General features: G+C 43.2%; 1 protein-coding gene across 2 annotated transcripts; it reads right to left on the minus strand.

Moving 5' to 3' along the window:
- Window positions 1-6,719: 6,719 nt before the first annotated feature.
- Window positions 6,720-71,682, minus strand: GALNT15 (polypeptide N-acetylgalactosaminyltransferase 15). Of its 2 annotated transcripts, XM_049870804.1 has the most exons (10): window positions 70,489-71,682; window positions 47,340-47,506; window positions 43,898-44,102; window positions 38,275-38,442; window positions 31,059-31,176; window positions 28,946-29,140; window positions 24,324-24,455; window positions 23,768-23,872; window positions 21,517-21,660; window positions 6,720-20,066 (listed from the first exon to the last, which is right to left on the minus strand). In XM_049870804.1, exons 1-10 carry the CDS (start codon window positions 71,031-71,033, stop codon window positions 19,920-19,922), a joined length of 1,926 nt encoding a protein of 641 aa, XP_049726761.1. In that variant the 5' UTR covers window positions 71,034-71,682; the 3' UTR covers window positions 6,720-19,919. The 2 variants fall into 2 exon arrangements, with proteins under 2 accessions (XP_049726761.1, XP_049726762.1); XM_049870805.1 differs by lacking the exons at window positions 43,898-44,102; window positions 47,340-47,506; window positions 70,489-71,682 and adding an exon at window positions 32,468-32,522 and having other exon boundaries at window positions 38,275-38,415.
- Between the last annotated feature and the right edge of the window lie 72,497 nt (window positions 71,683-144,179).

Raw genomic sequence — 144,179 nt, forward strand, 5'->3', positions numbered from 1 at the left:
GCCGCTGGGCTTATGATGTAGTGGTTTTAAGATAGGTGAAAATTCTTTGCTACTCCTCCCCAGGATGGGGGGAACATCTGTTTTCCCCTTGGATCTGGCCTGGCCTGTGATTGCTTTGAGCAATGGAGCAGGCAGAAGGAATGCTATTATGAGTTCTAGGTCTGGCCTTTAAGAGAACCAACAGCTTCTGCATTGGTCTCTGGGAGAGCTGAGTCGCCATGTAAGGAATCTGAGCAACCTGCTTCAGAGAGTGTGAGAGAGGCCCTGAGACAACATGGAGGGGGAGGGCCCAGCTGAGCACAGCCTTCCAGATGTCCCTGCCAAGGTGCCAAGCCTGTGAGTGAAGCTCTTTTGGACCCTCCAGACTAGACACTAGCCAAATCCCTCCAAGTGATACTAGTTGGTGCTACATGAAGCAGGGGAATTGCCTAGCTGACCCATACCCGAATTCCTGACCCACAAAATCGTGAGCCATAGTAAAACTGTTGTCGTTTTAAGCCACTATGTTTTGTAATAGTTTGTTATGTAGCAATAGATACCTGGGACAGTGTAGTGGCAGGATGGGAGCCACAGCGGAGGGTCTAAAGCTGTCAGATGGCCATCTTGGGGGACTAGGTGAAAAAGCCAAACCAGAGGAAGCCGGGCCGAGTGATGGATCCAAGTGATACCTTTTGAATCCTGGGTCAAGCAGGGCCTGAAGGTAGACTATCCCTGGACTCACCAGTTACATTAATCTATTATTTCCCCCTTTTGTGTAAACCAGTTTGGGTCGGTGTTGCTTGCAAACCAAAGACTACCAAATGATACGGCACCCAGTTTCCCTTCACCCTGGGAGAGAAATAAAGTTTAGTTTTGTTCTGGCGTTTACATTTGTTGAGGGGCAGTCACCTGATCAGGCTACATCTCAGGGCCCACAGAATCAATCTTCTGAGCCTGGCTGCACTCAAAACACCTGGAGAGCTTCCTAAAATACAGAAGACTGGGCCCCACTCAGTCTGTAGGATTTACTGCCTCAGGGGAAGAATACAAGTTCACGATGTTTGTGCTCGGGGAAACCCTAGGTCCTGAGGGGATTCTGAAGCACACCTAGGAGCCAAAGTGAGCTTTGGTACTCCTCCCTGCCCACACCCACAGTCTCAGAGATTGGATGGGCTGGGCTGGGCTGGGAGGAAGAGAGATTTAGATGCTGGTACTTTCCTTGGGGAAAGGTCCCTGGAAAGCCATCACCCAGTGAGAGGCTGGGGAGCTGTCAAGAGTAGAGCGAGCCTGTGACTTGCTTGCTTCCAGAAGGACCTGAGGAGGTGGCAAGACCCCAGCATTTCTCTGGGTCTCGGCCTGGCATGGAAAACAAAGTAGCTGTGTCGGGAGGCAGGCAGATGGGCCTCAAACAAACTGGGTGCCCTGTGTAGGCTAAAGAATGTCTTCTGGGCCCCTGGAGTCTTAAGAAGGTGATAAAGGACACAGGACCTCCTACTGAGTCTCTTATGGCCACAGAGAAGCTCAGAGAGGGCAATATTTCTAGATCTTGAACAGGTATGCCTGAAGCTGAGAGAGAGCTAGGCATAGCAGGGTCTTTAGGACTTTAATGAACGTAATTCAGAAGCCACCTGTGCAGACCAAAATGCAGCCTGTAGAGTATACAATCGAGGACCAGATGCCCACTGAGGCTCTGACACCTCAACACTGTGCAAACTCCGGAATTCAGACACAACCCAGGGGAAGGGCATGATGAGGAACTCCACACTGTTTCTGCTACCTAGCTGGTTCAATGGCTAAGCGCTGGACTACTAACCAAAAGGTTGGCAGTTCAAACCCACCCAGAGACACCTTGGAACTAAGTCCTGACAACCTGCTTCCATAAAGATTACAGCCTATGGACAGTACTTGTACTCTGCACACATGGTGTTGCCACATGGGGTTCCCATGAGTTGGAACCAACTCGATGGCAACTAACAACGACAGCTATACTTGTTATGGGACTATTTTTTTTGTAACAGTGTAAAGACCACACGCTTCATACAGAATCAATTCCTCCCACGTTTAAGTAATTGGTCTCCTTTCCCCCAACATGTTAGCCAATGTCCTCACTGTGATCCGGCCTCCCTGGTTTGCTCTGAAACCCTTGGACTCCAGGGAGAATGCCATGCTTTCCAGGAAGGGCTGGGGGGAGTCTTATGTCACACAACAACAACAATACAACAGAAAAACTATTACTCTGTTTTGCTATCTTTAATTGCTATTCCTTTTAGACACCGTAAAGGTTTTCTTTTTAATCTCCATATTTAGAACCATAAATTGCACAGAGTCCAGTTCTCTCATCACACTCTGGCTTAGCTGATTTGTGTCTAGTTATACACTGTTTTTTAAAAAAGGTTATGGCTGCTTTTTCAAAAAGTTGCCTTTTGCTCTTCTTGAGTTAAACCTATGCATTCTTTAAAATGTGGTTTTTTTTTTCCACTAAAGACTCTGGAAAAATGAAGAGTGATCAGAATAAAGCCTTCTTAAATATGGCCTCAAATAAAAGCCTGCAGATGTCTAAATTTAAGTTTGTGACTTCTCTTTTCCCATTTTCCTTCTACTCGACTCTAGGCACTAAAAAGGTTGTTATCATGACATTCAGCCGGCACATGTAATGAACCCATCAAGAGTCAGACACTGTGTAGGGACTCTGGGCAAAAAGATGGGTAGAGTGTGTTTAAAGTCTAGTAGAGGAAACAAGTGTACAATAATTTATTACAAAGTGATTTACGTTAAGGCAGAGCTACGTACAGAATGTTCCAGAAAAGCGGCACTTAGCCAGCCTAGGGGCTAGGGAAGGCTCTCTAAAGGGAGGATGTATGAACTGAGTCTGAAATGATACAGTAGAACAAGCTGGTGAAAGGAGGGAAGGACGTTCTGGGCAGAGGGAACAGCATGGTAAAAGCAGAGACAAGAAAAAGAGTGTGGCTTGGGAACCACAAACAGTTTGGTCTTAACAGAAGGTGCAATGAGTGGCAGGAGGTAAGTCCAGAGGGAGGAGGCCAGGTTAGGTCAGATTTTTTACATAGGCTATGTGAGGGAGTCAGGCGTTATTCTGAAGGTGATGGGAGTGATGGAAGGGCTATCAGTAGGGAAGTGCGTTAGATAGATCACTCAGGCTGTAGTCTAGGCTGACGGTGCTTCAGTAAGCGAATCTGGGGTTCAATGCGTCAGTCAAGGCTGGAGAAACATCTGGGAATTTTTAGAACAGAGATGTATTGTTAAGGAGCTATATTGACTCGATAGCACTGTTTTTTTTTGTTTTGTTTTGTTTTTTTAATGTATCTAAAGCACTCCTCTACTGATGCCATGGCTAAGTGCTCAGCTTCTAACAGAAGGGTTTTCGGTTTGAACCCATCAGTGGCTCCACAGGAGAAAATCCCTGGTGATCTGCTTCCATAAGACTACAGCCTAGGAAACCCTATGGGGCAGTTCTATTCTGTCCTATAGGGTTGCTACGAGTCGGATTGACTCAACAGCACACAACAACAAGAATACAACAGAAAAATTATTACTTCACAACTATGTATTTTAAGGGCCATTGTATGCTGGACATGTTCCCATGGCAATGTTGAAAAAAAAATATTATTTACAAGTTTAGGTCTGTTTTGTGTCCCACTTGGCAAAGGTATCAAAGGCATATTTGTTTCCTTTCCTAGAATTGCTTTTGAAATATCTCTGCTGTCCCAGAAGACAGAGAGTACATACTCAGCTCTGTCTGAGTCTATGCTGACATAATATGTAATGAAGATGATATTTTGCAATTTGTGGATTCATGAGTGACTCTTCCTAGTCAAGAGTTCAGAAAACACATGGGACAAACACCTAGACGTGTGCTTGGCACATAATAGTCAGTAAACATGTACTTGTATTGCTTTTGAAACTGGATAGGTGATCTTAATGCTCAAGGATTCACTTTGGAAAGAGCCAAGGTTGCTAATAGTGAACATATAAGTCAGAAATTCTAACTTTATGCTTTGCAGACTACTTAAGACTCAGCCCCTGAAACTTGTCAGAGCACAGAAAGTTTTTTCACTTTTGCATACTCAGCCCTCATGGATATTGGCCAGATGCTGTTACCTTCTGTGTTACTGAACGGACTAAGGGGAGAATTAGAGCCAAAGCATTGGAGGATTTTGTCTTAAGTGCTTGCTACATGGGAAAGCCTTGAAAAATCCAGAGGTCCCTTGACACCATCATGCAATGGCGTTTCTTGCTTATGGAAGCAGATGGGGTTAACAGACTGTAACTGTTCTTTTAAGCTATATTCTCAAGAAACTTCCCATGTCATGTCCTCTATACGTTCCCTGTGATATACAACAAGGGAAGAAAATCATTATAAATCTCATGAATATCCCCCTCCCCATTTTTATAAGCCATGCTTACCTGCTTTCGTGTTTCTTTTAGGGAACAAGTAGAACATTGCCTCTCAGAGACGGAAATAAAGAGAGTTTTATTGGATGTTATATTTGGGCCACAATTTTTGCCAGAAGGTGTATAATAAATGGACAAGAACACGTTTAGTTCTCAGAATGGTTGACCAACTATGGTGGCAGAGGCTGAGACTCAGATGGCACGCATCCTTACACCCTCCCTATTTGACAAACAGAGTAAACTGAGTCTGTTCTGGGGCATCAAGCTACTTGGACAGGTGAAAATGTCTGCTTTTGGGCAGAGGGCAGGAGCTGAGTGGATAATATCTGAGAATTGTGAGCACAGGATTTTAAAGATCTCTGTCTTGGTATCCTGCAATTCTCATCTCATTGTGATACAAAAAGGATCAGAACCTGATCTTGCCTGAGAGAGGAAGCATTCCCAAAATGCAGACACCGTTACTGGCAGTCCATCACTCCCATCTTTATGGCTCACAGAACCCCAGTTAGGTGCCCAGCCCTTTTCCCCTTTGCTGAGGTACTTTCCCAGCCTTCCTTGCTGCTGGGGTGACCATGTGACATAGTTCTGGCCAAGGAGACAGAAGGGGTAGTCTGCTGGGGGCTTCCGAGAAATATCTTGCTTTCTCATTAGACAGAAAGATGTTAGAGGAGAGGTTTCTCTACTGCCCCTTCTGCCTTCCTATTTAGGATGCTGGGGCAAGGATGTAATGTCTGGAGTTGTGGTGGCCATCTTATGACCTTGAGGAGATAGAAACCAAAAACAAAAGTCAACAGGAATGGTGAATTGAAGGTTAAAAAGAACCTGGGTCAGGGATGACCTCTGTGAGCCATTGCATCAAATATGGAACTATCTACCTTTAGGTTTCCAGTATGTGAAATAACTGAAGATCTTTATTTCTTAAGCTCCTGGGAGTTGGTTATTCTCTTACTTGCCCCTGAACTCATCCTAACTGATACATCTAATTTTGACAGATCCAAAAACAAGCTGGCCCTTGTCTTCACCCATTGCCATTTGGATAGTCACTGTTTTGCTTTATTCTTTTCGGTTACATATACTGGGAAGCAATCAGATGTGGAGGCTAAAAGTGAAGGACTTGGAACCAGGTGAAACTGGGCTTGTGATCCAGTTCCATCACTTTCTAGTTGTATGGCCTTAGGAAAATTACTTAACCTCTGTTTGTGTTACTTCCTCAACCATAAAATAAAAAAAAAAAAAATTAATAGGATGATATAAAATCGGAGACATAATCGTTCTCATTGGCCTGTTATGTGCTTTAGAAGAAATAATGTGAATAAAGGGCTTAGAAAAGCATAGCACTTGTGGTTATTTTCATCACTAATATTTATTTATTTTATTGTGCTTTAGGTAAAAGCTTAGAGCTCAAGTTAATTGTCATTTAAAAATTTATACACATATTGCTTTGTGACATTGGTTGCAGTCCCCACAATGTGACAGCACACTCCCCCTTTCCACGTTGGGTTCCCTGTGCCCATTTGACTATATCCTGTCCCTTCCTGCCTTCTCATCCTGCTTTGAATGGAGCTGCTCACTGGTTCTCATAACTAAGAAGGACGTTCCTCGTGTGTATTATTTTTTGTTTTATAGTCCTGTCTAATCTTTGTCTGAAGAGTGGGCTTCGGGAATGGTTTCAGTTCTGGGTTAACAGAGCGTCCGGGAGCCATAGTTTCGGGAGGTCAAGGGCCATGGTTTCGGGGGTTCCTCCAGTCTCTGTCAGACCATTAACTTTGGTCTTTTTTACATGAGTTTGAATTCTATTCTACATTTTTCCCCTGCTCTGTCCGAGATTCTCTGTTGTATTCCCTTATCAGGGTGGTCATTGGTGGCAGCCAGGCAGCATCTAGTTCTTCTGGTCTCAGGCTTGTGGAGTCTCTGGCTCATTTGGTCCTTTAGTCCTTTGAGCTAGTATTTTCCTTGTGTCTTTGGTTTTCTTCATGCTCCTTTGCTCCTAGTACGATGCGACCAATATATATATCTCAGATGGCTGCTTGCAAGTTTTTAAGACACCAGAAGCTAGTCGCCAAAGTGAGATGTAGAACATTTTCTTTATAAACTCTTATGCCAATTGACCTAGATATTCCCCAAAACATGGTCCCCAGGCCCCTACCCCAGCTACTTTGTCCCTCAAAGTGTTCGGATGTATCTAGGAAACTTCTTTGCTTTTGCTTTGGTCCAGGTGTGCTGACTTCCCCTGTATTGTGTGCTGTCCTTCCCTTCACAGAAGGTGACCCTTGCCTGCTACCTACTTAGTGACTTCCCCTCTCCCTCCCCACCCTCGTAACCATCAAAGAATGCTTTTTTTTTCTGTGTTTAAACCTGTTCTTGAGTTGTTATAATAGTGGTCTCATACAATATTTGTCCTTTTGTCACTGACTTATTTCACTCAGCATAATGCCCTCCAGATTCATCCATGTTGTGAGGTGTTTTGTGGATTCATCATTGTTCTTTATCGTTGCATAGTATTCCTTTGCGTGTATGTACCATAATTTGTTTATCCATTCCTCTGTTGATGGGCATTTAGGTGATTTTCATTTTTTTGTCATTGTGAATAGTGCTGCAATGAACATGGGTGTGCATATGTCTATTTGTGTGATGGCTCTTATTTCTCTTGAGTATATGCCTAGGAGTGGGATTACCAGATCATAGAGTATTTCTAGCTTTTTAAAGAAGCACCATATTGTTTTCCAAAGTGGTTGTACCATTGTAGATTCCCACCAGCAATGCATAAGAGTTTCAGTCTCCCTGCAACCTCTCCACTATTTGTTATTTTGTGTGTTTTGGCTTAGCGTCAGCCTTGTTAGGGAGAGATGGTATCTTATTGTAGTTCTGATGTGTATTTCTCTAATGGCTGATGATGGTGAGCGTTCTGCACGTGTCTGTTAGCCACCTGAATGTCTTCTCTGCTGAAGTATCTGTTCATATCCTTTGTCCATTTTTTAATTGGGCTATTTGTCTTTTTGTTGTTGAGATGTTGCAGTATCTCATATAAATTAGAGTTTAGACTCATATCGGCTTTGTCCTAGCCAAATTTTTTTCCCCAGTTTGTAGGTTCTCTTTTTACTCTTTTGGTGAAGTCTTTTGATGAACATAGTGTCTAATTTTTAGGAGCTCCTAGTTATCTAGTTTCTCTTCTGGTGTTTGTACCTTTTAGTTATGGTTTGTATTCTGTTTATGCCATGCATTAGGGCCCCTAGCTTTGTCCCTATTTTTTCTTTCATGAACTTTGTTGTTTTAGATATTATATTTATCCATTTTGAATTAGTTTTTGTACATGGTGTGAGGTATGGGCCTCTTTTCACTTTTTTGCTGATGGTTATCCAGTTATACCAGCACCATTTGTTAAAGAGACTTGTCTTTCTCCCATTTAGCGGACTTTGAGCCTTTGTCACATATCCTCGGCTTGTAGGTCGATGGATTTATGCCTGAGTTTGCAGTTCTGTTCCATTGGTTTATGTGTCTGTCGTTGACTACCGTGGCAGGATAATAGGTTCTAAAATCAGGTAGTATGAGGCCTCCCAGTTTGTTCTTCTTCTTCAGTAATAGTTCACTTATCTGGGGCCTCTTCCCTTTCCATATGAAGTTGGTGATTTGTTTCCTCATCTTGTTAAAAAAATGCCATTGGAATTTAGATCAGAATTGCATTGTATCTGTAGATCGCTTTGTGTATGTAGAATTGACATTTTCACAATGTTGAGTCTTCCTATCCATGAGCATGGTATGTTTTTCCACTTATGTAGGTCTCTTTTGGTTTCTTGCAGTAGTATTTGTAGTTTTCTTTGTATAGATCTCTTACATCTCTGGTTAGATTTATTCCTAAGTATTTTATCTTCTTGGGGGCTATTTTAATTGTATTGATTTGGTGATTTCCTTTTTGAAGTTCTCTTTGTTGGCGTAGAGGAATCCAACTGATTTTTGTATGTTTACCTTGTATCCTGATATTTTGCTGAAATCTCCTATTAGTTCAGTAGTTTTCTTGTGGATTCTTTGGGGTTTTCTGGGTATAAGATCATTATTGTCTGCAAATAGGGGTACTTTTATTCTTCCTTACCAATTTGGATGCCCTTGATTTTTTTTTCTTGCCTTATTGCTCTGGCTAGAACCTCCAGAACAATGTTGAATAAAAGTGGAGCCTCCTTGTCTGGTTCCCGTTCTCAAGGGGAATGCTTTCAGACTCTCCCAGTTTAGGATGATGCTGGCTGTTGGCTTTGTATAAATGCCCTTTATTACGTTGAGGAATTTCCCTTCTATTCATATTTTGCTGAGAGTTTTTATCAGGAATGGGCCTTGGACTTTGTCAAACGCCTTTTCTGCATCGATTGATAAGGTCGTGTGGTTCTTTTGTTTTCTTTATGTGATGGATTACATTGATTTTTTTCTAATGTTGAGCCATTCCTGCATAACTGGTATGAATCCCAGTTGGTCATGATGAATTATTTTTTTGATATGTTGTTGAATTCTATTGGCTAGAATTTTGTGGAGGATTTTTGCTTCTATGCTCATGAGGGATATTTTTCTGTAATTTTCTTTCTTTCTTTTTTTTTTTTGTGGTGTCTTTACCTGGTTTTGGTATCAGGGTTATGCTGGCTTCATTCTATTCTTCATTCATTCTATTCTTTTCTATGCTCTGAAATACCTTTAGTAATATTGGTGTTAACTCTTCTCTGAATGTTTGGCAGATTTCTCCAGTGAAGCTGTCAGGACCAGGGCTTTTTTTCTGTTGGGAGGTTTTTTTTACCTCTTCAATCTCTTCTTTTGTTGTAGGTTTATATTTAGTTTTTCTACCTCGGTTTGTGTTAGTTTAAGTAGGTGGTGTGTTTCTAGAAATTTGTCCACGTCCTCTAGGTTTCAAACTAGTTGGTATACAATTTTTCATAGTATTCTGTTATCATTTTTTAAATTTCAGTTGGGTCTGTTGTAATAACGCCCATCTCATTTCTTATTCAGGTTATTTGCTTCTTTCATGTTTTTCTTTTCTCAATTTGGAGCAATGGCTTATCAGTTTTGTTGAGCTTTTCAAAGTTTTTGGTCTTGTTGGCCCTTTCATTTGTTTTTCTATTCTGTATTTCATTTATTTCTGCTCTGTTTTATTATTTGCTTTCTTCTGGTGTCTAAGGGCTTCTTTTGCTGCTCTCTTTCTATTTGTTCTAGTTTTAGGCTTAATGTTTTGATTTTGGTTCTTTCTTATTTTTGGATGTGTGCATTTATTGCTATAAATTGACCTCTGAGCACTGCTTTAGCTGTGTCCCAAAGGTTGTGGTGAGATGTGTTTTCATTCTCATTTGATTCTATGAATTTCTTTATTCCTCCCCCCCTGACTCTTCTATAACCCAGTGGTTTTCGAATGAGGTGTTGTTCAGTTTCCATGTATTTGATTTTTTTTTTCCCTTGCTTTTTCTATTATTGATTTCTACTTTTATGACTTTATGGTCAGAAAAGTTGCTTTGTAATATTTCAATGTTTTTGATTCTGTTAAGGCTTGCTCTGTGGCTTAATATGTGGTCTACGCTGAGAATGTTCCATGTGTATTGGAAAAGAATGTATATTTTGCTGCTGTCAGGTGGAGTGTTCTGTATATGTCTATGAGATTCAGTTGGTTGACTGTGGCATTTAGATCTTCTGTGTCTTTATTAAGCTTCTTTCTAGATATTCTGTCCTTCACTGAAAGTGGTGTGTGGAAGTCTCTTACTACTATTGTGGAGCTGTCTATTTCTCTTTTCAAGGCTGTTAGAGTTTGTTTTATGTAACTTGCAGCCCTGTCATTGGGTGCATATATACTTATTATGGTTATATCCTCCTGGTGTATTGACCCTTTAATCATTATATAGTGTCTTTCCTTATCCTTTGTGGTGGATTTTGCTTTAAAGTATATTTTGTGGGAGATCAATATTGCCACTTGTGCTCTTTTTTGATTGTTGTTTGCTTGATATATTTTTTTTTCCATCTTTTCAGTTTTAGTTCGTTTGTGTCCTTGAATCTAAAGTGTGTCTCTTGTGGGCAGCATATAGACAGATTGTGTTTTTTGTCCATTCTGCCACTCTCTGTCTCTTCATTGATGCATTTAGGCCATTTACATTCAGTGTAATTATTGATAGGTATGAGTTTACTGCTGTCATTTTGATGTATTCTTTTTTTGTGTGTGTGTGGTATTGACATTTTCCTTGTTCCTCTTAATTTTCTGTGCTGAGTCATTATTCTTTCTGTATTTTCTTTTCATCGTTTGCATTTTTGTTTATTTTGTATTTGCTGAGTTTTTATGTTTTTCTTCTTTTTTATTTTGATGTGTAGATTTGTTAGTGCCCTTTGTGAATACCTTAAAATTTACCTCAATTTTTCTAAGCTTAAACCAATGTTTTATTTCTTGATATCTCCTTAACTTCCTCTCTATATGAAAGTTCTATGATTATACTATTTAGTCCTTCTTTTTTGATTTAGTGTTGTCATGTTTTATATATTGGCATCTCCGTTTCCCTATTTTCAGTGTTTTATGTTTGACTCCTTTTTGTGACTTCCCTATCTGGGTTGATATCTGGTTGTTCTGTCCTGTGTTCTAGTCTTGGGTTGTTATCTGATATTATTGACTCTCTAGCCAGAGGACTATCTTTAGTACTTTTTGTAATTTTGGTTTTGTTTTTACAAATTCCCTTAACTTTTCTTTATCAGGAAATGTCCTCCCCTAATTTCACCTTCATATTTGAGAGACAGTTTTGCTGGATATATAATTCTTAGCTGGCTTTTTTTTTTTCTTTTCTTTAAGGCTTTATATGTGTCATCCTATTGCCTTCTTGCCTGCATGATTTCTGCTGAGTAGTCAGAGCTTAGTCTTATTGACTCTCCTTTGTAGGCAACTTTTTGTTTATCCCTAGCCACTCTTAAAATTCTCTCTTTTTCTGTGGTTTTGACAAGTTTGATTATATTATGTCTTGGTGACTTTCTTTTGGGAGCTACCCTGTGTGGAGTTTGATGAGCTTCTTAGATAGATATCTTCTTGTCTTTCACAGTATCAGGGAAAGATTTCTGCCAACAAATCTTCAGCAATTCTCTCTGTATTTTCTGTTATCTTCTGCCCATTCTGGTACTCCAATCACTTGCATGTTATTCCTCTTGACAGAGTACCACATAATTCTTAGAGTTTCTTCATTTTTTAAAATTCTTTTATCTGATTTTTCCTCAAATAAATTGATGTAAAGTGCTTTACCTTTAACCTCACTAATTCTGACTTCCATTGCCTCAATTCTGCTCCTATGACTTTCTGTCGAGTTGTCTAATTCAGAAATTTTATTGTTAATCTTTTGGATTTCTATTTGTTGTCTCTCTGTGGATTCTAGCAGCCTGTTAACTTTGTCATTCTGCTCTTGTGTAGATTTCCTAAATTCCTCCATTGCTTTGTCTGTGTGTTCCTTGGCTTGGTCTGAGTTTTGCCTGATCTCCTTCCTGATCTTGAAAAGCTCTGTATATTAATCTTTTGAATTCTACCTCTGGTAATTTCAAGACTTTACCTTCCTCTGGGAGGTTTCCTGGTTCTTTGCTTTGTTCACTTGCTGGCGCCATCATGGTCTGCCTCTTTATGTGATTTGACATTGACTAGTGTCTCTGGGTCATCAGTAAGTTATTATATTTATTTATTTTGTGTTTCCTTATTGTGTCCTAGCTTCTTGTTTTGTTTTGATATGCCCAAATAGGCTGGGCATATGAGCTGCTTTGATTATTGACACCTTTGACACTCACATCCTGTCACCAGGTGGTTAGAGCTACTTCTAGATGTGTGAGCCCAGGAGTCTGTTCACTTTTTGTGTGTGGATTCAGCTCAGGTTTTTCTAAGTTGTTGGTCACTGAGTGTATAGTGTAGACTCATACCCACATTCCTAGTTGGTCAGGGCTATGTAGGGGTTATTGGAGCAGGTACAGATGTCTGGCCACAGTAGGGGGTTATGTGCTGAGCAAGATAGGGGGATGATGGCTGCCCCTGAGTGCCTAGGTGGAAGGTGTGTCACTGTCCCCTAGAGCACTTAGGTGGGTTGGTTTTACAGCCAGACTTTGGGCACCCAATGCTGTTGGCTGTAAGGACTGGGAGGCACCACTTATTTTCAGACCCCTGTCATGGGTGGCTAGATAGTATGGGTGAAGCTGCCAGTCCTTAGGCCCTGATGTGGGTGGTTTGAAGCCCTGGTTTGAACCCACATAGCAGCTCCACAGGAGAAAGACCTGGTGGTCTGCTTCCATAAAGATTACAGCCAAGGGAACCCTATGGGGCAGTTCTACTCTGTCACATGGACTCGCTATGAGTGGAAAATCAGCTTGATGATACCTAACAACAAGAGGCTTCTTCTATGTAGGTCCTCTACATAGGGCTACCTACCTGCTTGCACCCCAGCTGACTCCACAAAACCAGAGCCACATTCCCACCACCACCACACTACCTCCAGTAGCCCTATCATCCCAAGTCCATATTAAATGGCATTTCTTCATCTTCATACCCTAGATTCTACCAGAAAAGAAGATGAGATTGATGAGCGGAAAATCTGAGCTGTTAGTTGATTTTCTCAGTGCTTCAAAAAATCCTTCGGAGAAATCGAGGCTATTCACTCCATTAAGAATGGTTGGTTGAAATAGGTGATAGAAGGACATAGAGGCCCAGATAACGGAAAAGTGAGAGTGAGATAAAAGCCCACAAGACCATGGTTCTGGAAAAGCAGCTTTGATCAGAGATGGGAAATAGGGGGAAGTTGGGGACAAGATAAGGAAGTGAGGATGGCACAATGTAACCACAGAACAAACGATAAAAATGGTAAAGAACTCCCCTCTGAAAAGAGTAGAACTAGTGGACAGAATGAGAGAGAGCAAGGGTGCCAAGGGAAGAGAGAAAAATAAATTAAAATCATCCTCATTACACTGGACAAGATGTATTGTCCTATAAAACATAGGCTCAAACCATCCTATCACATGGATTCAAAAAGAGATCTATGATAAACAAAGGAAAATAGCCCAAGAACCCTCTTTTAGTTCCGAGTAACAGAAATGCAACTTGGAATAATTGTTTGCACATACCAGCGGCAGTAGTATCACCCGGGAACTTACTAGGAAGGCAGAATCTCAGGGCCCACCCCAGAGCTACTGAATTGAAATCTACATTTTAACAGGATTTCTGGGTGATTTGTGAGCACAGTGAAGATTGAGAAGCACTGGATGAAACAAAAAGATTATTGGGTGTCTCATGGACTCTGAAGACAGGGATAGTAAGGCCTTGGAAACAAACTGGAACCAGCAACTTGACTGTCATCACAATGCTCTTTCTGTTTCTTGCCTCCTTGCCTCTGCTCCTATTTTTACATTTGCTTCTTTTCTCTGTCTCTCTAGACTTAATTTATCTGCTTCATAGGGTCATGTACAGAAACAAGGCTGCTGAGAGCTCAGAAATTTTCACATTATCTCCTCAGTCATTTGCAGACAGACTAATTTCTTAGCCTCAATAATAAAATTACTGGGTAACATGCTGATTGGCTCAACTGGGTCAGGTGTCCTCCCTGGGACCAATCAACTGGGAGAAGGGAGTGGAATCTTGCTGTGGGAACAGGGTAGCTTCCACTGTAGCCATGAACCTACAGTTGGAGAATTGTGCTAGCTGGATAATCCAAGAGCTGTCTATATCCCATGCAATAGATACTTCTCCATTCCCTGAAAGCATTAGTGTATCTAGGTGGGTTATGACTTTAAAGACAGCTGCTCAGGCTCTGCTGTATCTTATTTGACTAAAATATTAAGCAATGCCACTCTTGGCCTGTGCCTAAAGGGTAGTGGTCAGCAGTGTCTTCGTGAGGGCCTCTCAATGAAGTAAAGGAAATGCTACTCTCTTGGCCATTCTTGTACTGAAAAATTAAAGCCTTTCACATGCCAAAACTGCAGCAGAGTTAGCCCTGTTCTTTTTCCACTATTTTAGTGTTTTCCAAGGATCCTGGAATGTCAGTTGACTATGAGCTAGCTGAAGAGTTTGGGAATTGTTGGGGAACTGCAATTTTCAAACATGAATTTGGTCTGTTAGGATTAAACTTGAAAAATATGATCCCAGAAGTGACCATGATGATTCTTATTTTAATCCAAAGAATGTTATGCAAGCTGTTTATATGTATGACAGCATAGTGTGTTTGCATTACATAGAGCCTTTGGTGATGGGAAAATATAAACATATCCTACCTAAGGTAAGACCTACCACAGCAGCAGAGTGTCACAATATTAAAATGATAGCAAGGATGCACCTCTATATTCAAAGAGCACATTCATGGAAGAAGAGATTGAAACTGGCAAGGGGGTTGGAGATTGGAGGGTTGTTCTTAATACAGAAATAACAGAAGGTTCTAGAATCCTGGAAATCTCACCTCCTTGCCATGGAATATGTGGCTAATTGCCTAAATCGTTTGAACAATCAGCACAGGAATTGTAGGCTTTGGGCTTGGGTCAAAAGCGGTTCAAACAAATTGTATTTTTAAAAGAGCATTTAAATAACAAGTATAAATAGTTTACATAATATATACAGTTGTGCCCATTAAGACAGCTCATTGACATAGTCTGCCTTTATCCAGATTTGGCACTAGTCACAGATCACTTGGTATCCAACTGTCTTTTTCATTTAAAAATGGAACCTCCTTAAGGTGAGCACAATAGCATGATTTCTAATAATGTCAAGTTGTGGTGCAGTGATGGCACCCTAATCATGGTTCTGGGTGACTTTTTGATGCCTATTGAGGTTGGAATTCTGAGTTGGCCAGTGAGATCTGTGGCAATGGGACAAAGGAGGAAATAGATCAGGTCTTCTCCTGGAATGACATCTGCTTTTGCGATTGTGAAATAACATAAAGAATCTTAAACCCTTGGAAGAAGGAGAGTCAGGAATAAGAGGAGGATATGGAATGTGTGGCTAATTACTTCCATGAACAGCTGCCTCCTCTGCCATGTGACCAGAAGAACTGGATGGTACCTGGCTACCACTATCGAACATTTTGATCAAAGTTTCCATAGAAGAATTCTGATCAAAAGAGGGAAAATACAGAAGAGAATTTCAAATTCTCATGGACTCTAGACTTTCTGAAGCCACAGAGAATGAACTCCTGAAACTACTGCCCTGAGATAATCTTTAAACCTTAAACCAAAAATATCCCCTAAAGTCATCTTAAAACCAAACAATAGTTTAGCTTAACTAGTAAAAAAGGTCTGCCTTGAGCATTATGCTTTTTAAAGAACTATCTATATGGGATCGAATTGACAATAGCATCTCGAAAGATTAGATAGGAACCTTAGGGGGCAGTGAGTTTATGTTAATGAGGGAGGAACAACTCAGAAAAGGAGGGTAAAAATGTTTGCACAACTCAAAGAATGTAATCAATGTCAGTGAATTGTACATGTAGAAACTTGAATTGGTGTATGTTTTGCTGCGTATATTCTCAACAACAACAAAATAAATGAAATTTGGAGAAAAATAAAGTACTCATAACTATGAGCTGTTATTGTGGTTGGAACATAATGTGTGAAACCACATACTTTCCCCTTCCCCTGAGCTCCCATCCTCAACTCTGGCACTCAACTGCTTATGAACACCCAGTTAAACACTGTGCCTACCTCCCACTATCCCCTTCTACCACCACTGCTTCCCTTGTTGTTATTAGTTGCCGTCAAGTCAATTCTGACTCATAGTGACCCACATGTGCAGAGTAGAACTGCTCCATAGGATTTTTAGGGCTGTGAACTTTCAGAAACAGATTGCCAGGCCTATCTTCTGAGGTACCTCTGGGTGGCTTTGAACCACCAAACTTTGCTAGCCGTTGAGCGCTTAATCATTTGTGCCACCCAGAGACTCCCCGCCAAAAAAAAAAAAAAAAAAGAACGTTGACTCCTAGACTGCTGGCTGAAAACTTCTCTCCATTCCCTTCATTGGGATTCCATTGACTAACTCAGTGGGAGTGATGATGAAATTCAATCTTAGAAACCAATCATAAAAGTCAGATGGGCAAATGAAGATCAAACTCTTGGGAATCAGGTCTCCCAGCTGTCAAGTTTCTCTGGTTTTAAATTGCTAATTGTGGATGAAATTAAAGCTGAGTCGACAGAGGAGGAAATTTGAATACTTGGCTACACCGTAATGAGAAGGTTGAATTTCTTTTAGAACTAAATGGAAGCGTCTGTTTTGTTTAAATTAAAGGTCTGTAAATGCCAGCCAGGGACCAAGTTGACAACCATTTCTGTAATAAAGTAATAAATCATGGGGATGGTTAAAGAAGCTAGACGCACTGCATTCTTGCTTTGTTCAACCAATTAAGCAATAAGCCATCTGGGTCCTTTTGTTAATTACTGTCAAACACAACTTACACAATTGAATTCAGCCTTTTATTTAATTATGTTAATTTATCAGCAACATCAAACATCCACAATCTGATAATAAAATTCATTTGAAAAAATAGAGGTCTTGTTTAATGTTTATTCTTCAACCATCAATACTCTTTACAAGGTTGTCATCTGAGAATTTTTAGCTCCAGCTCAGCCTCAGAATGCTATGGGAATTTGTCTTAAATATAGACAGGTTTGAAGCAAGAAAACAGTGGGTAAAATCTCTTCTCTACATGGGATAATGAATCTACCTAGATCAGCACAAACAGTCCCAGAGAACTGTTTGTAATTATTGGGTTATTTATATCTGCACTGTCTGATATTGTAGCCAACTAGCCAATAGTGGGTAGTGAGCATGTAAAATGCGACCCTTACAACTGGGGTACTGAGTTTTAAATTTAATTTTAATGAATTTAAATTTATATATTCACATGTGGCAGGTGACTTCCATATTGGACAGTACAGAGAAAGGTGAAAGGAGAAGTGCAGCATGCCATTGACTTAAGCAAGTGGAGAAGGAATACACAATGATGATAGGTACTGTTTGTAGACACACACTTTCTACCTAATTTTTCTCATTTGAAATGCACTTTGCTCTGAAATATCCTGAAGGAGATCGGCATTGTTGAGGGAGAGGGTTTCAAGCTGATAATGTCGAGAGTGAACTCCACCTGGGAGAGAAATGGGCATGAATAGCACCTTCTTCTTCTCTTTAATGGTTCATTCCTAGGGTTTTAAAATTTTTTATTGTGCTTTAGGTGAAAGTTTATAGTGCAAGTTTCTTTTCTACATTTTTCTCTTGCTTTATCCGGGACTCTCTGTTGTGTTCTCTGTCAGGACAGTCATTAGTGGTAGCCAGGCATCATCTAGTTCTTGTCTCAGGCTAGTGGAGTCTCTGGCTCATTTGGTCCTTTAATCCTTTGGACTAGTATTTTCTTTGTGTCTTTGGCTTTCTTCATTCTTCTTTGCTCTGAGTGGAATGGGACCAATAGATGTATCTTAGATGGCAGCTCACAAGCTTTTAAGACCCCAGATGCTACTCATCAAAGTGGGACGTAGAACATTTTCTTCATAAACTATGTTATGCCAATTGACCTAGATGATCCCTGAAATTATGGTCCCCAGGCCATAGCCCCAGCTACTCTGTCCCTTAAAGTGTTGGATGTGTCCAGGAAACTTCTTAGCTTTTGCTTTGGCCCAGTTGTGTTGTGTGCTGTCCTTCTCTTCACTGAAGTGGATCCTTGTCTACTATCTATCATCCAAAAATTTATACATAAATCATTTTATGACATTGGTTGAAATCCCTGCAACGTGTTAGCACTCCTCTTTCCTTTTCCACCTTGGGTTCCCAGTGTCCATTCGTCCAAGTTTCCTGTCCCTTCCTGCCTTCTTGTCTTTGCTTTTGGGCAGGTACTGCCCATTTGGTCTAGTATACTTGATTGAACTAAGAAGCACATTCCTCACGTATGTATGCTGTTTGATTTATAGGTCTGTCTAATCAGAATCGACTTGACGGCACTGGGTTAATCTTTGACTGAAAGGTGGACTTTGGGAGTGGCTTCAGTTCTCAGCAGGGTGTCTGGTGGCCATAGTCTCGGGGGTTCCTCCAATCTCTGTCAGGCTAGTAAATCTGGTCTTTTTTCATGAATTTGAATTTTGTTCTACATTTTTTTTTCCTGCTCTGTCCAGAACCTTATATTGTAATCCCTGTCAGAGCAGTCAGTGATGGTAGCTGGGTGCCATCTATTTCTTCTGGGCTCAGGCTGGTGAAGACTGTCATTCATGTGGTCCATTAGCCCTTTGGGCTAATCTTTTTATTGTGTCTTTGGTTTTCTTCATTCTCCTTTGCTCTGGATAGATGGGACCAGTAGATGTATCTTAGAACTATGTTATGCCAATAGACCCAGATATCCCTTGAGACCATGGTCCCCAGAAATGGTGTCTTCTTAATATCAGAATCAACTACACTCAGCAACACTTACAGCTGAACTAGGTAGGCGAGGACACAGCAAGGAGAGTCATTCAGCTCTTCTTAGCATTGGCCCTGTGCTTGTTGAGGTGTCAGACACACCAGTCAACATGTCCTTTTTTCCCCACGCTGTGAATGTTCAACCTGTGGGCTCATTTGGAGGCCCCAGATAGCTCTTGTGGGCTCAGGGATAGCCCTGTGACCACTTCATGAACGTTTACATCCAATTCTGCTTCCTTTCATAGAACTTTAGCTTAGGCTTTGTAATTCCCTTCTCAAGGAAGTCTGTCACTTTGCAAAGACTGTTGTTAATGATCCAGTAAATACAAGCCCTGAAACAAGACATCAGGAGAGGCTCTCAACTGTAAACATTTTTGTTAATCAGTATTCTCAGTCTTGGATGATCCTTGCAATACCAAGGATTAAAGAGAAATACATTGCAAGGGAATCTGGTTATGGTAGCTAATCTAGGGAAAGGCTAGGACAGGGTGGACAGAGGTAGAAAATTTGAGGAAATTCTCATAAATGTGAAAATACCTTTCTCAGGTTTACTGACTCTTTTCAGCTGCTAGATTGAGCTGAATAATTGGGTCAAAGCTCCCTTCCACCTTCGCTCCAACCCTACTCTCCCTTTTTCTGAGCTATTGTTATACCAATGAGCATGAAATTCATGCTAACAAGCCTTGTCCAAAGTATTTGGGATATCAAACCATTACATCCCCTTCACACTCTAATTTTCATGGTTGGCCACATAGACAATCCAAGGTAAGATCATTTGAAGGCAAAGAAATTGATCTATTGGACCTTTGTGTCCTAGAGGTGCTGCTAGAAATGCCCAGGGTTCTTTCCCTAGTCAGAAGTAAAAGCAATTGTTTAAGTGTTTAATGGAAAAAATGAAGAACTTTCTGTACTATGGAATGATTATCTTCCAGTGATGAAGACAATGAGACAATAAATCAGATTTTTCCTTTTCAAACAGCCAGCTGTCAATGAAATAAGATGCAAGAAGGAGAGATTGTTTATATTCTTTTCTATCACCAGAAACACAAACACCAAGAGGCCTACTTCATGAAATATACATACTCTTTAGTTCCCTTGGAGCTGAACTGTGTTGGCCAAAATTCTCTTTTCCTTCTGACACTGGCATTCATCGTTCATCCACAGGGTTGATTTGGTCAAATCGCCACAGCTGACTGGCTTTTCCATCACACTGGCGCAAATACAAGTCTTTATTGTTTTCCTGCACGACAGCTTCAATGCATTGCCCAGACAGGATGTGAACTATCATTCCATTCTGAAAAAAAGAAACCAGTCCCCTACAACTAGTCAGCAAAGGAAGGCATTTCTAAGGATTGTGCTAATTATTAAGAGAATAATAAGGGTAGTGCGAACTGGCCTGGTACAAAACTGTAGTATTTTCATTAACATAAAAGATAATTTAGTTAACCCCCAAATTTGGATGTCTTTCAGAGCCTTGGGGTCATTAACCTCATTATAATTATTGTGGTTATGTAAATGTGCCACTTCTTAGAGAGTTCTGGTTAGTAGGATGTTAATGTATAGACAGACCACTCTTTATGCTGTATTTGTGACATTCATTGTTATCACTGTACTTATAAATTTCTGCTTTCGAAAGGATTTAATCAGCCCTGGTGGTGCAGTGGTTAAGAGCTCAGCTGCTAACCAAAAAGCTGGCAATTTGAATCAACCAGCCGCTCCTTAGAAACCCTATGGGGCAGTTCTACTCTGTCCTATAGGGTCACTATGAGTCAGAATAGACTCGATGGCAATGAGTTTGGTTTTGGGGTTTGGTGGCAGTCTTGCTGCCACCAGGTTGTAGTAGAGAGCAAGATTTCAAGGATCATTTGAAGACCTAAGCCAGACATGTTTGAAAGACTATGGCCACTAGCTGCTGAAAACACACCAGATCTAATATTAACTTAACTATTCCCTTTTTACAGAAATATTTAGTTTCTGAAAATATCATTTTAAATTTCTTTTTTTTTTTTTTTTAATGCCTGAAATATGCTGGGTACATTACTCACTAATCTTAACTTGTCGTTTTTAAATACTGCTTTGAAAATACTTCATTCACAGGAATTACTTAAAATGATCCTTTATGGCCTACTGTAGACCTCAGCTTGGCTTCTAAGACTTCTCTTAGCATGTGTGGGCTCCCTGAGTCCTGACTTGACTGGTTATCAAAGCCCCGAGAGCTTTTTTCTCAACTGCCTGCTGTGATTTAGCTTATCAATTAGGTTATTACCCCCAAGAAGAAGTGGAAGAAAAGAAATAAAAACTGATGTGTATATTTTGTGTATTTATATGCTAACTCATTTCAGAAAGGATTTGAAATGGAGAAAAAGCTGCGTATGGATGGACACTTATTGTTGATACTATCACGTTCCTCTTCCAGTCCTATATCTGAGACCCTCTCTCTAAGTACTTTATACTCCTAGTTCCTCTATATTGATATTCAATCTTTGGGAAGGATCTAGAGTTTCTCTCCTGTGAGTAATAGGAATCAAAGTCTTACTAAAATAATAAATGCTCACAGTGGAATTTCCATTAAATGGAAAAAAGGTGGTATGTCCGATTTGGCCTTAGTGTAAAGCCACAAAGTCTGACAACAAAAGCCTGTGTGGTAAAAGCTGACCCTCTGGTCAAGAAGAGCCCAGGTTGTAGCACTGACCAGAAGTTCTGGCCAGTAGCACTACTGAGCCCTTCCTGAACTGATGACTTACCTCTTGGAAGTCCCAGTGCTGCTGATGGATGACAGGGCCTTCCTCTGTGCAGTTCTGAAGAACCACTTGCGCTCCCCTGACACCGAAGCACAGGTGCTGTGGGCTGCCAAAGCGTATCTCCTTCCTGCTGGTATGCTGCAGGTGCTGGGACAGAGGGAACGTTCGTCAGCGCAGCTAGAGGGAGACTCTCCCCTCTGAAGCTGGAGATGAAAGGATTGTACACAAGAGAGCTGAGGCCTAGGGGCAGAATCTTCGGTTTCTACCGGGGTCAGCAAGACTGTGTTTCATGGTTAAGTCCACAAACACACTGCTAGACTAGCCCTTACCTGTGAAATCTTCGCATTCTAGCTGCTACTGCATTCGTATTTATACATTCTGACATGTTCCTCCATTATCCTATTTGCTGTATTGTAGGTGAGGCCATAAGGAATGTCATGTGTTCGTGAGTTGGAAGGTGAAATGAAAAGCCTCTTGAGGTCCAAGCTGATCTCTTTCTGGAGAGATCTGGCCTGCCTGTGTAACTAATTTTCCTGTTATTTGCTGTACCTGCTGACTCTCAGGTGTTTTATAGTATTGGAGTATGAGTCTATCTGCAGAGGTGCTTTAACTGTGGGAAGCCTGTGCAGCCTCGTTGGAGGGCATGTCCTGATAAAATCATTTTGTGTTTGTTCCTGCCAGGTACAGCCTGGAACTAATTTTTATGTTAATTTTGTGGCTTGGAGACAGGGTTGGCTTCATGGGCATGCAACCTGTGCAGTCACATAGGCCTTGCGCTTAGAAAGGTTATATGTTCTTGGTTTGATACACTTGGTTTAAATCTCTTTTATTGCTGTCTTGAAATTCTTAATAATTGTTAAATGAGAGGTCCTGCATTTTTATTTTTGCATTTGTCCTTGCAAATTATGTAGGTGGTCTTGTTTGAGGATTCCTGAACCACACAATTAGTACAAATTTGAACTCTAAATTCATATAAGATACATACTGTGGTTAGAAATTCTCAGGGGAGAAAGCCTACTGGGTTTTGAGGAATTTCTGGAACAGATATTGTTCCCTCATAAGCCGAAAATTGATACATCTAAAGAGATCCCTTATGCCTTTCATCCAGCCTGCCTTGGAGGATGTCTAGTGAAAACGGAGCTGTGGCAGTTATTTTGCAACCATGAGGGGAAAGCTAAAAACATTCTGGAGAAGCTGACTCATATAACCTGACATTGCTGAGTTGCTGAATTAACCAACCCTTTTTTTTTTTTTTAAACAACCTACTTCCAGATTTTTGTTACGTGAGAAAATTAAAATTATCTTTAAAAAAAATCTCAGGGGAGAGTAATTTTGTCAAAGGGGATCCACACACACACACACCAAACCAAACAGCTGTGGTAAAGACACCCCTGTAGGATAAAGTGTTTGCTCCTGTAGGCCCCCATTAAATACCTGAAAGACACACACACACGTATTCAGGCAGGCCTCGGTGTCAGAAAACTTGAGTCTCACAGTACCAGTCACAAATCCTTGGTTTAAGCACACCTGCAGTGGGGGACATTTTCTGGGTTCCCCTTTGCTTCTTCTCACTTCTTTTGTGCTCATAGCTCCCCCTCTGGTGACCAACTGTCTCCACCACTGGTCCTAGTTGGCTAATGACCTTGGGCTGCTCCAGAGGTTTCAAAATGGTGCCTGGTAGAAATTTGCCTTCACACAGGATTTGTTTTGTCTCTGCTTTATATGTTTAAAATTTAAATAAGGAGTTTTTCCATAAACTCTAGGTTTCCAGTATTTTTTTTAAATTTTAGATGATCTCATAATACTGGTCTCACTTATATGTAAGACAAAAAAATCTGTTCAAACTGAGAAGGGGGATGCAACTATGTCCTTTTAGATAGGCCAAGTGCTCCTCAGGTCACAACAGCCCCCACCCAGCTCACTTTGTTCATTCCTTTACCTGCCTGAGTTCTGCAGGCATCTGAGTTTGTAGCCCTTGGTCTAGTCACTCTCTAAGCCTCAATTTCCTCATCTGTCAAATGAAAGGATTGGCTAAATAGCCCTTCAATTTCCTTCTAACCAGGATGCCTTTGTTCTCTGAGGCCGGCCCATGCCTATGCTTAGAGCTGGGGTGGGTGGGCAGAGCTGTGATGGAAAAGATGGGTCATCACAGCAGGGGACTGCCCATGGGCAATCAAGGGACATGGGGCCACTGAGATGCCCCAAAGGGAAGTAAAGACCATCCCAAAAAATGTCAGCTACTTGCAGGTCTTACCTGTTGCTTCCGGTTGTCATTGCAAGGAAACAGCATCATGGGACAGCCCAGGGTGTCTCCTTCTGCCTGGCAGTCTGCACAGAAGCCAAGTCCAGTGTTGTGGAGCTGAAAGTAGACATACACACAGAAGTGAATCCTGACCTCCGTTGTAAAGAATCCTCTATCGGGCATCATTTTTCTCCTTCGCTCTCTGAAGTGTATCTCGAGGTGCCATACTCCAGCTATAAAAACAGGCGGAGTCAAGCTGAAACCACTGATTATAAGGGACAGGCCACCTGGAGGAGGCAGGCCATACCTGTCCTCCTCAGAGGCTCTGGGATGGGTTATGGAACAACCCAGCCACCCCTCAGGGGCAGACATGGAGGCAGGGTGTGGACTCAAGGACCTCTGAGACCCTGCTGAGCTTGCGACTGTTTGACTAGGATCAATGCAGGAGCGAGGAAACTAGAACCATTTCTGAACACCCTGCTCCTTTCTCAGTAACCTTCCCTACCCACTACCCCCACGTGCCCCCAGCATTTCCTCTCCTCCCCCTCAGCCTTGGGTCATGCCTTGCCTTTCCAGAGAACCTTGGCATGTGTTCAGATGGGTACAACTCAGGGTAGATGTTGGCCAGAAACCAGTGGAACATCCGACAACCCAGCCTCCTTTGCAGTTGCAGGCGTTCCGTGCAGTCTGGCTTCTCAGCCTTGGGAGCAGAAAGACACAGGCAGTGAGATGGAAAAAGCTTGTTTTATGCCAGAATTCCTGTTGGGGGAGGGGGAGGGGGAAGGAAGCTGAGAAGAAGCTGAAGGATAGGGAGACAGTGAGGGCTGCAGACAGGGGGACGGTCATGTGTTGGGAGAAGAGGGTTTGGAAGGGGCAGAATAGGATGAGTCTTCCTTAGAGAGAGTTGTGGAACCAGCAAGATGATAGGTGGCCACTTGCTTTGTGATTTCACCCCCTTCTACAACCCCTGAAATCTTCAGTCTACGAAGACCATGATATCCCTGCTTTGCTGGCTTTCCTGTGGAAACCGACAAAATGGCGGGGCTTTGCGCCTAGCTGGTGTGGTGCAGAACCATGAGGGGCTGCATGGAGGCAGGAATCTAACCAAAGACAACTAACTGAAATAGAAGAAAGCTGTGAAATTAGGGGGAGGGAGCAATGAACGTTTACCTTTATTTTCCTTTAGGCTCTCAAATTTCCTCCTTGAAAGAATCAATCCTTTGGACTATACTATTCCTTCTCCCTGAGATATTCCTTTACGATGCAATTTTTCTGGGAGGGATATCTAAGGAAGTCCTTAACGCTGAAGTTTAGCACTAAGCCTTGGATATTGTTAGGGAAGAAAGAGGTACTTGGGAGGGATTGGAAGAACCAAAAGCCAAAAACAGAGATAATTATTTCCTGGGCTGGGGAGAGGAAGAGAAAGCGGTCTGGAACAGGAAGCCCAGGTCAGAGGTTCCAACTGAATGACCACCATCAAACCAAATTGATCTATTACATTTTCCTCTAAGGAAATCAGCATAAAATTTTTGACGAGTTCTTAGCATTCTTGGTGTTCAGTTGAGAGCACCCCACCTCAGCCCCTCCTCTAGATTGGATTTTTCTGCCAAAGTAGAAACACCTCTTCATGTGAGTTCCATCACTTTTACCTTTCTTGGTGATGGAACAAATTAGCAAATTGGACTTCAAATGAGAAGTCATGCTGACACTGAACTTTCCTTTCTGTACAACCATGCTGCAAGAGAGGAGAAACCAAGAGAACGACAACGCCCCAGCAGTGAAACTCTGGTTTTGTCTTCTTGGATTTATGTGTCTCAAAATCCGTGCAAGGTATTGGAGTTGAAGGTGAGAAGGGGGCTAGGAGGATAGAAATCCTTAGAACAAAACTGATTTTTAACTATTTAAAGTAAGTGTATATTATCAAACACTCTAAGAGAGACATGGATGGCCTTGAAATCAAAGCAAGTATTAGAATATTTTTCAAAACACAAATTAATGGAATGTTCTAAAGAAAAAAAATGATTCAGAAAAGGAAGAAATCCTCTGCTAAACCTGTCTTCTTACTGACCAGTAGGGGGCGCCATCCTCCTTGTGAAAGTCATCAACTGAACTAATGGAGGCATTTCTGGATCAGAGAACGGGGTATCTAAGTGGACATCCAAGTGGATTTCAAAAAAAGAAAGACTAAGGGACCTCAACTCACAGACTTTATAAATTTAGTAAGCCTAGTATTATCTGGTCTTTTATGTTTTCCAAAGTGCCCTCATGTATGTCATTTTATTAGATCCTTATGACAGCTCTTAAAATAGGTTTCCTAGAACTGAAATGTCTTTCCCAAGTTCAATAGCTTCTAAAAGGTCAGAGTTATAACTTGACATCATATTCAATAGTGTTTTCACCTTACTGTCTACTATCTATTCCATCAATGAATATTTATTGAGCACTTTTTTTTTTTTTTACTATGTACCTGGAATTGCACCAGATGTTAGAGACTTTAATGGAGAGCAAAATAGACATTGTCCTTGCCCTTGTTGAGCTTATAGGTTCTTGAAACATTTATTGAGAACCTTCTATATATCAAGCATACCCCTGCCTCCCCCCAACTCAGACAGAACTATAGATGAGAACTGCTTCACAAGATACCAGCTATTCCTGGATGAGGGTGGTATCTGCATTTGAGGATTTGTGTTTCCAGACACCAGGAAGCTGGGAGGCAGAAAACAAACTATTAGGCTGGACCCAGGTTCTAGTTGTAGTTGCAATTCAAGTTCTGGTTCTTTCCCTACTTTTCTTTAGTAACTCACTCTCTCATGGGGCCTTGGTTTTCTAGTAAATAGAAGGAACACAAAGAAGTACTTAAAAAAACTCCCCAATCAGCAACTAGACAAGCAAATTGTATTTCCTTAAAGCAGACCAGCTGGGCTCTAAAAATGCCAGCATCACCCCAGTTCCCAAATTCGGTTAGTGTCTGGAGCCAGGTGTATATTCATGGCACTTCTAAACAAACAGACAACTGAGGTGAGATGGGTGAGGTTCTGTAAGTAATTTACATGGTTTTGCTTTTAGACTGGCTGGAGCCAGCGTACCATGTTCTAGTTGAGCCCGTCTGGTGGAAGGTGCATTGGAAATATTATGCTGTATTTAGCACTTCTTTAAGAGTTCTTTATAAATGCAGTCTGTGCAGACATTGAGCAAGTGTTCTCTGAAAGCAAAGAGCAAATACTAAGCTGACACGTGGAGAGAGGTAAAAGAGACGCTCTGGCCAGAAGAAAGCCAAGAGATTAAAAATGAAAGAAGCTCTGTGGACCTCTACAGAACTCTGTAGAACTGAGATCATGCCACTTACGCCCCACTGCCAAACAGATAAAGTCTAAACTCTTTAACCTGGTGCTCAAGGGCTCTAGAATCTCTTCCCAACTCCATCTCTGGACATCTAAGTTGTACCTATCCAGCCACAGTTCAACCACCACCTGTGAAAGTGTCCCTCGTCAGCCTGCCTGAGATGAATGGCTGGGAACTTTGTGGGTTTTTGTCCTCACAGAGGAGCTTTCGCCCTCACTAGGAACTGGGCAGCACTGGGCACAGTTCAGGATCCACACAGGGCCTACACAGAGCAGGTGTTTGGTTGACCTTTTCTGACTATTGTTGACTACTAGTAGCCACGGTAATAATGATGGTAGTTAACACTCATATAGGGCTTACTTAGTGTCAGGCTCTGTTCTAAGTTCTTTAGATATAATAACCTATTTAATCATATTAACCACCTCATAAGCAAGGATTATCAAATGAAGAAGCAGTTGTTAAGTAGCTTTCAATATCATGCAACCAAAGAGCCAACATTCAAACCCAAGCATTCTTGTTCTTGGAGTCCATGATCTTAACCACTAGGCTATATGGTTTCTAGAGTGATGTCTAGAGTTGGCCGCATCCTATCATTTTCCCTAGATGGAGCAGGAGAAGGAGACTGAAGGAGGACAAAGATGCTAGCTAAGAATTGAATGGTGTCCTTGTGAGAATTTTCCCTTCATTTCAGAGCCTTCCTTGGAGTAACTAAAGAGGCTGCCATCAGCAGCACAGCTCCTGTATTGGGGACAGGGCCAATGCCATTTTGTGTAATAATGTGACTAACTCACAGGATGAAGAGGGGCTCCAGACTTTCCAGACCTTGGGAATCGCTGTTGAGCCAGGGAGTTTGTGATTCTTTAACACTATCCCCTAAGCAAATAACCTTGTAGCCTAAAAAAAAAAAAAAGCCTAGAGGAGACCTAATCCACTCAATCCTGGAGCCCTGTGACTCTAGGTCTCTTACATCAGGATTCCTCCCATGAGGCCATGGAGGCTATTCTGACTTGGGACAGAGGGTTGGTCAAGGGTCTGAGCCTTCACGGAGGGTATGGGGTTTCTGGAAATATAGCTGGAGAATCAAGAAACAGGTGCATGGGGGTGGCCAGTGACGAATCCCTGAGGATCATATCCCTGTCAGACATTCCCTGGCACTCAGAGAAAGGCCTGGTTAGTAGGCGAAATTACATCACTCCATTTGAAGGGCCTGGCCCTTTAGTTAAACAACTCACACCCAGCCACCCAGCAGTGTGGCCGGCAAGGGGCTTGTGGGAGCTGTTCCAAGACCTTTGTGGGTCCTGAAGTCTTAACTTGGAGCCCTCACTCCAAGCACAGCAAACATTAATGTGATCTCACATCTCAAGAACTGAGTGGCGGTTGACCAGTTAACAATGCACTATATTTGTAGACATTAAATTCAATGTTCAATGTCTTCATTTTTCAGTGTGTGTTCTTTTTTTTTTTTTTACTCTTTATATTTTTCTATATACAGTTGTTTCATGTCTTGGGTAATTTCATAGCCTTGAGCACTGTCCTCAGGATGACCATGCCCTGGCAAGCCTGTTTCAGTGCTCACCCCCACCCAGCCTCTCCTCTGCTCTGTGGTGAAGGACTGCATTCCATCAAGTGGACCACAGCAGGGAGTTCTAGGCCGAGGTGGGTCGTGATGTCCCATGGAGATGCCGGGAAAGGCAGGGGGCAGCCCCTGTCCCAGGTCAGAGGAGCCACAGGAAGCATAAGCCAGAAGCTTCTATTCTCCCCTCCAGGCAGAAGGAAGAGAACCTACCTGCCCAGCCTCCAGCTGGTGGTCTATGGTGGGCACAGAAGCCCTGTCAGCTCTCTCCTTACCTGGCTCAAGGAGAAGGCCTCTGGGCTGTGCTTGTAGAAGGTTTCTTTGAATGACGCCAGCCAGGTCTCCGCAATGCGAATCTTGTTTCGCAGGGTGGCCTCTTGGTCAAGGACAGGGTGGGCATCCTGATTTCGGTAGACGTGCCCTACCCGAGAGCAGGGAAGGATCTCAACGGAGCCACCACAGAGCCAGGTCTGCCACAAGGGGAGAAAATAAACACCTCTCCACCTTCAGTAATGGTGGGAAGTAAGGCACCTGTCTGTGAGGGGCTGGCAGATGGCAGGAAGTGATAAGCATAAAAGGTAAAGTGGAATCCAGATCTGGAAGTTCTGGGCAGGGGGGTGCCAAGGTGGGAAGAATGGGTGGCAGGTGCCCAGGGAAGGACCTGGGGCTGAGGGGGCTGCACTTATGCCCCTACCTTGAAACAGATCTCAGCACTTATAGAGATGCAGCCATGCAGATTAGCACCCCATCCCCCAAAGGATGCTTCCTCAGGGGCAGAGATGTCCCTAATGGTTAGGGAATTACCAAAAGCTTCTGAAGTCTCCTGCTACACAGGTGCCAAAAGCTATTTGTGGTGGAGACCAAAAAAACTTTCCTTTAATGTGGCCTTCACTGCTTTAGGAACGTTCTCTCTGCTCTCCACTAATTCTCCCACCTACTCCCAAATGTCTGACATTCATTTGACAGGAAACCTTTCATTCCACGTTGGGGACAAAGATCAAAATGAAAACAGTTCTATGATTGGCAGCATATGAACTGAAAGACACTAAGGCCTAGGCTCCCAAACTGTGTGCCAAGGTGCCCCAGGGTGCCCCAGAGAACTCCAAGGGGTGCCTTGTGATATTTTAAAATTTCAAGAGAAACACAGTGACATTCGTTGGGTTCTGTGCAAACTATAAGCTTCCAGATTTCAACATCAGTCCACAGCACTTTTGATAATGGATGTCGTTGCCAGGTTGAGTTTTTGGAGGTTGCTGTGATAGAAAGCAAGTGTCATGCAAAAATCACTGTGGCAGAGGAAATGAGTGTGGTGATGGTGTCTATCTGCTTCTGAGGTCTAAGAGGCTGTGTGGTGCCCAGTAGGCACTGACTTATTAGGACAAATACTTATGAAGTTGTTTGGACCTAACTACTTACTACACATGCATGCAAAAGCTGGACAATGAATAAGGAAGACTGAAGAAGAATTGACACCTTTGAATTATGGTGTTGTTGAAGAATATCAAATATACCACGGACTGCCAAAAGAATGAACAAATCCATCTTAGAAGAAGTACAAACAAAATGCTCCTTTAGAAGCAAGGATGGCGAGACTTTGTCTCACATACTTTGGACATGTTATCAGGAGGGACCATCCCTGGAGAAGGACATCATGCTTGGTAAAGTGGGGGGTCACCAAAAAAGAGGAAGACCCTCAATGAGATGGATTGACACAGTGGCTGCAACAATGGGCTCAAGTATAACAGCGATTGTGAGGACAGTGTAGGACTGGGCAGTGTTTTGTTCTATATGCGGTATCTATGAGTTGGAACCGACTCAACAGCACCTAACAACAACAACAACTTACTACACAGGGCTGTTAGGTGTTTTTTTGGCCTGTGGGTGCCGTGAAAAAATTACTGAGATGCTAAGAACGCCATGTGCAGAACCTCTGTGCTAAGGTGTTGTTGTTCACGGCCGTTGAGTTGGCCCCCCAAACACTTCCTATCCCATTTTAATCTGGAAGCTCTGCTGAAACCTGTTCAACATCATAACAACACAAAATAACCCACTAAGAGATGGATGGTAGCAGCACACGAGGTGCATTGGCCGGGAACCGAACCCAGTTCTCCCTCACGGAAGGTGAGAATACTACCACTGAACCACCAAGGCCCATTGCACTAAGGTTGGTAATATGTCATTTCCTGTGAGCAGGTTTGGACAGTGAGTTCTGAGGGACAGATGGGGGAAAGGGAAGAAACAGGGGGTGGAGACACCATGTTGTAGATTTTATAATTTGCCCACAGCCTTATCCCAGACCAGTGACATTCCTAAAGCTGTCCCCAAGCTTTGACTGTACCCTCTGCTCCAGAGACCCCAACCTGTGTCCTCCCTCCATCCAGGACATACCTTGAGAGACAGTTCGAGGTTTTCGCCACCCCACAGTGACATGAGAGGGTCATAAGCTCCAGTGTTTTGGAAGTAATGTCTGTCTATCGCCATGACCCCACCTGGCACCACAGGGCTCCTAGACACAGAAAATGAGGAAGAGGCTGCAGCTCAGAACCGGACATATCAGGCAAGGTTGGGAGGCTTAGGGCTTAGTGACTGAGAGTGGACTCTGGGCTCTGACAGACCTCAGTGACTTTAGTTGTAAGACTGAACAATGCAGTATTTATTTTAAGTCTGAAATACCAGTATTTTATGAAAAAGACAGCTATGGTTGTCTGGGCCTTTCATATCCATCCTCAGGTACTTCCGTAGAGAGGACCCTGGACTGTGTCTGAGGCTGCCCTACCCCCTGACTTGAGTCTCTCTGGAGAAATGTTGGTGGAAGAAGGCCTTGGGTTATAGTGAATTATCCCGAGGGAGGTAGGGTTGGGTCTGGACAAAGGGAAGTGGTCAGGTTCTTTTCCCCTCTCTCTTCCCCTATTTCCTTACCTCACCATCTTCTGTTTTTCTTAATGAGCATTGCCTGCTCCCCAGTTCTAAGATGAATCCACCAGGGATGCCAGAAGTAGACAGGCCTCCACCCAGCCCCAGGGGAAATACACATGACTTATAAACCCTGGAAGCTAGAAATCCTGAACGAGGGAATGAAAATGACAGTAGTATCTTTCAGAAGCAGTTTTTAACAGGGAAAGATGTAGCCAGAGGCTTTTGAACTCTTCATTCAGGACAAAATTCTAATGTGGCCAGAACTCTGAATCTGTCTCCAGATGTAATGATTCAGAGTCCAGACTTTTTAATTGCCAAAAAAAAGAGTATTACATTAAAACTATATGTATATACTGGCCTTTAAGGTGCTTAAGTTATATCAAAATACAAAAAACCAATATGGCCATTATTACGAGGTTCAATTTCCAACTCTTCTCCCACTGACAATTTGTAAGATCTTGGATGAGATACACAACCTCTCTGAACTCAGCTCCTGCACCTCTGAACTGGGGACAAGAGGAGTGCTTTGTAATAGAGTTTTGGGAGAATTAAAGGAAGTTATGTGAACTGATCGGCATGCCATATTCTAAGTTCTTACTAAATTTTGGTATTACAGGTCCACGATCCCTTATTTGCAATGCATGGGGCCAGTGTGTTTTGAATTCAGGATTTTTTTGGATTTTAAAAAGGGGTACACATCATATATTACATAACAGTTATACTAGGGTCTGGGTCAGCACTCCTTAATCAAATATATTTCTTCAGTGAAACATATGAATAGTCACAGTAAGTGGGATAAATAAAGGCTGTGCAGACACCCATGTCAGTTCAGGGCAGCTTCTGGCATCAAATACGTTGTGAAAAAAGTTTAGTTTTCATACCCGTTGCCATTAAGTTGATTCCAACTCAAAGCGACTCTATAGCTCCATAGGGTTTCTAAAAAAAAAAAAAAAATCTGAGGCTGTAAATCTTTACTGAAGCAGCCACATCTTTCTGGCCTTTCCGTTAGCAGTTGAGTGCTTAACCTGGTGCTACCAGGGCTTGTTTTAGTTTTCATAGCCCCTCAGGTTTTAAAATTGAGAAAATCAGACTGTAGACTTGTATTTAAAATCCAGCATAGCATAGCAGTGTGGTCTCAGGAGCCTGACTGTCCTGGTTTTAATTCTGATTCTACATCTTATTAATTTTATGAAGTTGGGCAAGTTTTTTAATCCATATGTACCTCAGTTTTTACATCTGTAAAATGAGATTGGTAACAATAACTGTTTCACAGAAGTTTGACTTAATAATGTGTACAATGTGTTTATGTGTTTATACAAGTATCTAGCACATAGTACATGCTCAGTAAATATTACTTATTATCATTTTCATATTACAAATGATCATTTTCTTTCTGGAATTTTCTCTGCATCTATATATAGTCTGCACCCAACCATGTCATAATTTCTCATTTGGTACTCTCTAACCAGACTGCTGGGGAAAAAAGATCTTTGCAATGAAGAAGTTTTGGGTCTTGCAAAATTCTATCATGCGATCTCTGGCATTGTTTCTGTCACCAAGGCCATATTTTCCAACCTGCGCATTCCAATCTCCAGTAATTATCATGCATCCTGATGGCATGTTCTATCAACTTCAGACTTTGGAAGTTGGTAAAAGTCTTCAATTTCTTCATCTTTAGTCTTTGGTGTACAAATTTGAATAATAGTTGCATTAACTAGTCTTCCTTGCAGACGTATGGATATTATCCTATTATTGACAGCTCTGTACTTCAAAATAGATCTTGAAATGTTCTTTTTGATGATGAATGCAATACCATTCCTGTTCAAGTTGTCGTTCCCAGCATAGTAGACCATATGATTGTCTGTTTCAAAATGGCCATTTCAGCTCACTAATGCCTAGGGTATCGATCTTTAGGCGTTCCATTTCATTTTTGACAGTTTCTAATTTTCCTAGATTCATACTTAATACATTCCAGGTTCCAATTATTAATAGATGCTTGCAGCTGTTTCTTCTCATTTTGATTCGTGCCACATTAGCAAATAAGGGTCCCGAAAGCTTGACTCCATCCATGTCATTAAGGTCGACTCTACTTTGAGGAGGTAGCTCTTCCCCAGTTGTCTTTAGAGTGCCTTCCAAACTGGAGGGCTCATCTTCCGGCACTACATCAGACAACGTTGTACTGCTATTCATAAGGTTTTCACTGGCTAATTCTTTTCAGAAGTAGACTGCCAGGTCCTTCTTCCTAGTCTGTCTTAGACTGGTAGCTCAGCTGAAACCTGTCCTCCATGGGTGACCCTGCTGGTATTTGAATACCAGTGGCATAGCTTTCTTTCAGTATCACAGCAACAAGCAAGCCCCCATAGTACCACAAACCGACAGACACCTCAGAACAAGGCCAAGGGCTGATTGTAGAACAGACCATCAATGCCTCATATGCGAGTTCAAGTTGAAACTGAAGAAAATTAGAACAAGTTCATTACAGCCAAAGTACGACTTTGAATATATCTCACCTGAATGTAGAGATCATCTCAAGAATAGACTGGACACACTGAACACTAATTACCAAAGACCAGGTGAGTTGTGGAATGACATCAAAGATATCATACATGAAAAAAGCAAGAGGTCATTTAAAAGACAGGAAAGAAAGAAAAGACCAAAATGGATGTCAGAAGAGATTCTGAAACTTGCTCTTGAATGTCCAATAGCCAAAGCAAAAGGAAGAAATGCTGAAGTAAAAGAACTGAACAGAAGATTTCCAAAGGGTGCTCAAAAAGACAAAGTAAAGTATTTATAATGACATGTGCAAAGAGCTGGAGACAGAAAACCAAAAGGAAAGAACACACTCAGCATTTCTCAAGCTGAAAGAACTGAAGAAAAAATTCAAGCCTTGAGTTGAAATTTTGAAGGATTTTATGGGGGAAAATATTGAATGATGCAGGTAGCATCAAAAGAAGATGGAAGGAATACACAGAATCATTATACCAAAAAGAATTGGCAGACATTCAACCATTTCAGGAGGTAGCATATGAACAATATCATTAATATCACTGACAAGCAAAATTTTGCTGAAGATCATTCAAAAGTGGCTGCAGCAGTCTATCAGCAGGGAACTGCCAGAAATTCAAGCCGGATTCAGAAGAGGTCATGGAACCAGGAGTATCCTTGCTGATGTCAGATGGATGCTGGCTGAAAGCAGAGAATAGCAGAAAGATGTTTACCTGTGTTTTGTTGACTATGTGGATCATAACAAATTATTGATAACATTGCAAAGAATGAGAATTCCAGAACACTTAATTGTGCTCATGAGGAACCTGTACACAGTTCAAGAAGCAGTAGTTGGAAAAGAACAAGGGGATACTGCATTGTTTAAAGTCAGGAAAGGTGTGCATCAGGGTTGTATCCTTTCACCATATCTATTTAATCTGTATGCTGAGCAAATAGTCCGAGAAGCTGGACTCTGTGAAGAATGGGGTATCGAGATTGAAGGAAGATGCATTAACAACCTGCATTATACAGAGGACACAACCTTCCCTGATGAAAGTGAAGGGGACTTGAAGCACTTGCTGATGAAGATCAAAGACTACAGCCTTCAGTATGGATTGCACCTCAACATAAAGAAAAGAAAAATCCTCACAGCTGGACTGATAAGCAACATCGTGATAAACAGAGAAAAGATTGAAGTTGTCAAGGATTTCATTTTACTTAGATCCGTAATCAACTACCACGGAAGCAGCAGTCAAGAAATCAAAAGACACATTGCATTTGGATAAATCTGCTGCAAAAGACCTCTTTAAAATGTTGAAAAGCAAAGACGTCACTTTGAAGACTAAGGTGCACCTGACCCAAGTCGTGGTATTTTAAATCACCTCATATACATGTGAAAGCTGGGCAATAAATAAGGAAGACCGAAGAAGAGTTGACGACTTTGAATTGTGGTGTTGGCAAAGAATATTGACTATATCACAGACTGCCAAAAGAACCAACAAATCTGTCTTGGAGGAAGTACAACCAGAATGCTCCTTAGAAGCGAGGATGGCGGGACTACATCTCACATACTTTGGAAATGTTATCAGGAGGGATCAGTCCCTGGAGAAGGACATCATGCTTGGTAAAGTAGAGGGTCAGTGAAAAAGAGGAAGACCCTCAATGAGACGGACTGACACAGTGGCTGCAAAAATAGGCTCAAGCACAACAGTGATTGTGAGGAGGGTGCAGGCCTGGGCAGTGTTCTGTTCTGTTGTGCACAGGGTCGCTATGAGTAGGAACCCCCTCAACAGCAAGTAACAACAGCAACAACCAGACTGCAGAGGGCAGGGCTGTTATGTCTGAGCATTCAGAGTGGGGGAATGTGGGTAGAAATGGAAGAGGCTGTGTGAGGAGGGGTCTGGGCCCTGGGTGTGGAGCCCGAGGCCTCAGTGAGGCCCACGCAGCAGCTGGGTCTCAGGGCAGCATCTGCTTCCAGGGCAAAGATGGCTGGGCCTGCTCTGGCTGGAACTGAGAGGCGTTGACTTTGGCTGAGGGTGGTTCCAGCTGGGAACAATGACCCAGAGTGCTGCCCTCAGAGACACTCAAGGGGTTGCCAAGCACTGAGGCCTGGAAGAAGGCTCCTGAGAGGGTTGGTGCCTGGGGTCAGGAGCCTCTGCCTCAGGTTAGGAACAAGCCCTCTGATCTGTTCATTCTCTTGAACAGAATCCATTTGCTTCCACCAGGGCCTCTTCTGGGTTAATTCCTGGAGGAGTTGGGTTCTGCACTTCACGTTTGGGGATCTGAGAACAGAGGGCACTTTTCACATGGCTGCCCTGGGAGCCCAGAAGCCCCCTGGGCCCTCTGCTACAGGAGACAGGAGATGGGGGTTCAGATGGTGTCATGAGACACCAGGCAGAAGATGGTGGTGCAGCTCTATAGAGGCCCCAGTGAGGAGAGCGGAGTGAGCTGAGCCCTCAGAGGCTGGGAGAGGCTGGGACACTGGTCGATGCTGACGTGGAGGGTGCAGATGTGTCAGTCACTCACCTGGAGGCTGTGATGTGTGGTGGGGGGGTTTGGCCAACACCAATTTGGGACAGCCTGGGCCTGAGATGGGCTCTCCCTTCCTACCAACACTGCTCCTACAGAAGTCCGGAGCTCACAATCAACTCCAGGGAGGCAAGGGAGGAGGAAATGCCTGGATGACAGATTTAAACATGAGATGATTACGATATCACTGAATTTGACTAATTTTCCTGAAAGGGTTCTGCCATTAAGAGGCTCGAGAAATTATCTAATTCTCTTCGAAAATAAAGATTTTTTTTTGCACATTTGAGCTTGTGGCTGATCAAACTTCTGCTGCTATAGATAGGCACACTCCCTTGGGAAGGCCCTTGGAAGGCCTGTTTGTGTCTAATGCCTTCATCCGTGTTCCTGTGCTAGACATGTGGTCAGCACTTCAAAATGGCTTAGATAATTGAGTGGTGTTGGGGAGTATATGTTGGAGATCTACTGAGGCAGATGGTACTTTCCATATACACCACAAGATCTCTGATGCCACAGGTTCCTCTTACAATGTGACATTGACACGACTTTCATTGAAAGGTAGAGTCTCTGTTCCCTTCTGTGAACCTGGGTGGACCAGCAACCCTGATGGAAGTGACTCAAGGTGACTTCTGAGGCTCGGTCATAAAAGGAGGTACAGCTTTCTTCACCTGGCTCCTTTGGGGTACTTGCCCTCAGAGGCCAGTGCCATGCCTTGCAAACCCCAATGAGCCCAAGTAAAGAGACCTCATGGAGAGAACCTGTGAAGCTGTTCCAGTCGACAGCCCCAGCTGAGGTCCTGGCCAACAGCCAACGCCAACCGTTAGACTTGGAAGAGAACCAGTCTCCAGAGGATTCCAGCTCCAGCTGTTGAGTCATTCCTGGCTGATCAAATCTTCCCGGCTGAGGCCTCAGACACTGTGGAGCGGAGACAATCAGCCCTGCCGTGCCCTTTCAGAATTCATGACCCACACAATCCATGAGCTTAACAAAGTGGTTGTTGTTTTACAACACTACATATGGTGTAGTTTGTTATGCAGCAGAAGATAACTAGAACTACCTAAATAGAATAGTTGTCCAAAATCCAAACATGTGATAAAAAAAAAAAAAAAAAAAATTTTTTTTTTTTTTTTAACAGCCCATAAAATATTTTGAGACTTATGGTATCTTGGCTCAGGACAGGGCAGTGTTTTGTTCTGTTGTACATAGAGTTGCTATGAGTTGGAACTGATTAGACAGCAGCTAACAATGACAACAACATGGTATCTTAGCTTTCACCTAGCTAAATTCTTCCTTTTTACTGAGAAGGGATCCGAGGCCAGGGAGTTTCCAGTGTTACCTGGTGAGTTAGAGCTGGGTCAAGATCCCAACTCTGGCTCTTTTGCTTCCCGCTCTGGGGCGTCCCTTGGAGCTAACTGGAAGAACACTGGATTCCACTAATATAACAATAATGACAACACCAGAGCTGAGTGCCTGGTACTCTCTATGCTTTTCATATATTAACTCATTCAATCACAACAGCTCTATAAGGTAAGTAGTATTATTATCTATCATCAATTTACTGATGAGGAAACTAAGGCACAGATTAAGTGATTTACTGGGAAACTGGAGGAGTCACAATTAGCTGCAGGGTCCATCCTGAAGAAGCAAAGGAAAAGCAGGTTGGGCAGCAGGGCCTTACCTGATGGGGCTGATGGGAGACTGGAGGGCCTTCTTTTCATGCTCCGGCAAAGGTTCCCAGTGGAAATCCAGGTTCCAGTCCAACACCCCACGTTGCAGGGCCTCAGATGGGTAATACTGGAAAGTCTTCCAGTCAATCACATCTATGACCGGAGATACCACCCGGCTCCTGAAAAAAATCATGGAATTGGATAAAGGGATACAAATTATTCAGTTGCTGGGTGAAGGAAGCATAATATAGACATGCATTGCCCAATATGGCAGCCACTAGCCACATGTGACAAGGTCCCTAAGTGGCACAAACTATTTGGACCCCCTACTAAACTAAGGAGCCCTGGTGGTGCTGTGGTTAAGCACTAGCCTGCTAACCAGAAGGCTGGTGGTTCAAACCCACCAGCCACTCTGAGGGAGAAAGTTGTGGCAGTCTGCTTTCATAAAGATTTACAGCCTTGGAAACCCTATAGGGTTGCTATGAGTTGGAATTGACTCGGTGGCAATCAGTTTGGTTTGTTTACTATCCTACGGGTTGGCAGCTTGAACCCACACACCAGTGCCATGGAAGAAAGGCCTGGTGATCTGCTTCTGTAAAGACAAAAGCCAAGAAATGGAGCAGTTCTACTCTGTAATATATGGGGTGGCCATGAGTTGGAATTGACTTATTGACAACAGGTTTGGTTTTTCTCTTGTTGTGTTAGCCACATGTGACTACGGGGCATTTAAAATATGGTTTGAGATGAGCTGAAAGTGTACACATTGAATTTAGAAAACTTAGTACCCAAAAAAAGGCTCTAAAATATCTCAATAATTTTTGTATGGATTATATGTTGAAAGGATAGGGTTTTTTTTGCATGTGGTGGGTTAATTAAAGCATATTATTAAGATTGATTTCATCTTTTTCTTTTTAATGTGGCTACTAGAAAATTTTAAGTTACGTATGTGGCTTATGTTACATTTCTATTGGATAGCGGTATTCTAGAAAATATGTTTTCCCTTAAGGAATTGGGGTCCACTTCCCCAAAGAGCGTGCCTGCCTCTTTCTTTCTTTGAAAGCCTCTTTTGACAACACCAGGAGACAGGAGAATGGGAGCCCAGTCTCAGCTCTGGCACTAAAAAGCTGAATTATCTGGGGGTAATTGCTGGGCTGGAGTTTCCTCATTTGTAAGATGGAAGGTTTAACTACTTTCCAGAAAGGTCTTTCCCAGTGGTAATGTTCTAGGACTGTGGTTCTTAACTTTTCTTGAGGTCTTTGATCCCTTTGAGAATTGGGAGAAACTATGGGTCCCTCCTCAGAAAAAAAGTCCATATACAAAATATTGTGACAGTTTCAGGCAGCACATGGACCTCTGCCCTAGGGTCTACTTCTTGTTCCTCCCTATATCATAAAACCTGACTGGGCTCTAGGAATCAGGACTGTCAAAACTTAGAGTGCCCCTAAGGTCCCTGGGTGGTGCAAATGGCTTACACTCAGCTGCTAACCAAAAGATGGGTGGTTTGAATCCAAACAGTGGTGCCGTGGAAAAAAGTCCTGGAGATCTAATTCCATAAGATTAGAGCCATGGAAAACCTTACGGAGCACAGTTCTACTCTGAGACGCGTGGGGCCACCATGAGTCAGAATCGATTCGAGGGCAACTGGCAGTGTCCCTAGCGTTGATGTTTATGTGTTGTGGACATGGTGTCTATAAGCAAACCAAAGTCCTGAATCTGGGTTTATTTGCTCCTTTACTATTGCTGCCTGTAATTTCATTTTTTTTTTTTTTAATTGCAGAGCCTGATGATATGACCTCAGAGAGGGTGATATGGGAAATTGATACAGACCAGAAGCCTCACCTTTTACCTACACAGGCAATCATTGGGATGTACCAGGAGCTGCTCCGCATCTAGCTAATAGTAATCACGGTCCCCCCACTTCCCACCTCCCCAGCCTCTCAAGACACTTAATTTTAAAATCTGCAATATGAAATGGATCAGGCCTGAATGTGGGTAACTGGAAGGTATCACACCAAGAGAAGCAAGCTTCCTGGAAGGAGAGATGCCAGCCACAGTGTGTTTACACTCAGCTCTATTTCCATCTCTGTTCCATCTATCTCAAAGACAGCCAGGCTGGCACAAGCCCAGGCCACACAGAGCGGGCTGGGTGGTCCTGGGATTCAGTTATCTGCGTTGATCTGTGTGGTCCTAAGTGATGGATGTTGGCATGAGAAGTCATGGGTCTGTATTTAGAGCAAGGATCTTGATAGGCTTTTCCTCTCTTTTCTGCACTGTTCCCGCTGGAAGGCAAGGGTAACTATCCTCTGGGTCCTTACTGTTTTGCAGTCTCTGCCCTGATGTATGAGATGAAAAGCAAGAAGGAAAGGAGGGCACCCAGACCCTCTCCAAGTCCCCATTTACTCTGGAATGAGCCAGGCAGATGGGATGGATTTGGCTATTGGCAAAGCACTCTGTGGAATTTCAGAATTGAGAGCCAGGGGAAGCCGTGTGACTGGATTCTGAAGACTCGCCTCAAATCTATGCCATCTTCACTAATCATAACAGGTTGGGAAAGGAAATTGCATTCAAGCATCCACATAATCACTTCATCCTAGAATTTTGTGCTACGTCCTTCTTGACCAAGCATGCATTACTTTTCATCAGCAAATGAGAACTCTAAAATTCGTCATATTTGTCATATTCCATTTTCCTGTTAGAAGCTCAGAGTCATATGAAAAGCTCACTTTTAATACAGCATAATTCCTGATTTCCCATATCATTGTTTCCTTTCTGAGCTCTCTTTTTCCCTCTATTTTAACCGGGTACCCATTAAACTTTTGACTCATTCTCACTCATAGCGACCCTGTAGGACAGAGTAGAACTGCCCCATAGGGCTCCCAAGGCTGTAATCTTGATGGAAGCAGACTGTCACATCTTTCTCCCATGAAGTAGCTGGTGGGTTTGAACCACCAACCTCTGGATTAGCAGCTCAGCAATTAACCACTGTGCCACCAGTGCTCCTTTTAACCAGGTACATAAGTGATTTATCAGGAGCCCTCTTGAGTACACTTTGGATAGAGACGAAGAATAAAATGTCAGTGAATGAGGTGAGAAGGTCACTGGTGCTTTCTGCTTTGGATTTTATATTCCTAGACCATGGAAGCTGCCTAACCAGGGCTAATTTAGTGAGTAACTGCCATCTGGTGACTCAGAAATGGTAATTAATTAAAAAAAATTTTTTTAAAACCAACAAACTTATATTTAGCTTTGTGTTTTTGTACTTAGAGATGTGTCTGGTGTTCTTGGAATTCACTTAGAGCAGAATAGCAAAGCTACCCCACTTGACTTGGAAGGAACTAGAAGTATCTGCTTACTTCATCACTCGCTCACCATCTTGCTCATGAGTAGAGTTTTAACTCTCAGGCAAATACAAGGTTGATCTTCTTTTAAGCTTTTCTAGGCTCCACAAGGCGGGACTAAATTATCTTAAAAGTCCGTCTGAGAGCCATCCATCTGTGATACCAGAATAGGAATGGAATGGGGAGTGGGTGAGGCAAATTAAGAGTCTGAGATCAAATGACACCTAGCCTTTGTAATGTTGAGGCAGTCCTCTGCGTGGGACAGAAACAAAGATGGCGGCATTGTAAAGCTTGTTCATTTTCTTTTCCTAGTTCTGGTGCTGAATTTATGCAAGTCTCCTTTTCTTAGGAGACATGAGCCAAGACCAAACCCATTGCTGTCGAGTTGATTCAGACTCATAGTGACCCTGTACAATAGGCTGGATCTGCCCCATGCGGCTTCCAAGGAGCAGCAGGTGGATTCGAACTGCTACCCTTTGTGGTTAGCAGTTGTAGCTCTTAACCACTGCACCACCAGGGATCCAGAGAGTGGGCAGTAATCTGTGTCATGGAATTGGGCAAAATTAATCCATCTTGGTCTCGCTAGACCTCCGATTGTTTTTCTTTATTAAAATGGAATGTTGGACTATTAACAATATACTTTGTGTTACCTGAAACCTTCTCCCTCTGGTAGGATCCTATACTTGAAGGATCCACCCTAATGTGGCCCAGGGAATTTTTTTTCTTATATGTGATTGTCCCCAAGTTCAATTTAGACAGTATACATTTACCATGAGTAGGAATGCAAGAATAGAAGTCATAGGCTTAGGTTCCAGCGTCAGCTCTATCTGCTGGGGACCATCAATAATAATCATTTATTGAACTCTTCCTATTGACAGGTCTGCTTCAGCTCCAAGGAGTATACCTGACATGGTCCAATGTGGGCTAGGCATCAGGGTTTGTTTTTCCTGAACGGGATATTCAGAAGGAGGGAAATAGTTGACCAGACCTGTTTAGGCACTGTTGGAGTTGCACAAGGAAGTGGTAAAGAGAATGCCAGCAAGACTGGGGAGGGAGAACAGAGACACGATCACATACTTTAAGATGTTTGGCTGCAGGATGTGTAATTCAACCCTCTCTAACTTCACAACATTTCCAAGAGGTAGCCTTAATTGGAAAATTAGAGACCACTTTTATAAACCAGAAAACCAAAGAATGCCAGTTCTCGATCAAAATTTGGTGATGACAAAGTCTATTTTTTTTTTTCTTTTCTTTTTAATGGATGAGTAATCTATAGCCTAGAGAAATTTAGAGATTTTTCCTAGGTTATACTATAGTCAGAGGAGCCATGTTTGGCTGCTAACTGAAAGGTCTACAGTTCGAACCCACCAGTGGCTTCACAGGAGAAAAGACCTAGTGATCTGCTCCCATAAAGCCCATAAAGACTGCAGCCTAGGAAACCCTACGGGGCAGTTCTACTCTGTCCTATAGAGTCACTGAGTCAGAATCAACTCAATAGCACATAACAACAATAAGCTACAATCCTGATTAAAACTGTGAAATTTTCATCAAAGGTAATGATAGCCATGAAAAGATGTTACCCTTCCCAGGGGTATTTACAACATAATAGAAGCTGCTTTCCAAGCTTAGAATGATGGACTGGAAGACTTCTAACCTCTTTCCAACTCCAACGCCCTATGTTTCATAGAAGGCCCAGACGTCTGAAAAATTCAGACGCCTCACTCTCTAATCATGGAAGCTCAGACACTTATTCAGACGGTGGGTGTCTTAGTTTCCTAGTGCTGCTGTAAGAGAAATACCACACATGGGTGGCTTTAACAAACAGAAATTTATTTTCTCACAGTTCAGTAGGCTAGAAGCCCAAATCCAGGGCACCAGCTCTAGGGGAAGGCTCTCTCTCTCTCTCTTTGTCCACTCTGGGGGAAGGTCCTTTTTTCAGATTCGCTGGCCCTGGTGTTCATCAGTTCCTTGACAATCTCCAAGAGGCATATATCTTTCCCCCATTTGCCCATCCTTGCTTCTGTGCCTAACCTGTTCTTTTTACATCTCGAAAGTTATTAGGTTTAGGAGGTGCCCTCATTAACATAACATGGCCTCATTAACATAACAAAGAAAAGCCTATTCCCAAATGAGTTTACACCCACAGGTATAGGAGTTAACGTTCCAACACATATTTCTGAGGGGGACCCAATTCAATCCATAACAGTGGGGATAGATGTTCTGTGAGTGGCTGAGTCTGTAGATCTAATTTTCTCAGTCCTGCCTCTTGCTCAGTAGGCCCCAGGGGCTGAGTTACCTGTCACCAGCTATTCTGCTGAGGAGGGGCTCCAGCCAGCCTTGGTGGCACTCGCAGTGGGAGTCCATGAAGACCAGCACGTCCCCTGTGGCCCTGGTGGCCCCCAGCATCCGGCCTTGGATGGGGCCCAGCCTCTTGTTGCTCCTGAGCAGCTTCACGCCCTCCAGCCTGGCTACATATTCGCTGAGAGCCGACTTGAGCTGTCCTGGAATCAACAGGGTGTGGAAAATTGGGTCACAGATGCCACGGCCAACTGAGATTGTGATGACCATCTCTCAGATGACTGTCAGCAGTGATCTCTTGGAAGCTCTGGGGAGTACAAGGATCCCGAGAATCAAATACATTACCACAGTGTGGTTGCTACTAAAAGGGCAGATACTTCCAGACCTTGGAATGGGCCAGGATTCTCACCAGTGAAAATCAGGAAAGAGGGTGTCATAAAACCAGAAGAGGAGAGACCTTCAAGAGCTTGCTAACATTCTCTAAATGCAGAGGTGAGGTTGTAGCAGATACTGTTGGTGCCCAGCTCAGATGCCCTGGATCCCCTTTACCGGTTTGGTTTGCACACTCCAGCTGCTGAGGGTGTGCTGCTGCCAACTGCAACCTGCACCCTTTTCTGGAGAATGGCCTTGGGTACCTGGAGCTTCCTCTCCTGAATGTACTACGAGTTACACAGAAGTTATGCAGAACATGGCTTCTGACAGAACTTCTCAGTCGGTAAGCTTGTTAGCACCAGTTCATTCCCTGGAGAGGGGTCTGTTAGTCAGACTGTTAGCTTTTATGAACTGGAACCTCTGAAAACCAGCCCCTCTGTGACTCCACTGTACTGAACATTGCTAGTTGTCTTCCTCAACATTCACACTCCCCTGTGACCTTACTAGCAGGACCTTGATTTTGTTCGGGGCAGCCAAAAGCACTCATTTCCCAGGATTCCCTTGCTTCTAGGGGTAGATGTGATCCAACTCTAGTAGAAATATACTGGGTGAGAGGATTCTGGTAAAACTATTGTTTTACTAACTTTTTTTTTTCATAAGTGACAAAGGTGCCTATTGGCTCTTAGCCCTTTTTCTGTCTGAAATGTGGATGTGATGCCCAGAGTTGAAGCAGCCCTGTTGTGAACATGAGGCCAAAACCACACTCTTAATATGGTTAAGGGGAAAGCAGAAAGAGCTCGGTTCCTGGTATCATTGTGGACCTGCCATACCAGCCCTGCGTTGCTAACCATTGGCTTCCTGTAATTTAAGAAAAATAAGTCTCCAGTGGCTGGTTAAGCCACCGTAGCAGCTTTCTGTTCCAAGCAGTGAAACATAACCCCTCACTGATATCCTCACCAGACATTGCTTCATGAGGCTCTGCTTGGGCTGACCTGACAGCAAATGTTTTTAGCTATAACCCTCACTGGTGTTATTTAGGGTGAAATTCTAGGCACGGTAGGCACCAGCAAAAGAGGTCCAGAACAGACTGAAGAAGAACTCCCAGGCTGTAACGGGCTTTGGCATTCTTAGAGAGTTTTCAGAGCAGGTAAGGAGCCCACATGTCTGGAATGGTGTAGGTACTGAATGCTCAGAAGTGAGGGGCTGCTGAGGTGCTTGGCCTATTCCTCCAGAAAACAGCAACGATGACTTCCTTTTATGAAGGGTCTATCATGGCTGGCCATCACACCCATTTTGTGATTTCATGAGTCATGGGAGTTATCATTCGCAGTTCACAGATGAGTAACCTGAGGCACATCTAGCTGACTCTATCACACCATTCTACAGTGCTGTGACCATCAGCTTGACAGCACTGTTGGGTGGCTCTGGGCCACTCCCAGGGTCTTTGTGGGTATCTGTAAATGGGGCTGGAGAGCAGAGTGCACAGTGGTCTTTGTCTGGGCTCCAGCTCTTAGCAGGCACGTAGAGGAGGGTGCCCAGGGACAAATGGAGCCAGTGCTGCTCCTGGTTGTAGGGAGGGCCTTGCACCCTGGTGTCAGCAAGTAACACAGGGCTGCTGGAAGGAGAGCCGGCTGGTGGTGAGGGGTGGAGGGAGAGTGGGCCAGGAGGCAGAGTTTAATCACTGGGCCCAATATCCACATACCCTCTGAGGGGACAGGTCAGAGCTGTGGAATTTGGAGGCAGCCCACTTCCCCAGGGCCTGGCTTTTCCACTGCCACATGCTCAAAAAGGGAAGCTCCTGAAAGGACACTGACAACACGCTGATCACTTGATGGGTGTGTGTGTGGCCACAGGTGGGCTCTCAGGGAGGACCCTGCCCCAGCCAAGAGTTTGGGGAGTCTCTAGGTACCCAGCCCAGTCCAACGTCTTTCCTTCAGTTCTCCTAATACACAGCCAGAGGTGGCTCAGTAATCCCACAAACACCTGGAGCTCAGTAATCCCACAAACACCTGGAGCCTCTGGCTGGTTTGACTAAACATCGTGGCCGGGCTGGACAAAGTCCCGGCATGAGGACCATAGGAAGGACTAACAGAGGCACCTGGCCACTCTCTGCCATCCTCTATTGTCCCCGTAAGATAAGCACTTTGCTGGTCTTAGCAAATGCTCAGCTTCCCTCTGGAGCAGTCCCATCTTTTCACAAGGCCAGGAGGGGCCTGGGCAGGTCATTTAGTTGAGACAGAAATGTAGGCCTCAGGCTAGAGCAGTCTCCCTCAAACTGTGTTCCCCAGATCAGCAGTGTCAGCATCACCTGGGAACATGTTAAAATGTACATTCTTGGGCCTCACCTGAGACCCAGCCAATTATAAACTCTGGGGTGGGCTCAACAATCAGTACCTTAATTGCCAGGTGACTCTGATACACGCTCAAGTTTGAGAACCACAGGCCTAGAAGAAGCAAGGCAGGGGATTTCTCTGTCTCCGCCCTGCAATGGGATGGGAGGCCCACAGTAGTGAGCTTCCTGTGAGTGGAAGCATTCAAGCTGACTCTGCAAGTCTGGGCTCTGGTGCTGACTCTGCTGCTTTTGGTGTGATTCAGCTCTAGTCAATTCTCTTCTCTGGGCCTCAGTTTCCACATTTGGAAAGTGAGTGGGGCGGGCTAAGCAATGACGACCTAGTGACTAATGCGTGTAAGGTGCTTTGCCCAGTGTCTAGGGTGCTGTGAGCACTCACGAGTGGCGTTCCTTTGTGGCTCTTCAGAGCGGCTTACTGCACTGCGTGGAGGTTGGGGTCTGAGAGACAGACGCGCCGTAGGATTCTCGGAGTGACCCCCCTCCCCGCCGGGGCTTTTGCCTGGTGTGGTTCTCCCCTTCTCTGGCCTGCTTCTCTGACTTACTTCCTGGTTTCTCCTGGGGGCTCTTTGTTAATAAAATACTTGCACATGAACCCATATGCTGGGCTCTACTGCTGGGGAATCTGGCCTAAGACATTCCAAACTCCAGCCTTATGCAGGGGAATGAATCCTCCAGGGTTCAGGCCACCTGAGGGGAGCTCCAGGAAGTCTGTTGATACCTTGCTGGCTGAGGTCGTCCACAAGGATGATCTCCTTCAGGAAGGCCCTGGGTGCTGTGTCGAGAATGCTGTGCACAGTTCTCAGCAGGGTGGACCAGGCCTCATCGTGGAAACAGAGGATGACGCTGGCCATGGGCAGCCTGTCCCCAGTGTGCTGCTGCAGACACCTGCGGGGAAGAGAACCAGGGAGCCATGAGCATTCTCTGACTCATCTCCCTAGGCCTTGGCTGAGGCTATAACAACCGTACCACTCTCCTCCCAACTCAACAGCTTTCCCAGGTTTTCTTAAAGGTCCCGTAAAGGAGATCCCATTACATTTCACAGTGCAGAATCTTCAGATCCTCAGGAACTGCTTAACCATGTTTAATCCATGCCCTACTTGTTGCAGTTGAGGGGTGTTGCTAATATTCTTTATCTGTAAAATGGGAATGAGTAATATTGAACGATATTACCAACCTCCATTGCCTTTGAGTCAATTCCAACTTAGAGCGACCCTATAGGACAGAGTAGAACTGCCCCATATAGTTTCCCAGGAATGCCTGGTGGATTTGAACTGCCGACCTCTGGGTTAGCAGCCATAGCACTTAACCACTACACCACCAGGGTTTCCTTTACCAACCTCATAGAGCTTAAATAGGGTGATGCACATGGTAAGTACCCTGTGAACACTAATGGTCATCCATTCAGGGGCAGGGATCCTATCTGATTTCTTTTTGTATTCCTATAATTTGGAACATCACTTTTATTACTGTTGTTGTTATTCTTGTCATTATTATTGTTATCACTGAAGAAGGAACAAGGATTGAACGTTTGTGAGTGCCAACCACAAGCCAGGCACTGTGCCCTTTACATGCACCACTTCATGTTTATCCTATAATAAGCCTGTGGGTTGGGCTATATTATCCCCACTTTACAGATGAGGAAACTGAGGCTCAGAGAGGAGGCGAGGTTCATCGGAGGTCACAACTGAAGTGGCAGAGCTGGATTTTATATCTCCAAAACCTTCGTGCCCTTTCCACTGCACTTGGCTGGCTTGTGGCTGGATACACGGGGGTGCATAGTGTTGCCTTCTACTCTGCCCGGAGCCTGTTTGTGGCTCTCCCGTCTCTCTGGGTGTTTAGGATGCTCCGTATTTGATTTGCCTTGGGTCTGTTGAGGATTCCAAGTGGGTCCACAATTGAATGAATTATAATAACAAGCCAATAATGAAGAGTGTGTGGCTCACACTTGTTCACAAAAGAAACTTTCCTGTAATGCTTTTTCAAAGGGTTTCTTTCCAGGTTGTTGCTGCTAAAACTTTGTCCCCCCTCAGAGGAGTATTTGCATTTGAATAGGAGTCGTTTCAAGGACACCACACTTGCAACACCTAAAAGAAGGCATCTCTAACATTGAACCTACTGAAGGAGAAGCAGACCGGCCTGCAAGGGCGTGCTCTGGAGTAGTCAAGGCTGGTCCTGCCAAGGGGAATACCATCTGAAATAGTGACAACCTGTGGTGCTCATTAGGAAACCCTGGTGGCATAGTGGTTAAGAGCAACGGCTGCTAACCAAAAGGTTAGCAGTTCGAATTCACCAGCTGCTCCTTGGAAACTCTATGGGGCAGTTCTACTCTGTTCTATAGGGTCGCTATAAGTCAGAATTGACTCGATGGCAACAGGTTACAGGTGGTGCTAATTAGCTGAGTGTTCATGTGTGTGGTACCATTTTAACCAAGGCTGAAACCTTCAAGAAACTTCAATGCAAAGAAACCTATGAGACCTGTGTGTGAGTCTCAGGGCAAAATCTGACACAGAAAGGGGAGAACTGATGATAGGAAAATGCTTTAAGATAACAGGAAAATGAAAATCCTAGACGATTAAAAAAAAAAAACTCAATTATTTTATTTATATACTGTATCTTCCCATAAAAGATTTAAAGCCATTCACAAAAATTCACACGATAGAATAATGGTAGAAAAAACAACAAGAAGGAAAAGCCAGGAGCAAGGAAATACAAGTAAACATAGAAAGTCAACATTTGGAGAAAGAGCATAATTATTTAGGCCATACCAGACCAAAACCAAACCAAACCTACTGCCATTGAGTCGATTCCGACTTATAGCAACCCTATAGGACAGAGTAGAACTGCCCCATAGAGTTTCCAAGGAGCGCCTGGTGGACTTGAACTGCTGACCTTTTGGTTAACAGCCGTAGCACTTAACCACTACGCCACCAGGGTTTCCATTTAGGCCATAAGGGCCTGAATATTTCTCGAATGAATTTTCATTTTGACTCTGAGCTTCCTTGTAGCCAAAGTAAGATGGAAGAATTGTCACCATCAGAAAAATGACATACTAGGTTTTTTTAGGAAAAGCAATGCTCTTTTACCGATTTTTTAAAACATTTTATAACTTTTTATTTTCAAAATAGTTTATGACTCACAAAAGGTTGCAAAAATAGCACAGAGAGTTCCCATGTTTCCTTTACTCAGCTTCCCCTGATATTTTCTTACATCACCACAATAAACTGAAATAACCAAACACGCTGTCGAGTCGATCCCGACCCATAGCGACCTTATAGGACAGGGTAGAACTGCCCCGTACGGTTTCCAAGGAGTGACTGGTAGATTTGAACTGCCAACTCTTTGGTTAGCAGCCATAGCACTTAACCACTACGCTGCCAGTGTTTCCACATCACCATAATACAATGATCAGAATCAGGGAACGGACATGGTACAACATTAATCAACTCAAATACAGACCTGGTTCTGATTTCACCAGTATATAAATCCAGCACTAATTTGTAAAAGAAATTCCTATGACTTTAGAAAGAAGTACCTAAATGGACGACAATATCCTTAAAAGCATCCTAAGATAAATATAATAACGAGCTTCATATGAACTTTTATAGTCTAATCTCAGGGCTATTCAACTCACATGCCCAAAGTGGAACCAGCTTCCCCTTAAGGCTTTGGGAAGATGACTGAGAGCCGCTCCCCCCACGTTACAGTTTTTGCTGAGTCCTTTAGTCACTCTTCCCCGACGCCGTCCTCCCCAATCCCCACCCTTACCTCCAACCCTTTTGGAGCATCCCTCCTCCAGCCCACCAGACTTTGAGGGTTTCCACCCTGCCCTCAGATTTACTCCAAATCTGCCCACAAGCAGATTCAAAACACCTGCCCTTTCCCTTTCCTTTGTGGCCGTGGGTGTAGACAAGTCCAGGGCCCTAGGCTTAGGGCTGCCCGTGGCTATGAAAAGAAATCTTTTCTCAATGAATTCACTGGGTGCAGAAAGGAAGCTAAAATATTACTCAGGCAAATTGCCAGCTGGGGGCTGTTTTCCAACTCAGGTAGGACAGGAGTTTGGGGACAGAGAGGCTGGAATTTGGAAGAATGTTCCAGGGGCCGAAGTTGATCACCTCACAGCAGAATACCACTATGCCTGCCCCAGGTCTGATCCGTTTCTCTACCTGAATCCACAAACATAAGGATCTGAAACATCATAATGTGTGACGCACATATAAATACATTCTTGTAGTAAGGTGGTCGAAAGAAGTTAGACTTTGGAATCAGAGGTGTTCAGATTTGAATCTTCACCCTGCTGCCTCCTAGTATTCTTGAGGAACGCACTCAGTATTTATAAGCCTCAGTTTTCTCATCTGAAAAATAAGGGCAATAATAAGGATAGTAATTTTCACCCTTTGAACCTATTCTGGGAATAAAAAAAATAATAAGCACACAATAAACAGTGCCTATAATTTTTTTTTTTATTGTATAGCCATCTTCGAAACAGACAGGATATAATTAATATGTTATTGTATTATAATCATCTTTGTAATATACAGCTATCTTTAAACAACTCCAGTATAGCATGATATGCCTTGTTGTTATTAGCTGTCATCAAGTGAGACCCCAACTCGTGGAGACTGCATAATAAGTTGTGGATCAAGCTATTGTGATCCATAGGGTTTTCACTGGCTGAGTTTTGAAAGTAGATGGCCAGGCCTTTCCTCCCAGTCTGTCTTAGTCTGGAAGCTCTGCTGAAACCTGCTCAGCATCATAGCAACACACAGGCTTCCCCTGACAGATGGGTGGTAGCTGTGCTTGAGGTGCACTGGCCAGGAATTGAACCCAAGCTTCCTGCATGGAAGGTGAGAATTCTACCACTAATATGCCTACTGAACTACTTTCAAGTTTCACTTTTCTCATTTGGACAATGGGAATGTCAACATGGCCCATCTCAAAACTTTAAAGTCTGACAAATTGCGTAGCACTTTGCCTGGTGGGTAGTAGGGATTCCATCAACAAAAGAAATCTTATTTAAACTCTAGCTCTTGCAAACAACACTCCTGGAGCATTCTGCAAAGTCAGAGACATGAGAGCTTCCTGCTTGGCTAACTAGCTGGTTATTGTTGTTGTCAGATGCCCTTGAGTCGGATCTAACTCATAATGACTCTATGTCCAAAAAAAAAAAACAAACCCACTGCCATCGAATCGATTCTGACTCTTAGCGACCCTACAATGACCCTATGTACAACAGAATAAAACACTGCCCGGACTTGTGCCATCCTCACAATCATTGCTATGTTTGACCCCATTGTCGCAGGCACTGTGTCAACCCATCTCCTTAAGGGTGTTCTTTTTGTTGTTGTTGTTGACCCTCTACTAAGCATGATGTCCTTCTCCAGGGACTGTTCCCTCTTGATAACATGTCCAAATTACATGAGTCGAAGTCTCACCATCCTCCCTTCTAAGTAGCATTCTGGCTACTTAGACAAGACTTGTTTGTTCTTCTTGCAGTCCCTGGTAGATTCAACATTCTTTGCCAACACCATAATTCAAATGCATCAATTCTTCTTCAGCCTTCCTTATTTATTGTCTCGCTTTAACATGCGTATGAGGCGATTGAAAATACCATGGCTTGGGTCAAGAGCACCTTAATCCTCAGTGACATCTTTGCTTTTTAACACTTGAATCTCAAACTGAACCCGTTGCTGTCCAGTCGATTCCAACTCATAGAGACCCTATAGGACAGAGTAGAACTTCCTCATAGAGTTTACTTTAAAGAGACCTTTTGCAGTAGATTTGCCCAATGCAATGTGTTGTTTGATTTCTTGACTTCTGCTTCCATGGGAGTTGATTGTGGATCCAAGTAAGATGAAATCCTTGACAACTTCGATCTTTTCTCCATTTATCATGGTGTTGTTTATTGGTCCAGCTGTGAGAATTTTTGTTTTCTTTATGTTGATATGTAGTCCATACTGAAGGCTGTGGTCTTTGATATTTATCAGTTAAGTGCTTCAAGTCCTCTTCACTTTCAGCAAACAAGGTTGTGGCATCTGCATATTACAGATTGTTAATGAATCTTCCTCCAATCCTGATGTCACTTTCTTCTTCATGTAGTCCAGCTTCTCAGATTATTTGCTCAGCGTAGAGGTTGAATAAGTATGGTGAAAGGATATGACCTTGACGCGCACCTTCCCTGATTTTAAACCATGCAGTTTCCCCTTGTTCTGTTAGAACAACTGTCTCTTGGTCTATGCACAGGTTCTGCGTGAGCACCATTAAGTGTTCTGGAACTCCCATTGTTTGCAATATTATCCATAACTTTTATGATCCACACAGTCAAATCCTTTCGCATAGTCAACGAAACGCAGCTCAGCTGCTAACCAAAAGGCCGGCAGTTCGAATACACCAACTGCTTGGAAAACCCTATAGACAGTTCTACTCTGTCCTATAGCGTCTCTATGAGTCAGAATCAACTCGATGGCAAGGGATTTTTAAACATCTTTCTGGTATTCTCTGCTTTCAGCCAAGCTCCATCTGACATCAGCAATGATATCCATTGTTTCACGGCCTCTTCTGAATCCACCTTGAACTTCTGACAGTTCCCTGTTGATGTACTGCTGCAACCACTTCTGAATTTTCTTCAGCAAAATTTTACTTGCATGTGATATTAATGATATTGTTCAATAATTTCTGCATCCTGTTGTATCACCTTTCTTTGGAATAGGCACAAATATGGATCTCTTCCAGTCGGTTGGCCAGGTAGCTGTACTCCAAATTTCTTGGCATAGAGGGGTGCTTCCAGAGTTGCATTTATTTGTTGAAACATCTCAGTTGATATTCCATTAATTCCTGGAGCCTTGTATTTAGCTAATGCCTTCAGTGCAGCTTGAACTTCCTCCTTCAATACCATCAGTTCTTGATCATATGCTACCTCCTGAAATGGTGGAAGGTTGACCTGTATTTCTTCCATCTTCTGTTAATGCTTCCTGCATTGTTCAATATTTTGCCCATAGAATCCCTCAATATTGCAACTCTAGGCTTGAATTTTTTCTTCAGTTCTTTCAGCTTGAGAAATGCTGAGCGTGTTCTTCCCTTTTGGTGTTCTAATTCCAGGCCCCTGCACATTTCATTATAACACTTCACGCTGCCTTCTCGAGCTGCCTTTTGAAATCTTCAGTTTGGCTCTTTCACTTCTTCGTTTCTTCCATTTTACTCTACATTCAAGAGCAAGTTTCAGAGTCTCTTCTGACATCCATTTTGGTCTTTTCTTTCTTTCCTGTCTTTTTAATGACTTCTTGCTGTCTTCATATATGATGTCTTTGATATCATTCCACAACTTGTCTGGTCTTCGCCCTTTAATGTTCAGTGCATCAAATCTGTTCTTGAGATGGTCTGTAAATGCAGGTAGGATATACTCAAGGTTGTATTTTGGCTCTCCTGAACTTTTTAAAATTTTCTTCAGCTTCAACTTGAACTTGTATATGAGCAATTGATGATCTGTTCTGCAGTTGGTCCCTGGCCTTGTTCTGACTGATGATATTGAACTTCTCCATCGTCTCTTTCCATGGATGTAGTCAATTTGATTCCTGTGTATTCCATTTGGCAAGATCTACATATATAGTTATTATTTATGTTGTTGAAAAAAGATATTTCCAATGAATAGGTCATTAGTCTTGCAATATTCTATCATGGGATCTCTGGTGTTGTTTGTATTACCAAGACCATATTTTCCAACTATTGATCCTTGTTTGTTTCCAACTTTTGTACTTCTATCACCAGTATTTGTCAATGCATATTGATTAGCTTCCAGACTAAGACAGACTAGGAAGAAGGACCTGGGAATCTACTTCTGAAAAAATTGGCCCATGAAAACCTTACGAATAGCAGCGGAACATTGTTTGATCATGTTTAATCAACTTCAGACTGCAGAAGTTGGTAAAAATCTTCAATTTCTTCATCTTTGGCATTAGTCAGTTTGTTGTACTGTGGTGGCTTGCATATTGCTGTGATGCTGGGAGCTCTGCCACTGGTATTTCAAATACGGCAGGGTTACTCATGGTGGACAGGTTTCAGCTGAGCTTCCAGACTAAGACAGACTAGGAAGAAGGACCTGGCAGTCTAGTTCTGAAAAAAAGTGACCAGCGAAAACCTTACAAATAGCAGCAGAACACTGTGTGACATAGTGCTGGAAGATGAGTCCCTCAGGTTGGAAGGCACTCAAAATGCAATTGGGGAAGAGCTGCCTCCTCAAAGTAGAGTTGACCTTAATGACATGGATGGAGTCAAGCTTTTGGGACCTGCATTTCCTGATGTGGCACAACTTAAAATGTGAAGAAACTGCTGCAGACATTCGCAATATGGAATGTACAAATTACGAATCTAGAAAAATTTGAGAATTGTCAATAATGAAATGGAACACTTGAAGATTGATATCCTAGGCATTAGTGAGCTGAAATGGACTGGTATTGGCCATTTTGAACTGGACAATCACATGATCTACTATGCCAGGAACGACGAATTAAAGAGAAACAGTGTCACATTCATTGTTGAAAAGAACATTTCAAGATCTATCCTGAAGTACAACGCTGTAGATGACAGTAAACCATATGCCTACAAGGAAGACCAGTTAATATGACTATTATTCAAATTTATACATCAACCACTAATGCCAAAAATGAGGAAAATCAGCTGGTGATCCTGGGTAACCGGCTTCTTCTCTTGGCCCTCAGGGAACATTCTGAAGCAGCTTGGACACTGGAGTGCCATCACTTCCTACCTGTATGAATGACCCTGGGCGGGTCGCTTAGCTTCGCGTTGCCTTGATTTCCTTGCCTATAAGGTGAGGATGGTAACAAAAGCTCACCTTTCAAAATGAAGACTAAAGTACTTGGAGTAAGTGCTGGCTACTGTTATTATTACTTAAAACATGAGGGGTGGCATCAGAAGATGTATTTCTCAGGCTCTTCCAGCCTTGAAATTCTTTGTGCTCTTGATTCTTTGGGGCCGCACTGAGGCAGAAGGGGAGGGAGGAGGGAAGACCAGGGAGCAGGCATTTCAAAGAGACTCTTCCTCCTCTCCCTGGAGCTGCCTCACTCCAAAATTTTCGGGGTTATATGGACAGATACGACTGTGCTCTCTGTTCACAGTGAACCAGGATGGCGAACTGGTGACAATGTATGAGTGGGATAAACTTAAAAAGCTGCTGAGGGCTTTTGAGGACCAAGTAGGTTCTTGAAAACTATTGAAAGGCCAGATGAGCTGCTTCCCTAAGCTGCGGGGTGGGTCTTCTGGCATCAGCTCAGAAAGGACCCTTCACCCTCTCCCAGAGAAAGCGGCTCACACAGACTTTAAGACATAAACAGACAGCTTCAAGGCACCTCTCCAGGCAACTGCAGAACTGCCAGGAGACAAGCACTGAAAATAACCGTGGAAATAATCTGCTGTTTTAAGAGAGGACCAACGTGGGCTCGGAATGAACTGGCTGCGGTTTGTGAGCAGACCCAACACCCTCCACAGCCCTCTGTGATGCAGGGCTAGATATCATAAACAGAAGTTTGGCAAGGCCTGGTGTCTCAGCGCCTGTGAGGAGCTTTTAAGAGGAGCCAAGGATTTATGATTGCGTTTCTGGTGGGCAGGGTGACTGGGAGGAGAGCCCTGAGGACAGTGCAGTCATGGAGCTCCCAGACACCAGGGGAAGGAGGGATACCAAATATGTACTTGAGCTTATGGGGGCCCATGGTCATCGTTCATCTTGGAGATAGGCAACACAGAGGTGGGTGGGGACTGGTAAATGGAAGGTGCCCTGTCTACGTCTATGGGCCCAGGTTTCTCTATGGATTTGCCTTTTCTGGACACTTCATAAAAATAGAATCATACAACATGTGTAACCTTTTGTGACTGGCTTCTTTCACTCAGCATAATGTTTTCAAGGTTTATCCTTGTAGTAGCATATATGAGTACTTCATTCTTTTTATGGGTCAAAGTGACAGTTACGGAGGGTCATTTGAAGAACATGTAATCCATTGATTTCATCACATGCTGTGGACTGTCTACACTGATTTATTAATGCCTTCGGAAAGCAACTTACTTGGACCCCACTATCTTGGCTGCCTTAGAAACTTGCTTCTGTAGAGTCATGCTTGGTGTCATACTCTCAACTTTCATCAGAAGACAGTAAAAGAACCAGTTTTATGAAACTTACTTTATATTTACTGAAAGAATATGCTGAAGTGCTGTCCTCTCTTTCACTTGCTATCTCTTCCATGAAAGCTTTGGAGTGAAATTCATTTCAGATATAAATGCCACAAAAAGCTACTCTTAGTCGAAAGAACTGGTGTGCTTCCTCCTCATGAACAATAAGAATCTTGGTATCTATTGTGTTTCCGTTTTCAGTTTGGCTGCCGGGAAGCTCATAGTAAGGAAATAAGATATTTAGTTGTTTAGGATTTGCCAAATGCGTATCTTCATTCTAATTTTCTCTTTGACCTTGACCTTTCCTCTTTCCATCCAGTCATTTAACACAAATTTTTTTTTTTTTTTTTTTTTACTATGTGTCAGGGCTCAAAGATGAATTAAATAGGTAAGATCCTTGAAATAGAGTCTGTGGTGCCCATACCCCCTTGGGCCATGTCGTTGTAATACCAGACAGCCTAAATTCCATTTGCCCAAGGGCTTTCTCTGATAGCCAGAGATGCTCACCCCAAGCATCTACAGATTGAAGAGCTGGGTATGAGTGAAATATAAGTGGTCAAGCAAGGGACCTTGGGCAAATCACTAAAACTCTCTGAAATTAGATTCTTTTTTTTAGAATGGGGATATAAATTTTTCCTGTGCTACCTATGCCATGGAGTCCCTTGATGGCACAAATGGTTGATGTGCTTGGCTGCTAACCCAAAAGTTGGCAGTTCGAATCCACCCAGAGGTGCCTTGGAAGAAAGACTTTGCAATCTATTTATGAAAGATCACAACCGTTGAAGACCCTGTAGAGCACAGTTCTATTCTGAAACATATGGGGTCGCCATGAGTAGGAATTGACACAATACTGTTTTTTGTTTTTTAACCTATGTCACAGCATTGCTGAGGTCATCAATGAGGTAGGGCACAGAAAAGGCTTTTGGAAATTGTAAAGCAGTGCCCAAATGTGACTAGGCACCCATGGAGAGAATCTGTGAAAAAATGGATGTTTTTGTTATTTGAATAACGGGGCTACTGTCTTTGTCATTTATCCCTAAAGTATACCCCCTAACACAAATACATGGTGAATGCTTTACTATCTCACTGTGTTCATAGGGTTGGATAGCATTATACACACACCCAGAAGCCACCCCCCGACCTCATTGTCCATCTACTGAGTGACAGGAGAGACCAGGGTCTATGGAGTCAGATCAGCTGGGCTTGAATTCTGGCTCTGATGTTTATATCCCCTAATCAGCCTACAGGAGTCCCTAGGTGGTGCAAACAGTTAAGCACGTGACTACTAGCGGGAAGGTTGGTAGTTCAAACCCACCCAGAGGTGCCTCAGAAGACAGGCTTGGCGACCTGCTTCTGAAAGGTCACAGCCTTGAAGATCCTATGGAGAAGTTCTACTTTGCACAAGTGTGGTCACTATGAGTCGAAGCCTACTCAATGACAACTAACAACAAACAGCCAACACAGAGCATGGGTGGAGTGGGTTGGTGCTGATATCTTCCTCTAACCTGGGACTGTTGCCCAGATAAAAAGGGGTAATCCTGGCCATGCCATGAGAGCTGATCAATAAATGTTAGCTTTGTATCTTCACACTCTGAGGTCAGTGGAGTCTGGGTCTTGGTTTGCACGCAGACGCACCTCCTCTCTTCATGAAGCTCCAGGATCCCCTATGAGCTTGGAAAATGCATTCGGATGACAGCCCAAAAGAGAGTAAGTCACAGCATTGCACCAGATGGCCTGGTTGTGGCAGGAACATTCTCCCCACCCTCTACTGGCCTGGCCAGAGTAGAAAATTTTCTGCTGGGTTTTCTAAAGCTGTTTTGGGGCTTTCTAACCCCTATTCTCTACCAAATCAGCAGAGGCTCTCCACTCAGCGAAATTTCCATTATCTCAGCACTGACGCCATCCATGTAAAGGCCTCGTTGCTTGTCTGCAACCCCCATTGCACCCCAAGCTCCTTGGGGTTGGGACTGGATCTTGCTCATCTTCTTGCCTATACCAAAAAAACAAACCCATTGCCTTTGAGTTGATTCTAACTCATGATGGCCCCATGTTTTAGAGTAGAACTGTGTTCCATAGGGTTTTCTTGGCTGTAATGTTGTTCCAGATTCACCAGGCCTTTCTTCCGCAGTGCTGCTGGGTGGGTTTGAACAACTAACTTCTCTGTTAGCAGCCAAGCGCAAACCATTTGCACCACCCAGAGACCTTTTCTTGCCTGTAACCAAAAAAAAAACCAAACCCATTGCCGTCAATTTGATTCCAACTCATAGCGACCCTATAGCATAGAGTAGAACTGCCCCATAGGGTTTCCAAGGCTGTAAATCTTTACTGAAGCAGACTGCCACATCTTTCTCCCTTCGAGAGGCTGGTGGGATTCAAACTGCTATCTTTTGGTTAGCAGCCAAGTGCTTTAACCACTGCACCACTGGGGCTCTTGCCTATAAAACCAAAATCAAACCTGTTGCCATAAAGTCGATTCTGACTCATAGCAACCCTACAGGACAGAGTAGAACTGCCCCATAGGGTTTCCAAGGAGCACCTGATGGATTCAAACTGCCAACCCTTTGGTTAGCTGCCATAACACTTAACCACTACACCACCAGCATTTCCCCTTTTGCCTAGAGTAATCGCTAAATACGTATTTCTTAAATGAATAAAGAAAGACATTGTTCTTGCCTACAAGGTGTGTATAGGCTGGATGTCAATATAAACAGGAGAGTAACAACCATGGTTGGTGGTTCAAACCCACCAGATGCTCTGTGGGAGAAAAGACCTGGCAAACCGTTCCCATAAATATTACAGCCTAGGAAACCCTATGGGGCAGTTCTGCTCTGTTATGTAGGGTCCCTGTGAGATGGAATTGACTCGATGGCACACAACAATAACAACCATGGAACAGATTGTCTATATTATGAAACTATTTCAATGTTCAGCCCAGCTTGCTTCCAATTGGTAGGTCTCATCTTGAGAACACCAACTTCTTGGGCAGGCCTGGGGATACTAGGGCTATATTGCAGACTTGGGCGAGGAGTGGACAAAGGAAATTCTGGAATAATAGAGAAGTGTGCAAAGGACTGGATTCTGTAGTCGAGACTGGTGCTGTCATTGTGGAAACAGGTGGAGCAAGGTGCACGTAGGTCCTTCTCTTTGTGGGAACTCTCTGAAGTCCCACAGCCCCTTTCTGAAGGGCTCCAAACATCCTTGGCTTTGTTCTGAGCCACATGATCCTGGCCTCCTAGGCCTGGACCAGAAAAGGGCACTGACTGGGAGTCACCAGTCTGAGAACTGGCCAGAGGCACAACAGTCCTGTCTGGATAGTGGCCAGTAGAACCTTCTAGGTGTTCTGTCTTAAGCTGTTTGATCTTCAGACACGCAGAGAAGATCAGCAGCTGATAGCAGGTCAGAGAACAAATGGGCAGTAAGGCAAAGACGAGGCAGCAGAAGCCAAGAGGTAGCCCAAAGCTTCTCAGATGTTAATGTACACCTGAATCTCCAGGTAAGCTTGTCAAAATGCAGATACTGACTCAGTAGGTTTGGGGTTGGGCCTGAGATTCTGCATTACTAACAAGCTCCAAAGGGATGGGCTGCTACTGGTTCCTGGACCACAGTTTGAGTAGATGGCTGTTGGCCATCCGTCAGTAGCAGGGTTATAGTAGGTAAATTGTAATAAGGGTGGAATGCTTGAGCAGGACATCTACCGCTGAAGACTGTCAAGAGGGTCCTGGCCCTGGCAGAACTATGGATCATGAATTTCCTTCCTGTCCTCCTTCTCCTCCTTGAATCTTGGCTGGACAGTTCCTTGTTCCTTATTTCCTGGGTGAATTTGTAATAACTCCACCACCTGGTGTAAAACGAGCATCTCTGTTCCTTTTTACATAAAATTCCGTTGCTGTGAAGTCAATTCCAACTCACAGCAAGGTGATCCCACGTGTGTGAGAGTAGAACTGTGCTCCATAGGGTTTTCAATGGCTCATTTTCCAGAAGTAGATTGCCAGGCTTTTCTTCCAAGGTGCCTCTTGGTGAATTTTAATCTCCTATCTTTTTTTTTTTTTTTTGGTTAGCAGCTGAGCAAGCTAACCACATGCACCACTCAGGGACTCCTAAAAACCAAACCCGCTGTCGTCAAGTTGATTCTGACTCATAGAGACTCTATAGGATCAGGTAGAACTGCTCCACAGGCTTCCCGAATGACTGCCTCTTGGTCTATATACAGGTTTCACATGAGCACAATTAAGTGTTCTGGAATTCCCATTCTTTGCAATGTTATCCATAGTTTGTTATGATCCACCCAGTGGAATGCTTTTGCATAGTCAATAAAACACAGGTAAACATCTTTCTGGTATTCTCTGCTTTTAGCCAAGATCCATCTGACATCAGCAGTGATATCCCTGGTTCCATGTCCTCTTCTGAATCCAGCTAGAATTTCTGGTAGTTCCCTGTCAATGTAGTGCTGCAACCATTTTTGAATTATCTTCAGCAAAATTTTACTTGCGTGTGATATTAATGATATTATTCAATAATTTCTGCATTCTGTTGGATCACCTTTCTTTGAAAGGGGCACAAATACGGATCTCTTCCAGTTGGTTGGCCAGGTAGCTGTCTTCCAAATTTCTTGGCATAGACGAGTGAACACTTTCAGCGTTGCATCCTTTTGTTGAAACAACTCAGTTGGTATTCTGTAAATTCTTGGAGCCTTGTTTTTTGCTAGTGTCTTCAGAGGGCAGCTTGGGCTTCTTCCATCAGTACCATCAGTTCTTATCATATGCTACCTCCTGCAATGGTTGAACGCCAAGCAATTCTTTTTGGTACAGTGACTCTGTGTATTCCTTCCATCTTCTTTTGATGCTTTCTGCATTGTTTAGTATTTTCCCTGCAGAACCCTTCAATATTGAAACTTGCAGCTTGAATTTTCTTTTCAGTTCTTTCAGCTTAAGAAATGCTGAGCATGTTCTTCCCTTTTGGTTTTCTAACTTTAGATCTTTGCACATTTCATCATAATAATTTACTTTGTCTTCTTGAGCTGCCCTTTGAAATCTTGTGTTCAGCTCTTTTACTTCATCATTTCTTCCTTTCACTTTAGCTACTCTACCTTCAAGAGAAAGTTTCAGAGTCTTTTCTGATATCTATTTTGGTCTTTGCTTTCTTTCCTGTCTTTTTAATGACCTCTTGCTTTCTTCATGTATGATGTCCTTGATGTCATCCCACAAGTCATCTGGTCTTCAGTCATTAGTATTCAATGAGTGAAATCTATTCTTGAGATGGTCTCTAAATTCAGGTGGAATTATACTAATGGCCATACTTTGGCTTTCATAGATTTTTTTCTAATTTTCTTCAGCTTCAGCTTGAACTTGCATATGAACAATTGATGGTCAGTCCCACAATCAACTCCTGACCTTGTTCTGACTGATGATATTGAGCTTTTCCATCATCTTTTTCCACAGATGTAGTCAATTTGATTCCTGCATATTCCATCTGGTGAGATCCACATGTATAGTCACTGTTCATGCTGTTGAAAAATGTAACTGCCAGAAGAAGTCATTAGTGTTGCAAAATTCTACCAACTACTGATCCTCCTTTGTTTTCAACTTGTGCATTCCAGTTGCCAGTAATTATCAATGCTCCCAGATTGTATGTTTGATTAATTTCAGACTGCAGAAGTTGGTAAAAATCTTCAATTTCTTCAACTTTGGCCTTAGTGGTTAGTGTGTAAATTTTAATAGTAATCCTATTAACTGGTCTTCCTTGTAGGTGTATGAATGTTATCCTATCACTGACAGCGTTGTACTTCAGGGTAGATCTTGAAATGTTCTTTTTGACAATGAATGCAACACCATTTCTCTTCAATTTGTCATTCCTAGTATAGTATACCATATGATTGTCCGATTCAAAACGGCCAATACCAGTCCGTTTCAATTCACTACTGCCTAGGATATTAATGTTTATGCATTCTATTTCATATTTGGTAATTTCCAATTTTCCTAGATTCATACTTCATATATTCCACATTCCTATTATTAATGAATGCTTGCAGCTCTTTCTTCTCATTTTAATTTGTGCCACATCAGCAAATGAGGTCCTGAAATTTGACTCCATCCACATCACTAAGATCAACTCTACTTTGAGGAAGAAGCTCTTCGCCAGTCGTATTTTGAGTGCCTCCCAACTTCTTTTTTTTTTTTTTTTTTCCAACTTCAGGGGCTCATCTTCCAGCACTAGATCAGACAATGTTCTGCTGCTGTTCATAAGGTTCACAATGTTCTCAGCAGTAGACCACCATGTCCTTCCTCCTCGTCTGTCTGAGTCTGGAAGCTCCACTGAAACCTGTCCACCATGGTTGACCCTGCTGGCATTTGAAATACCGGTGGCATTGCTTCCAATATCACAGCAAAATATCAAGCCATCACAGTAAGTCAAACTGACAGACGGGTGGGGAAGGACTCTTAAAAGGGCCTAAATCCATGCTTCTTAACCTGGTTGCACAGTAGAATCACTTGGAGAGCGATTCCCAGAGAATTTTATCTCATTGGTGGGGTAGGAACTCCACATGATGACTTATAAAACTCTCCAGTAGATTCAAATGTGCAGCCAGAATTCTGAACCATGGGCTTCACCAGCATTTCCCAGACTTTAACATGAATATACATCACCTAGGAGATCTTGTTTAAACAGAGATTTTTATTTAGTAGTCTGAGCAGGGTCTGAGATTCTGCATTTCTGATGCTGCTGGTCTGAGAACCACACTTTGAGTGGCACTGGGGTAAATAATAGCAGATTTCCTTAGTAATTAAAAAAGAAAATTTGCAGGTTGACCATCTCCATTTGAACCCTCAAGGCCAGCCTGGGTTTATCCCAAAGCACAAAGCAAGACTCTGCCACACTGGTTACTGTGAGCACATTTGATCCCAAAGTATTATACTCAGTTCAGTCTATGCCACGACCTCATTGAGGGGTGATGGATCCAGTGGGGAGAGCTGGGGTAGGTGCTGACCCTGACCATGGCTCCACTGGACTCTGAGGGCCAGAAGCTTGGAGCTTGTGGTTTCCTTTCAAGACTCGGCCAAGAAGGCTCAGAACCCATTCATACTGACCATACCAGGTGTTTTTTCTTACCAGGGTGAGCTGAGCTCTGGCCTTACCTATTCCTGCTCCTGTGCTCTCCTCCCTCTGTCCCCCAGGGCTGTGTCCACCTTCTTGGGTTAATTGACGCCCTATCAGCTGCCTTCTCTCTCTTTTGCAGCCCCAGCTATCAGAACCAACAAGGGGTAGGGGGTCATCTTGGGGTGACTTACTTCCTGGTAGGATGGATGCTCTGCAGGGAACTGAATGGACCAGCATGGATTGCAACACCACCTTCTCCTTGACAACAAAGCTGCTGCCAAAATGATTCTCCCTGCCTCTGCCCCTTCCCCTGTCCCTGTCCCTACCCCTGTGTAGCTTCAGGTAGGAAGGAACAAAGAAGAAGATACCTCTTTTCTACCATTCCCCATTGGCTCTAAAGAGCAGATCAACAACCTGGCACCTTGCAGGCCTGGTTCTCAACCCTGGCTGCACATTAGATTCACCTGGGAAGTTGTAAAACCTCCAGACACCTAGACCTCACCCCAGGACAATTACGTAGGAATCTCTAGAAGTGGGACCTCTAGAAGTGGGACCTGGGCTTCAGTAGTTATTAAGACGTTCCAGATAATTCCAATGTGTATCCAAATTCATGAACTGATGAGTTAGCAGCCCCAAGGGGCAGGAAATAAATGTTTAGTCAGATAAAGGACAGTGTCATGTCCACAGCTGCCTGCTCCATTTTTCCCCCATCTCTCCAACTCTGTCTTGGCCCTTTACTCAAGAATATAAGGCCGACATCTGTATGAAATTTAATACTGAAAAGAATCATCACACGTTTTGTCTCATTTAATCTACAGCCCTGTGCAGAAGGGTTATTATCATCCCCATTTTATAGCTGAGGAAAATAAGGCCCAGAGAAGTTGAGTGATTTGCACCAGGTCACACGGTAAGAGTTAGTGGAGGACTCTTATCCAGGTCCACTGTTCTATGGGCCTATGAGTTAGTCAGTCAGGACCAAATTGCCTACTGTGATGGGGAGACCAGCCAGTTGTGGGTATATAAACGAGGGAAACCTGGGCCAAACCATAAACACAAATCATAAGTTGATAGAAGCAGGCAGCACACAGCCAACTGCCGCTGAGCTGACATTTACTTAAAGTATAAAACCCCGGGACATGAGGGGGATTGCGTTCCTCTCTGCCCCCTTCTCTATTTTCCAATTCCAGTACTACCTGCCCCCCATGGAACCTTCCCAGACTCTACTGTCCCCCACTGGCTTTCTATACCTGTGGTTCCCCAAACTGTCTGGCATTGGCTTTTAGAAATTCAGACTACTAGGCTCAACCCCAACTATGGAATCAGAGTCTCCAGTGGTGGAGTCTGAAAATCTCTATTTTTAATACGCAATCCAGGGGAATCTGATGTGTACAAAATTTGGAGAACTGGTAATCTAGCCCCTTGCTGCTCAAAAGTGTGGTCTGTGGCTCAGCAGTGTCAGCATCACTTGGGAGCTTGTTCGAAAAGTGACATCTTGGGCCCCAGCTCTGACCTGCTGAATCAGACCCTATTTTAACAGGCTTCACAGGTGATTTGCACACACCTTTTCAGAAACACTGCTCTGGCCAACCTGTTTGACACAAAGCGTGTTCTTTAGAGTAGTGCTTCTCAAAGTGTGGTCTCCAGATCAGCAGCACCAGCATCACCTGGGAATTTGTTAGACATGCAGATTCCCAGGCCCCACCTCCAGCTGTCCCTGAGTCAGAAACTACAGAGATGGAGGCTGGGAATCTGTATGTTAGCAAGCACTGTCCAGGTGTTCTGATGTAGGCTCAAGTTTGAAAGCTGCTGCCCGCACGTAAAGATTACCAAGCATTTTCTCACACGGAGCCTCTTTGATCTTGGGAACCAATTGCCCCTACACTGGATGCCCGGATGATCAAAGGAGATCTTGGGACAGAAGAGCTTTAAAAACCGTGGATGCTACATCAGGCTAAATGGGCAAGACTTGCTCCTTCCTGCCCTCTTTTTTGACAGCTGCTTTGAAGGGTTGAATTAATCCTAGTCCTCAGTTGGTGGCGTATTTTCATCTTTGGTCTATCATAGGCCCTTGTCTTTATTTAATTTGTATATTAATATTAGTATCTATTCCCTTTATTTAATTTATATATTCATAGTAATATATATTAATATTCACTTTTGTCCCCACCTCCACTCCCATGACCCGCTCTCCCAAGATCTCCTCATCCACAGCACAACCATCCCAGTGAATGTAATACTTCTTTTATTTCTTCTCGTGAAGAGCCTGCTGGTTAGTGCCCATGGACTTTACAATTTCCCCCATGGTATTGTGCTATAGACTTCTTCCTGTGACCTGCTTTCTTACTCAGCATGGTATTTTTAAGGTCTCCCTTCATCGTTGAGTGCACACTGAGCCTGTTGCTTCGAATTACCATCTAGCATTTCATAGGGTACGTCCACCTCCTCCATTGTTCTATGCTGAGAGGCACCCAGATGGCTTCCGACCCCTTAGTACCACCAGTGCTGTGATGAGCACCCTTCTATATGTCTCCTCATCAACCTGTGTGAGTTCTCCCACTTTACTGACGGAAACTTTTGAAATGCTTCTATCCCAAGTAACTCTCCCAAAGCCCGGGTCTGGTAAGTGGCAGAAAGTATGGTGGTTAAGAGCATGACTTTGGTGTTAGACACACCTGATCAGGTAACCTGAGACCAGTGCCTTTATCTTTCTGTGCCTCCTTTTCTTATCCATAGAGTGAAGACGATCATATTACCTAGCTTATAGGGTTGATGGAAACCTTGGTAGCATAGTGGTTAAGAGCTACGGCTGCTAATCAAAAGGCTGGCAGTTCGAATCCACCAGGCGCTCCTTAGAAACTCTATGGGGCAGTTCTACTCTGTCCTATAGGGTCACTATGAGTTGAAATCAACTCAACAGCAACAGGTTTTGTTGTTGTTTTTAATAGGGTTGATCTGAATATTAAATGGATGAAAATAATTTAGCACAGTCTCTGGTACAGAGAAAATACTCAGTAAATGTTGGCCACGATTTTACCTCTCTTTCCGGAAGCTTTCTTTTGATCTCTCTCAGATTGATTTTTTGATTTTTTGGTTTCACATTATTGGTAACTTTCATTGCATGCCCCCTTTGGAAATTAACCTCCAGATATGACACTAAAGGTGTCAGAAAAGGCCTATGGTCTGGAAGAAGGGGAACCGTCAGAGTTCAGGACTGATTGGGGTTTTGGTGTAGAAATTGGGGCCAGTAGGTCTTGTCTGGGTTGGTAGATGAGGATGGACCTGCAAAAGGCCCTGGAGTCCGATATCTGGGTGCGGCCGGGTAATATTACCCAGGACACTACGGCATGAGGCAGAGACTCCCAGAGTGTTCTAGTGTTCTCCAGGCCCTGAGTGGGAAAGTAGCAGTGCAGGGCCCCGCACACAGTGGATGCTTACTCTATGGAGGGTTTTTTTTTTTTTTTTAATGTGCTGTATTTTGATTGGAAACCCTGGTGGCATAGTGGTTAAGTGCTACGGCTGCTAGCCAAAAGGTCGGCAGTTCGAATCCGCCAGGTGCTCCTTGGAAACTTTATGGGGCAGTTCTACTCTGTCCTGTAGGGTGGCTATGAGTCGGAATTGACTCGACGGCAACGGCTTTGGTTTGGTTTTGGTATTTTTATTCAGTTTGTAAAGTGGTAGGAGGAGGCGCGTCCTATCAACCTTGAGAGAGGTGGGAGCTGGCGCCTTGCTTTTCAGGGAATCCCTTGCGTATCCTGGAGTGTTGTCAGGAAGGAGAAGTCCCAACTGCAGATGAGGGAGACAGCCAATGCCTGGGGGGCACAGGCCGCAGAGACAGGCTACGGCCAGCAGAGGGCGCCACACACCTCTGGACAAAGCTGGGGGCTGTCCAGTGAAAGCTGCGAGCTGAGGGCGAGGGTAAAGGTTTACTTGGCATTGAGGGGCTTCCCGACAGCAGCACAGACAGCGCAGCAGGACTTTCAGGGCTAAAGCCACCGAGACAGTCCTGGTCAAACGGGGAGGAGTTACCACCCTAGCTGGAGGAGACTCTGGACGTAGGGCTGGAAAAAACAACTACTGAAGTGGTGCACGCACATACATGCATAGACACATCTGCACATCACACACACACACACACACACACACACAGGCATCACACAACCATGCATGTCATACCACATACAAAATATACAACACACACGTACACATGTGCCACCCACACAGCACGTTTACGGCATACATACACATGTATTGCACACCCACACAATACAAATGCACGAACATCACACACATGCAACACACAACACAGCACACATGCACACACCACACAAACATGCACAATAAACACTACGTCACAACATATATGTTGACCACATGCATAATATGCATGCACAGTGCACCACGTGTGTAACACACACGCACATCAACACATGTGCACAACGTACACACATGCACAAAACACACATATGCACAGCACACAACTCACACATGTGCATACCACACCACATATGCACCATACACACATCAGATAGGTGCCACACATGTGCACCACACACGTACTATATACACAACACACATGCAGTGCACAGCACAGTTCTATACACACAACACAGTGCACACACAACACACACATGCACACACATACACAATGCACCCACAAATATGTATGTGTACAACACATTTGCACAATGCAGACACACAGTCACACACACACACACACACACACACACGTTTGGCATCCAGAGACCCTCTCATTCAAGGCAATGTTTCTTATTGGCAAAATGGGGACACTCATTCTTGCTCTAGGCTAATGAGAAAATATAGCAAAAGACTCTTGAAAGCTATATATCCATTCGTTATTCAGCAACCATTTCTTTGCTGTCTGCTGGGCATTGGGGTGTACAATACAGACTGAGCCCAGACCTTCCACAGAGCCCACAGCATGCCAGGAGAAGCAGACACTGACAAAATAAATACGTCAAAGACTACTAGCTTCACCTGTAACAAGGGCTACCAATCAAAACTCCGGGGTGAAAAGAGAGCATCAGACTGAGGTCCTGGCCCGCTGCTTGGGGGAGGTGGAGTGGACCTGGGAGTTTCCTGAAAAGAGCTCACTAAACTAAGACCTGAAGTCCCAGTGGCAGGCAAGGTGAGTGAGGAGCTTACAGCACAAGATTTAAGGAGGCACTCAGTCTCAGGGGTTGACCCTGCATTTGCCCAACCCTGAGAGTGAGCATTTCCTTAAATTTTGCACTCCAGGCATGCCTCACTCACCCTAGCATCACCATGGCCCTGCCAAGGACTCTGACCTGAGGAGTGTAGACCTCTCACCTAAGGGGTTAGAGAGGGTTTGCTTCCCAGGAGCATGTCTGGGCTCTGGGAAGGGTAACAGGTTACAGGCAAAGGACCTAGATTGCGCCAACTAACTGGGGTGGGTGGCAGGCTGCTTGGGGGAGGGGAGATGGACCTAGAACTTCCTGAAAAAGAGCTCTTTAAACTAAGACCTGAAGTCCAAATAGCGGGGTCCTGATAAGGTGAGGGAGTGAGGCATTGCCCCCTGTTATCTCCTGGCTGGTATCCAGGCCCACCTCCTTGCGGCCAGCCAAGGTGGTGGTGGTGTAGGGTTTGGGAGAGTATAGAAAGTGCCAACAACCTCCCTGGACGTAGCTCTGCTGTATGCCTCCACACCCTCAGCTTGCCTCCTTGGGTTGGGGCCACCTTGCTGGGTTAGGCTGCAGTCAGCACGGTATTCTACCTCCTGGGCACTGGCACTATTCCCTTAATCTAGTAGACTATTAAACCAGCTTGTCCTGGAAGGTGGCATAGAGAGATGGTTAAGGCAGACTAGGGCTGGACTATATATTTATTATTATAACTGGAGCTGGACTGGGTGGGTTCAAATCCCTGCTTTGCACTTACTAGCTGTGTGACTGTGGGAAAGTTACTTGGCCTCTCTGTGCCTTATTTTCACAGCGTAAAATAGACATGATGAAAATAGTATGAGTTGTAAGGATGCTGTGAGTAAATACATGACAAACTCTTGGATTAAAGCCTGGTATGTGGCAAGAGCCACATAAACATTAGCTGCGATTGTTATTTTGATCCAAGATAAAAGCAAACACCAGCAACAATCATAATGTCAAAATGTACCAGAGTCAGAGTGTTAAGACTTGGAGGTGCTGGAACTGCCTTACAGAACATCTGTTCTAACTCTCCTTTTGCCTTGTAGATGAAGCTATTGGACCAGGTAACCCAGAGACAGAAGGGCCAGAACCCAGGACAGGGAAGAGAATGAACAAGCCAGGGTTCCTCATTTTCTGTTCTCAGGGTCAGTGGTTCTCCCCCAGAGGACTTGTTAAATGCAGACCACCGGGCCCCAGCCATGGTTTCTGATTTAGCAGATCATGGGTGGGGCCCAAGAATCTGCATTTCTAACCAGTTCCCAGGTGATGTTGCTGCTGCCCCTGGTCCAGGGACCACACACTGAGAATCACCGCTCTAAGGACAGTGGAGGCAGAGTGCAGAGAGTTTGCATCCCTGAGCTGGCTGCCACCCGATTGCCCCCCAGTAGCGGGGGAAGGGAAAGCAAGGGCCTTACTTACAGCGGGTGCCGCACTTCGGGCAGGGCCCTCCGCAGGGGCATGCGGGCACTGAGTGCCCCTGTGAGGCCTTGGGGATCCAGGCTGAGCGGGGTAAGCTCATCTTCTTCAGAGACCTCCCCATCCTCTTCCTCGGCCCCCCAGTCCCTCTCTGGGGCCTCCTCGTCCTGTCTCTTGCTCGGCTGCTTTATGAGCCTGTAGCGCCCACCTCTCCTGCCCTGGCTCTGGTTCCTTCTGACCCTGGGTGAGGCCACAGCCACCAGGAGCTGATCCTCCCGCAGTGAGATCAAGGGGGGCAGGCCCTCCAGGAGGCCGTACTCTTGGCCGTCATCCTCGGCCTCCAGCACCCATTCCTGGGATTCCCCCAAGTCCAGGCGGTCCCCAGGCTCAGGGCTGTGCCCACCGGCCTGGGCTGTGCCTGCCTGGTGCAGGGCCTGCGGGGGAGGGTGCAGCACGGCCACCATCAGCAGCACAGATCCCAGCATCAGGAGAAGGAGCAGGAGCTGCCCTCTGCAAAGTCCATGCCGGCATCGCTTCCTTAAGAGCATGTTGCTGGAACTTGCCAGATGCAACAGGTCATGTTGTTCAACTTGGCTTCTTGTCCTGCTCCAGGTGCCTTCAAGCTGCGGCAGAACCCGAGTTCCTGGTTCCACCTGGGAGCTCTTTGCCTCTCACTTAACCTGTTTCTTTCTTTCCATCTCACATTTGCAAACAGCGTGTGCAAGATGCACTTCCACTTGCTATCAGAAAGCCACAGGACCCAGGTTCCTCCCCAGGTTTGCACTGGGTGGACTTGTCTAATTGCCTCTGAAAGCCCATTCACAGGGACTTCAAATGGAAAAGTTTGCCCCCTTGCGCCCCCTTTTTTCTTCTCGGGGGAAATAGTTATTCCATTTTGCTCAGGTGTTTAGTCCCACGTGTTTTGTTGGCCCCCCTCGCATGAGTGCTCAGGTTGCTAAGAGATGTCTTGGGTGAGCTGATGGGTCCTTAGTCCAGCAGAGCTGACAGCCGTCCCTTTTTGGACGCTTCCAGTTGGGCCAGATCAACAGATGTGAAGGCGGCAGGCAGTGTCTGGTTTCCTTTCACACAGAGCTCCTCACTCAGGCTCAGCGGAGAGCCCTCTGCCAGACACAACCCAGAGCCAAGCACGAGTCTTGTTCTTGGTCCTAATGCCCTCACTGTTCCCGGGCTTTGGCATGATCTGAGGAACACAACTCCTGAGAAAATAAAAGCCGTCATTGCTAGAACCAAATCAAAAAGGAACATCCCAGGAATTCAGATTTGAACCTCACTCATAGGAAGAATTCTTTCCCCACCCCAAGGGGCAGGAAAGAGTGTTCCCTCCTGGTTTCACCATGGTTGCACTCGTGACATGGAAGCAAGAAACTAGTTGTCCATTGGCAGCTTCAGCCTCCCAGATGTGACTGGGCTGCCAGGCCGGACTCTGATCACTTCTGAGGACCACTGTCCCAGTCCCTCTGAAAATGGTGGGAGGTTTGGGACAGATGCTTTTGTAAGTCCCCTCCTTTCCCACAAGAACAACTGAATGCCCATTGTGTCCTGGCCATGGAGGGTGACACAGAACAGGAGTGGCATCTGCTTCTGTCCCAAAACTTCCTTCACTGAAACAACAAATGTCTACTGAGCACCTACTATGTGACAAAACTCTTGTGGGGGCTGAGGGTACAGTAATGAATGATATGGAAAAAAATGTGTGCCTCGTGGAGCTTACATTCTACGTGGGGGGAGAGAGAATTAAAACATAGAGTGGATCAGATGGTGATAAGGGCTAAGGGAAAAGATAAAGCAGGGAAGGAGGCTGGGGAGCATGGTGGGAGGGGGCTGCCAATAGACAGATGGTGAGGAATGGTTTCTCAGATAAGTTAGCATTTGTATAAAGACAGAAGGAGGTGGGGGAGAGAGCTGGCCAGCTATCTGGGGGACCAGCATTTGGGGCAGAGAGAACAACATATGCAGAGGTTCTGAGGTGAGGGTGTGCCTGGCTTGTTGGAGGGACAGCAAGGGGCCAGTGTGGCTGGAACAGAGTGGGTGAGGTGGAGTGTGATGGAAAATGAGATCAGAGAGGTAATGGGGGTAGAGGGAGAGGCTCACATAGGGTCTTGGAGGGCATTGTAGGGACTTTGGCTTTTACTCTGAGTGAGATGGAAGCCCTTGGAGAGTTTTGAGCAGAGAAGTGACACAATCTGCTTGTGTTTTAACTGGATCACTCTGGCTGCTATGTTGAGATTAGAGAGTAGGGGAGCAAATGGCAGAAGCAGGAAGACCATCTAAGACATTATTGCACTGAGAGACAATAAGGGCTTGGACCAAAGTGCCATCAGTGGAGGTGCTGAGAAGAAGACAAATTCTGGATGGATTTTAAGGAAGAACCTATGGGATTTGCTGATGAATTGATGTGGGTGTGAGAGAAAGGGAGGAGTCAAGGTTGACTCCAGGGTTTTGGACTGAGCAGTTGAAGAAGACAGTTGTCATCAACTGAGATGGGGAAGATGAGGAGAAGTAGGTAGAATGAAGTGGGTATCAGTGGCTCAGTTTGGGACACATGAAGTTTGAGATTTCTTTTAGACATCCAAGGAGAAAAGAAGTACAGGCAGTTAGCTGGAGCTCAGGAGAGAGGTCTGGACTGCAGATACAAAGCTGGATGGCATCAGTACGTACATGGTGTTTAAAGCCCTGAGATCTGAGATCACCCAGGGGTTGAGTGTGTAGATAGGAAGAAGAGAGAACTGGGAGTGAGTGTAGATAGGAAAGAGGACAGAACCAGAATGCTCAGAGTTCTTGGGCTTCTGGTCTGGGATTCTTGGTTCCACTTCAAAATAAGCCAGATCCAAAGAACTCTGAGCATTCTGGTTCTGTCCTCAACCCAGATGTAGACCATGGGTTCCTTCCAAAACTTGTAGCATCCTCATCTAAAATCTGAGTTGTCTCAGAGCTCAGACAGGTAAGACAATGAACACTTCAGTTGGATGGCCATTGTTGTTCTTGTTAATTGCTGTCGAGCTGATTCCAACTCATGGCGACCCCAGGTGTGCAGAATAGAACTCCTCCATATGGTTTTCAAGGCTATGGCCTTTGAGAAGCAGATCACCAGGCCTGTCTTCTGAATTGCCTAGTGGATTTAAAGTGCCAACATTTTGGCTAGCAGTCTAGCACTTAACCACCAGTACCACCCAGGAAAGCCTTTGGGGTTGCTGTATCTCGCTTCCTTTAGCTTTTCATCTACTTGTTTTTTGTTTCATAGACCTCAATACCTTTGGTGTTGAAAAGTCTCTATTTGCCTAGAAAGAAAAGTTTGGTGTTTTCGGTTCAGTTGGGTAGCAAGTTAAAGTGTCTGGGCAAATCAGAGTCTGAGAGCCTTTATAAAGGAACGGTGGAAATCAGTTAGTAAGACAGTCTGCAATTTAATGGAAGGTTGGCCCAGGCAATTCAAGAGGATTTCATCAATAGGTATCAGACTGGTCACTGTTCTGATTCCCATCCTAAGCTGAGGTGAAGAGAAGAGCAAGAAATAAGGAAGGTGGGGAAGCAACTTCCCAAAGAATTTAACCACAGGTGTGACTTTTGTTTGACTGAGTTACATATATGAGGATGGCTGTTTGCTCACTGGTCTCCCCTAATTACGTACGGTAGCTCTGTCTTTGTCTCTCCCACAGCCATCACAGTGTCTGGCTCAGCAACACATAGTTGCCAAATAAATGGCTGTCAGAGATACGATAAGATGTACAATCTACATTATGCACTAAATGAGTTGTTAATGACAAAGTAACACCCTGGGATTGTTACCAATGTTTGATCTTAGAAATGTAAGGGAAATAGAAGGTCATTTCACTGAGTTCCAGACAGCCAACCCCGTCCCTTTCCTCAGGCTACCTCAGAGAACCATGCCTGACGGTGACCATTACAGGGTGAATAGTGTCTTCCCTAAAAAGATATGTTGAAGTCCTAACCCCTGGTACCTGTTTGGAAATCGGGTCCTTGAAGGTGTTATCAGATTAACATGAGGTCATACTGGAGTAGAGTGGCTTGTAATCCAATCTGAGTAGTATCCTTATAAAAGAGGAGAAGAGGCACTGAGAGACAGACATGGGAACGATGGCTATGTTAAGATACATCTACAAGCCAAGGAATACCTGGGGCTACTGGAAGCTGGAGTGACAAAGGACTTCCTCTAGAGACTTTGGAGGAGTATGGCCCGGCTGACACATTGATTTGGACTCCTGGGCTCTAGAACCGTGAGACAATAAATTTCTGTTCTTAAAGTCACCCACCTTGTATGATATCACAGCAGCAGTCGGAAACTAATCCACTGGCCCACTGTACTTCCCAGCTCTCTGATACAACCCAGACCACTCTGCTTTCCTTTTTGTCACTCTGGGCTTGGATTGTACTGGGAGAAATAATAGTACCAATGATCAGGGTCTGACTTTGTGTCTAAAAGGCCCAGTGGTGAGCAATGACATGGGGCTAACTTGGTGAGGACTGGCATCCATGACGTTTGTAAGTATGCTTTCTGTGCCCAACCATGACCAGCAAGGCCATCATCAAAAGCAAAGGTGACCAAGAATATATGCCTTGCCATGCCTACAATCTCTAAAAAAGACCCAGGTATGACCACACAGATGCAATTCTTCTTCTCTGGTGAGGTTAGAGGTAGCGGTAGACTCAGAGAACCTAGGAATGGAGAGAAGAGAACATATAGGAAATGAGCACTTTCACACTTCATTTCCAGTGGACAAACATCTATTGAAAGTTACTAAGAGTTAGGCAATGGGCTAGGCTCTGGGAGCATAAAAGTGAATAGAACACTCCACTCTTGAGTTGCTGGTAATCTAATGAGGGCACAGACCTATAAACATTGTAGTAAGAGCTGTAACAGAGTGTACAATTTGGGTTAGGAAGGCTTCCTGGATGAGGTGCTACTTGGTGGAGGAGGACAATGAAGATGAAGCCAAGTAGGAGGAAGAGGGAAGTGACCAACTTTCCCAATTTTCCCAGGACTGAGGAGGATTCATGGGACACTGAACTTTCAGTTTTAAGACTGTGACAGTCCTGGGCAAACTGGAACAAGCCGATCACCCTAGGAGAGGCTAAAAGGACCTACGAGAGTTAGAGCAAAATATTTGCTGGAAGAGATGGGGAGAAAGCCATTTGAGGAGGAAACCCTATGAGCAAAGATAATCAAACAGGAGGTCCAAGGGAGAAGATGACCACCAGAAGGGTAAGAGGGGCAGAATCATGGTATGTTGTACATGATCCCAGGAAGTACCAATAAAGAAGTGGGAATGTGAGACAAGGAAGGGAAGGAAGCCAGGCTTCAATGAGCAGATTACCACTGTGGGCCGTCTGGAGAATGACTCAGAATTGTTCCATCGAAGGGGCAAGGAATCTGGTGCATTCATCTGCCAACTCCTGTCAGTCGTTGGTGGACTGTCCAGGAGTAATTCACTCTCCAGTATTTCTGGGCCTGCTATGCTCAGGCAAAAAGCTGTTAAGGGAAAATTGCAGATACTTGCAGTGGGAAGCCATGGGATTTGCTGCCGCAGATCGGTGAGTGCCAAGGGGCTATAGACGGGGCATCGACAGCAGTGATCTTGGCTACAGTAACACAGAGCCTTGCTACTTGGAGTGTGGTCCTCCAACGTGCCCCATTAGCATCACTTGGAGTTTGTTAGTAGAAATGCAAATTCTTAGGCTCTTCTCAGACTTACTGAAGCTGAATCTATGAGGCTGGGGTGCAAGAATCTGTGCTTTAACAAGCTGGCCAGGTGCTTATAGTACATACTAAGGTTTGAGAGCACTCTCACAAAAAAAGAAAATTACAGACCTATATCCCTCATGAACTGAGATGCAAAAATCCTCAACAAAATTCTAGCCAATAGAATTCAACAATATATCAAAAAAATAATTCGCCATGACCAAGTGGGATTCATATCGGGTATGCAGGGATGGTTTAACATTAGAAAAACAATTCATGTAATCCATCACATAAATAAAACAAAAAACAAGAACCACATGATCTTATCAATTGTTGCAGAAAAGGCATTTGACAAAGTTCAACACCCATTCATGATAAAAATTTTCAGCAAAATAGGAATAGAAGGAAAATTCCTCAACATAATAAAGGGCATTTATGCAAAGCCAACAGCCAACATCTTCCTAAATGGAGAGTGTCTGAAAGCATTCCTCTTGAGAACAGGAACCAGACAAGTGTGCAATTTATCATCACTCTTATTAAACTTTGTACTGGAGGTCCTAGCCAGAGCAATTAGGCTAGATAAAGAAATAAAGGGCATCCAGATTGGTAAGGAAGAAGTAAAAGTATCTCTATTTGCAGATGACATGATCTTATACACAGAAAACCCTAAGGAATCCTCAAGAAAACTACTGAAACTAATAGAAGAGTTCAGCAGATTATCAAGATACAGGATAAACATAAAAAAATCAGTTGGATTCCTCTACACCAACAAAAAGAACATTGAAGAGGAAATCACCAAATCAATACCATTTACAGTAGCCCCCAAGAAGATAAAATACTTAAGAATAAATCTGACCTATACAAAGAAAACTACAAGACACTACTTCAAGAAACCAAAAGAGACCTACATAAGTGGAAAAACATACCTTGCTCATGGATAGGAAGACTTAACATTGTAGAAATGTCTGTTCTACCAAAAGCAATCTATAGATAAAATGCAATTCTGATCCAAATTCCAACGACATTTTTTAATGAGATGGAGAAACAAATCACCCACTTGATATGGAAGGGAAAGAGACCCTGGTTAAATAAAGCATTACTGAAAAAGAAGAACAAAGTGGGAGGCCTCACTCTACCTGATTTTTGAACCTATTATGCCACCACAGTCTGGTACTGGTACAACAACAGATACATAGACCAATGGAACAGAATTGAGAATCCAGACATAAATCCATCCACATATGAGCAGTTGATATTTGACAAAGGCCCGAAGTCAGTTCGGTGGGGGAAAAAGCAGTCTTTTTAACAAATGGTGCAGGCAATACTGGATATCCATCTGCAAAAAAATGAAACAAAACCCATACCACACACCACGCACCAAAACAAACTCAAAATGGATCAAAGGCCTAAATATAAAATCTGAAACCATAAAGATCATGGAAGAAAAAAATAGGGACATTACTAAGAGCCCTAATACATGGCATAAACAGTATACAAAACATTACTAACAATGCAGAAGAGAAACCAGATAACTAGGAGCTCCTAAAAATCAGGCACCTATGCTCATCCAAAGATTTCACCAAAAGACTAAAAAGATTACCTAACCACCCAGTGTGTCGAGTCGATTCCGACTCATAGCGACCCTATAGGATAGAGTAGAACTGCCCCATAGAGTTTCCAAGGAGCGCCTGGTGGATTTGAACTGCCTGCCTGCTACTACAGACTGGGAAAAAGTTTTTAGCTATGACATTTCCAATCAGCGCCTGATCTCTAAAATCTACATGATACTGCAAAAACTCAACTACAAACAGACAAATAACCCAATTAAAAAATGGGCAAAGATATGAACAGACACTTCATTAAAAAAGACATTCAGGTAGCTAACAGATACATGAGGAAATGCTCACGATCATGCAAATCAAAAGTACAATGAGATTCCACCTCATTCCAAGAAGGCCTGCATTAATCCAAAAAACACAAAATAATAAATGTCAGAGAGGTTGTGGAGAGACTGGAACACTTAAAAACTGCTGGTGGGAATGTAAAATGGAAATCTATTGGGAGCTTCCTTAAAAAGCTAGAAATAGAACTACCATACGATCCAGCAATCCCACTCCTTGGAATATATCCTAGAGAAATAAGAGCCTTTACACAAACAGACATATGCACACCCATGTTCATTGCAGCACTGTTTACAATAGCAAAAAGATGGAAGCAACCAAGATGCCCATCAACAGATGACTGGATAAATAAATTATGGTATATTCACCCAATGGAATACTACACATTGATAAAGAACAATGATGAATCCGTGAAACATTTCATAACATGGAGGAATCTGGAAGGCATTATGCTGAGTGAAATTAGTCAGTTGGGAAAGGACTATTACAAGATCTGGAGAAATAGTTTAAACAGAGAAGAAAATATTCTTTGATGGTTACTAGAACGGGGAGGGAGGGAGGGAGAGGGATTTTCACTAATTAGATAGTAGATAAGAACAAGTTTAGGTGAAGGGAAAGACAATACACAATAAAAGAGAGGTCAGCACAACTGGAATACCAAAAGCAAACACATTTCCTGAATAAACTGAATGTTTCGAAGGCCAGCGTAGCAGGGCCAGGGGTTTGGGGATCATGGTTTCAGGGGACATCTAAGTCAATTGGCATAATAAAATCTATCAAGAAAACATTCTGCATCCCACTTTGGAGAGTGGCTCTTGGGTCTTAAACCCCAGCAAACAGCCACCTAAGATGCATCAATTGGTCTCAACCCACCTGGAGCAAAGGAGAATGAAGAACACCAAAGACACAAGGTAATTATGAGCCCAGGAGACAGAAAGGACCACATAAATCAGAGACTGCATCAGCCTGATACTAGATGGTGCCCGGCTACAGCTGATGACTGCCCTGACAGGGAACACAACAGAGAACCCCTGAGGGCGCAGAAGAGCAGTGGGATTCAGACCCCAAATTCTCATAAAAAGTCCAGACTTAACGGTCTGACTGAGACTAGAAGGACCCCGGAGGTCACAGTCCCCAGACCTTCTGTTAGCCCAAGACAGGAACCATACCCAAAGCCAACTCTTCAGACAGGGATTGGACTGGACTATGGGATAGAAAATGATACTGGTGAAGAATGAGCTTCTTGGATCAAGTAGACACATGAGACTATGTTCACATTTCCTGTCTGGAGGGGAGATGAGAGGGCAGAGGGGCCAGAAGCTGGCCGAATGGACATAAAAATAGACAGTGGAGGGAAGGATTGTGCTGTCTCATTAGGGAGAGAGCAGTTAGGAGTATACAGCAAGGTGTATTCAGATTTTTGTATGCAAGACTGACTTGATTTGTAAACTTTCACTTAAAGCACAATAAAAATTTTAAAAAGAAAGTGAACAAGCAACCCATGGCAGTATAGAAAATATTTACAAGTTATGTATCTGATAAGGGACTTGTATCTAGAATATATAAAGAATGCTTACAACTCAACAACAAAATCACACACACAAAAAAATCAAAAACGGAGAAAGGATTTCAATATAAATTTCTCCAAAGAAAATAAACAAATGGCTAAAAGCACATGAAAAGATGCTCAACATCATTAGTCATTAGGCGAATGCAAATCAAAGCCACAATGAGATACCACTTCACACCTGGTAGGATGGCTATATCAAAAACACAGAAAATAACAAGTGTTCGTGAGCATGTGGAAAAATTAGAACCCTCATACAATACTGATGAGAATGTAAAATGATCCAGCCACTTTGGAAAACTGTCTGGTATTTGCCCAAAAGGTTAAACTCATGACTCAGCAATTCCACCCATAGGTATACACTCAAGAAAGTCCACACAAAAACTTGTATATGAATGTTTATGCCATCATTATTCATAATAGCAAAAAAAAAAAAAAAAAGTGGAAACAACTCCAATGACCATCATTTGATGAATGGATAAATAAAATATGGTTTATCCACACAATGGAATATTACTCAGCAATAAAAAAAAAGAATGAAATACCAATACATGCTACAACATGAGTGAACCTTGAAAACATTATACAAAGTGAAAGTAGCCAGTTACAGAAGACCACACATCATATGATTCCAGTTATATGACATGTCGTCAACAGGCAAATCTACAGAGACAGAAAGATCAGCGATTGTCCACAGTGGGGTGGGATAGAATTAATATGGGGTGACTGCTAAAGGGTATGGGATTTCTTTTAAGGGTGTGAAAATGTTCTAAAATTGTGATGATGGTTGCACAACTCTGTGAATATACTGAAAACCACTGGACTATACAGTATAAATGATGAATTTTATAGTACAGGGTAAGTGAGTTATACCTCAATAAAGCTATTATAAAAATAAAAGGTGTCATTATCATTTATGAATGAAATTCCCTTTAATGTTCTCTGATGAGAACAATTATGGATTGGATTTCCTTTTAAATTATTTTTAAATTAATCTTTTGAATAGGAAATATATGCACATGTTACAAATATATGTACATGTCCACTCTTTAGAATGAAAGTAATTCTCATTTCTATCCGTTCCCCCAGTCGCCCAAATCTCTTCTTTAGAAGCAACCACTTAAAAAAAAAATTACTTTTGGATATATTTCCAGAGATAGCCTATGTATCTACAAGCATATATTTATGTGTATTCTTGTTAAAGCTACCACAATTCACACACTGTTCTTTACCTTGCTTTTTTCCATTTAACAACATATCTATTGCTGTAAAACAAACCATCCCAAATCTAGTGGCCTAAAACAGCAACCATTTCTTCTGTTCATGGATCTATAGTTTGTGTAGAGCTAGGTGGGGAGGGCTCATCTCTCTTCCACGTGATATCAGCTGTGGTGGCTCAAAGACTGAGGTCGAGTCAATAGCTGAGGAGCAGAATTATTGGAAGGCTTGCTTACTCTCATGTCTGGCAGTTGATGCTGCCTGTTGGCTAAGACCTCTGAGGATACTGTCAGCTGGAATACCTACATGTAGCCTTTGCATGTGGTTATTTGGCTTGGGGCTGCTTAGTGTGGTAGCTAGTTTCCAAAACTAAGCACCCAAGAAAGTAAGGCAGAAGTGGGTATTTCATGACCTGGCCTCAAAATTTACATAGATTTACTTGTGCTACTCTCTGTTAATTGAGGTAGTCATAAAGATCTATCCTGGTTCAACGGAAGAGATTATAGACCCACTACTCAAAGGAGAAGAATGTCAACAACACATTTTAAGAAGGGTGTGTGAAATGGAATATATTGTGGTAGCTATCTTTGGAAAATACAGTCCACCATGATCTTGGCCATTGTTCCGTGTATTTATAAACCTGCCTCATTCTATTTAATGGTTGCATAGTGTTTCATTGAATAGATAAACTATTCAATAATTGATTTAACCAGTCTTCTACCAATGCAACTTTTAAGTTGTTTCCAATCTTTCGCTACTATAATAAAAAAAGTGCTACCTAAAATATCTTTATACACACAAAATTTCACATATATGCACATATCTTTGCAAGTAATTCCTGGAAGTGGAATTTCTGGGCCAAATGATAACAAAAAGTTAGAGCTATTGCAAGTTGCACTCCGAAGAGGTTGTACTAATTTACACTTGCACTAATAAAATATGAGAGTGCCTGTTTTCCCATAAACTTCCCAGCACAGAATGTTATTAACCTTTCTGTTCTTTGCCTATGTGACAAGCAAAAAGTGGAATCTCAGCAACAAAAACTCTAAGGCACCGAAGAATAAATCTCACAAAATCTATAGGGAAAATGATAAACTTTATTGAAGGAATTAAAGTAAACCTGAACAGATATAGCATGATCATAGGTGGGAAGACTCAATAGCACAAAGATGTCAATTTTTCTCAAGTTCGTCTATAAATTCGCTATCATTCCATTCGATGTCTTATATGAGCTTCCCATAGATTTCGACAAGTTGATTCTACAATTCTTATAGCAGGGCAGAGGACCAAGAATAAGATAAAAGAATTATGAAGAAGAAAAATGAAGGGAATCCCTCTCACCAGGTATCTAGACTTATAAAGCTATAATCATTATAATAGTATGGTTTTGGCACACAATGAGAAACAGATCAATGGAGCAGATGAGACAGCCCAGATACAGACTGATAAAAATTTAAAAGTTTGATCATACTAAGTCAGTCAGGGATGTGGGGGAAAGGGACCGCTCATGTGCTGTTGGTGGGAACGTAATGGTACCCTTTGATGACCATGTTGGCAATATCTAGTAAAGTCGAGGATGCACATACTCTGCAACCCAGCATTTCCAATTCTAGGTTGTTATCCTAGAGAAACTTTCACAAGGAGACACGTACAGGATGTTCATCAAAGCACTGTTACAGCAAAAAACGAGAAACAACCTAAATGTCCATGTAATGTCCTATAATGAACTCCCATACAAGCAACTAGAATGTATGAACTACATCTACATGAATCAGCACAAATAAGTCTCGAAAACATAATATTATGTGAAAAAGTAAACTGTAAAAGGATAGTGTGATATCATTTATATAAATTTTTTGAATAATCAAAATGATACTCTACATTAAACATATGTGGTAAAACATAAAAATTATTAAAAAGAAAAACACCACCATCAGGAGAAGATTACTGCTAGGGAAAGAAGGGCATAGGATGGAGAAAGACTCAGTTGTATCTGTAACTTGAAACTATTAATTAAAACAAAACATCTGATGAAAATATGGCAAGATGTTAACTCTTAGAAAAATTGGAATGTAATTACATGGTTACCTATTATACTATTTTTAGTATGTTTGAGGTATTTTATGATTAAAGGAAACTTAATGGTATCTTATTGAGGTTTTTTTGTTGATGTCGTAAAAATATAGATAACGCAATATTTGCCAAATCAACATTTTTCACGTATACAGTTCAATGATACCAGTTACATCAGTCATACTGTGCAACCATCACAAATATATGTTGCCAAATTTTCCATTGCCATAAGGAGAAACTCAAGGCTTCCTAAGCAATGATTCCCCTTTTACTCCTCCCTCCTACCTCCGGTAAAAAAAAAAAAAAAAAGTTTTTTTTTTTTTTGTAACCGCTATTAAACTCTGATCTCTATGCATTTGCCTATTCTAAGTATATCATATTAGCGAGATTATACAATATTTGTCCTTTTGTGACTGACTTACTTCACTCAGCATAATCATAGAGTTACCATATGGCCCAGCAATTCCACTATTAAGTATATTCACAAGACAGTTGAAAGCACCGACACAAACAGATACTTGTACACCAGTGTTCACTGCAGCGCTGTTCACAATAGCCAAGAAGTGGAAACAACCCAAATGTTCATCAACACATGAATGGATAAACAAAACATGGTACATGCATACAACAGAATATTATTCAGCCATAAAGAGAAATGAAGTCTTGATACATGCTACAACATGGATAAACCTTATTGAGTTTAATATTCATTTCTGCAGGGTCTCAAAATTTATTATACTTAATGTTACATGAGAAGGGGCTCAGAGAAGTCTGTTTAGAAAGACAAATGCACTCTCAATTTTTTCATTTTACCATCCAGCAGAAATAATTCTATAAAAACATTGTAATATTTAAGATGTTTATTTCTTTTTGGTTTAATCATTCTTGTCACCTTCTATCCATTTTCATTAATGAGTGATACATCTTAAGACAAAAAATGTCTATGTTAGGTCAAAAATGAGGGAGAGAGCCAGGGAGGCAAGAATTGCCATAGCAATTTCTGCAAATAAAAACCCTAAGAGGAGGCAGAACCAACATGGTGCTCTACAGCACCATACCATCCCTCTATAGCAAAGACCCGAAAAACTAAGTAAAACAGATACAAATGTCAATCCTGAAACCCTAACCATCAAATGAAGGGGAAAAAAAACTCGATCAAGCATCAAATGGAATAAGAAACTGACAGAGAACAGGGAATGAGGAGAGCTACAGAGGGGAGGTCCCCTACCAGCTAACACAGCACAGATTGGTCATCTAGGGCTACAGCCATCAAGGAACACTGAGATAGCACCCAGTAACCAGGAATACACACTTTACCATCCTTCACCCTACTTCCCTGTACAAGGTCTCTGCCACTTTCCAACAGGCCATGGTCACTCAGCCAGAGAGACACCAGCTCACTGATGCCCAGATTTGCCATCTTGGGCCTCAGTCACCAAGGACTGCAGACAGGGAGTATGGGAAGTCAACTTCACGGAGATCCCAATGAGAGGCAATTATCTGATAACCAGGGATACACACTTTCCCACCCCTCACCCTTCTCTCTACGTGGCCTCCACTACTCTCCAACCGGCCATGGTCACTCAGCTGGAGAGACACCAGCTTACTTCTGCCCGGATCCCCCCCACCCCCACCAGCTGGATACTTTGGAACATTTCTGTTGTTGTTATTTTTTTAATTTTATTTTTGGCTTTTTTTGTTTGTTTGTTTCTTCTTTCTCTCTCACTCCCTTCCTTTCATTTTGCCTGCCCAGCTTGCACCATGTGCCGTCTCTGCCCCTTCTTAATGGGCTGTGCCACATCACTCAGCTAGAGAGCCATCTGCACAGGGCTTCCCCCGTTCATGCCACCCCACTGGCAGGCTCCCTCAGTGTAATTTTTTGTTTGTTTGTTTTTTATCTCTCCTTTCCTTTCCTTTCTCCTGCCCACCTAATGCATGTGCCATCTCCACCCCTTCTTGATGGGCTGTGGCACACCACTCAGCTAGAGAGCGACCAGCACCAGCAGGCTCCTTTGGAGCCATTTTTTTTTTTTCTTCTCTTTCCTTGCCTACTTGTCCTTTCTCTCACCCCTGTGTGCTTCTCCCCCTTACCTGATGGGCTGTGCTGTACCAGTTGACTAGAGAGTCTCTGGCCCTCTTTGCTGCTCCCATGGAGCCATATTTTTTAAATTTTCCTTTATTTTTCCCCATCTCCCTTTTCCTTCTCCCTCCCATCTAGGCCCTGCGCTTCCTCTGCCCCTTCCTGATGGGCTGTGCTACATAGCTCACCACTACCCCAAATCTGCTCCACCCCCAAAGGCTGGCTCCCCCAGCTCCATATTTATTTATTTATTTTCTTCTTCTTCTTCTTTCTCTTTTCCTTCTTTCCTTTCGCTTCTCCTGCCCACCTAGCCCAGAGCACCACCCATGCCCTTTCTTGACAGGCCTAACAGCACCACTTGGCTAGAGAGCCACTGGCACAAAGCCTTGCCAGGTCTGCCTGCCCCCTCCCACCCAATCCTACCTCATCACCATTTTATTCACTTTTTCTTTCTTATTTCCTTCATTTTTTTTTTTTTTGCTCTGTTTCTCTATCTTCTTTCTCTTACCCCCTTAGCTCCACACATCACATCCTCCCAATTTCCTCCTGCCTATCTTCACTGCATGCCAAGCTCTGCACCCTGAAGGGCACAGGTGTGGACCACAAGGCCCCAAACTGCACAACTCCTGGCCCTGCCCCGTGGGCCCCAGTAAGTGCTGCAAACAATCCATCCCTCACCCCACTGAACCTGCCCTGCTGCACCATAGCTGAGCAACCATCTCTGTCCACTTGGACAAGGTGGTGAGAAATATTGTGCCCACAGACAAGCATGCAACAAAGCACATTCATCCCACCTGCCCAGACGTAAACAAAAAGAACAAAAATCAGGGCAAAACAAACAAATCTATAATCAATAAATGAAGAAAATAATTCCAGAATGTCCTGATGATAATAGACAATATCAAAACATATTAAAAAAAAAAAAAAGAAGAAGAAGAAGAAGCGCTCCAGAAAGTGACCAAAATAAAACACCGGATGACCTTCTGGTAAGAAAAAAGGCACCGGAAATACCCAATGGGGAATTCAAAACTCTACTATTCAGGGCTCTCCAAGAGATGAAGGAAAATGCAGACAAAAATAAGGAAAAAAAAAAAAAGACAAAATCACAGGAAATACAGACAAAATCAGGGAAAACACAGACAAAGCAATGGAGGAATTCAGGAAAATAATACAGTAACAAAATGTCAAAGTAAACAACTAGAAATCATACAAAAACAAAAATTAGAAATCCAACAAGATTTCAGAAATGGACAGTACAATAGGTTTCAGGAGCAAATATGAAACAATGGAAGACTGGATCAGTGAAATTGAAGACAAATCCTTAGATACTACTTTGTTTGAGAAAAAATCAGAGAAAATGAAGAAACTCTGAGAATGATGTGGTATACAATTGAAAGCAAAATTATGTGTGTGATAAGAATTCCAGAACAGGGGGAGAAAATGAAAAGCACAGGGACAATCGCTGAAGATTTGCTGAAAGAAAACTTCTTTAATATCATGAAAGATTAAAAGCTGACCATCCAAGAAGCTCAACAAACCCCGTATAGGATAGACCGCAAAAGAAAATCACCAAGACATATCATAATCTCATTCACTAAAACGAAAGACAAAGAAAGAATCCTGAGTGCAGCTCGAGAAAAACAAAAAGTCACATACAAATGGGAGACAATAAGACTAAGCTCAGATTACTCAGCAGAAACAATGCAGACAAAAAGACAAGGGGTTACATACATAAAACCTTGAAAGAAAAAAATTGTCAACCAAGAGTAATATATCCTGCAAAACTCTAACCCAAATATGATGACAAAATTAGGCCATTTCTAGATAAACAGAATTAAGGGGATATGTAAAAACCAAACCAAACTTACAAGAACTATTAAAAGGTGTCCTTCAGTTAGAAAACCAACAACATCAGACAACAATCTGAATCTAGGATGCAAGACAGTGCCAACAAGATACCAACCTAGGTAATGATCCTCAAGGATATAACACAACTAAAAGATTTACAATAGAGAACCAGAGCAGTAAATCTGTACATGACAATAATGTCAGAACAATAAAAAAGGGAATAAATGGTGTAGGTACAGAACTTTCAAATGGAAAGGAAGTTAAGGAGACATCAAGTAATAAAAGACTGGTTTAAACTTAGGAAGATAGGGGTAAATTTCAAGGTAACCACAAAAAAGTTAACAAACCTACTCACCAGAATAAAAAAGAAAAACATAAAATCTCAGTAAACACAAAATCTACAAAAACAAAAGGAAAAAAAAATGCACAAACAAAAGGAATTCAGCATAGGAGAGTGAGAACAAAGAAAACATCAGCACCGCAATAAAAAGCACTACAAAATAACAGCAATAAACTTACACCTATCAATAACCACACTGAACATAAATGGCTTAAGTGCACCCAGAAAGAGACAGACAGTAACGAAATGGATAAACAAACAGGATCCATCAATATGCTATCTACAAGAGACACACCTTAGACACAAAGACATAAATATATTAAAAATCAAAGGATGGAAAAAATATATCAACCAAACAGCAACCAAAAATGAGCAGGAATAGCAATACTAACCTCAGAAAAAATAGACTTTAAGGTAAAATCCACCATGAAAGACAAGGAAGAACATTATATAATGATTAAAGGGACAATCCACCAAGAAGACATAACCTTAATAAATATCTATGCCCCTAACAACAGGGCTCCAAAATACTTCAAACAAACTCTAACAGCACTGAAAAGATAAACAGTTCCACAATAGTAGTAGGAGACTTCAACACACCACTTGGTAAAGGACAGAACATCTAGAAACTCAACAAAGGTACAGAAGATGTAAAGGCCACAATCAACCAACTTGACCTCATAGACATATACAGAATACTCCATCCAAGAGCAGCAAAGTACGCATTCTTTTCCAAGGCACATGGAACGTTCTCCTGAATAGACCACATCTTAGGCCACAAAGCAACCGTCAACAAAATCCAAAACATTGGGATAATACAAAGCATTTTCTTTGGTCACAACAGCATAAAAGTAGAAATTAATAAGATGGAAAAAAAAAAAGCAAGGAAATAGCAAGGAAAAAAAAAATCAAATACATGGAAACTGAACAATAACTTACTTAAAAAGCACTGGGTAATAGAAAAAATCAAAGATGGAATAAAAAAAATTCCTAGAATCAAAGGAGAATGAACACATATCATACCAAAACCTTTGGGACACAGCAAAGGCAGTGCTCAGAGGTCAACTTATAGCAATAGATGTACACTTCAAAAAAGGAGAAAGGGACAAAATCAAAACATTAGCTACACAACTTGAACAAATAGAAAGAGAACAGCAAAAGAAGCCCACAACCACCAGAAGAAAGGAAATGATAAAGATCAGAGTAGAAATAAATGAAGTAAAGAACAGAAAAACAACAGAAAGAATCAACAAAACCAAAAGTTGGTTCTTTGAAAGGATCAACAAAATCACCTAATCATTGATCAAATTGACAAAAGAAAAACAGGAGAGAATGCAAATAACCCAAATAAGAAATGAAATTGAGGACATTACAACAGACCCGACTGAAATAAAAAGTGCCATAACAGATTACTATGAAAAACTACAGTCCAATGAATTCGAAAACCTACAGGAAATAAACAAATTACTAGAAACACATTACCTACCTATACTAATACAAACTGAGGTTGAAAATCTGAACAGACACATAACAAGAGAAAAAAAGAGATAGAAAAGGCAATTTAAAAAACTCCCAACAAAAAAAAGACCTGGCCCAGATGAATTCACTGGAGAATTCCACCAAACATTCAGAGAAACCTTGCACCAGTACTACTCAAATTATTTCAGATCATAGAAAACGAAGGGATACTTCTGAATTCATTCTATGAAGCCAGCATAACCGTGATCCGAGACCAGCCAAAGACACCACACAAAAAGAAAATTACAGACCAGTATCTCTCATGAATATAGATGCAAAAATTCTCAACAAAATTCTAGCCAATAGAATTCAGTATCATATCAAAAAATAATACACAGGACCAAGTGGGATTCATACCAGCTATGCAAGGATGGTTCAACATTGAAAAATCAATAAGGGTAATTCACCACGTAAATAAAGCAAAAGAATCACATGATCATTTCAATTGATGTAGAAAAGGCATTTGATAAAGTCCAACACCATTCCTGATAAAAACTCTCAACCAAATAGGAATAGAAGGGAAATTCCTCAACATAATACAGGGCATCTATACAAAACCAATAGCCAACATCATTCTTAATGGAGAAAAAAAAAAATTTTTTTTTATTATTTTTTTATTTTTATAATGGAGAGAGGCTGAAAACATTCCCTCCGAGAACAGGAACAAAACAAGAATGCCCTTTATCACCGCTCCTATTTAACCTTGTGCTGAAAAGCCTAGCTAGAGAAATAAGGCAAGAAAAAGAAATAAAGGGCATCCAAACTGGTAAGGAAGAAATAAAATTGTTCCTGTTTGTGCATGATATGACACTCTACATAAAGAACCCAAAAGGCTCCACAGAAAACTATTGGAACTAAAAGAAAGATTAAGCAGAGAGCAGGATACAACATCAACATACAAAAATCCACTGGATTCCTATACAACAATAAAGACAACTATGAAAAGTAAATCAGAAGAGCAATATTATTTATAATAACCAGTTAAAAAAAAAAACTTAGGAATAAATCTAACCAGGGACATAAAAGACCTATACAAAGAAAACTACAAAACACTACTGCAAGAAATCAAATGAGACCTACATAAATGGAAAAACAGACCATGCCAACAGACAGAGAGACTCAACATTGTGAAAATATCAATTCTACCCAAAGCAATCTACAAATACAATTCAATCTAGATCCAAATACCAACAGCATTCTTAAACAAGATGGAGAAACTAATCATTATAGGGAAAGGGAAGAAGCCCCGGATAAGTAAAGCACTACTGAAGAAGAATAAAGTAGGAGGGCTCACACTACCTGACCTTAGAACCTAATATACAGCTATGGTAGTCAAAACAGCCTGGTACCAATACAACAGACACATTGGCCAATGGGACAAAATTGAGAACCCAGATGTAAATCCATCCACCTACAGTCACCTGATCTTTGACAAAGGCCCAAAGTCCATCAAATGGGTAAAAGTCAGTCTTCTTAACAAATGGTGCTGGCAAAACTGGATGTCCATCTGCAAAAAAATGAAAAAGGACCCATACCTCACACCATACACAAAATCTAATTCAAAGTGGATCAAATACATAAATATGAAACCAAAGGCTCTAAAGATCACAGGAAAAAAAAATAGGGGCAATGCTAGAGGTCCTAATACACAGCATAAACAGGACACAAACCATAACTAACAATACACAAACTCCAGAAGATAAGCTAGATAACTGGGACCTTCTAAAAATTAAACACTTAAACGCTCATCAAAAACTTCACCAAAAAAGTAAAAGGAGAACCTACAGACTGGAAAAAAAGTTTTGGTTATGACCAATTCGACAAAGGTCTGATCTCTAAAATCTATAAGAAAATCCAAAACCTCTACAACAAAAAGACAAATAATCCAATTAAAAAATGGGCAAAGGATATGAACGGACACTTCATCAAAGAAGACATTCAGGCAGTTAACAGACACATGAAGAGATACTCGCAATCATTAGCCATTAGAGAAATGCAAATCAAAACTACAATGAGATACCATCTCACCCCGACATTACTGGCGCACATGAGAAAAAAAAAAAAGAGAATAACAAATGTTGGAAATGTTGCAGGGATATTGGGGCTCTCACACACTCCTGTCGGGGAAAGCAAAATGGTGCTACCATTTTTGGAAAATGATATGGCACTTCCTTAGAAAGCCACCATATGATCCAATAATTCCACTCCTAGGAATATATCCTAGAAAAATGAGAGCTGTCACATGAATAGACATATGCACACTCATATGCACTGCAGCATTATTCACAGTAGCAAAAACATGGAAACAACCTAAACGCCCATCAACACATGAATGGATAAACAAACTATGGTACATACACACAATGGAATACTACCCAAAGATAAAGACCAATGATGAATCTGTGAAGCATCTCACAACATGGATGAATCTGGAAGGCATTATGCTGAATGAAATAAGTCAATTACAAAAGGACAGATATTGTATGAGACCACTATTATAAAAACACATGAAAAGGTTTACACACAGGAAGAAACCATCTTTGATGGTTATGAGAGAGTGAAGGGATGGGGAGGGAAAAACACTAAACAGAAAATAGATAAGTGGCAGCTTTTGTGAAGGGTAAGACAGTACACAATACTGGGGAAGTCAGAACACCTTGACCAAGGCAAGGTCATGGAAACTTCATAGACACTTCCAAACTCCCTGAGGGATGGAATTACTGGGCTGAGGGCTCGGAACCATGGTCTCAGGGGACATATAGCTCAATTGGCATAACATAGTTTATAAGGAAAATGTTCTACATCCTACTTTGGTGAGTAGCTCTGGGGTCTTAAAAGTCTGTGAGTGGCCATCTAAGATACCCCACTAGTCCCACCCCATCTGGAGCAAGAGAGAATGAAGAAAACCAAAGACACAAGGAAAAAATTAGTCCAAAGGACTAATGGACCATAAGTACCACAGCCTCCACCAGACTGAGTCCAGCACAACTACATAATGGCTGGCTACCACCAATGACTGTACTGACAGGGATCGCGATAGAGGGTCCTGCACAGAGCTGGAGAAAAATGTAGAACAAAATTCTAACTCACACGAAAAGACCAGACTTACTGATCTGACAGAGACTGGAGAAACCCTCAGAGTATGGCCCCCCAACAGGCTTTTAACTCAGTACTGAAGTCATTCCTGAGGTTCACCCTTCAGCCAAAGATTAGAGAGGCCCACAAAACAAAACAAGACTAAATGGGCACCTCAACCCAGGGGCAACGACTAGAAGGCAGTAGGGGACAGGAAAGCTGGTAATGGGGAACCCAAGGTCGAGAAGGGGAGAGTGTTGACAAGACGCAGGGTTGTCAACCAATATCACAAAACAATATGTGTATTAATTGGTTAATGAGAAACTAATTTGCTCTGTAAACCTTCACCTAAAGCACAATTAAAAAACAAAAAAGAAAATCACTAAGAAGTACTGCTGGTAGAGGCAGCTACCCACCAAATCTCTAAGGCCTGAAAGAAGAAAGGTGGGGAGTGTTGGAAGCCATTTTGTACCTGAGAGTTGAAAGGAGCCTCATATCCTTTCCTCTTGATAGTGTATGTAGGAAACTTGGCCTGAACCCAAGCTTCCACTTATTGTATTCTCTCAACAGACAAGGTCAAGTTCCAGGTACAGACCTTAACGACTGTCTTAGTTATCTATTGCTGCTATAACAAAAAATACCACAAGTGGACGGTTTCGATAAACAGAAGTTTATTCTCTCACAGTCTAGGAGGCGAGAGGTCCAAATTCAGGGCGTCACCTCCAGGAGAAGGTTTTCAATCCATAACAATGACCTTCAATTTGCTAAGGTACATATGGAAGCCAAGCTCCAATAAAGCCCTTGATTTACTTTACTTTCTTTTTTTTTTCTCTCTGAGTATCATTTTGGATAGTGTCTTTTGCTATGTCTTCTAGTTAACCTTTTTCCTCTTTAGTATCTAATTTGCTTTTAATCCTAGTCAGTATTTTTTTATCTCAGCTGTTGTAATTTTATCTCCAGAATTCCTAGTTGCATCTTTTTTTTTATATCTTCCGTTTCTCTACTTAACATAATCAACCTATCCTCTATCTTCTTGAATATGTGGAATATAGTTAAAATAATGCCCTGCCTAATAATCCTATCATCTCTGTCACTGCTGGGTCTATTTATAAACATTTTTCTCCTTATTATGGGTCAATTTTCCTGCTACTGCACATGCTTTGGAATTTTTAATTTGATGCCAGACATTGCAAGTTTTACCTTGTTAAGTGTTCAATATTTTTGTATTCCTATAAGTATTACGGAGCTTTGTTCTGGAATGAAGTTACTTGGAAGCAGCTTGCTCTTTTGAGCAGCCATTAGTTGAGGACTGATTTTTCTTCATTACTGAGGCAAGACTCTTCTGAATCCTCTGATTCCCCATGAATGACAAAGTTTTCTGGCTCTTGAGTTGTGCGAACATTTAATGTGCTCAGGTGCTAACCAAAAGTTTGGAGGTTCAAGTTCACTCAGAGTTAAAAAAAAAGAAATTCCTCACAATCTACTTTCAAAAAATTAGCCATTGAAAACCCTATGAAGCACAGTTCTACTCTGACACACATGAAGCCGCCATGATTCAGAATCCATCTTACGGTAATTGATGGTCATTTCAGCTCCAAGGATTGTTCCCTCTGCTCCATTCAGGCAGCTCTTTCCTTGGCCTTGGGTTGTTTCCTCACAAACATGACCTTACCAGAGCTCAGATGAAGACTCCAGGGAAATTCTGTCCAAATTTCTGGAGCCCCCTGTTTGTGTAGCTCTCTCCTCTCCAGTACTCTGCCCGGCAAACTCTAACCACCTTGACCTCCCCGGACTCCCAGCTCTATCACCTCAACTCAGGGACACTACCAGGATCCACTAGGGCTCCCTTCTCTGCACCATAGCCTGGAAACTGCTTCTAGGCAGTACACTGGGGAAATCACGGGCTTCACCTCATTTGTTTCTCCTCTCTTAGGGAGCTCTGCCCTGTGGTGTTGATGTTCAGTGTCTGTAAACCACTTTTTATTTTTTCTGTTTTGTTTTTTTTTTTTTTAGTTTTCCCTGAATTATTTGAGGAGAAAAGCATTGCTATCAATAATGGTGTCTTCATTAGCACTTTCTTAGAAGCAGACCCTGGAGCAAGGATTCAAATATAAGTAGTTTATTTGGATGGTGAAAAAATACTGGTAGGGGAGAGGGCAAGAGACATAAAAAAGGTAAAACAGCCTTTGCTGTTGTGTGCTGTCAAGTTGATTCAGACTCAGAGTGACCCTGTGTGACAAAGTAGAACTGCCCCATAGGGTTTTCTAGGCTGTAATCTGTAATCTCTATGGGAGCAGGTGGCCAGATCTTTCTCCTGCAGAATTTCTGGGTGGGTTCAAACCACCAATCTTTCAGTTAGCAGCCAATCACTTAACCTTTGCACCACCAGGGTTCTTTAAAGCAGCCTTTGAAGGGTTTGTTATCAAGCTTCCTACCACTGTTGGTAACTGGAACTTAATTTTGTTGGGGAACTCTGGGAGCCAGAGTACAACACATGCCTCAGAGTTGTCCCAACCAAGAAGAGAGGGACTTGGGTATTTTTACACCAAACTCGAAAACCTGTTGCTACAAGTTGATTCCGACTCACAGTGACCCTACAGGACAGAGTAGAACTGCCCCATAAAGTTTCCAAGGCTGTAATCTTTACAGAAGCAGTACGCCATGTCTTTCTCATGAAGAACAGCTGGTGGGTTCGAACTGCTGACCTTTGGGTTCATGGCCAAGCACTTAACCACTGCACCACCAGGGCTCCTTCTCTTGGGAATAGCCCTCTAAAAAGAGTGGGAAGACACAGGAGAAAACTAGAAATGCTCAGGATAGGTTACAATGTGGCGGATTTTGTCTCAATCAGTGGGAGAATTTTAAAACAATTAGAGCAAAGGATTGCCTTATGAGCAACTGAGTCAAGTTTTTAGACTTGTTTGTTTTAAGCAAAGGTTTAATTCCATCCGTCCGTCCGTCTGTCCATCTGTCCGTCCGTCCATCCGTCCATCCTTCCATCCATCCTTCCACCTATCCTAATATCTGTTTATGAATGCAATTACATATTCAACCAACATTTATTTCTACCTATTATGTGCCAGGTGTCAGGCGTTGAAATCACAGCCCGGTAGAGAAGGCAGTATAGAGTTATTGCCCACCTACTATGTGCTAGGCACTGCTTTAGGTACTGAAACTTTGAGCCTCATAGAGAAGGTTGTTTGAGCTTACTGGCCAACTACTATGTGCCCAGCACTTCATTAGTTACTAGAGCTTAGAGCCTAGGGTAGCAGACAATCTGGGGTTGGCACAGAGATTATTCAATTCTAAGCCACTGCTCTTAAATGGATCTCCCATTTTGTAAGTCCCTGTCTGGTTGGCCCTACCAACCATGATTCCTTGACTCAGTGTTATCCACATGGCTGCTGTAGCCACTGAGACTGCTTTTTCTTGGCTGGTTCCAGGAGGGCTGGGCTGTTCTTGGCTGTGACCTCATTGTTTACCATCATTTTTAAAAGCTTCTGCCTCTCTTCTATAGGCTGGATCAGAGCTGGAGGCAGCAGGGTGAATGTGAAGTAAACTCTAGCCAGCATTACTAGGACCTTGAACACCCAAACAATGGGTCACACACCTGCAGCTTGCAACATCTTGGGAGCCTGGTGGAACCCGAGCTCTTCCACTTTGATCTGCCATTTGAGATGGGAAGGCATTGGAAATAGCTAATCTGTGAACACTTATAGTTCAAAATCCAAGTGGACAGGGAAGAGATGAGTTTATAGGCAGCCAAATCTTAGCCATTAAGGAAAGACTAGAAAATATATTTACCCTGACATTTAAAGAGCTGATAGTCCAGATGTTGCCAATTCACCACCCACCTCTCCCCCAAACAGATGTAGCACCTGGAAGAGGAGGAGTAAGGTGCTGTAGGCAATGCTGGGTTCTGAAAGACAATGAGGACCACAGTCCCCATGGTGGGTGGACTGGGCTTTACTCCTTGAATGTTCTTTGTGCCACGTTTCAATTTGCAAGCCTAGGATATCTCTTCAAAAAGCTTTTGACGACCTTTTGTAATCTCCTTGGAAAACATGAGATGATCCTTGAGAGAGATACTGTATAAGGCTGCAGATAATGTTTGACAATAGTGGTTTGCTAATAAGCTGGATTCAGGCAGGCAGAAATGGAGACCTTTTCTGATTTCAGAGAGGAGGCGGGGCTGGGTTCCCATGTTAAGAACTCTTGTTGCCTGGGGGAGTTTTCAGCTAGGATATGTGTTCAATTATGTCTTCAAAAGGCTGTATTTACATGGTTTGGGGCAAAGATACCATAGAAGGGCAGCCTCGTGAGTGTACCTTGAATATGTTGAGGGGGTTGGAGGTAGAGTTTGGAGGGAATCCTTGAAAGATTGTCTTAGTCTAGAATTGCTACACCTGATTCCAGGTTGTTCAGAGTTGTGATGGAAACTGCACCCTGGTCCAAAATCTGCCACTCATTCTATGTGATCCTGGACAAATTCTTTAACTTCATTCATTTACAAAAGGAAAGAGCTGCATTAGATGTTTGTCTTAGTCATCTAGTGGTGCTATAACAGAAACACCACAAGAGGGTGGCTTTAACAAAGAAAAATTTATTCGCTCACAGTCTAGGAGGCTAGAAGTCTGAATTCAGAGCATCAGCTCCAGGGAAAGACTTTCTCTCTTTGTCAGCTCTGGGGGAAGGTCCATATCATCAAACTTCCCATGGTCTAGGAGCTTCTCTGTGCAGGAACCTTGGGTCCAAAGGATGTACTCTGCTTGTGGTGCTGCTTTCTTGGTGGTATGAGGTCCCCATGTCTCTCTGCTCTCTTCTCTATTTTATATCTCAAAAGAGATTGGCTTAAGACACTATCTGATCTTGTCGATCTTATCAATATAACTGCTGCTAATCTATCTCACTAACATCATAGTAATGGGATTTACAACACATAGAGAGATCACCTCAGATAACAAAATTGTAGACAATCATACAATACTGGGAATCATGACCTAGTCAAGTTGACAGACATTTTTGGGGGACACAATTCAATCCATGACAATGTTCCTTAGGTCTTTTTCAGCACTGAGCTTCTTTGATGGAAAGTGGACATACAGTCCATGGGCTGAGTTGGAAATGTTGATTATAAAATGGACATTCTCTCTGATGGAGCAGGAGAACAGGGGGATACAGACCTCAAATTCTTGCAAAAAGACCACACTTAATGGTCTGACTGAGACTAGAGGGACCCGGAGGTCTTGGTCCCCGGATCCTCTGTTAGTCCATGACTAGAACCATTCCCAAAGTCAATTCTTCAAACAGGGATTGAACTGGACTGTAAGACAGAAAACGATACTGGTGAGGAGTGAGCTTCTTGGCTCAAGTAGACACATGAGACTATGTGGGCAGCTCCTGTCTGGAGGCAAGATGAGAAGGCAGAGTGGGCAGCTGCTGGTTGAATGGATATGGGGAATACAGGGTGGAGAGGAGGAGTGGGCTGTCTCGTTAGGGGAAGAGCAGCTAGGAGTACATAGGAAGGTGTGTATAAGTTTTTGTATGAGAGACTAATTTGATTTGTAAACTTTCACTTAAAGCACAATAAATAAAAAGAAAGGAAGAAAACCCTATGGAGCACGGTTCTACTCTGACATACATGGGGTCTCCACGAGTCAGGGTCACCATGAGTCAGAGTGAACTTGGCAACCATTTTTTTTTAATTTTTTTTTTTTAATGATTAATACAGGAATTTGGAGGGAACTGGTAAACAAGAGAACAAGTTAAGGAAGACAGCACGTTAAACTTGTGCTTTATTTTATGAAATTATTGTGTCATATCGTGTTTTTTATTGTGTTAAAGTATTAAACAATTTAAGGGGCTCTCAGCCATGTTATGGATAAGGGACTTTCAGCCATGTTTTTTGGCTATTTAGTAAGTTTTGCTTACAGCAACAAAAATAAAACCTGAATGAAAAGTTAAAAAAAAAAAAAAGGAGATTCTGCCTAAGCCATTTATACAGAACCTCCAAACAACCATGCAGATGGAGGAAAGTGAAGAAATCTTAGCCATCCTACACAGCCTCCCTGCTTCTGAACAAGACAGTGCTGTGAATAACCAAGTTCCTGGCATCTGCAAAAGTAATCCTATGGAGAACCAAGTCATCAGCCACAAAGGGGCGTTTAAGTCTAATCTACAATGCCATTAAAAATGCCCACATTCTTGGCTCAAACTACTGATTTAAATTTTCAATTACATTTGCAGATTGATTTCAAAAGGCCTTCTCGCCAATTCTGCAAATAAATCAAATAATTCATTAAAACAACAGACTGTAGTAGCGCACTCGCTCTCCTAGAATGCAGAGTGGAGCTTGTAAGCCAATCAAGAGAATTGTGTCCTTGATGAGGAAGGATAAATGTGTCAGTAAAGACAACTGTCTTCTCCTTAGCTGCAACGATATGGAAAGGCCAGAAGACAGTTCAGTGTCAGAGAGAAGGTCCTCCCTGGCTTGGGTATGTGGGTATTAGTACTTCGGTGACACAAGTCAGGGTGAAAAGTCTTGCATCCTGAATATGTAGAGCTGTGTGTCAAAGATTGGAAGTTTTGCATCATGAGACTCAGCGTGATCTGCTTCCTGGAATCTGTCCAACGTTATTTGTGCTCTGTCTCCCCCCGATAATGACAATTACCATTTGTATTTTATGTGTTTATATATTATGCCCTTCTTTATTTCCGAAAGGGTTTGTGGCAGCTTGTGTGTGCATTCAACTCAATAGGATAAATAGCTAAGGACACTGGGCCAAAAGAAAAGTAAGGTTAGGAAGTAAGATGAAACCAGAAGTAAAGTAAGCACATGAAGTATGTATTTAATGGTCCTTGGGTACAGCAAATGGTTTGCACTTGGCTGCTAACTGAAAGGTTGGCAGTTCAAATCTACCCAATGGCACTGTGGGAGAAAGTTCTGGTAATCTGCTTCCATAAAGATTACAGCCAAGAAAAGCCCTGGAGCAGTTCTAATCTGTAACACGTAGGGTTGCCATGAGTCGGAATCAACTCCGCGGCAATGGATTTGGTTTGGTTTTCGGTGAGGCACAAATTGACTCTGAGCTTCCTAACAACCAGTGTTGCTAGGAATGTGATTAGTCATCAGATTCACAGCATCCATAGAATAAAAACTGCCTAGCTGGATAGTTAATAGATCCTCTTGGCCATTATCCATGAAAACTGGAGTTCAGGGTTTTATGAAATGGCAAGAACCTGGAGGTCTGTGTTGATCAGCAAGAGTAGTGCCACCTGCTTTGATAATCAAGCAAATAGGATGTAGGGCTGATGCTCTTTGTGGTTTTTAAAAATTCCTTAAATTAGGGGCTAGTTTGAATAGAGGTCTACCTCACACCTGCAGGGAGGTGGGTGAAGGAGAGCCTGGGCAGGGCCAAGATTTTCCTCAGGAAACTGTTTTGGACAATGGTGTAATGAAATATTCAGTCCTCTGGATCATAGAGCAATGCTTCTTAACCCTGGCTGCACATCAGAATAACCTGACCCCCCCAGGGGATTGTAATGTGCAGCCAGGGATGAAGACCACTGCTTAGAGCATGGATGGAGTTGTTTTAAGTGGGAAAAACTCAAAGCAGCTATTACCAATCCCCTGCCACAGCCATAGCAAGATGCCTTTGCAATATTTGATTGTGAGTAATGTAAGGGCCTGGTGAACCACTGAGACAAATGTACCTGGAAATAGCCAAAGACAGCTGAAGGAGGCAACCTACTCTGTTGAATTGCTAGATCGTAGCCACTTAGTCTTAAAGGACAACTGCCCACAGGAATGGCTTGAGCCCTTTCAAAATGGGGCCTCCCGAGGACAAGGACATGAGCCTTGGTTTGTAGGGTGGCCAAAAGTCCCAGTTTACCTGGACTTCCTGGGTTGCAGGATTTTCACTGCTGAAACTGGGCAAGTCCCGGGCAAACGGGGATGAGTTAGTTACCCTGTTAGTTTGGCTTCTTCTCAAAAGATTATCTTGAGTGAAAAGGGGTGAGTTGGCCAACGAGAAAGAGTCAGGCCTGAGAAGCTCAAGACTAGTTCTGAGGTGGAATAAGGTGTGGCCCTCTGTGGACGTTTACCTGCTCAGTTTGTGGCCTCCCTTCTAGCCAGGCTGCCAAATGGGGGTCCTCTCCCACCAGCTCTGTTTCTATCTCCCTGAAACACTTCTGTGTCCATTCCACACTCCAGTAGGAACCCAGCTGAGGCTCTGGAGCCTCTGGGGCCTGAGGAGAAGTGGAACTCCTCCAAGTCCTGCTCTGTTGGGCACTCTACCATGGCTCTCCTTCAAAGTTGGGATAGGGGCCTTCAAGGCTCACTGACTTTTGCCTGGGGACTTTGATTTGAAAATCAGGTGGGCAGCCCCTGCGTTATGAGTAATCAACACAGGATCCCAACACACAAATGGTGACCTGCTACCAGGGCCGGCTTCACAGGCTTGTGACCAGTGTAGTCATACAGGGCTCCATGCTCAGAAGGGCTCCATGCTCAGAAGGGCCCCATGCTTGGTTTAACGTTCTGCTGTTGTTATCTTGAAATCCTTAATAATTTTTGAACAAGGGGCCCTGTGTTTACATTTTACATTGGGCCCCGCAAATTATGTAGCCAGTCCTGTCTGCTTCCTCAAGCCCCAAGGCAATTCTTCCACCTTCATTCTACCCCATCAAATTGGTTTCTGCTGCTTTTGCCAGGGGTGCCACTATGGACAAAACCAACAATTAAATGGAGATATTTTGCCTCAGGAGCTCACAAGCCTGGTCAGTTCCTTGGCTCTGTTCCAGAATCTCTCGATCAGATTTTCCAACCACAGTAGCCCCCAAATCTGCATTTTGGAAGAAGCTCCTCAGTGATTCTGATGCATGGCTATGATTGTTGTTGTTAGCTGCTGGCTCCCGACTCAGGGGCCTCCATGCACAATGGGATCCATTTTTGTGATTCATAGGGTTTTCACTGGCTGATTTTCAGAAGTAGATCACCAGGCCTTTCCTCCTAGTCTCTTAGTCTAGAAGCTCTGCTGAAGCCTTTTCAGCATCACAGCAACTCGTAGCTGTGCTTGAGGTGCATTGCTCAGGAATTGAACCCAGGTCTCCTGCAAGGAAGAATAGAATCCTGCCACTGAACCACCACTACTCCCATCGCTAGGATTAGGCTCCAATATTTTAGAGCAGAGCATATTATAGTTGGAAAAAAAAAAAAAGGATGGGGGGAGAAGCTATGAGAAGTAAGAGCAACTTGAAGTTGCTGACCGTGGAGGCAGAACTCTGGGCCACTGCACTCTACCTACAATTCCCCAACTGGCCCGGATAGTGGGGATTTTCCCCTTCCTGCCTTTTACTGCCTGAAATTCCTCCAACAAAAAGTACTCCCTTTTATAATTCTGATAAGCAAGTTCGAGGAATGAACCCTGGTGGCACAATGGTTATGTTCTCAGCTGCTAACCAAAAAGTTGCCAGTTTGAACCCACCCAGTGCTCCATGTGAGAAAAAAAATGGTGATCTGCTCCTGTAAAGATTACAGCCTAGAAAACCCTATGGGGCAGTTCTACTCTGTCACACGGGGTCACTGTGAATTGAATTGACTTGATGGAGCCTAACAACAAACCCAAGGAGTCCAGAAAGAACCCCAGCCTCACATCCTTGCCCACACCCATCTCAGATCTAATGACCACCCCAATGCCCACCTTCTACCTTGCCCTTCCAACTGCAACACCCCATGTTTGCTTCTGATTTTTGATTAACCTTGGGCCATGATCCCTAGCTGACACCTTCTGTAACCCTTGTGGAAGGGTCCCAGGGAAGTCCCCTCTAGGGCCAAGCTGCTAGTCCATATGGTGTCTTTGTGTGAATTAGAATGTGATGCCTCTATACTGAGTCTCATGTAAGTAAAAAAAGAAAGTACAGCAACACTGACTTCAGGTACTGTTGAATCTAGCAGCTCACTCCATCTCTCTGCTTTGATTTCCTCTATGAGTGCTCAGACTTGCATCATTCCATGCCACATCTTGTGCAAGAAGGCATGGTGACCAACACTCCCTACCCTACCCTTATCATAGTCAGCAAGGAATTTGGTGTGCATGCTCTGCTTCCTCTGGGGTCTCCTGCCATTTGGTGCAGTAGTGTGCTGGTGTAGACTTAACAACCAGCTCTCTAGGAAGGGTGATATTCTAATTTGCAGAATTTGCCATTTCTGTGATATACCATTGTGGCCTATTTCAAGCTACCAGCACTATATCTCTGAACACAGAGTTGGGAAGCGATGTAGAGTAGTACACTATTACATAGTTTTCCAGATGCCTTAAAGGTAAATAATCTCAGGAGCATAGATAGAAGTAAAATAACTAGAAAATGATGACTTTTGGATATTCATTACCTACGTTTTATTGACTAGGCAAAGGCATTTGACTGTGTGGATCATAACAAATTACGGATAACATTGTGAAGAATGGGAATTCCAGAACACTTAACTGTGCTCGTGCTGAACCTGTATATAGAACAAGAGGCAGTCATTCAAATAGAACAAGGGGATACTGTGTTGTTCAAAGCCAGGAAAGGTGTGCATCCTGGTTGTATCCTTTCACATGCCTATTCAATTCATATGCTGAGCAAATAATCCAAGAAGCTGAATTATACAAAGAAGAACCAGGCATTGGGATTGGAGGAAGACTCATTAACAACCTGAGTTATGCAGATGACACAACCTTGCTTGCTGAAAGTGAAGAGGACTTGAAGCACTTACTAACGAAGATCAAAGACCATAGCATTCAGTATGGATTACACCTCAACATAAAGAAAACAAAAATCCTCACAACTGGACCAATAAGCAACATCATGATAAATGGGAAAAAGACTGAAGTTGTCAAGGATTTCATTTTACTTAGATCCACAATCAACACCCACGGAAGCAGCAGTCAAGAACTCAAAAGACACATTGCATTTGGAAAATTTGCTGCAAAAGACTTATTTAAGGTGTTGAAAAGAGAAGATGTCAACTTGAAGACTAAGATGCGCCTGATCCAAGCCATGGTGTTTTCAATCGCCTCATATGCATATGAAAGCTGAATGATGAATAAATAAGATGGAAGAAAAACTGATGCCTTTGAATTGTGGTGTTGGAGAAGAATACTAAACATACCATCGAATTCCAAAAGAAGGAACAAATCTGTCTTGGAAGAAGTACAACCAAAATGCTCCTTAGATGCAAGGATGGCGAGACTACATCTCACATACATTGGACATGTTATCAGGAGGGATCAGTCCCTGGAGAAGGACATCATGCTTGGTAAAGGAGAGGGTCAGCGAAAAAGAGGAAGACACTAAATGAGATGGGTTGACACAGTGGCTGCAACAATGGGCTTAAACATAACAACCGTTGTGAGGACACTGCAGGACTGGGCAGTGTTCTTTCTGTTGTACATGGGGTCGCTATGAGTCAGAACTGACTCCGTGGCATCTAACAACAACAACATATATAGATAGGGTGGTGGTCACATGTATGTATAGATATGGATACACACACACGTATGTATCATTTTGATAGAGTGGTGGTCACAAGGGTATACATACACAGATCCTTTTTTGTGTCTGGCTTCTTTCCTCTGGCATAACATTTCTGAGATTCATTCATGTTGTTGACGGTGTCAGTGGTTCATTCCTTTAAATTTCTGAGTAGTATTCTGTTGTATGGACCTTTGCATTGTTTCCAGTATGCCGCAGATATTTACTCTGGCTAGGGCACTATGTTAGCTGTAGGGATACAAAGAAATGTGGAATGTGCTCCTGCCCATCAGGAGCTTATGCTCCATTTGGGACCAGTGCTTGGAAAATAACTAAGAATACACCAACATGTTAAACAAAATGCCACTGTGACTCATTGAACAGAGGCTGAACTGGGGACTCAGAAGGAGGGAGATTTTAAGGAACATCAGTGAAGACAGTAAATACATGTGCTTAGAGACAAGCCAGCTTAAAAACATCAGCTGCCAGAAAACTGAAAGCAACTTGAAGTGAGGTCAGAGCTGGCAGGTGGTTGGGTCTGCTGTGTGGGTACCTCCGGGAAGCTTCATGAACGCTTCACTGCTTGTGTTTCAGGCCAAAGAGCTTCACGAGGTGGGAATGGGGAGAAAACATTCCCCTCAGAACAGAGCTGGCTCCTGCTTTGTTTTTGTGGTTTTCTCCAAGAGGGTGGGGAGGGGAAGGTCTGTCCTCAGGAGGCCAGTGCAATGCTGTGTCTGTGACAGGAAGGGTTTTTCATGGCCAGACTGGATGCTCTGAGAGAAATGGAAGACAGGGTAGGCAAACCGATATGAGTCCTGGATCCCAGTGTGGAATCTAGAGCCTGCATAATCAGTCTCAGTCTCCGTGGCAGGGTGGATTTGGGTGAGTCAGGTAGAGTATGCAGTATCAGGGCCAGTGCCACGAGGGCAGGGATGAGCTGGAACTTGATAGCCCCTCAAGACAATCTAGGGAGCTGCCCAGGAGTCTGTGAGGGGAGCTTGACTGTGGGTCTGGGAGTTGGGGCCTGTGGTGTCCCGGCAAACTTTTGGAAGTCCATTCCTTAAGCTCTGTCTGATGCCACGGGAATTTACCTTTCCTTGCCCTGGTCATAAGGAGTCCCTTGACTACTAGTAGAAAGTTTGACTGTTTGAACTCACCCAGAGGCACCACAGAAGAAAGGCCTGGTAATCTGCTTCTGAAAGGTCATGGCCTTGAATACCTTATAGAACAGTTCTACTCTGCACACATGGGGTCGGCATGAATCAGAACTGACTCCACAGCAACGAACAACAGCAACAATCTCTGGTTACAGCATGATAAAGTTGGAAGTGACACTGGAGCTCCTGAGTACTTGGTGGGGAGGAGGTTAAGTGGTGATAGAATGGGGCCAGTCTGGGGAGATCTCAAGAGAGTTACTCAACGATAGCTCCTAACCATAGCTTCATGACCACGGAATATCAGTAATATATAATAGTAATGTTCAGCTTGCTCAGGTTTTAAACTTTCTTTTAATGTTTGTTTGTTTTCATTGAAAGGACAAAAACCATGTTAAATATCATGTGGGGGAAAAAAATGAGAAACCTTCCTAATAGACCCTCCTCACAGATATTTTCACATTTATCTTACCTTCTAGTTCAAAACATTTTATATACCACTCTTTCCACTTACCCCATGTGTCTGTCAGTTTATTGTACTGTGGTGTCTTGTGTGTTGCTGTGATGCTGGAGCTATGCCACCGATATTTCAAATACCAGGAGGTTTACCCACGGTGAACAGGTTTCAGTGAAACTTCCAGACCAAGATAGACTAAGAAGAATCTGGAGGTCTACTTCCAAAAAAACTGGCCAGTGAAAACCTTATGACTAACAGTGGGACATTGTCTGATGTAGTGCCAGAAGATGAGCCCCTCAGGTTGGAAGGCACTCAAAAGACAACTGGAGAAGAGCTGCTTCCTCAAAGTAGAGTCAACCTTAACGATGTGGCTGGAGTACAGCTTTTGGGGCCTTCATTTGCTGATGTGGCACAATTAAATATAAGAAGAAACAGCTGCAAATATACATTAATAATCAGAATGTGGAATGTATAAAGGATAAATCTAGAAAAACTGGAAGTCATCAAAAATGAAATAGACTACACAGAGATCAATACTCTAGGCATTAGTGAGCTGAAATGGACTGATATTTGCCATTTTCAATCAGACAATCATATGGCCTACTATGCCAAGAATTGAAGAGGAATTTTTTTTTGGGTGTTGCATTCATCGTCAAAAAGAACATTTTAAGCTCTATCCTGAAGTACAATGCTGTCAGTGATAGGATAATATCCATATGCCTACAACAAAGACCAGTTAATACAACTATTATTCAAATTTACCTACCAATCACTAACGCCAAAGATGAAGAAACTGAAGATTTTTACTTCTGCAGTCTAAAGTTGATAAAAACATGCAATCAAAATGCACTGATAATTATTGGAGATTGGAATGCAAAAGCTGGAAACAAAGAAGAAGGATCTATAGTTGGAAAATATGTCCTTGGTGATAGAAATGATGCTGGAGATTGCATAATAGAATTTGGTAAGAACAATGACTTCTTCATTGCAAATACCTTTTTTCAACAACATAAATGGTGACTGTACACGTGGACCTCACAGGATGGAAGACACAGGAATGAAATCGACTATATTTGTGAAAAGACATGATATAGAAGTGCAATATCATCAGTCAGAACAAGGCCAGGAGGCAACTATGGAAGAGACCATCAACCGCTTATATGCAAGTTCAAGTTCAAGCTAAAGAAAATTAAAACAAAGTCTATGACAGCCAAAGTACAACCTTCAGTATATGCCACCTAAATTTGGAGACTAACTCAAGAATAGATTTGACACATTGAACATGAATGACTGAAGACCAGACAAGTTGTGGAATGATATCAAGGACATCATACATGAAGAAAGCAAAATGTCATTAAAAAGATGTGAAAGAAAGAAAAGGCCAAAATGGGTCTCAGAAGAGACTCTGAAACTTGCTGTTGAACGTAGAGTAGCTAAAGCAAAATAAACAAATGATGACGCAAAAGAGCTCAACAGAAGATTTCAAAATGTGGCTCGAGAAGACAAAGTATTCTAAGTAAATGTGCAAAGACCTGGAGTTAGAAAACCAAAAGTGAAGAACATGCTCAGCATTTCTCAAGCTGAAAGAACTGAAGAAAAAATTCAAGCCTCAAGTTGCAATCTTGAAGGATTCTACTGGGAAATATCGAACGACGCAGGAAGCATCAAAAGAAGATGGAAGGAATACACAGAGTCACTGTTCCAGAAAGAATTGGTTGACATTTCAGGAGGTAGCATATGATCAAGAACTGATTGTATTGAAGGAAGAAGCCCAAGCTGAGCTGAAGGGAATAGGGAAAAACAAGGCTTCAGGAATTCATGGAGTACCAACTGAGGTGTTTGAACAAACGGATGCAGTGCTGGAAGTGCTCACTCTCATCTATGTCAAGAAATTTGGAAGAGAGCTTCCTGGCCAACTGACTACAAGAGATGAATATTTGTGCCCATTCCAAAGAGAGGTGATCCACCAAAATAAGGAAATTATTAAACAATATCATTAATATCACACGCAAGCAAAGCTTTGCTGAAGATCATTCAAAAGCAGTTGCAGCAGTACATTGACAGGGAACTGCCAGAAGTTCAACCTGGATTTAGAAGAGGATGTGGAATGTAGATGTCACTGCTGACATCAGATGGATCTTGGCTTAAAGCAGAAAATACCAGAAGGATGTTTACCAGTGTCTTATTGACTATGCAAAGGCATTTGGTTGTGTGGATCATAACAAATTATGGTAACATTGCAAAGAATGGGAATTCTAAGACATTTAATTGTGCTCATGCGAAACCAGTACATAGACCAAGAGGCAGTCATTCGAACAGAACAAGGGGATAGTACATGATTTAAAGTCAGGAAATTTGTGCATCAGGGTTGTATACTTTCACCATACTTATTCAACCTGTATGCTGAACAAATGATCCTAGAAGCTGGACCATAGGAAGAAGAACAGGGCATCAGGATTGGAGGAAGGCTCATTAAGAACCTGTGACATGGCAGGTCACACAACCTTGATTGCTGAAAATGAAGAGGACTTGAAGCACTTACTTTTACTGAAGAAGATCAAAGACTACAGCCTTCAGTATGGATTACACCTCAACATAAAGAAAACAAAAACCCTCACAACTGGACCAGATAAGCAACATCATGATAAATGGAGAAAAGATTGAAGTTGGCCAGGATTTTATTTTACCTGGAATCACAATCAATGCCCACGGAAGCAGCAGTCAACAAATCAAACTACCCACTGCATTGGGCAAATATACTCTAAAAGATCTCTAAAGTGTTAAAAAAACAAAGGTGTCACTTTAAGGACTGAGATGTGCCTGACCCAAGGCATGGTGTTTTCAATCCCTCAGATGCATGTGAAAACTGGCCAATGAATAAGGAAGATAGAAGTGTTGAAGCCTTTGAATTACGATGTTGGCCAAGAATATTAAATAGGCTATGGACTGCCAAAAAAATGAACAAAGCTCTCTGGGAAGAAGTACAGCCAGAATGCTCCTTAGAAGCAAGGATGGCAAGACTTCACCTCTCATACATTGGACAGGGAAACACTGGTGGGGTAGTGCTTAAATGCTGTGGCTGCTAACCAAAAGGCTGGCAGTTTGAATCCACCAGGTGCTCCTTGGAAACTCTATGGGGCAGTTCTACTCTGTCCTATAGGGTTGCTATGAGTCGGAATCAACTCGACGGCAGCAGCTTAGGTTAGGTTACATTGGACAGGTACACTGGTTACACTGGATCCAGAGGGATCAGTACCTGGAGAAGGACATCATGCTTGGTAAAGTAGAGGGACAGCAAAAAAGAGGAAGACCCTCAGTGAGATGGATTGACACAGTGGCTGCAACAATGGGCCCAACATAGCAATGACTGTCAGGATGGCACAGGACTAGGAAATATTTTGTTCGGTTGTACATAGGGTATCTATGAGTTGGAACCAACTCAACAACACCTAACAACCACAACAACTTTTCACTTAACTTGCTGTTGTTTTTAGTGGTTGTCCAGTTGGCTCTGACCCATAGCAACCCCATGTACGACAGAATAAAATGTTGCCTGATCCTGCTCCATCTTCACAATTGTTGGTATATTTGAGACCTCAGCCACTGTCTATTTTGAGTATCTTCCAACCTAGAGGGCTCATCTTCCTGCACTCTGTCAGGCAATATTCTATTGTGATCCATAGAGTTTTCGTTGACTGCTTTTTGAAAGTAGATTACCAGGCCTTTCTTCCTAGTCTATCTGGGTCTGGAAGTTTGGCTGAAACCACCATTAGGGACCCTGCTGGTATCTCAAATACCAGCGGCATAGCTTCCAGCATCACAGCAACATGTAAGCCACCACAGTCTGACAAACTGACAATGGGTGATGGTCTTAACATGTTAGCCCAAGGGTTTTCCATGTGGCTGCACAGTCTTTGTTATGATTACACTTAATAGTTGGATAGTATTTAATGTCAATATGCTATAATTTTCTATTTTTCTATTGCTGGACTCTTAATGTCCACATTTTGCTATTATCTATAACTCTGTAATTGACTAATTCCTCTCCTAAGAGAGTTTTTACCCAAAGGTGCCACTTACCACAGCCCTAAGGGAGACCAGGGTGTTATCCATATTTGAAGGACAGAAAGATGAAGAGCTCTCGTGACTTAGAACTGCATTTTTTCTCATGCTAAGGGAACAAAAAAGGGGGCAGGGAAAAATGCCAAAAGTGTAATTTTCAAAGTGTTAAAAAATGCACAATTCTCATATGAATACATACAAGCACATGTCAAAGTTTTATTTTAACTCAATGAGAGAAACAGGCACATATGAGAAACTGATGTGTATGTGGTTAGTGGAAGAAAAAAAATGTGGGAAAATATTGCTAAGTCAGACACAAAACTGGTTATTTTTTTTCAGGGCAATAAAACTATAACCTTTAGTGTTATCTACTCTACAATTTTTTTTTTTTTTTTTACTCTACAAAACAGAAGTAATTGTTATCTCTATAGGACACAAATCACTTACCATGGTTTGAATTGTGTCCCCCAAAAACGTGTGTACCAATTTGACTGGGCCATGATTTCCAGCATTGTGTGACTGTCCACCATCTTATCATCTGATGTGATTTTCCTATATGTTGTAAATCTTGCCTCTATGATGTTAATGAAGTGGGGATGGGGGCAGTTGTGTTGACGAGACGGGACTCAATCTATGGGATTGGGTTGTGATTTTTGGGATATAAAAAAGATAAAGGTGAGTGGAGAGAGAGGGGGACTTCATACCACCAAAAAGCAGCCCCGGGAGCAGAGCATGTCCTTTGGACCAGAGGTTCCTGTGCTAAGAAGCTCCCAGACTAAGGGAAGATTGATGAGACGGGCCTTCCTCCAGAGCCAACAGAGACAGAAAGCCTTCCGCTGGAGCTGATGCCTTGATTTTGGACTTATAGCCCACTAGACTATGAGAAAATAAATTTCTCTTTGTTAAAGCCACCCTCATGTGTTATTTCTGTTATAGTAGCACTAGATAGCTAAGACACATCGCTATCGGAAAAAATCATTTGAATCTTAATGATTTTCAAAAAATTAACAACTTAACCTTTGAGAGCTGTAAAATATCAAATCAAGAGTAAACAGTATGTCAAACAAAGTCACATTCTACTAGTAAGTTGAACAACCCTTGGACAATCTTGACAATGGAGGTCATGCATCTTTTTGCCTTGTTTCCAACTTTTGGATGATTTGATTTTTTTTTTTTTTTCATGAAGAAAGACAAGACCTTAAGTGAAGACCTCATGATGACATGAGTCCCCCTCCCCTAGTTATTTCGTGAAAAGCATCACAGCAGAAGTGCCCTCTTGGCCTAAAGCAGTGTGGGATAGGGTCAGTGAGGACAAAAAGGAAGCTTTAACAATTAACTCCCTACTTCTGTCATGGAGAGGGAGAGCCCAAAGCCTGTGAGAGGAGCAGGAGCCAGAGCTCTAGGATTTGCCTGGAGGCCCAGGCCACCACCAACTCCCAGGAGTCTCATGTGGAAGGAAGGCTGCCAAGAAGGGACCTTCAGAGCTTAGGTGGAACCTGCTCATTTTACAAAGTTAAGTGACACCTCCTTTCTACAGGGAGGTTCTGTCTCCATATTTACAATATTGTCCACCTTTCCACGGCCACCTTGTTGTTCCCAAAACTCCTGAAAAAAGACTTAGCACCCCTAAATTGGAAGTCTATATGACTGGCTGCTCCTCTGGCTTTGTCCGTTGCCCTCCGGCCTGGCCTGGGGTCATCTCTTCCTCCTCCTCCTTTTCCAGGGCAGAGCCTGGCTTTTCAGGGTACAGCAGCAGGGGTAGCTTCTGGTTAGAGAAGATAATTCCAGTACGGTGACCAACTGGTCCCAGTTTTCCCAGGACTTTCCAGATTCGAAATCTGAAAGTGCCATGGCATGTCCTAGTAACACTTTTCCATCCCAGGTTAACTGGGACAGTGGTCACCCTAATTCTACTCCTGCTTTTGTCTTCAGCAGCTGTTGAAAGCCACCATTTTCACCCCTAGTAGTTCCTTTTAAGGATTTTCCCTTAGTTTTCCCAGGCTTAACTCTCTTGCTGTATATGTCTTAAATACCTTCTTAATTTATGAAGCCCAGGCTATGGCCCAGGTTCACAAAAATTTCCTGTGTATTTCATTCAGGAACAGACACGGGTTCAAGTTTTGCATTTTTGTTTTCTAGCAAAGAGATATTTGTGAAAACTTCCAAAAAGACAAATGGAATAGAATGAGGTGTTTGCTGTCTTGGATCAATAGGAGAGAAATAGCTTTGCCTTCTTTCAGCAATGGCACAGAGTTGTAGAATCTTAGGAAAGAAAGATCAGAAAGAAAATGTTTTACGGTGGAAAGCTGTGAAAGGAATAGACACTTGAATGGAGAACTGGGATGGGGAGAGATGGATTGGCTGTAGCTGTTTCTCGATAGACAATAAACCTGCCATGCTTACTTACACCTGGGTCTTATTTCCAAATGCTCTGTCTGGTCATCTGTACTTCTCCATGATCTTTGGAAAAATAGGTTAATAGCTGCCTGGAGGGAAAGGGGGAAAAAGTGAGACTGTTGGTGGGATGGTTGGATGGCTGAACTCCCCTTTGGGCTGTAGCCAAAAGCAGATTCCTGGATGCTGTTGTTGGGTGCTGTTGAGTCCACTCCAACTCAGAGCGATCCTGCGTGACAGAGTACAACTGCCCTATAGGGTTCCCTAGGCTGTAATCTTTACAGGACCAGATCACCAGGTCTTTATCCTGCAGAGCTGCTGGGTAGTCTCCAACTGCGAACATTTCGGTTTGCAGCTGAGCACTTAACCAATGCGCCACCATCCTTACACCCCTGGATAAGGGGGCACGATTACAGCTCTTTAGGTTATTGGTACAAGCCTGAAACTGTCACTGTCAGTTTCATCTGAGATGGAAATTATTACTCAGAAAAGAGAAGCACCAAATATTATGCAGTCTGCCTTTGGGGAAAAGAAAAAACACCCACTTCTTATAAAAACACTTCTTTGGGATGAAGGATTTGATTTCAACCAATGAGTCATCACTGTGACCATTTAGCCAAAAAGTGAGATTTTTTTTTTTTACCATTTAGCCAAAAAATGAGGTTGTTAAAAAACATTCCTTGAAGCAAATTCTTCCATTGCTTGGGTTTTTCTCTTCTGAGAAAGAAGCAGGGATGGATTACCCAATAAGCAAAGTACACATGGGCTTACTTATTAATCTGTAGTGTACAATTTCATCTGTTTTTCACATCTTTGATGCATGAAACTGTGCACTACAGATTAGTAAGTAAATACAAGCAAGCCCATGCATACCTTGTTTATTGGTTAAGCCACCCCTGGAAAGAAAGCATGCTAAACGCTTACCCTAGAGTGCCAGAGCCTGTCTCAGTCAGGAAGAAAGATATTGTGGGGCAAGATATTAAGTTCCAGATTGATTATGAAGAAGCGACCTCAAGATAATGATATTCATGATCTAAAAGGAAGAAATTACCAAGAAACAGAAATGAATTTTAAAACACAAATTTCTATGAGTAAAGAGTATGTTTAAAAATGACACAGTGACTATCAGGAAAGCAAAGGAATTTAAGAGAGCTTGGTGCTCTTAACTTTGTGGACAGAGTAGTGGGAGGTGACCATATATCTAGGCTTACCAAGGACAGTCCCAGTTTATGCCTAAGAAGCACCCACTCTTCATTCCCAAAAGTGTCTCCCTTTGGACAGAGTGTTACATGGTCGCCCTAGGTGTGGCAGCTTTAAAATAAGTCTCCGCCTCTCCTCTTGAAAATGGGTGAGCCTTTGTGACTGCCTCAATGGCCACCAAGTGACAGAAGTGATGCTGCCTGGCTTCCGAGTCTGGGCTAGAAAAGGCCATGCAACTTCTCCTGGTTTGTCTTGGGATACTTGATCTGGGAGCCATCAGCCATCCTGTAAGAAGCCTGACTACCCAGGAGCTGCTATGCTAGAGGGGCCACGTTGAGAGTCCATATTTTGAGTGAGAGAGGTTTTGAGGGGCTCAGCTGTTGTGGCCCCAGCCATTTGAGTCTTCCCAGTCCAGGCACCAAACATGTGAGCAAGAAGGGCTTCAAGATGGCTCCACACCTGAGCATCATCTGACAACAACCACATGAGAGACCTCAAGTGAAAACTGCCCAACTGAGCCCCTCAATCCCCAAAACTGTGAGAAAAAATCATAAGTGATTGCCATTTTATGCCACTAACTTTGGGATGGTTTGTGCACAATAATAGATAACCAGGGTACTAGGCATAGGTTGGTTAAGCACGATGTTACCTGGTGGTATCTCGATGGTCCCTATTGAAGACCTTTAAATTGTTTCCAGTTTTTTTAATTACAAACTTTTTCTCAGGACATTGCAGCTGCACTGGCCTCCTTTCAGTTCTTCCTGTAGTCAAGCTCCTTCTGAGCCTGGACCCACTGTTAGAGCGTCCCTCCCCATACCCCTCTCCATCCCCTCCTTTTTTACCTGGTTAACTCACCCTCCAGGTCCCAGCTTAAAAGTCCCTTCTCGTATCTTTCTAATTTAGGCCTTAGCTCTCTCATAGCCATCTGTTACAGGCTATATTTTCCAAAAATGGCCACAGGCTTATTTCTGATCCCACACGCTCTTCCAAGACCTTGCCACATCCTTATCAAGAGGCCGAGTCTATTTTTCCTCCTTTTGGAATTGATCAAGATTTTGTGACTGCCTTGATGACTAGTATGTAGCTGAAGTGACAGAATGTGACATTGATGCTAGGTTATAAAGAGATACAGTTTTTACCCCACTCTCTCTCAGGACATTTACCCAGGGAACCCAGTCACCATATTGTGAGGCAGCCCAGGCCCCATGAAGGCCACGTATATGTGTTCTATCTGATAGCCCAACTGAGGCCCCAGTAGACAGCCAGCATCCACTGTCAGACATGTGAGTTTTCCTTTCAATGATTCTAACCCCAGCTTTTGCGCACTCCCCCTAACTGATGCCAAGGACAGCAGAGGCCATCTATCCCTGTTGAGTCCTCACCAAACATTATACATTCTATTGTCATTGTTTGAAGATGATATTTTCAGGTGGCTCGTTGCACAGCAATAGATAATCAGAACACTTTATTTTTACTTCTTAAAACTATCCCAACTGTCACTAAACAGCTATTTTTTTTTTTTTAATGATTTGCTTAATATCTGTTTCTCTTCCTAAATCATAAGCTCCATGAGAGCTGGGACCCTGAGTGCCCTGTCCCTTGTGTCTTCCCAATTCCTGACTATGGCTGCGATATAACAGGAACTCCGAAATACATGTATGGAATGAACGGATGAATATAATGGCCTGGAAAGTACATACATATGAAATTTTTTTTGGCTATTAGAAAAGCGAGGACGGATACAATGCTTATGCAAGATATCTGTGGAGTTTGGATGCTGTTTTGTAATGTTGCATTTATCACCCTATTGCTTTATACCTGTTTTCCACCACATATTAGTTTGTTCATATCCAGTCACATCCGGGTACACACGCTATCTCAACAAGAGCTCTTTGTAACATTTTGGCACCTGTAACAGGTTCAGAGCAGATTCTTGGCTCATGCAACTTCAGAAATGCGTCTATAAAAGATTTAACTCTAATCACATATCAAAACAATATCACCTCCCATTGTGCGGGAGGTGTGTGCCAAATTAAACTCCACAGAGGAGAAGCTGTTCGAAGGTAGGTATATTCAAACCAGTGAAGTAGGAGGTTTAAGGAATCGACAAATGTTATTGAAAAACACTTAGCTCTTATTTGTGAGAACGTGTGGAAGACTGAAGTCTTGCGGGAGAGAAAAGGTTACAACAGTGCCTATCTTTTCAAAAGAAAATAAAGTCTTAAGAAAGGAGAAAAACAGAACGAAACATCAATTTATCAATGCAAACCTCAGGCAGCACTGAAGGTCCTGAGCAACCAACTTGGCCAAAAGAAGGTGAATTCAGGGCCAAGACCAGCTGATGGCCTCCAGGGAAAGTGACAGGCTGTGTAAACGATCGCACAGCAATGAATGACTATGATTTGCGCTTCCGGTGTTTGATTTCTAGTAAACAAATCAAGAGCTTCCTCAAAGAACTGGGCCAGAAGAGATGTGATAAATATTTCCTACTCCTGAAAAAGAACAAATTCAGGCTTGTGGATTGGAGCCACCTCAGATACCACAGACCGTCAACGCGGCCCCTCCTGTGTGTCCTCTCAGAGCCCTTCCTCATTCTCTGGTTCACTTCCTCCACTGACCGGAAGCTCCAGGCTCCTGAACGGTGGGGGAGGGGTAGACATCAGTTACACGGGGTGGAGAAGGGGACCTCGCCAGGGATATTAACTGTGTCACATACCCTCTTTCTTTGTAAATTCAGTACTCCATCTTTTTCATCAATAGCAAGCTGCTGGCCTTTTCGAAATGCATCCTGTTCTCGTTTCCCGCTGTAAATTAACTTTGACTCCGCTCCCCTTACAGGAGTCATTTAGCTATCGCAGTAGAAGCTGATTGTGCCCCACCCAGATCTCTGTTAGCTGGGCAGGTACGCCCATCCACCAGCTTCTGGGTGTATTGGCTTGTGACACCACATAGCTACATCCTTCTCCAGAGACTCACCCACTGCCAGCAAGAGCCACTTCTCTTCCAGAAATATGTAGAATACGTAGGAGGTTACACGTTACACCCCCTGCTCCCACCACACACACACATCAAGGGCAGTCTGCAACCAGTGACTAATAAAGAGTACAAAAGTCTAGCCTCCTTGCCTCAAGGTGGGACAATTTTGTGGTGCAGTTCACAATTCAGGAGCTCCCTATGGGATCAGACTTGAGCCGAAACCACATCTTTGCCTAGCTTCTCTCCCTGCCCTATCTTGCTTTCCTTGATTCTTTATAGGTTTCTTCTGAGTGTTCTCCTTCAATAAATCATTTGTGCAAGATTTCCTGTCTCAAGCTCTACTTCTAGGAAACCCAACCCAAGATATCTATTGTCTGTTCTGGATGACTTTCCCTGACCATTTCCAACCCACGCTGAATTAGGGGCCCTCTTTTTTGCACACACCTCTATTACGGAGCTTCTCACAAAGTGTTAGAATCATTGTCAGTCTCCCCCACTAGTCTATTTAAGAACAGGGACTCTGACCTATTTATCTCTTCCTCCTCAGCACCCAGGACCATGTTTGTCTGGCCTATATAGTTAATGCTCAGTAAAAGTTTGATGAATCAAATTCTTGGGACCTTTGAAAGCAAACATGCTCATGAAATGGGCAGATGAGTGGGTGACACTTATTTTGGCCTCCCATGCTAAAAGAGGGTTCAGAAAAAAAGATGGTTATAGGAATAGGATATGGACTCTAGAATCATTTAGCACCATTGAAAATGGAATGTAATCTGAGAATCTGGGATGTTGGTCAATGAAAGGCTATCAGGTCAGCTACTTTCAAGGCACAATGGATGATGGGAAGGAAAAAAAAAAACTAATGTGTGGGCCCTGCCTTCAAACAATTTAAAATCCAGTTTGGGAAAGGATGATTATAAATGTATGTATGAAGTTTTTTTATGAAGAGGCATTACAAGTAAAACATGAACCAACTTCTAGCCACAATAAAGAACAGTGAGAAGTATGGGAAAGTATTTGAATCAACTTCTTGATGGTCATGGAAGTGGAAGTCTCCTTAGCACCCAAGGAAAGCTGTGACTTCAACATTAGTAGAAAGCTTTGTAGAGAACAACCATAAAGTTCTACTTTAGAGGACTCTGGGTTTGTCCTGAAATGAGACAGGAGGTGGACAAAGTGACCCTGTAAAAGCCCCTCTCCTGACCAACTCATCAAGTCATTGATAAAATATCAAGGAGCTCTGTGAGTATAAGGAAGCCAAACAGAGAAATGACCTACATAATAAAGAATGAGACTGGGCATTCTTGGTCCCCACTCTGCTTCTTCCTTGCTGGATGACCTTACACAGGTTACATAACCTCTGTCAGCCTCAGTTTTCCTTCCCATGCTCTGAAAATAAGAGGTTACACAAGATGATGTTTAAGTCCTGGTATGTTAGACTTTCCAGGGCCCCCCAATTCCTGAATTGATTGGAAAATCCTGCCTATGAATCACTGTTGATGGTTATGTTAAAACGCCTGTCATCTGTGTGTTAAGGTGGGAGAGGAGCTCTCTACTGTGTGCCAAGAAAGAGCTCTCACACCTCTCCAGGCCATATGTGGCTAGGATCCCCTGGGAAACCAAAAATACACATGGTTGCCAGAGAGTCTAACTTTGTGAGTCAGAATTTGCCGTCTGCTCAACAGCTTTTAATTGAAGCTCCAAGAGGCAGAAGCTGGCTGGAAAAATCTTGCAAGTTCATCCAATAGGATTATATTCCCTAAAAGAGGCTTTTCTAGATTTAATTAATTGGGAGCCATTTTGTCACAGACAGATTATTATGAATGTCAATCCTCTTTGTGCCCTGCCCCCCGTGTTTGAGTCCCACAGATCCTTTAATTAGTAACAACCTCTGATTTTTTTTTTTTTTCTCTTAGCTACCCTGCTCATTCTCTGAGGCATCCAGTGTGACAGAAGTCTTTTCTCTACCAGCCAGGATGCAGGTGAGTTTTTTCAACCTGAATGGAGAAGCCAGCATAACCAGCTCTCAAGCTTTAATAACCTGAGTCAGTTACCATACACTGAGGAACCACCAATGCATGTCACACTGACCAGCACCAAGAAGCATCAGGAAGGCATAAGGCTGTAAGGCAGCACTGACCAGAGGGAAACCCAGTCACTCCAGGGGCAGAGTGTTAACTGTGCAACTTCTTTGTGCTCGGGCCTAGAGTGGACTTCTGGTGCCCTGGACAAGCTCCATCTGCTGATGCAAAAATGGATGGAGAAATAAGAACCCAGAGTCAGGGGCTTCCTTCAGTCTGGGTTTTGGGCTGCTGTAATTCTTTGTCCTCAGGGAGTGCGATTCTGGCATAACAGAAGAAGGATGTAGTCGGGGAGTGGAGACTCAATATTGGAACCAAGGTAGATGTAGCTGCAGCAAATGAAGATGTTTTATTATGGGAAATTTCAAAATATGCAACAGTGAAGCGAACAGTTCAAAACCTCCATATGCCCATCACCCAGTTTCAACAACTATCAACCCAAGACCAATCTTGCTCCATCTGTACACCCACCAATCCCCCCTCCCACTCCTCATAATCTGTCCTCACATTCTATACTTGAGGAAACCAAGGCTAAAGTATAAATGAGGAAAAATAGATTGGGTAAGTTATTCTCAATGACTGAGGGTGGGGTGGGGGCGTGGTGGAGGGAGTATATCATACTCTTTGGGGTGGCACATGTGTATTTTGGAAAACAAGATCAGTAACGCATTGTCATTATATAATTTGCATTTGGAATCCAAAAAATCAATAGCTATTGTGTTTATAATATTAGTTACAGAAAGCAAAGCTGGACGAAAGCTTTCTCAAAACAGAAGATGGGAATCACATTGAAAACTCTTGGTCCGTGAGAGTTTTATGTTTATAAGAAAGGGGCCATGGGCTAGAGTAGGTCATAAAGCACAGGATTAGAATAAGTCCAAGGTCCTTTTCCTCTTTGACCTCCTAGGGTTTATGATCTCGACTCCTGGGAATTGGATCCTGCGACTACTTCTCTTCATGTCATCTAGCACGGCTCTGAATGCCAAAAAACCGAAACTAAACCCATTGCTGTCATGTCAATTCCAACTCATAGGGACCCTATAGGACAGGGGAGAACTCCCCCATAGGGTTTCCAAGGCTATAATCTTTAAGGAAGCAGACTGCCACATCTTTCTCCCATGGAGCAGGTGGTAGGTTCGAACTGCCAAACTTTCACCTAGTGGCCCAGTGCTTAACCACTGTCCCACCAGGGCTCCTTTTGTGTACCAGGAGGCTTCCATAAATGGCTTGGAGAAGTTGCTTTCCCTGCAGTTTTATTTAAAGTATGAGCCAAGAGGAGACCTAGAGAAAACTGCTCTAAAATATGTTAGACATGACATTTCCAAATTGAATAAAATCTTAAAAATAAGCAACTCCCTAGTTTTTAAACTCTGTTAACTTCAGCTTTATAGTTTCGTGAGTGGTCTGGCAAGTGTTGATACTTCTCGGTCAATGACGAAAGAATTAAACTGCCTGAGGAAATTGTTTATCACTCTCTCGCATGGGGTCACTATGAGCTGGAATCAACTTGATGGCACCCAACAGCACAACAACATGGGAGTCAACATGGTTGCTGGATTGGGAGCTGTGGAGAGTGCCCAGAGTAAGGGAAAAAAAAGCTTTTGGAATGAAAAGGATGGCCACACGAGCTCCTGCTTTCCCAAACCCTGTCAGGCTCAGTGAGCAACCGTCCAGCTGTTTATTCTGTCATGGTTCTAGATGCTGCAGTCCAGGAAAATGCCCTATTCTGCTGAGGGTTCTGAGCTTCTGGGTGAAGGACACTTAGTAGGTTATGCCACCAAGCTCTCAGCCAGAAGTTCACCTTTGCTGAATATTCTTCCCTCACTAATAACTCGCCAGCAAGGAGACTGTGGACATATCACACCATTAAAGAACAACAGAGGAACTTTGGGCTGAATATTTAGGGGGAAGCAGATACCCTCAGAGGAAGCCATTGTCCAGGGACCTGGCGATACCATCAGAGTGTAGGCTGTGGGGTTTTCTTTGATAAGCTAAAGGGCCCTTGAGCCTTAGCTCTCATTGTGTCCTAAGTGCTTAGCTGAGTTCATGTAAGAGGTTGTGAATGAGTGGTCAGTAGGCTGAATACTATCCTCAGGTATGTTTTATTTAGCTTGCATGATGTTTGAAAAAAAAATGTTTTTGTAAGTCACCAACATTTTAAAATTGGGAGATTTCACATTAAAAATTCCACATTTCTAGTGTTTCCTGGAAAAAATAAAGGAAGATCTGGCAACACTGAGCACACTTTCTTATCCCAGTTATCTGGTGCTTCAAGTTGGGGACACATCCTCTAACTTGCTATAGTCCCCACCAATCCCTCTTGCCTTACATCCAGCTGACTTCACTTGTTCAATTTGCCTCCTGGGCCCTGTAGCAATCTGGAGTGGTTGGTGACTCTGGCAAAGGGTTTCAATGAATGGCTCTCAAATATAAGTGTCAGAATCTTCTAGGGAGCTTGTCTGAGGCTCTACCCCCAGAGATCTTGATTCCTGTGTATGAGGTTTAAGGTTTGCATTTAAAACCAGCAGCTTAGAGGGTTCTGGTACAGATAGTTTTATGACCACAGTTTCAGAAAAGCTACCCTATAATCAAGGTTCTCAGTGCTGAGTATACATTTGAATCACTAGGGGAAATTTAACAAAATACCGATATTCAACTTTTAGTCCAAACCAATTGAGCCAGAAACACTAAGGGTGGGGACCAGGCATGGTTGTTACTTATTCATTTATTTTGAAAACTTTCAAATCCACAGAGAAGTGGAAAGAACAGTTCCGTAGATTTCTGTAAACTTCTCATCTAGATTTACCAACTATTAACATCTTGCTATACCCACTCCATCTCTACCATTATAAACACACACACTTCCCTCTAGCCAAACCATTCAAACATAGGCTGCAGACATTTTGACATTTCACCCCTGAATATTTCAGTGTGCCTCCCTCAAGAAAAAGAATGTTCTTCCACACTACTACACAACATCACCAGCTTGGGAAAACCACTATTTTCTCAGGATTAGATTCAGATCAAATATTTCCACCAAAAACCCTGCATAGGTTATGCTGTGTGCCTCCTGCTGCGCCACATCAGGAGACAAAACCCTCTGTTTCACAAGCTCTAGCATCCACCTGGTGGGCTTGTTAAAACACAGATTGCTGGGCCCCACAGTCTCTAATTCAGCAGGTCTGGGTGAGGCCTAAGAATTTGCATTTCACACAAGTTCCCAGAAATGTGGATGCTGCTGACCATGCTTTGGGAATCACTGGCATGATGTCTATCCCACTATTGGCAATAAGCACTGGTATTTCTAAAAGCTCCATGGCTTTCAAAGATGTGGTGAGACCCATGTGAAATTGTGCACTACAGTTTAATAAATAAACACAGGTAAGCCTGTTCATACCTTGTATACCTTGTTTACTGGTTAATCCGCCCCTGGCTGCACCAGGTGATGATCATGCGAAGCCAGCATTGAGAACCACTGCTATCCTGGCCCCTCACTGCTCAAATACAGTCCTCGGACCCCCAGCCTCGGCATCACTCAGGATCTTATGAGAAATGCAGAATCTCAGACCCTACCCCAGACCTACCAAATCCAAACCTACATTTTAACAAAATCCCCAGGCGGTTCACGTGCACATGAAAGTTTGAGAAATGCTGACCCAGAGCACCTAGAAGCTCCTCCCATGCCTCTAACTGGGGCTTTCACTGGGCTGGTTTCCCCAAGACTCACCTGGCCACAGGTGGCTCTGCAAACATGGCACCAGCATGGATAAGTTTGAGCTGGGTGTCTATGGGAGAAAGCTCCGTTTCCAAATGCCATCAAAGTCCTTAACGCAGGTACAGACTGATGGTGATGATGGGAAGGCTGCAGATTTAAGGCCACAACCCCAACCCTGTAGGGAGCAGAGAAAAATACAACATACCTGCTGTACTCTGGATCCGTGCTCCCAGCCTCTCCTCACCGCACCCTCCCTTCAGCCTGTTAAGGTCTTTTTAAGAAACGACTTGCTTTAGTCCCACCCTTAATCTTAGTGTCTTGTGTTTTCTGCTCCTCTGGTTTACAACTTGCTGCTTTCTCCTCACTCGCGGCTTTGTTTGGTCTCGGTATTTCAGAGTGGGTGAAATTTTGCTAAATCCCAAGGATGTGAAGATGGCTAAAACAAATCCAAGAAGCCCTGGTAGTACAACAGTTAAGGTCTCAGCTGCTAATCAAAAGGTTGGTGGTTGAAACCCACCCAGCAACTTCAGGGGAGAAAGGCCTGGAGATCTGCCCCCATAGAGCCTAGAAAACCCTATGGAGCAGGTCTACTCTGTCATATGGGTTCACTATGAGTTGGAATTGACTTGATGGTAACAACAATAAAACACACCCTCCACCCTCAGGAAACCTGCAGTCTTGTTCCCTATTTCCTGACTGGCCACCTACCCAGCATTGTAACTTCCCACTTCCACCTCAGTAACCCACTGGCCCCTCTGTGGCGTGGTCTTTAGTTTCTGCCTGCTGCATGGTCCTGGACCTGCAGGATTGGGATTGCACATAGAGCTCATATGACATCTTCTTTCTCCTCCCAGTTTAGACCTGACTTTTAGGGACTGGGGCTGTTTGGGGCCATCTACCGGCTATCACTGAATAGACATTCAGTAAATATTTACAGAGAACCTACTGTGTGCTAGGCCCTAGGTCCCATGGAGTAGACAGGTGTGGTTCCTAGCCTTAGGTTACTTACAACATAGAAGGGGAGAAGAAGCACTTATAGAAAAGGAAATAACAGCAGGACGAATATATCTGGAGACTTACGTGCAAACGAGGCCCTGTGAGCTTTCAGACTGGGGAGAAGCCACTTCCCGTTAAGGGATTAAGGAAAACCCTGAGGTGGCGCAAACTGTTAAGTACTTGACTACTACCCAAAAGGTTGGTGATTCGAACCCACCCAGAGGCATCTCAGAAGACAGAACTGGAGATCTGCTTCTGAAAATTCACAGCCTTGAAAACCCTATAGAACAGTTCTACTCTGCACACATGGGATCACCATGAGTCAGAATGGACTCGATGACAACTAACAACAACAACAAGAGATTAAGGCAGATTTCACGAAGGAGGTGACATTTGGGAGGAGGCAGTCGATATCTTCGGTGTCAGATAATCGGCAGCCTAGTTTTGCTTTGAGACAGGCCCAGGAGTTGCTCTGATTCAGACCATGTTTATTGTAACATCACCTCTACACCCAGGAGTCAAAGAGAATGCAATATATTTGCTCAGAAAGCATTTTACAAGCCTGGGCAATGGAGCGTGCACTGTAAAGGGTTCTAACTCACTCAGTGCTGTGGTGGAAATAGCTTCAGCTGTCAGAAGAGCAGAGTGAAGTGGGGGATCTGACAACTGGAGTTTGGAAGCAGCAGCTGGAAGAATTATCCGCACTTTCTGCTCCTGGCGGAGAACAGGTCTTGGTCAGGAATATAACCAGATGGTTGGACCAGGGAGTCTTCAAACAAACCCGGGGCTGGGTAAATCATTGTCCTGGGTGAAACTGCATTTGGGGATGAGCAGGAGAAAGGGACAGATGGAGAGAGAGAGAGTGGTAAAGGAGCCAACCCCCATCTCCAGGCACTGGGCAAGATAGTAGCCATGATTAGTACGATCATCACTATTGAAGAGGAAGCCCCTGCCTTTGCCGGGGGTGGTCGGGAGGCTTCAGGGCATGGGGCAATCTTGAAACCCAAGTTGGAACTTCCCAGGTAGATGAGGGGTTGTGAGAAGGTAGAGCTCCAGCACGGGGACAGCATGGAGGCGTGACTGTGTGTGTTGCTCCCTAAGAGCAACAGATCATGTCAGGCACCATGACTGCCCTGATGCTGGCCCAGGTCTCACTCCCGGCTGGGCCCGGGTGGTGGATTGCATTCATAGCCCCAGTTCTTCATCTCTCCCTGTATCCATGCCCTTTGCCAAGCAACCATAGTGCCTTCCTAATCTGACTATGGGCCGAGGCACGTGACTTGCTTTGGTCAATGAAATGTGAGTGCAAGTGAAAATTAGCTAGTTCCAAGATTAAGTTTTGAGAGGCATTGTGTTTATGTCTGCCCTTCTGGGAACTTCTGACCTTCACCATAAGACCTTCATTCCCCATGTAACCTCTGCCTCTTCATCTCAGGTCCCAGAATGAGACATATAGAGAGTTGTAAGCTTGATTCTCAGCTTGAAGCAGAGTTGCCTTGGCCAACCCACAGACATTAAAGCCACTTTGGGGATGGTTTGTTCTGCAGAAAATTGCACTAATTACTAATGCAACCTCCATAAGGGGAGAGCTGACATCTCGCTGAAGTGGAACCATCATTAACCGTTACGGTATTAGCTAGTTATGGAAAATTCTTTTTTATTCAGAGACTCAGAGGAGCCCATCATATCAACATTTTGAGTGGGAATGAAGCACATTAGTTATTATTTTTTCACAATAATTGGAGAAATGATGTTAAAACATGAATATTAAATGTTAAAACATGAATGATGTTAAAACAACCAAGTAAGAACTGGTGGTCTGCTATCAGAGGTGAAGGAAGTACAGTGTTATTTTTGTCTCAGAAAGAAACTCGCACATGAGCAAACTGAACCCCTTGCTTCTCTTCCATCTGACTATTTTGATGACAGAAATGATGCAAATCTTTGGAGTTAGAGGGGAATTCACTGGGTACCCTCTTTAGGATGTGTTATAAGAGGATTTTGTAGACCTGATATGATTGATCAGGTCACATGTGAAGGGCTGCTGTGGAGAAGAGGGATTCATTTGGTTTTCTGTGTGGGGTGGAAGACACTGTGAGTCAGATCAACATTAGGAAGGAATTTCTGACCAGAGACATCATGTGCTGCCAAAAGAGAGAGGAATTTCTCGTCATGGGAGGTGCTTATGTGTAGGCTGGCTGCCCTTTGGCAAGGGTGTTTCTTTCATCCATTCAATAAACATGCCTGTAGAGTCTGCCATGTACCAGGTGTTATAATAGGTGCTGAGTAGTAAACCACCAGCAGTTGCCATCGAGTCAACAAAGCAAGCTCCTTGAACCCAAAATGAGAATTCTCTCCAGCCAGGGGCAGCAGAAACCCAGACTCACGTCCAGTAGCACACTGGCTCAATCACTATGACTGGGCACTTGACTGAGCACTCACTCACGGAAGCACTGAAGTGAAGGAAAATAAAGGTCCCAGGCAGTTGGTAGAAAACATTCAGATACACATCATCAGCCTATAACCACATTCCTTTGCCGCCTTCCATTGAGTAAAGGTGGGTGGGTCTGCTTCATCCTGAATGTGCACTGTACCCCAGTGTGGGTGTACACAGGGGTTTGGCCTGGGCCTTGCTTCTGGTTAGAGAAGTTCCAGCACACCTGGGCCTGAGGAACTGTAAAGATAAGGCAAGATAGACTACCAAGGATGTGATGTTCTCATAGCATCACATTCCCTTTCCATTGGAAAGTCAAAAACTGGTAAACATGGATGTCATTTCCCAATGCCTGGTCATTGCTGTCATCCAAATCTCCCACCCAATGCCATCTAGCATGCCTCCATTTGGTACTCACTAAGTCTGGAGTTTTCATATGGCCACCATACTGCCCTGTGACATTGGGAGAAGCCATCCTTTCTAGGGTAGTTTCTAACCTAGTCCTGGTGTACACCAGCCGATCTGGAGTCCCTGGGTGGTACGAACCTAAGGCACTCGGTTTCTAATGCAAACCTTGGCAGTACAAGTCCACACAGAGGCTCTTTAGAAGAAAGGCCTAGTAATCCACTTCCAAAAAATCAGCCGTTAAAAACCCTATGGAGCACAGCTCTATTCTGACACACGTGGGGTTGCCATGAGTTGGAGTTGATTCGACGGCAACTGCCTAGTGGTTTTGCCAGCTGCTCTGCTAGAGCTCATCACACATCCACAGCTTCATGACTCAACGTGCCAAGATTTCTGCAGAAGAAAATCAATATTTAGTTGCCACTGTGGAGATTAATTGTATTTGCCATTATAGTCTGATCGTTAAAATATGTGAGTGGTCTGAAAGCATAGTAGTCATTGATTGGTGTGTAGATAAGTTGATGGAAACACAGTGGGAGGGGGAGAACACACAGTTGTTTCCATTCCTGACTGGGCATGGTATTTGCACCTTCACCGCAAAAGAAAGGCCTTGACTGAATGTCTCTCAGACACCAGCAGAGATTTTATGAACTGGATTTGGGCTGGAAAGGGAAGCTTCTGTGTCACTGCGGATGATCCCCAGAATGCTTTTCTGTCCTTTTTTTTTTCTTTTTTTTCCCCCTCTCTCCTCCCTGTTGACTTAAACCCTGGCTGTCAAACCTGCTCCTTAAGACCCAGCCCCTATGCCCCCAAAGGTCCCATGAATCCAGTTCTCAGTTGTGCCTCCCTGTTGGGAACTCTGCCGTCTTTATTGTCTGAGGACTTCGGCATTTCTTTTCTTCCTCACCCACATGCCAACACCACCACAACCACTTTGGCACTCACTCAGCACATGCCTATTTGAGAGTTTACTCCGCTAGATTAAAATCTCTTGGGGGCCAAGGACTCTGAGATCCCAGCTCAGTCAATGGCTATGAGGGTGATGATAAATTAAGATGCTGCTTCCATCCTCGGTGATACAGAGAAATACCACACCTCCTGTTTTCCTTGAGTGAGTGCCAGTCAGGTACCCAGTCATATCTTTCTTTACAAAGGTTAAGGTAAATTTGGGTTTCTTCTCCTATTTTTTTTTTTACTTCTGCCTTTCAGAAAGAACTCCTCTTACTTTGCATACAGTGTTCCCTCCCAGTCATCAACATGGGGACTCCCTCTGAGAAGTTTGTTTGGAGGTTGCAGAGGGTGAGTTTCTTTGTTTTCTGAAATTAAATGGGGAGCGGCTCATGGCATCATTTGTTTCTCCCAAACCTTCAGAGGCTCCTCCCCTGGGTATTCACTCTGTCAGCTTCAGCAAGAGAAATTATAGCCTGAGCTCCCCTGGGGAATACAGGTGGAATTACAGCATTAATGAAAACCCATGTTTATCTAACTCTCACACAGGCTTGCTCTTGCAATATTTCCAGCCTCCTACAAAGTAATCATTCTGGGGGCCCACAGAGAGTGTCTCAGATGTGCCCTCAGAAAAGTCCTCTTGGCTGCCCTGTGACAGCCACCAGGTTTTTTCTCTCCTGCTCTCTTTTTGGTATTGTCCATGGTGCCTGTGAAGATGTTTCCGGGGTACCCACACTGGGCTAGGATCTCCTTGCTGGTGACTCTGATGCCCTGAAAGTACCTATCCCTCACTCTCCCTGTTTGCATTAAAACTTGTCACATAAGAACCAATTCCATGTGGTTTTTATCCTTGTGGCTCACAGTGTAAGCGCAGCTCTTGAAGTGTTTCTTTGCTCCCAGCTTCTTAGTCTTCTCCAAGACTCAGCTGCAAACCCACAAGGAGCAGCTTTCCAAAGTGCTGGTACCAATTCACACTCTCAGCAGCACTGAAAAAGTTCCAGTTGCTCCACATCTTCACCAACACTTAGCATTATCAGTCTTGTTAATAGGATCTTGAGTGGAGTGTCTCAAGAGCAGAGAAAGCAGAGGTTATTCATTCCAGTAGAAACGCTGTGACAGATAGTTGATCAATTCTTGATGCATGGTCCCCAAGGGCACTATTTCTGTGCTTGGTTCTCTTTTCTTTCCAATAATTCCCTGAGCTCCCTAATATCCTTTCCTTAGCCACTTCATTTTGGCTTAAGCTAACCTGAGTCAATTTCTGCTACATGTTACCAAAGAACTTAACTGATGCATAAGCCCAAGCTATTGGGGACTCTAGACCAGCCCCTTGGCCTCTTCTGACCTGGGCAGCAAGATGGGACATCATATACCCTGTACGCTAGCCACACTGAAATACTTCCTATCTCTAAGTTCACCAAGATGGACCCACTCCCCTGTCTTCTCACAGTAGCAGTTGCTTTTCTCAGAATTCTTTCCCAACTCCCTTCTCCACTTGGAAACATTTTTCAAGGATGACCTTACACACCACTTTCTCTGAGAAGTCCTCCCTACTCTGCTGAAGAAAATTCTGATGACATTGCCACTGGGGTACTTACCAGTACCACTTGTAATCATTTGTCCACCTGACTGCTCTCTGTCCCCAGGCTGGCTCTAATCTGTATCCTCCAAACCTATCACAGTCCCTGGAGCTTTGCAGGTGCTCAGTTAATGTTGGATGAATCCATGGAGGCATGAATGCAAAGGACAAAGGCAAGAAAGTTTGGCCAAGTTCCCTTCTTTACACCCCTCCAGTCTTTCTCCTTGCTATTTCAGTACTACAGGGGGTGTAGAAATGAGCAGGGCTACATCCTTGCCACCAAGAAGGTCATACTCTGGAGTGGGGGGTTCTGGAAACAGATACCTCCAAATTCTAACGGGATTTCATCTGCTTCTCTACTATCTCCTTTGTTACCATCCTCACCTGAGCTGCACCATCTCCCTCCCAGGCCACTCAAAAATTCCCTATCATTTGCCCCACAACCAATTATTTATACAACAGCCAGGGGAATTATTTAAAAATCTAATCCAATCATGTCACTTTCAAACTTGATAGTTTCTTCCCATTGTCTTGAAATAAAATCCAAATTCTCTCCATAACCTACAAGACTGTGCCTGATAGTACCCAAGCCCAACTCTCCAGCCTCCAGCCACTCCTCCCAAGACACCAGCTTCATTAGTTCCTGGAATGCAAGAAACTCCTTCCTCCAAAGGTTAGTCAGGCCCATAAAACAAACAATAATACACGTAGCTCAGCCATGTGTACCAGACTACTTGGCACACCAGCCAAGGGGCAAGGACGAGAAGGCAAGTGGGGACAGGAAAGTGGATGAATGGAAATAGGGAAACGAATGTCAAGGAGAAGAGAGTGTTGACACGTCATGGGGTTGGCAAACAATGTCACAAAACAATATGTGTATTAATTGTTTAATGGGAAACTAATTTTCTCTGTAAACCTTCACCTGCAGCACAGTAAAAAAAAAAAAAGAAAGAAAGAAAAAAAAGAAACTCCTTCCTGCCTGAGGGCCTTTGTTTGTTCTCTGACCTTGACAGAAAGACTCTTTTCCTCACTCTTTGCCTGGCTTTTGCCTGCTCATCCTTATGATCTCAGCTGGGACCTTCCACAGCCCCTCAATCTCAAGTAGATCATCCTGTCACTCTCTCGCATAGCACCCTGTTCACTTATTTTATAACATTTGTAGCTGCATATTTTTGTTTGTCTGTTTAGTATCTGTCTCCCAAACGGAACTGACAGGCTCCGAAAGCTGAGATTGTGTCTATTTCATTATCACTTGTTATCAGTCGGGGTGTTTTGGATGCAAGCAACAGGAATCGGTTCTGGCTAATCTAAGAAAAAGGGAATTTTTTGGAAGAACATCAGAACTTTATAGTCAGGCCAGAGAACAATGCTTAGAAACAAGCAGGAACAAGCAGCTCGAAGAGCCAGGAAGCTAAAATGACAAAGGAATGTTCTAGTAAAACAGTCTGATCAGGGTTTGGGAGTCTCCAAACGCCAACTTGTTTTCAGTCTCTTTATCTGTTTTGATTTAAAATCCACATTTAGACAATACTTGGAATAATACATCCTGAATCAAAGCATTTAATTGGCCTAGTTTGTACCATGGACTTACTCTTGGCTTGGGGAGGGAGAGAAGCCTCAGTAGATTGGAGCCAAAAAGAAAGAAGTCATCCTCCTCCCCCCTCAAAAAAAAAGCCACTCAGAATGCTGGCCTCAAGCAGGTATCCACTGAGTCACTCTGTATCCAGCATGCTGTGTGGCAACCCAGATGGGATTGCCAGTCAATAAAATATTTGTTGAATAAATGAATGAAAACTTGCTTATTGGGAAGTCCAGGCCTTTCTCGGTGATGTATGTTCAAAGAGAAGTGATTGTAAATACTGGTCTTGGTGCTTTAGAATATAAATCTCTTGGTACATTTAGACAATACTTGGAATAATACATCCTGAATCAAAGTCACGGAATTAGTAAGCAAGTGGGGATACTGGAAGGTCATATTGTCTGTCCCTTTGTCCTCAGCCAGGAATGAACCCAAAATATTCCTCAGATGTTGTGTTGATAGTTGCCGTCAAGTCGAGTTTCTGACTCATGACGACCCAATGTGTGCAGAGTAAAACTGTTCTCCACAGAGTTTTCAAGGCTGTGACCTTTCTGAAGCAGATCACCAGGCCTATCCTCCAAGGCACCTCTAAGTGGGTTCGAACTGCCAATCTTTCGGCTAGTAGTCAAGCACTTAACCGTTTGCACCATCCAGGGACTCCTGAGACATCATACCTGTACTGTTTTTAATGACCTCAGGAGATGGTGACTTTTACCTTTTTGACTAATCTCTCTGGCATTAACCAGAATTTTTTTTTTTCTTTAGTCTTTAAGGGCATACAACCCATCATACACTGGGCCACCTCACAGGAAACTGATCAGTAGAACAGGAGACATTCAATGAGAGCTTTCTTTCCTGGTGTCTCAGGAGAACTAGAAAGAGTCACACCCTTTCCTTGATGTTGATGTATTTATTGAGGAGGAAAGAAGTTATGTAACAGGGAAGTGTGGGGCACTGTTTGAGAGCTTGGTCTTATCTGGCTAGTTAATGGAACGTTCTTATGCCTCATTGTTTAAGGATTTCTTTTTTATTTTTCAGGATTTGTTTTCAGGACGACAGGAGAAAAGGAAGACATCTCAGGATTCCATTTCGAGGGTCCTTTGACTACATTTCCACTGTCAGAAAATGTTCCTCAAGGGCCCTGGGCCAGACACCTGGATTTCCAGATAGGTTTTACAGTCAAGGAGATTTTAGAGAGGGGAGGTGTTTCAGTTATGTAGAAAAGTTCAGTTATCTAAAAAAGTTATTTTATAAAATACCACAGAATGTTGTGACTTAAAGGGCAATTTATTATTTTTCATGATTTTGTGGACTGACTAGTATCCACTGAGTGGTTTTGTTCCACATGGTGTAGCTAAGTTCACTCATGGGCTACATTTAGCTGGAAGCCTGACTGGGACTAGGACATCCAAGATGGCTTCTCATCCTCTAGTTCCTCTCACCATTTGGTAATGTAGCCCAAGTTTCTTCATATCATGGCATTTACCTTCCAAGAAGGACAAGCCCCGGTATGCAAGCACTTATCAAGCCTCTGCTGGCATCATTTTGCTAATGTCTCATTGGCCAAAGCAAGTCACATGATCAAGTCCAGAGTCAGTGTGGGAGGGGGCTACACAAGGGTGCAAACACCAGGAGGTTTTGTGCACTGGAGGCCACCACTATAACAATCTACCACAAGTGAGCAGGGCAATCTTGCATGCTGGGTCTCCTCAGTTGTCAGTGCTTAGGTATGGATGCGTAACCTAAGATCTGGTCCTTGACTTTGCAGTTCCAGAAACTCTATGTGATTAGGCGTTCTTGCTTAGCCCCATGCTTTTATTTGAAATTGCCTCTCATCCACCATTCTTGATGAAGAATTGAATTTAAGCTGTCATAGTTTTATCTCAAGGCTCTTCTTGGCCACAGATGATTGAAGCAGAGTGGACACCTGACCTATGACTCTGTTGGCTGAGCTGGCCCAATTAGACTTTCTCCTATGACTTTGAAATGGGAATACTGAGAGACTAAGATACAAACTGGTGAAGAGATTACAGAAGATCTCCTAGATACTCTAAAACGAGTTCGGAAACATATCTAAACTCCTCAGATGACTGGAAAATTAGACTGCTAAACCATAGTGATTAAGAGATCAGCTGCTAACCAAAAGGTTAGCAGTTCAAATCCACCAGCTGCTCCTTGGAAACCCTATGGGCGATTCTACTTTTTCCTACAGGGTCGCTATAAGTTGGAATCAACTCGATGGCAATGGGTATTCATTAGTGGCTATATGTTTCTGCTCCTCCTATTATACTCCACCTGCAAGGGAGGCTGGGAAATGTAATCTCTAGCTGAGTAGCCATGCACCCAACTACTATGGAAGAAGGAGAAAATAGATTCTAGTGAACACTTAGCAGTCTCCACTTACAGTTCAAAAAAAGTAGTTTAAAAACACATGAAGATTTTCCATGGATAGCAAGGTAGTGTGAGTTATCATAGTGACACAGCTTTTGGAAACACGCTAGGCGGTGAGGCAATTTTGATGTCGGTTTGCATGAATGGCAATGTAGAATCCAGAATGAGAAAAGTGATAGTCCTGTTTTGTCTGTGTTGTTTAGATGCCCCTCCTTCCCCCTCACCCCCTCCCTACACAGCATAGTGTTCAATTCATGGTTACCTTTCAGGAGGGGGAGAGACAAACAAGAGTATATTTAGAGGGAGTAAACAGGATGATGAAGGCCTCAACATCAGGTCATAAGCAGATTGGTTGAAGACCTGGAGAACGTTATACTGAAGAGAATATTTAGGAAATGAAATGGCTGCCTTTGAATGTTTTACATGCAAAAAGAGATAAAGTTTACTCTGTAAAGGCTCCAGGAGTAAATATGAGATAATAGGAGGAAGCTAACTAGTAACCAGTTGCCATCAAGTCAACTCTTGACTCATGGCTCAGAGAAATATATTTATGTTCACTGTAAGAAAAGAAGGTTCTAGCAGAGTTGTCCAAAATGATTTACACCTCAGGTACATTTTAAACTAGAATAAGAGACCAAAAAAAGAAAAAGAAAAAAAGCTAGCATCTCTTGAGTATATATTATGTGCTGGACACTATTCAGGCACTTTTACAGATTTGTTGCTTCCAACTCTGAGAGTCTATTGCAGCTCCACATACTTTTCTCCAAACCCTATTTTTTGTGACTCACTGACAAGCCTGCAAAGAACATATATGAGTTAAATTTGTGGGGTAGAACATCCTAGGGGGGAAACCCTGGAGGGCGTTGTGTATGTTCAAAGTTGTGGGTTTTGTGGTGGATGGAGAAGATGGCCAGGGTGGGGAAAGAAGGAAGCATATCGCTTAGTTATTTTCTGATTCTCAGCAGAAACCTGAGATCTTCCAGAAGGGGTTACATAGTCCTGACCAGCATAGCTTTGTGGTGGACCTCCTGTCTGCCATATTACCTTATTGGTGAGCTTAGAGAATGCTGCCAAGAAGTGTGAGAGGGCTGCTTTGAAAGCTCTGTCCAATGCACAAATGTCCAGTGTCCTCCACATACCTCCTCTGGCTACTAGTGGGGGACAAGATGCCTTTCCTGATATGTTATGATTTCCTGGTTCTTTACTGGCGTCAACAAGAGTGTTTGTTATTGCTTGTACTTCTGGATCGAAAGTTCCTGAATCTCCTAAATGTTTCCGCTTGTTCCTCTTTAAGTGAACACTCACCTCAGTCAATCCTAAGCTCTAATGTGCCATTCTACCAGTGTGGACACTAAGTGACAAAGTTTTAGGAAGAGACCCTAAAAGTTTAAACCTCCTTGAAGCTTGTGATAAACTTGAGTGTTTTTTATGTGCAAGTAAAAACTTCCACACTTCTCTGGGAAGTTGGGGGAGAGCTGATTGAAGTAGAAATGTATTTGGACGTATAAATATTTTAGTTAAGCTGTGAGGAAGCTGCATAGGGGATGATTTGAGGTCCCTGGAGAAATCAAGTAGCATGATTGACAATACTGTTTGGAGAACAAGGGTGTCCTGTGTGAACAGTTTCTCACATCTACCCACACTCCACCTTCCAGCCTTGTCTCTGTGTCTTTTAAATCTAGTACCTCAGATTTGGTTAGATGATAATAGAGGATTGTTATGCCTGAGTGAAAGGTTCCAAAGGGAGGTTGGAAGGGTTCTGGTCTTGTAACCCTGAGGAAGAAAGAGGATGCTTACAATCCAGTTCAGCCTCTTCAGCTGAGAGCTTTAGCCAGCTTCCTCCCAATTTGCCTAATGGAAAGCACACTCCATCACACCAAGTGACAATTTTTTCCCCCAAAAAACACAGAAGGTAGACTCAAATCAGGAATGCTTATTCTTTCAATTGACTTCCTAAGCCCTTCTAACCGTTTGTCTTTAGTCTACTTTAATAAGTGCTATCAAATTAGCTGAGAATGACCCTTATCTGAGCTTCCAAGAGTAGGGGCCTGTTTACAGAAATTAGTGCCTATGGCAATTAGTTTTAAATTGCTGAATGATCTCACAGCTGGCGAGGGAAACTTCGATGGCCAATAGAAACTGCTCATTAGAGCCCTGCCTCAATCAGCACTCAGGGTACACGCCCTACCTGCCATGCCTTAGTTACATCTCTCTCAAGAGGAGCGACACCAAAGAGATTGTGGGTGGGTATGATGTCATTTCTCCTCATTAGGATTATTTCCTTGTTCTAGATTCCAAGAAAGTGATATTACTATGTTAAAAGATATGAACATTGTTAAGGACCTTGATACACATTGCCAAATTGTCTTCTTGAAAAGTTGCACCAGATCACGACATTGAACTAAAGTTCCCTATAGACCCACTGCTGTCTTTGGACTATTTTTCATATTATAGTACTTTAGCATTGTGTATTTCTAAAGCTAGCAGCTATACTGTATTCCTGAATCTTACCACAAACCCCCATTCTTACAATTTAACCCTGACTTTGATAATTAGAACTCTTTGCCCCACTCACTCACTCTAGGAACTGAGAGTACTTGAAAAATTAAGTTTAGAATAAATCCTTATTCATATGCAAAGCTCCCATTCCAGGATTATACAGCCTGAATACACCCAGTACACCAGCCATACTCTTGACATGAACTTGACACATTAACTGGCAGCATTTTCTTAGTGAAGAAAATAAAGGAAAGACATGTTCCTAAGGAATCTCAGGTGCCTCTACAGGTACTTTTAAAAATGTGCTTGTCATTAAAGTATTTGCATTTTCTTTAGTCTCTCGAAGAGGAAATAGACAAAGGAAAAAAGGAGACAGACTTTGTCACTCTTATTCATTGCTGTATTTCAGCACCAAAAACAACGCCTGGCACATAGTAGAAGTTCAATAAATATCTGTTAAATGACTGAGTGAAATTTTCCCTCTTTTGCTGAGAAGTTGTCTCACGGGGCATTTGTTTGGATGGTCTCTGTTAAGAGTCATAAAAAGGATGCCTTTTGTGATTTCTTCCTCATTCCGGTTTGAGGGAATCAGCCGTCCATTTGATACCAGCTGTGCAGTCCCAGGAATCTTGTTTATATAACATGACTTAGCCCTGCTATAGTTGATTGGCCCAGATACACTTTCTCTCATTTTGGAATTGCACCAAGAGATTTCTGTTTTTGACTGTACTGGTCTTTGGAAGGACCTCTCAGGATGTGGGAGTGAAACCATGGTCTCCTCTAGGGGGAGATGGAGAGCAGAGAAAGGCCATCTGCAGAAAGATAGAGACAACAGAAAGAAGAGTAAAGAAGAAAAAAAAGTACAGTAAAAATGAGCCTAGATTCCACTACATACCTACTAGAATTGCTAAAATGAAAAGGACAGACAATACCAAGTGTTGACAAAAATATAGAGCAACTGGAACTCACTGCTTGTTGAAATGTAAAATGGTACAACTACTTTGCAAAACAGTTTGGCAGTTTCTTACAAAGTTAAATGTACGCTTGCCATATGACCCAGAAACCCTACTCCTTGTATATTCCCAGCATATAGATTTCCTCCAAGATACATGTGCTGGAATGTGCCCAGAAGAACCATTTTAATAGTCCCAAAGGAAACAACCAAAATGTCCGACATTAGTATCATGAATAAATAAGTTTTGGTATATTCACACAACAGAATACTCCACAGCAGTAAGAATGAATGAATTACTATGACCTGTAATGACATGGATGAATATCACGAGTAAAATGCTGAAGAATGAAAAAAGTCAGTGTAAAAAACAATCAAAATTAATGTGTGGTGTTAGATGTCAGGATTGTGGCTAGCCTTGGAGAATAATGAGTGGAGAGATGAGTGAGGGGGGCTTCTGAGGTGCTGACAATGCTGTTTCTTGATCTGGTGCTGATTACATTGGCGTGTCTGGTTTGTGAAAATTTATTGAGCTGTGCACCTATGACATGTGCACTTTTCTGTACATATTCGTACTTCCATAAAAAGTTTTAAGAAAATTTTCATCTGAGTCTAGAAACAGATGAATGCCTGCTAATGTCAGCAGCATTCCTTAGATTCCATGAGAAACCTGTACCGTTGTTTAAAATTCCTTTTCTGGACGTAAGCTATCTTGACTGGGTTTCTCCAATCTGAGTATCCAGCCATTGATTTCCAGGCCTCTTCTGCTGGGCCTAGTGACATAGATTTTTGGTCCATGAACATCCCCTTCCCCTCCCCCATTCTTGCCATCTTCAAGAGTAGATGAACCTGTTCTCTGCAGAAAATTAAATATTCATCAAATTGTCTGAGATTGAAGACAAATTTGATTGAACCAAATCCTCTGCTTACCCAGAAAGGAAGCAGCATTTCTCACTTGCCTGGGATGAAAGATGGGGTGTGCTGGCGGCCAGATCACCAGCCAACACAGTCTTGGGACACATAACCTGAGATGTCTTCTAGTCAGCCAAGACATTGTGGATGGTGGTTAAAACTGTGCTCAGAAGTTTGGTGATTTATCCCCCAGTTCAGTCCCCTAGATGGTTTCCTGAGAAAACAGAAGCCAACTCAGTCCAGTTCCTCCCACACAACTTCAAAAGGAACATACACCTCGCCCATGAAGTGGAGGTTATGGAGCAATGAGGTGTTCGCAGCTCAGTAAAGACTGAACCCTTGGCACTGAGCCCTAATCTTCTCCACATGGCTCATCTACCCAACTCTAATTGAAACCCAGACAACCGAAGTAGCATATTATCTAGACAGGCTCAGATTTTTCCAACTTCATTCAATACGATAAAGTATCATTGTGAAGCCAAAGTTGTGGAATTTCAACTCTTTACATCTGTTATTCAGCATCTTATGTGACTATTTTCCCTCTGACCTTTCTTCTTGAATGGAATGGATGACTTCACTTGCCTCTAACCACAATGACTAAGACTCAGAGATGATGTCTGCTTGGAAATAAAATTTGGCTTCAGTAGCATCTTTCTGCCTCTGTATGGTTTAAAGATCTCCAGATTTTTTTGCACTGGAAGACAAAAGAGGGAGACCTGGAGATTGGGTGCTTCTGGAAAGTCTGTTTAGCATCAATGCAAGGTGAGAATTTCATTCATTTGCCCAACAGATGTTTATCGAGTGCCTATTATGTGCCATGAATTATCCTATGTACTGAGAATACAGCCAGGAGTAAACAGATAAATTAAAAGGATAATTTCAGATAGCCATAGAGCTATGAGTAAAAGTAAAAAAATGTGATGAGAGAAAGAATTGCTAAGACTAAGATGGGAGTGAGCAGGTTTGGTAGGCGGTAGAAGACCTCTCTGGGGAACATTACATTTAAGCTGAGACTTGAATAATAATAAAATCTGGGGAAAAGAGTACTCTGGACAGAAAAAACAGCAAGCACAAAGGCCTTAAGATGGGGACAAGCTTAGTTGTTCAGGAACAGAAAGAAGGACAGTGTGGCTGGAGTGAAAGAGAAAGGGGTTTCAGATGAAGCCAAAGAACTATGCAGGGGCTAGATCATGTGAGATTGTAGGCTGTGATAAGGAATAAAATTTGCTTGCCTGATGTGGACAGATGATTCAAATTCTTGGAAAGCCTCAAAGGGAAATAAAATACAGTAGTAATTGTGGGAGAGGTCCTATAACATAGTGGTTAGGGGCTTAGGCTCTGGAAACAGAACACTCTGGGACTATATCCCAGCTCTACCACTATGCTGTGTGAGTTTAGGAAAGTGACTTAACCTCTCTGGGCCTCGGTTTCTTCACCTTTAAGGTGGAGATAATAATTCCTACCTCATAGATACTATTTTGCATTGAGGATTAAATACATTTATATATCCAAGTTGCTTAGAACAAGGCCTGGCATGTATTAATTGCTCAAATATTTTAGTTGTTTCATTGTTGTTGATGTTATTAATATTATAGACTTATTACTAATGGGAAAAGGACTTTCAATGAGCTCTTCACTATGTTCTATTTTCATTTTAAAAATGATTATTATAATTACATTTTCATAGATTGCATTCTCTGTCTTTAATTCTTCCTTCCCTCCCTTCTCCTGCCATGACTTCTCCTTATTCCTCTGACTTTGGGCTTGGTCATGGGTTAGAGATTGAATTCTGTCTCCCAAAATATGTGTTGGAATCCTAGCCCTCTACCTGTGGGTGTAATTCCATTTGGAAATAGGGTTTTCTTTTTATGTTAATGAAGCCATGTCAGGGTAGGGCATGGCTTAAACCTAATCACTTCTGAGTTATAAAAAGAGTAGATTAGACTCTTACAAAGCTGACTAGACTCAGAAGCAAGCACAAATGGAGGGAGGATAAATGCCATATGAAGATTGCCAAGGAACCAAGGAACACTGGAGCTACAGAGGCTGAGACAAGGATCTTCCCCCAGAACGGCACAGAGAACCTTCTCCTACAGACAGCGCCCAAATCAATTCTTCGCCATCTTTGCCCTTTGCATCTCTTGTTTTAGCTTAAAATTTCTGAGTGGGTACATCTTATTAAGTGAGCCTAAGTCATGTGTTTCAGCTTTCAGAATAACCTGGGAATTGCCACATATTGGGCAGGAACATCTGTGACCACCAACCTTGACCCAGTGCACAGCTATTAATTCAGCTGAAACACAAGAATACAGCCAAACCAACTGTTAAAATATTTCCATGCCACTTGTAAGTTGTCACTACCCCTAGTACCCCAAGTGCCCCACCAACATGCAGGAAACCCCAGCCGTCCCCCAAGACATCCTAGACCACTCCCTTGATTCAGCAACTGAAGGGTTAATGCTTGGAGCAACAAGGAGCCTTTGGGATTCTCCCCTAGCTGCTGTGGCAAAGAGTCAGTAATGCCAGCGATCTCTGGTTATGAAATATTTTGGTTCCCCCTCTGCATATGGGCCTTCTGCTACACCAGGTAAGCACTCTAGTGGGCATGGGGTAGAATGGAAGAAGAGCCATGGGTCTGGCCTTCCACATCATGCCAGGTCCCATCCATCCTGCTGCAAGATGAGGCTGTTTTCCTGCCATCCCAACATCAGTACCTGCTTGTCAGGCTTGAGCCAAAATGCTTCCATAAGTCATGGCCATCTGTGAGTGGAATCTAACAAGGGGAAACCAGGACCATGAAGAAGTGATGGTCTGTGGTTGTTACTATGAAATGCATATGCCACAGGTGTTTGGCATGCAATAATTTGTCTTTGAGATCCAGACCCAGTACCTATAAAACCCTGTACCTAAAGCCCACATGAAAGGAAAGCTAAACTTTGTCTTCATTTTTGCCAGACCCATTCACACACAGACTTATATGGGAAGGAAGTGCACGGTCTCTTCCATTCTGTGTATATTTTCCAGTAAAATCAGATGTAGGAGGAAAATGTATTTAACTCAATGAGGTTTTCTCTCAGTTTGTGAGAGAAAACGCTTGTGGGAGGGGGAACGACTGACAAGTCGAGGGAATTAGACAAGGTCCCCAAGTCTGCAGAGAAGCTGCAGCTCCAGCTTCCCTTATGCTGTGGCCCATCTCAGGAAATAAAGCTGTGAAGTTCGTTCAGGGACCACTACCCACACTCTATGACTGAAGTATGGTCCAATGGTCAGGAAGGTTCAGGAAAGTCAGAACTGCCCCAACATGAGACCCCTATCCCTTCTAAACAGACTGTTCAGCAGTAAAACAGTTCCAACATCGAGGGACTGGTGTTTTTCATCATCACTTGTCGCCTGTGAACATGGGCTCGGCTGTAGTCATAAGGCCTCTGGTTGGGATCATTCTGTGTGAAGAGGGGCTGAAAGAGTGAGTGTGTCTGTGTGTGTGCTGAGCTAAAAGAGAGAGGAAGGAGGGGAGAAAGATAATGTGGAAAAGAAAACTAAAGCAGTATTTGAGGCAGATGAAGGGACAGAGACTAAGGAATTTTCTTTCTTGGCTTAACTGAAACAATTAAACAGAGCTGAGCTTTCAGCACCCAAAGGCCACTGTGTAAGGGAACCTCAGAGGAATAACTCAATGGTGATCAGGAAGCTAGAGCAACCCAGCCAGGGGTTAGGGCAGAGTCCAGGAGGCTCCTGTGTTGGCCACTTTTTTCATCTGATGACTAGCATCTAACGTCTCGTGTTCTCTGACAAGCTGGAGATAGCCTGTTGTTTTTTAGTCTTTAAATATTGTCATCTGTACCCAAATCTTCTGCAAAAGACCTCTTTAAAGCATTAAAAAGCAAAGGTATCACTTTGAGGACTAAGGTGCACCTAACCCACGCCATGATATTTTTAGTAGCCTCATATGCATGCCAAAGGTGGACAGTGAAGAAGGAAGATAGAAGGAATATCTCGACATGCCCCACACCACAGGACCCCTAGAAACTTCACTGAGGTGGAAGGTGCCTGAATTTTTGTGGGATTAATTTCCTACCCTCTAGCATGCAGCTGTTTTACCAATAAGTCCAGAGTCACTGACACTTCTTCCTTACTAGGTCCAATCAGTAATGGACCCATGTGATGTCTTGTGGAAGGGGAAGGTGATAAAGTTCCCAGCAGTGTAAATTACAACCTATGGCTGGAGAGTTGATGTAGCCACGAGATAGGCAACTGAAAGTGTATTGCTCATGAAGCTGGAGAGACAGGAATGTCCCAAGTCCATGGGTCAGGAAAGAGGCTTCTGATTCACATAGCCACAGGAGCTATAAACTCAAGATCGGCAGGCCGGAGACCAGGGCTGTTGCTCACAGTCTGTGAAAACGGGCAAATCCCAAGATTGGCAGGAAGACCACAGGTAAGCTGCTAGCTCAAGTCCCAAGAAGTAGAGGTCAGAAAAACAGAAGCCAGCTGCAGGACCCCGAATGAGTGAAAACCCCCAGCCCTGCCCGAATGTCTGCCCACACTCAATGCAGGCTACATGCCCAAGGAAGCTCCCTTCAACTGATTGGCTACTCACAGCAGATCCCATCATGGGGTGATCACGTATCAAATCTCAACAGGGAAGTGATCACAACATTACAGGACTGCCAAAACGCTGAGAATCATGGCCCAGCCAAGTTAACACACAATCTTAACCATCATAGATCTTGATCTCCTTGCCCTTCCACAAGACCTCACACTGGTCCATTACATTCATGACATCATGCTGATTGGACTTAGTAAGAAAGAAGTACCAATGACTCTAGACTTACTGGTAAGAGATTTGTATGCTAGATGGTGGGAAATTATTCCAACCAAAATTCAGTTTCCCTACACCTCAGTGAAATTTCTAGGGCTCCAGTGGTATGGGGCATGTCAAGATATTCCTTGTAAAGTGAAGGAAAAGTCGATTTATCTGGCCCCTCCCACAACTAAAAAGGAGGCACAACACCTGTCGGGCCACTTTGGATTGTGGAGGTAACTTATCCCTCATTTGGGTGTGCTACTGTGCCTATTTATCAAGTGACTTGGAAAGCTGCTAGTTTTGAGTGGGGCCCAGAACAAGAGAAGGCCTTGCAGCAGGTGCAGGCTGATGGTGCAGGCTGCTCTGCCGCTTGGGTCATGTGATCTGGCACATCCGATGCTTCTGGAAGTGTCCGTGGCAGATAGAGACGCTGTTTGGAGTCTCCTATTAGTGAATCACAGTGCAGATCCTTAGGATTTTGGAAGAAAGCCCTGCCATCCCATAGCTAGGATTCATGGGTCCAGGAATCAAGGGATGGAAATGGAAGTGGCACCATTCACTATTACCCCTAGAGATTCACTTGCAAAATTTTTGCTTCTTATCCTCAAGACTTTATGCTCTGCAGGCCTAGAGGCTTAGTTTCAAAGTGAGGGATGATCTAAGCAGGAGACAAAACACTGATTGAACTGGAAGTTAAGAATGCCACTAGCCACTTTGGGCTCCTCGTGCCTCTGGATCAACAGGCAAAGAAAGGGGTTACCGTATTGGCTCATGTGATTGATCCTGATTACCAAGGGGAAATCAGAGTGATATTGCATGATAAAAGTAAAGAAGAGGATTTCTGGGACACAGAAGATCCCTGAGGACGTCTCGTAGTACTACCATGCCCTGTGATTAAAGGCAATGGAAAACTACAGGAACTGAATTCTGACATGGTTGCTAATGGCCCGGAAGGTATGGGTCGCCCCACCAGGCAAAGAACCATGCCAGTTGAGGTGCTTGCGGAGGGTAAAGGGAATGCAGAAGTGGTGGTAGAAGAAGGTAGTTTTAAATACCAGTTATGACCACGTGATCAGCTGAAGAGATGAGGACTATAATTGTTATGAGTATTTCTTCCCTGTATGTGTGCATCAAATATTTTTGTTTTCTTCACTTAAAAAATAGAAGATGTAAATGGTACTAGTGCAGTTAGGCCAAGAGGGGAACTGACTTTCCCAAGATCACACCACCAGCACCCAGCCCTGCTTGAAGGTGTCCACCATGCATGCTGCTTCCCACTCCTGCTTGAAATTCTTGAGCCTCTGAGTTTGTGCATTAGCTACAGGGGCAGATATTCCAAAAGGCAAGGTAAGCATTGTCAACACCACATTTTGATGTGGTGAAACCCATGTGAAATTGTTCACTACAGATTAGTAATTAAGCACAAGTAAACTTGTGCTTACCTTGCTTACTGGGTTATCTGCCCCCATCAGGGACTGTCAATTTGAAAAGAGGCTTTGATTCTATAGGAAGGTGCTGTGGGGTTGAGAGAAACAGATGCCAGCCATACCTAGAAGCGGAGACTTTGATGTGGTGACAAAATATGAAAATGTTCACTATAGATGGCCTGGTAAGCAGGTAAGCCCTGTGCTTACCTTGCCTATTGGATAATCTGCCCCTAATTAGCTACATGCAACATCAGCCAACAGGTTCTTATCTCACATACACTTGCTGACGTCCCTAAGAAGAAGATGCTAGAATGATCCTCACTGTAAGGGGACCAGGGAGGCTCTGGGAAGCAGAAAGACTTGTATAGGGTTGCAGACTGGTTAAGAGGGATGAGCTGTGTCTGAACCCAGCTCTGTTTGCTGCACCCAAGCCTTCCCCAGGTTCCGTGGGCTGAGGGGAGAGGGCTGTGTTGGTGTCACTGGGTACAGTTATGGAGATGGCATGGGGAGAGGTGAGCATTAAGCAGCCCAGAGGAGACTTTTGGGAGGTCTCATCTGAGGTCAGGCCCAGGTAAGGGGACCCAGGACATGGCTTCACTTCCTTGACAATAGAGTACATAGAACTTGGAACCCTGGTAACCAGGCACCCACATGCAAAACAAGGCCCCCTACCCAGCTCACTCGAGTGGAGACACTCGAGCTGAGAACATGTTTTCTTGTTGTTTCTCATCCTCTTTTGTACCGAAGCTTGAGAAATCCAGGAGTTCGACCCTGTCCCAAAGGCTGAGACAAGGTCTCATATCCCACCCCCGACAGCTCCGGCCACTTTCCAAAAGGAAACCGAAGGTAACACAGGGTGGCCAGAGCTGCCAATCCAAGCCAGTCCACCACTATGATCCCACCTGGGTGGCCTCACATCCCACCCCAGGTTATACCAGCCCCCAGGCCATGTCGACCCTTGTCCTCATGGGGTCCCTGGTAACAGGGGCAGGGAGGAAATGAGGACAGAACCGCTGAGACAGAAAGTTGTTGGCTGAGGCAGGGTCCATTTGGGAGAAAGGTGGGTGGGAGTCAGAGAAGGAGGGCCATGTGATCTGGGGAGATTTGGGAGGGGAGAAGTGAGGATGAGGATGATGAAAATGGTGCTGTTGCTTGAGGGCAACCCCAAGCTCCAGGCCCACAGCCCCTCACCGTCACTGGGTTCATGGGGCTGAGTTTGACCTGGAATGGGGTGGTGGCCGGGCCTAGTCCATCAGGTTGGGTGCCTTGGAGACTGGGAGCTGGAGCACCAAGGCGGAGACCTCCTTTACGTCCCTGCCCCAACCCCACTGATCACATAGAACTCTGCAACCTAAGTCTGCCCAGAGGTCCCAGTTCAGACCAGGGCTTTAGGGAGGGACTGTCGGGGTCACAGTCTGAGTCAGCACTCTCACCTGGGCCTTCTCTGAGATACGGCTCGCCTTGAGTGGGGCAATCAAATCGCAGTCCTAACTACTGGCATTGCCTGGGCCAGTGCTGACCCTGTGCCAGCCCAGCTTCTGCCAGATCCTGCTGCAATACTCAGAGCTTGATTTTTCTATCCGTGGGCTTGGCTGGGGCTGGGTGGTGCAGCCCCCAGGCCGACCCGCTCATCACATGGTGACAGATGGGAAACTGGGAGCTCCTCTGAGGCCCAGGGGGCACGAGGACCCAAAGGGGCAGAACGTGAAGGAGGTGGCACAGAGGGGCCCTTGATGCCTCCTGGGCCACTGCCAGCACTGTTTCTCCAGAGCCTGGCAAAGAAGATCCCCAAGGAAAAGGAGAATGGCATCATCCACTCGGGGTCCAGGAAGGGCTGGTGTAGGCTCAGGGTAAGTGCAGGTGAGGGGAGTAGGTCCCC

The sequence above is a fragment of the Elephas maximus genome, chromosome 27 (assembly GCF_024166365.1).
Source record: "Elephas maximus indicus isolate mEleMax1 chromosome 27, mEleMax1 primary haplotype, whole genome shotgun sequence".
Taxonomy (NCBI): Eukaryota; Metazoa; Chordata; class Mammalia; order Proboscidea; family Elephantidae; genus Elephas; species Elephas maximus.

Excerpts from the sequence above, each read along its gene's own strand:
- GALNT15 (XM_049870804.1), bottom strand. The coding sequence starts at position 71,033 with ATGCTCTTAAGGAAGCGATGCCGGCATGGACTTTGCAGAGGGCAGCTC. Across the intron at positions 38,443-43,897 it reads AGCAGAATAGCTGGTGACAG|GAGCCGGGTGGTATCTCCGG; the intron begins GTAACTCAGCCC and ends GATTTTTTTCAG. Across the intron at positions 29,141-31,058 it reads ACCTCGAACTGTCTCTCAAG|ACCTGGCTCTGTGGTGGCTC; the intron begins GTATGTCCTGGA and ends CCCTTGTGGCAG.